The sequence below is a fragment of the Sylvia atricapilla genome, chromosome 22 (assembly GCF_009819655.1).
Source record: "Sylvia atricapilla isolate bSylAtr1 chromosome 22, bSylAtr1.pri, whole genome shotgun sequence".
Lineage (NCBI taxonomy): Eukaryota > Metazoa > Chordata > Aves > Passeriformes > Sylviidae > Sylvia > Sylvia atricapilla.
Window position 1 is genome coordinate 1,632,862 of NC_089161.1, and position 122,511 is coordinate 1,755,372.

Consider the following 122,511-nt stretch of genomic DNA (forward strand, 5'->3'; position numbering starts at 1 on the left):
CCCTATGTGTGACAGAGCAGTGCCAGGGGACTGTCACCACCGCTGTGACAGCAGTGCCAGCCCTGTGGGCAGCGCTGTGCCTTGGCATCCCGAGGGAAGGATCCGCACCCCATTCCCCAGGGGGAAGGACCGGGGACATTTCCCAGCCCCACAAAGGAGCCATTTCCAGGAGAAGAGCCGGGAATTGTCCCTCGAGGGCTGTGCCCCACATTCTGAGCTCATGGCAAAAGGCTGGATGGGGACAGCCCCTGGTGTCACCAACCCTGGCGTCACCAACCCTGGTGCCACCAGCCCTGGCTGTGGCGCGGTGCCCGTGGACACCAGGAGCATTTAAACCCCTGCCAGCTCTGCAGGACACCTCCTCGCTGGTCACACAGCGGGGACACGAGTGACACGGGGACACGAGTGACACGGGGACACTCCTGAAGCTCCAGCAATGTCACCTTGCTGGGGACCCGCCCTCGGGTCCCTCTGCCCCAAACCTGTGGGCTCTCCTCTGTCCTGAGCCTGCTGCAAGGAGCAGCAGCGAGGTGTTTCCTCGGGATGTTCCTGCACTCGGGAGGATGGTGGGACACTGGAGGGGACACTGGGGGGGACACCGGGAGCATCCCAGCCTGGAGCTGTGCCAGCTGAGGAGCTCTTTGGGAGCTCTCTGCAGCATTTTCCAGAGGTGCTGCTGCCTCTGTAACCCCGCGGGGACAGACAGGAGGGTGGATGTAGCCCTGAGGTGTTCTGGTTTTCTGGAATTCCTTCCCCAGGGAGTTTTCTGTGAGCAGGAGGAATGTTTTTGTAGCTGTCCCTTTGTTCTCCATCCCTTTCCCCAGGAGGGACTTCTCCTTGGTGTCCCTCTGCTCTGAGCAATGGCAGCGAAGAGCTTTTGCCTTTGTGTCCCCCATGGGATTGGTCTGTGTGAAATGGCAGAAAAGGGAGACACGGCCCAGAAATAAAGGAGTCATTTTCAGCCTTCTGAATGTCAGGATCTGTATCGTTACAGGGTAAAACAGCATCGGGTGAATTCCTCCGGCTCACCTAAAAGTGCTCCTCTGCTCCTGCCCTTCAGCAGAGCACTGAATAAACCGAGGGGCTGAAATTCCCCTTTTTTTACCCCTTTCCCAGGGCGGCTCTGCGCGTCCTGGCAGCTCACAGTCACAACCTCGCAGCCCCTGCACCTTCCCCAGGGAAGGAAAAACCCACCTGAGGCTTCACAGGGGCTCGAGGGGCTGTGAAAACCAGCTCGTTCCAACCCCCCTGAGCAGGCTGGTTTCAGATAACGGGGTGAGAAGGGCCGGGAGGAGGCGTGGGAAGAGCCGGGGCAGGCGGCCAGGAGCAGAGAGGAGCTGGCTTCCAGTCCCTTTCAGCAGGAGCAAACACAGATGCACTTGGCTGCAGTGGGGTGTCCCCAGGGAAGGGATCTGCTCCTGGGGTCTGCTGCTGGGAAAAGCTGCTGCTGCTCCCGAGCCCTGAGCAGATCCCTGGCACCTCCAAGATGTGGGGCAGGGTGGAATTAAAGGATTCCCCATCCCTGGGACCTCCAGGATGTGGGGCAGGATGGAGTTAAAGATTCCCCATCCCTGGGACCTGCAGGACATGGGGCAGGGTGGAATTAAAGGATTCCCCATCCCTGGGACCTCCAGGATCTGGGGCAGGGTGGAATTAAAGGATTCCCCATCCCTGGGACCTCAAAGATGTGGGGCAGGGTGGAATTAAAGGATTCCCCATCCCTAGGACCTGCAGGACATGGGGCAGGATGGAGTTAAAGATTCTCCATCCCTGGCACCTCCAAGGTGTGGGGCAGGGTGGAGTTAAAGATTTTCCATCCCTGGCACCTGCAGGGTGAAGGACACAGCAGGATGGAGTTAAAGGATTCCCACCCCTGGCAGCACCTGCAGGGTGTGGGGCAGGATGAAATTAAAGGATTCCCCATCCCTGCCCCTTCCAGGGCCTGTGGCACAGCAGGATGGAGTTAAAGGCTGCTGAGGGGAAGCAGGATGGAGTTAAATGCTGCTGAGGGTTTCCCAGAGGCACAGAGAGGTGATGGTGGCCTCTGGAAGGACTCTGTCACTGACGTTTGGGGAGGAGGAGGAAAGGAGAAAGCAGAATTGTCCTTCTCCTGTCTTTCAGCACATTCTTGTTCTGGGCCATTGAGCAGATCTCCAATGCCCCTGGACATTAAAGAAGACACTGGAAAACCTTCCCAAGCCTTTCTAGGAGCTGGAGATGCTTCTGCCAACCTCTGGGGTCATTTGTGAGCCAGGACATCTCTGCACCAAGCAATTCATTCCGTTTGTTCCTCTGGTGGCTTCAGCATCCCCAAGGTGACCCAGGCCACCCTGGCAAAGGACAGCTGGGTCCCAGCAGCAGATGCTGGCGTGCTCCTGTCCCCTGGGACACGGTGGGCAACCCTCCAGAGGGGAAAAGCAGACAGGATGGGCAGGGCTCTCAATGGTTTGTGTGAACCTCGAGGAGAGAGAGGGATCAAAGGCAGAATCTCCCAGCCAAGGCAGGGGTGCAGTCTGGTTTGTCCCTCTGCTGTCAGGGGCTGCCAGCTCCACTTGTGCCTCTTCCATTGTTTCCCAAGCTCTCAGGACAGAGCTGAGGAAACCAAGCCCCAGACCCTCCACGGATGAACAGGAGTAAAAATAGAAACTCGGGGAGCAGATTTCCTCCAGACTTCTTGCTGCTGGAAGCCCAAAAATATCTGTTTTGTCCTTGAAAAGTCCTTCAGCAGCTTCCCCTCAGCAGCCGGGGCTGTCTCAGCTCCTGCTGTGGTGCTGAGGCTCGGGCTGTGCTCAGCATATTTGGGGGAAAAAATAAAATTGCCTTTTGGTGTGTGTTTGAGCTGTGCTGGCCAGCAGCCCTCACGTGTGGAGTCCCGCCTTTCTGGATCCCTCAGCCGCCCTGGAGCAGCTGCCTCAGGTGGAAACAGAGCCCCTTGGGGTCTGAGAGGGGCAAGTGTTTGCTGGATCCACCTGGGAAATAAAACTCATCCCTGTCCTGAGAGGGGCAGGTGTTTGCTGGATCCACCTGGGAAACAAAACTCATTCTTGTCCTGAGAGTAGCAAGTGTTTGCTGGATCCACCTGGGAAATAAAATTCCTTATCCCCATCCTGAGAGGGGCAAGTGTTTGATGGATCCTTCTGGGAAACAAAATTCCTTATCCCTGAGAGGAGCAAGTGTTTGCTGGATCCACCTGGGAAATAAAATTCCTTATCCCCATCCTGAGAGGGGCAAGTGTTTGATGGATCCTTCTGGGAAACAAAATTCCTTATCCTTGCCCTGAGAGGAGCAAGTGTTTGCTGGATCCACCTGGGAAATAAAACTCATTCTTGTCCTGAGAGGAGCAAGTGTTTGTTGAATCCATCTGGGAAACAAAATTCTTTATCCCTGTCCTGAGAGGAGCAAGTGTTTGCTGGATCCATCTGGGAAATAAAATTCCTTATCCCCATCCTGAGAGGAGCAAGTGTTCGCTGGATCCATCTGGGAAATAAAACTCATTCTTGTCCTGAGAGGGGCAGGTGTTTGCTGGATCCACCTGGGAAATAAAATTCCTTATCCCTGTCCTGAGAGGAGCAAGTGTTTGTTGAATTTATCTGAGGGACAAAACTCATCCCTGTCCTGAGAGGGGCAGGTGTTTGCTGGATCCATCTGGGAAACAAAACTCCCCATTCCCTGCCCTGGAATGAGCTCAGCTAATTCCAGGGTTTGACTCTCCTGCCAGGAACTTGAGCTTTACCCCACCAGGGCATGGAAAGGAGGGAAGAAATCCAACCAAACTGCTTGTGCAGAGCTCCTATTTCTTCTTGGAGCCTGCTCCCCTCTCCCACATTGCTTTTCCCTGAGAGTCTCGACCTCTGGAGGGGGAGGTTGGGATTGTGTCATTTTTTGGGGACAGATGTTGTGACAAAGAGCACTTTTCTCTCAGACCCCAGCTGCCCTTCACCTGCTGCTCGACACGTTTCATTTGCTGCAGAGTCTGAGCCAGATGCACCAGGAAAAGCCCTTTGCTTTTTCTCCTTCTAGGCACAGCTGGGCTCCAGATACTCAGAAATCCAGAGGGAGAAAAAAAAAAACACCAAAAAATTAAGGGAAGAGAGAAAATCAGTCAGTGCTTCAGAGAATTTTAGTTCAGGGAAATTTTACAGGGAAATTTTACAGGGAAATTGGGAATTTTATAAGGAAAGGGTTTATTCAGCCTCCTGATTTCTTGGCTTGTTCATGAACTGGAGAATTTTAATTCAGGGAGATTTTACAGGGAAATTGGGAATTTTCCAAGGAAAGGGTTCATTCAGCCTCCTGATTGTTTGGCTTGTTCACGATTCCATACTCCACATCTCACAAAAACAGAGTAGAGAAAAGAAAGAAACTCCTCTTGCCTGGCTGCAATCAAAGATGTCATTCAGCTGAAGAAGGGTGTGACCAACTCGCTCATTTTTCTGGTTTGTTCTCCCCACCAGGGCGTGGCTCTGCCTACCTGGGCTAGACCATTCCTGTCAGCACCTGGGCAAAAAACCAAAAAAAAACCAAAAAAAAAAATCAGCTTTCGTTAGGATTGCCCAGGTCCTGTGGGTGGAACTCACCTCAGCTGCTGGGTTCCTGAAGGAACCTTTTGTTCACGGGGATTTTGGGATCCTTTCACCTCCTTTGCTGTGATTTCAGCCAAGTCTGTGCAGAGATTTTGGGGTTGTCTCCTCGAGATAACAGTGCTGGGGATCAGGATTTGGTATTCTCTGCTAGCTGGGGCAAGATTCCCTCTGAAAATGATTACAGGGGAAAAGAGGAGACCAACAAATCCCATTTTTTGTCCCAGAAAACCTTGAAGGAACGAGGAAAACAGGAGACAAAAAAAATCCTATTTTTGTCCCAGAAAAGCCTTGAAGGAAAGAGGAAAACAGGAGACCAACAAATCCCATTTTTGTCCCAGGAAAACCTTGAAGGAAAGAGGAAAACAGGAGACCAACAAATCCCATTTTTGTCCCAGGAAAACCTTGAAGGAAAGAGGAAAACAGGAGACCAACAAATCCCATTTTTGTCCCAGGAAAACCTTGAAGGAAAGAGGAAAACAGGAGACCAACAAATCCCATTTTTGTCCCAGGAAAACCTTGAAGGAAAGAGGAAAACAGGAGACCAACAAATCCCATTTTTGTCCCAGGAAAACCTTGAAGAAAGGGGAAAACAGAGGACCAAAAAAATCCTATTTTTGTCCCAGAAAAGCCTTGAAGGAAAGAGGAAAACAGGAGACCAACAAATCCCATTTTTATCCCAGAAAAGCCTTGAAGGAAAGAGGAAAACAACCCCTGGATGATGGAGTTGCAGCCCAGCACAACTTCTGTCCCAAAACAGATGCAGCATCTCCCTGTCAGCCCTGCTGTTCTGAAAAAAAAAACAAACCCCATGAACATCCTGGAGACGAGGAAAATTCCCTCCAAAACCTGGCCAAGAGTTTTTCTGGCACCAGCCACTTCCATGAGGTCACTGTTGGAGTTCCTCCCACGTCTGGAGGGGGTCACAACCAGAAATTAAACCCTCTTTGGGCTTTGTGACCCCTCGTGTGTCTCACTCTGATTTAGCACGGGGTAAAAAGGGGTTTTGCATTCCTGCTGGCCTCCTCCAGGATTTGGGAATTCTGCAGGACACACGGCCTGGCTCAGTGTCCAACTTCCCTACTCCTTCCCAGAGCTGCCTCACAGGAAAGTCTTGTCACTCCTGATTAATTAACAACTGTAATAAATGATGGTTCCAGGAATCCCCCTGCACTAAAAACCGTCTGATTTTTTTGAGCTGCAGCCCTGGAGAAATGCTGGGTTCTGGGCAGGGGCAGAGGTGTGACACGTGGGGTGAAAACACGGTGGGGTTTTGCTGAAAAAACCTGCAGCAGTCCTGGCTAAAAAAGGTGAAAAGTGGCTCTGGCTCTGTCCCTTTCCAAGGCCTTTTATGCACAAATTGTCCAATTAAGAAATGACACCTCAATTATTTTTTGCTTTTAACCCAATAACCAACCACCCGTGGTTCACAATGGGGATTTTTGTACCCAGTTACAAAACCCCACCCAGAGCCATGGAGAAGAAGGTGAAAAAGAAGAACTCAGCCTCTGCCCTAAATCCTCCATCTTAATTTTTATATATTATCATATACTAAATCCTTAAATTCTAAGTTTTCCACCCTGTGATATCCCACACTTCTGTTTAACCCCACACCCACAATCCCAGGGCTGTCACTCCATTTTGGGAGCCTTTTCCATGGCTCAGGTCTTTTTTTGGGAGTTATTTTTTGGGGGGGTCAGTTCCTGTCAGCACAGAAACCCCAAAACCCTCAATGCCCAGGGCTCCAACAGAAAGAGAGACAACAAAGAGCGGGGGAGAGAGAAGCTCTGAGTGTCTTTTTCTTGGCAGAGCATCCTCACAACAACGTCCTTGACAGGTGCCAGGAAGCGAAGCAGGGGCAGAAAAAGCCCCATGTGTGGGAGAACTCTGCAAAACAGGATCTGCCAGGCTTCCTCTGCAGGACAGGGAGCAGGGAGAGGGGAACAGGGACTCCACACTCGGGACAGCCCCATCTGAGCCCAGATTTCCCCTCCTGAGCAGCACCCGACATTCCCGATGGGATTCCTCCCCGTTTTTATAGAAATAGCTGCAGCTTTTGGCTGGCCTTTGGAGAGCCAGCAGGGAAAATGGCAGAAGTTCTAAGTGCTCCTTGGTTCCCTGATCCAAAGCTGCAGCTGGGAAAGGGGAGGAAAAGGTGGAATTGCAGATTTTTCAGGATCTGAGGGCACGGTGTCGGTGTGGGTTACTGCTGCTCTTCCCATTTCCCTCCAGGTTCCGTGGCGTTCCCAGTGACCCATCCCATTTTGGGGGTGGATTTTTAGGGCCTTTCTCCAGCAGTTTGCTGTAGGGGACAGATTTCCACGTGGTGGATCTGTTCAGAGCTCTCAATTCCTCCCCTATTTGCACAATGCTCCTCACTGGGGGATATTTCATTCCTCGCTCCTGGTGGGAAGTGGGGAGCGTGGATGGGCTGAATTCACATCACCTACCTCTTCTTGCTTGGCTAAAAAAACAAATTTCTCTCTCAGAGGCAGCCTGAGCCCCTCGTGGAAGAGTGGAGAGCAGAGAGGACATTTCTGACACTCATCCGTGGGGGAATTATTTGTGCTCTGCTCGTTCTTTCATGGCTCAGGAATTCCAGCCCTGGAACAAAAGTCTCTTATCCCCCCAGAAGAGATGGGAATTGTTTGGGTGGCTTTGCACACACGCAGCAAAACCCCTTTTCCTCCTTGGCAGGGCAGCAGTTCCCCAGGCTGACGTGGGAGGAGGTGAGGCTGGCAGGGAGCAGGGGATGGATGGCAGAGCCCTCCACGTCCCTGGGCTGGTTTATCCCGCAGGATTTTCTAATTTTGACTGGAAATAGTCACTTGTTGATGGCAGCAAGGCTCATCCCCCTCGTTATTTCCACATTTCATCCAGCCAGTCCCTCCCAGACCTCGGTGTGAACCTTTCCAGCAAGGGTTTGAGGTGGAAAACACAGGATTGTGTCCCCAAAGGCCACCCAGCCAGGCTCCTGCTGTTCCCCCAGGGCCAGATGTGGGGGGTTTAATCTTCATTTTTTCTGCTAGAGCCAGGATTAAATGCTTGGGACACGGTTTTTGTGTTTGGACTCAGATATTTATTAATTCTCACCTATGTTACAGTCTCACAAGCTGTGAGTTCTGGCTAACAAAGAGAAAAATGGCTCTGTCTCTTTCCAAGGTCTTTTAAGCACAAATTGTCCAATTATGAAATGACACCTAAATTATTTTTGCTTTTAACCCAATAACTAATCCACAATGGGGATTTTTGTACCAATTACAAAACCCCACCCAGAGCCATGGAGGAGAAGGTGAAAAAGAACTCAGCCTCTGCCCTAAATCCTCCATGTTAATTTTTATATATAACCATATACTAAACCCTTAAAGTCTAAGTTTTTCCACCCTGTGATATCCCACATTTCTATTTAACCCCACACCCACAATCCCAGGGCTGTCACTCCATTTTTGGGAGCCTTTTCCACAGCCTCAGGTCCGATGCAGTGTTTTCCTGAGGGTCAATACCTGTCAGCACAGAAACCCTGAAATCCTCAGTGCCCAGAGTTCCAGCAGCCAGATTCCCTTAGGGGACCTCTGTGGGGTTGTGGGATGGGGTAATCATTGGGGTTGTGTGGTTTATTCTCCACTCTGCTGATGTCCAGACAGGATTTTTCCCCCCGGGATGGATTCCCTGGTGATTATCTGTGCTCCAAAGTCTTGCTCCACCAGCCACTTGCACCTCCAGACCTCGCTGAACTGGTGGAAAATAAAGAATTGGTGCCTTGAAGGAGGAGCTGACTCAGAGCTGAGCCCTTCTGCCCCTAAACCACCACGGGGGGACAACAGCTCCCAAGTGTTCCAGGAGCTGGCCAAGGTCAGCTGGGGCTGCACAGACCCTGCTGACAGCACAGGGAATCATTCCCTTCCCTCCCACTCCCTCCTCTGCTGCTCCACACAAAAAGGACGATTGTTTTTTGTTCTTGCTCACATGTTTGTGCCTTCTCGCCGGGAGGGGAGGGGAAGGAAAACCCCACGTGCAAATCCACAGCAAATCCTCACCCCTCGGCAAATCCTACCTTGGAGTCAGCTCTGGTGTAAATCCTGAAGGTGAGGGTTGGAGCCATTCTGGCAGCTTGGAGCAGGGAAAGAAATGGAAATCTGTGTCCCAGGCTGTACCTGGGACAGTTTGTACCTCTGCTGCAGCCACGGCGGTGCTGGAGCTGTTCCACCCCAGTGTGTCACCTCTAGGGCTGGATTTATCCTAAAGTGAACCTTCCCTGGTCCAGTGGTGCCTTTTTGGGGCTGCCTAAAACCAGAGGCCAGACAAAATTCGGATGATAAAAAGCAATTGTATTTATTGAATAAGTTATATTTATTGTATTGAGGGGCCTTCAGGTGCATTTAGGGCAGGTGAAGCCCAACCCAAAAATGGGTCACGGGTTTTTACACTTTTATCACTTTGGTCCATTTGCAGATTGGGGGTTAATCCTCCAATTAGAGATCAGCTAATGAAGGAATTCACCCCAAGTTTGCTGCCCCCAAACTCACTTTTATTTCCATTTCTCAGGGCCTGAGGCAGTGAGGTGTCCTTGATCCCCAGGCCTGGAGAGGAATTGTTGTGTCTGCCCAAAACGTGAACACAGCAGCTCACACTGCACATGGAGTTCAGAGTTCTGCACTAAAGAATTACCAATTATTAAATTAATGATTAAATAAAGAGCAAGACTACAAATAGATGAAAAAATATAAAACCAAAATGTGAACACAGCAGCTCACACTGCACATGGAGTTAAAGTTCTGCACTGAAGAATTACCAATTATTAAATTAATGATTAAATAAAGAGCAAGACTACAAATAGATGAAAAACATAAAATGTGACTACAGCAGCTCACCCTGCACATGGAGTTTAGAGTTCTGCACTAAAGACCTGCAGCATTACAACCACATGGAACAATAGAAAAGCTGAAATCCTCAGGAAGCAGGGGGAGGCTGCGGAGCCTGGAGAGAATGGAGCTGTCACCTGGGTGTTGGGGCTGATGGAAAATCGGCCTCATTCCCAATTCCAGCCAGCTCCTGGCCAGCTCTGCTGCAGCTGCACCTCCAGTGGGAGCCAGGAGCTTCTGCTGATGGCAAACTCACAGCCCCACGCCGCTCCTCAGGCTGGGTTTGGGTTCTGAGGGGTGCTCAGAGCCCCTTCCATCACTGCCCCTCCTGCTTTCCTCCTCCCACCGCGCTCAGAGTGGATTTACACAACCCACCAAAAATAGAGCACCCCCAAAAAGCAGCTCTGCTCTGGCCCTGGCCACCCAGGGAAAAGGGGAATAATTAATGCCCTGATGGGCAGCACTGCCTCAAAGAGGAGCCAGAGATGGATGGAACAGCCAAATAAAAGCCAGGAGAGAGTTCACTCAGCCCTCCAGCACCCTGAGCTGCAAAACCACCCTAATCACTGCAGGGATTCAAAGAAATCAGGGACAGAAGGTGGAGGAAGAGACACAAACTCCAGGGAGAGGGAATCTGATCTCCTGTGCTTTGGTTTTTCCTGTGCTGGCTGCACACAAACCGAGCTCTCCAAGTGCTGGAGTCTCCTCTGCATCCCTGCAGGATGCTCCAAATTGGGGTTATTTTTTTGGTTTTGTTGTCTCTCCCAGATTATAAAGGAAGATCAGAGCTCCTGAGAGAGGCTGGGAGTTCTCAAGGCTGAGAAGGGGAAGCAGCAGCTCCTTCCCTGGGTGGAAATTCCTCAGGAAAGCCAGTCCTAAGGAGATTCTCCTAAACTTGGCTTTTCCAAGTGCTCTGGGCTTTCCTAACAGGATGGAGGTAGGGCAAAGGAGTCAAGCAATAAGGAAAACGATCCACTTCAAAGAGTTTTAGCCTTTGGCTAAAACTTGACCTCTTCATCCAGACCTTGCTTGGGCTGCTTAGAAGTGAGTCCAATTTTAGGAGCTGTTTGGGTTCCTGGCAAGCAAAGGGAGAATTTAAAAAAAAAAAAAAAAAGCTGGGAGAAAAAAACAAAAAAAAAAGGCAGTTAAATCCTGTCTCGTGAAGGAAATGAAGCAGGAATTTAAAATCTTGGAGATTCTCGGGGAGAAACATGAAAGGCTCCCCCCTCTTTGTTCAGAGAAATTAAATTCATGCCCAGCTAAACCCAATGAATTATGGAAAAGTTGGTGCAGCCAGGCTTTAGGATGTGAATCAGCCACTCCTCCCTCTGGAGCTTTCAACAAGAGTCCTGCAGCTTTTGGGAAGAGCTGCTGGTCCTAAAGAGCCAGGGAATCTCTGCTGGGGACATTCAGCGTCCCCATAAATATATAAATGTATTTTATTGTCAGGATCCACCCTAAATGTTGGTGTCCTCACTCCTGTGCAGCTCCTGGCACTGTGGGAGCAGATCTTTACATGGAACATCCATCCCTTTATTTATTTATTCCTTTATTTATTTATTCCTTTATTTATTTATTCCTTTATTTATTTAAGGCAGCTCTGGCACTGCAGACAGGGATTTGGGAACGTGGGTCTGGCAAAGGCTCGGCCTCCAGAAGTTCCCCTGTGTCCTCCTGCTCTGCTCTTGGGGTTGGGGTCGCACTGACTGTGGGATTTGGGGGAGTTTTGGATGCTTCAGGATGGCTGGGCCTGTGTCCTGCTGGGGTTTTGGGGTCAGTGTTCCTAAACCTGTGTCCTGCCTGGGTTTTTTGGGGTCAGTGTTCCTAAACCTGTGTCCTGCCTGGGTTTTTGGGGTCAGTGTTCCTAAACCTGTGTCCTGCCTGGGTTTTTGGGGTCAGTGTTCCTAAACCTGTGTCCTGTCTGGGTTTTTTGGGGTCAGTGTTCCTAAACCTGTGTCCTGCCTGGGTTTTTGGCGTAAGTGTTCCTAACCCTGTGTCTTGTCTGGGTTTTTTTGGGGTCAGTGTTCCTAAACCTGTGTCCTGCCTGGTTTTTTTGGGGTCACTGTTCCTAAACCTGTGCCCTGCCTGGTTTTTTGGGGTCAGTATTTTTGAGGCTGCTCCAGCTGTGGAATTACTGCAATTCCAGGCAAAGAGCAAGGAGAAAACGCAATCTCTGGCCCTGAGGTCCCCAGAATTCAGGATTCAGAGCTCAGGCTGCTGCTCCTCACCCCGCAAATGGCTTTTTAGGGAACTTTGGGAGGAAAGAGCTCCTCTATAAGCCGGCCCTTACCTCACTGAGGAGTCATCCCCAGCGCTGCTCATCTGCTGAGAAACATAAAACTGCCCAATGCTGCGAGTAAACACATCTATTTTTGTAGTTTGTCTTCCAAGTCAAACAAAAATAAGAGATGACTGCAGGGCTGAGGCCGAGATGACACGGTGGTAACTGAGAAGTGACAAACCCAGGGCTGACCCCAGGCTGGGAGTCACACTGGCACTTCTGGGGTCAGCGAGATGAAGCTGCTGCCCTTCAGCCAGCGGCAGAAATGAAACGTGGCACAGTGGGGTGAGCTGCTCCTGGTCGTTTCGGGGTGAAAAAAAAAATCTGGGTGATGCTTGTGTTGGTCTCAGCATCCTCTGAGGCAGATTTGGGCTTTAAGAGCTGAGCATTCCCTGCCCAGGAGGATTCCTGGTGGGGAACTGGAGCTGCACAAACCTTCCCTGCAGCTCCAGGGGAAGTTTTCACCCTCCCCTAAAGCTGCTCTGCCTCTTTCCCAAGCGGGGAATTTCCAAGCTGCCGTATATAGATCCCCCTCCAAACAAACCCGTCTGTGTGGAGCTGCGTTCCCAAACCCCTGTTTGTTCCAGCGGCAGGAATTTGTCCCAGACAAGAGGATGTCGCCTCTTTTCAGAGTTTGGGAACTGTTTACATCCCCCAAATGTCACAGCAGCTGCAGCAAAATCCCTCCCCAGGCACCGAGGGCTGTAGGAAATACCTGAGCCCCAGCAGCTTCACCAGCCAAATGGGGTTTGTTGGTTGCTGCTGCCTTTATCTGGGGTTTTTTCTATAATTATTTGTTGTTCCTGGAGTTTGGCAATGGGATTACCCTGAGGGAATTTTGGCCAAACCCACGGCAGGTGGAGGATGGGGAGCTCAGAAGTGATGGGGAGCTGAGGCTGAAAATGAAATAATGAAGGTATTTGTTTTGTAAAAGATATAAAGGATAAAGAATAAAATAAAAATACATTTGTTTGGTTTATGTAAAATATATAAATAAAACGTATTATCTATAATATAAAAAATCATAATACAAATATACAAATATATATGATATATAATATATTATATATGATATATCTTATATCTTATATCTTGTATCATATATCACACCACATATTAAATATTACACATTACATTACATATAATATATTATATGTTATATACTATATTACACATTACAATTACACATTGCATATTATAGATTATAGATTATATAATTATATATTATACAATATATAATATACGTAATATATTGCATATTATATATTATATATTAAAGTTAATATTTGTATTTATGTATATTTATATGATTTTCTACATACACAAATAATAGAACAAACATACAAATCTGTTTTCTACATTTCTATAAATACAATAGCTATTATATCATTATTACACAGCAATAATATTACTATATTATTATTCTATATGGCCATTATTCTACAGAATAAAGCGCTGAGATTTACCCAGGAGCAAAGCTGGAGTGACTCCTCTGGCTGCAGATGAATCCAGGAAAGAATCAGCACGAGCACAGGCACTGGCCTTACTGGAAACAGGATTTGCCAATTCCTGTCTGCTTTAAAAATAAACCCAAACCCTTTAAGATCTAATTATTTTCCAGGCTGCTTTTTCCTGCTTGCACCTATCCCGGCAGGACTCTGAGGGAGATAAAGTCTGGCTCCAGGCTGCAGGGTGTGAACAGAATCCACTGGGATAAACTGGCAAAAAATAATATAAAAAAAAAACCCCATCAGAATTATTCTGAGCTGAGCAACGCTTCCTGGGGAAGTGAGTAATGGAAGGAAATCGATTCCATGGATCCAGCAGCCAGAATCAAGGGCTCTGAATGGGGCTGGAGATGGGGCAGGAGGAGAGTGGGGTGGGATATGAGGGGATATGAGGGGATATCATGGGATAAAATAGGATATGAGGGAGTTTTAATGAGATATGATGGGATATAATGGGATAAAATAGGATATGAGGGGGTTTTAATGAGATATGATGGGATATGGTGGGATATGATGGAATATATTGGGATATTATAGGATATGAGTGGGATATAAGGAGATACGGTGGAATATGAGGGGATATAAGGGGATATGATGGGATATGGTAGGATATGATGGAATATAATGGGATATTATAGGATATGAGGGGATATGTGGGGATATAATGGGATATAAGGGGATATGATGGAATTTAATGGGATATTATAGGATATAAGGGGATATGATGGGATATGGTGGAATATGATGGAATATGAGGGGATATAATAGGATATGAGGGGATTTTAATGAGATATGATGGGATATGGTGGGATATGATGGAATATATTGGGATATTATAGGATATGAGTGGGATATAAGGAGATACGGTGGAATATGAGGGGATATAAGGGGATATGATGGGATATGGTGGGATATCACGGGATATGATGGAATATAATGGGATATTACAGGATCTGATGGGAAATGAGGGGTTATGATGGGATCTGAGGGGATCTTTCCCACCTGAGCATTCACATTTGCAGCTTCCCTGCCCCAGGCTGCAGGTGCCACCTGGGAGGGGACGTCAGAGCGAGGACAGGGATATCCCATTCCCTGAAAAAAACCCGGGATAACGCTGATCCAGCCTGGATGCGGGTGTGGGGCTGAGAGATGGAACACCCTGGTGCTGGCAGCTCCCTTGGGATGCAGCTGGGCCCCAAACTGGGAGGGGAACACAAACCAGTGCCCTCAGCTGTCTGAATCCGTGGGGTTTTTAACTGGATCTTCAGCCTGATTTTCCATTTTCATGGATGAATTTGGACACAACTTTTTTCCACCCTGGACACTCCTTGGCCCCTAACTCCTGGTGAGGTTTTTATTTTTTACAGTTCCCAGGGGAGAGAGAATAAAATTGGAGGAAATATTGCTCACCAGTGTCTGGAATCCCAAAAGCTTCCTTCTTTGCTGCTTTTCAGCCTCCCCACGCCAAGGAGATGAGGGTTGATGGATCTCTTCACAACTGGATGCGATTTTCCAGCTTTTCCCTCTGCTGGGAACATCTTGGACCTGTCCAGAGGCAGCACATGGAAAAACCTGCAGTGGGAAGGGGAAAAAGGAATATTTGTCCCCTCACCTGATGAGTGGGAGCCAAATGCAGACGGGAGGAGAAAGGGGAAGGGAACTGGGGTTGATTCCTTGGTGCTGTGGCAGAAATGCCCCGCACACAGGGGACACGGAGCGGCTGAACGTCGGCACCTTCGGCGTTTGCTCCCTCCCAGTGAGAGATTTATCACAGCTTTCTCTTCCTTTGCCTCAGGATCCCAGACCTGAGCCCCAGAGAGACAATCCCTGGGCTGTGCCAGCTGCAATTCCCGGGATTTCTGCCTGCCTTTCCCCCATCTGGGCAGCTTGGGCTCCTTCCCCCAAGCTCTGAGTGTCCCCAGTGTCCCCAGTGTCCCCATTGTCCCCAGTGTCCCCAGCCCTTGGGACTGGGTTGTTCCTGTGCCAGCTGCAATTCCCGGGATTTTTCCCTGCCTATCCCCCACCTGGGCAGCTTGAGCTCCTTCCCCCAAGGTTTGAGTGTCCTCAGTGTCCCCAGTGTCCCCAGTGTCCCCAGTGTCCCCAGTGTCCCAGTGTCTCCAGCCCTTTGCACTGGGTTATTCCTGTCCCAGCTGCAATTCCCAATATTTCTCCCTGCCTTTCCCCCACCTGGGCAGCTTGGGCTCCTTCCCCCAAGCTCTGAGTGTCCTGGTGGCCGCAGCAGCCCCTCCCCAGTGTCCCCAGTGTCGCCAGTGTCCCCCGGGCCGTGGGAGGGCCCCGCTGGGCAGCGCTAGGACCTGTGGAATGCTCCTCCCAGAAGATTAGCCAATATTCCCAGGGCAGGGCAGCTCCTCAGCCTTTTCTACTCTTTCTTTCCTTTATAAAAGTGCGGTTGTTTTGTTACGTTTTTATTTTATTTTTATTTATTTTCCTTCTCCTAGCTCCTCCTAGAGAGGAGAGCTTTGGATTTCTCGCAGCTTTTCTTTCCCTTTTTTTTTTTTTTTTTTAAATTTTTTTTTCCTCTCCAGCACCTGGCCTGCTGCCAGCACCTCTCAAGGCCAAAGTTTTTTGCTTTTTTTTTTTTCTCTATAGGGATCTCTTTCTCCTCAAACCCCGGCCAGCGCCAATCCCCCGCTCTCAACTCGGCGGAGAACGAACCTCAGCAGCGCCGCGTGTGCCTCTCCTCCGGCTATTCCTGTCAGGATGGATTTACGGCTTTAAAAGGAGTCAGGAGAAAGCGGAGGGGGGAAGGAAGGAAGGAAAGAAAATCGCCTCCAGGAGCCGGAGCTGGATCCGCAAAGCAGCGATCCTCGGGCCGGCGGCGAGCGGAGCTCTCCGGGCTGGGCTCCGATGGATGCCATGGAGCCGGAGCATGAGTGAGAGCAGGTTTTTGGTGTCCCTTCCCCGGAGCACTGCTGTGGCCACCGCCAGGCTCGGCTATGTTGGCCCAGGCGCTGTTCGCCCTCGGGCTGTGGCTGGCTGCGGGACGGGACGCACCTGAGACAGGTGAGTGCAGCCCAAAAGCGACGATCCTGCTCTGTGTTAGCCCATTTCACTCCTGCTCTGTGTTACCCCATTTCACTCCTGCTCTGTGTTACCCCATTTCACTCCTGCTCTGTGTTACCCCATTTCACTCCTGCTCTGTGTTACCCCATTTCACTCCTGCTCTGTGTTACCCCATTTCACTCCTGCTCTGTGCTACCCCATTTCACTCCTGCTCTGTGTTACCCCATTTCACTCCTGCTCTGTGCTACCCCATTTCACTCCTGCTCTGTGTTACCCCATTTCACTCCTGCTCTGTGCTACCCCATTTCACTCCTGCTCTGTGCTACCCCATTTCACTCCTGCTCTGTGTTACCCCATTTCATTCCTGCTCTGTGTTACCCCATTTCACTCCTGCTCTGTGTTAGCCCATTTCATTCCTGCTCTGTGTTACCCCATTTCACTCCTGCTCTGTGTTACCCCATTTCACTCCTGCTCTGTGTTACCCCATTTCACTCCTGCTCTGTGTTACCCCATTTCACTCCTGCTCTGTGTTACCCCATTTCATTCCTGCTCCTCACGGGCTCCTCGTCAAAACCCGTTTCAGAATAAAAGCTGAGGCTCGCCGCGCTGCTTTAGGTGTTTAGATGTGTAAGGAACAAAAAATAATATTGCAATTGCCGCTTAGAAAGTCATTTTGTCGTTTCTGTTTCCAACGGGGGAGAGGAAATGGCCCCAGAAATTCGTGCGGAGTTCAGAGGGACCCTGTGGAAAAGTCCTCGCTGTGGACAGCAGGAGAGGCGCTGAGAGAAGTCAGCAGTGGTTATTAATGAACGCTCTGCTCTCTGGCTAATCGCTGTCATTCCGCTTTGAAACGCTCTCCCTTGGGCAGTGCCGATGGAAGATGAGAACGGGTCAGTCCCTCAGCGGGGACAGGGACCGCAGGAGATGGATCAGGCAGCCGTGTGTCCTGCCCTGTGCCCACCCGTGGGGAAGGTGGCTCCAGGGATGGTTGTGTTTGGTTTTCACTGCGCCCGGGACCTGCAGCCCGCTGGGAAAGGAGAGGGAACCTCGTGTCTGCCTGGCCAGGAGCTCCTCACACAGAGCAGCCCGGGCTGCGACTGGGCTGCTGGCACACAGAGGGGCTGGGGACGGCGCTCCGAGCACTCTCAGGGCGCTGGGTCTGTCCCTCTGTCCCAGTCTGTGTCTGTACCTCGGTGTCCCACTTTGGTTCTGTCCCTCAGTGTCCCTGCTGGGTCTCAGAGCCCTCTCAAGGTGCTGGTTCTGTCCCTCGGTGTCCCAGTCTGGTTCTGTCCCTCGGTGTCCCAGTCTGTGTCTGTCCCTCTGTCCCTCGGTGTCCCAGTTTGGTTCTGTCCCTCAGTGTCCCTGCTGGGGTTCAGATCTCTCTCAAGGTGCTGGTTCTGTCCCTCTGTCCCACTCTGGTGCTCAGATCCTTCAGAGGGCTCTGGGTCTCTCCCTCAGTGTCCCAGTCTGGGTCTCTCCCTCAGTGTCCCTGCTGGGGCTCAGATCTCTCTCAAGGTGCTGGTTCTGTCCCTCTGTCCCAGTCTGGGTCTGTCCCTCTGTCCCAGTTTGGTTCTGTCCCTCTGGGTCCCATCTGGGGCTCAGAGCCCTCTCACGGTGCTGGTTCTGTCCCTCGGTGTCCCAGCTGGGTCTGTCCCTCTGTCCCAGTCTGGGTCTGTCCCTCGGTGTCCCAGCTGGGGCAGGAATGCTGCTGCAGCTCCTGGCCCTGTCCCAGCTCTCCAAGTCCAGACAGCAGCAAATTCCCATTGTGCCGCCATCCTGCTGCCCTGGCAGCGTGTGGCATTGTCCCAGCCCGAGTGGCATTGTCCCAGCCCGGGCTCTGAACAATGCTCAGACCTCCAGGGTGTGTGGCCAAGCCAGCCATGGCATTCCAGAGGGCATTCCAGAAGGGCTGTGCCCTGCTCCAGAGGCAGAGAGTGTGTGTTAGAGATGAGCTGTGTTAATGCTGAGCTCTGTTAACGGTGTTAGAGCTGCCTTTGGCCTCTCCCCCCGAGGGAAGGAGCCCTCAGGCAGGAGATGCCCATCCCAGCCTGGCACAGCTCCTGGCAGGGAGCTCACAGGGACAGGAGCACTTTGGGATGTGTGCCCAGAGCCCCGTTTCCTTGGGATCTGAGTGTGAGTGACAGTGGCTTCACTCCCAGCTGCCCTGGGCAAAGGGAGGAAGCTGCTGGGTGGCCACTGGTGCTTCCACACGCTCGGGAATGACTGGAGTGTTCTGGAAAATGGGTCCTGGATTGTTCTGGAAAATGGGGTTTGGATTGCTCTGGAAAATGGGGTTTGGATTGCTCTGGAAAATGGGTCCTGGATTGTTCTGGACAAGGAGTTTTGGGTTGTTCTGGACAGTGGGTTTTGGGTTGTTCTGGACAGTGGGTCCTGGATTGGTCTGCACCTGGATTGTTCTGGACAATGGATTTGGGATTCCTGCATCAAGTCAAGGCAGACCAGGACCAATTCCCTTCCCTCTTTGGGTCCAGATTCAGATCTCGGCTTCATCCACGTAAAGCTCAGCCTTTTGATGGTTTGGGCTTGGATAAATGGGATCTGATTGTCCTTTCCTGGGCTGGCACCAGCAGAAAACGCTGGGGCTGTTGCTGTTGTGAGTGAAAAGCAAAGACATGGCCCATCCATGCACACTCTGTGGGGCACCCTGCACTCCCTCTGACGTGCTGGCACAATCCCACCCTCCCAGAGCAGCTGATAAAACACAGAGAGAGTGAAACTCATGGAAAGCTCCTGAGCCATGGCAGCTCCTGCTGTTGGGATTTGTCTGAAGGGCCATTTCCCAGCCTGAACTCCGCGTTTTGAACCTCCTTTTAACCACACAAGAATGTTGTGCTTGGTGCAGGCCAGCCCTTCACCACGCAGGTGACCTCCCCATCTCCCCACGGGGGCTCTGGCTGGGTTTGGAGTGTAAAACCCCTCCTGGGGGGCTCAGGGGGAGAATTCTCTGCCAGGGAGAGGTGGTGCCTTCCTCCTCCTGCCTCTCACTGTGACCCAGAGGGGCCACAAGGAAGCTCAGCCCGTGTTCCTCAGCTCCCTCTCACCGCAGAACTTTCCCTTGCGTGGCCAAGCGGTGAGAGAAGACAAACGGTGGGATGTCAAAGGCAGTTAAGGCAGACAGGACGTGATCCTTCCTGGCTGTGAGTGAACCCCACGAGCTCCAAGGCTGCGTAAATCAGGCGTGTGGAGCTCGTTCAGCTCCCAGCTGGGAGCGTGGGGAGCTCCGCGGGCGGATGTCTCCTGTCAGCATCGCTGGGAAGTGCGGCCAGCTGTTTTCTGCTGCTGGAAAAAGCCAGCGAGGCAAAGCGTTGTGTTTCCATAGTGACATCGTGCTCCCGTATCGAGGCCTCCAGGACATTTCTGAGCACGGTGCAGTGACCTGGCAGGACGTGGCGAGGGACAGCAGGACCTGCTGAGTGTCCCGTGTCACTCCCCGGCCTCAAGCACAGAGCAGAGATCTGACAGCTCAAAACTCAAGGAAACACTCAGGGATACCTTTTCCCTTTCAAATTCCCCCTGAAAAAGCGAGGAATCCTCACCTGGAGCCTGGCCAAGGTGTCTAAAGCAGGAGGGAAGTGCCTGAAAGCAGCAGCCGCTTGCGTAAGCAGGGATTTGCTGGAAACGAAGCTCCAGCTCTGGCACGGATGGCATGTTTGTCCTGGATGCAGGACAAGGAGCAGGAGGAAGGATGAGGGAATTGAAAGCCTGGACCTGCAGGGAGGGGCGATGCAGTGTCTGGTGGCTTTCTGAGTGTAGCCACGCTCCTGATGGGGGGAGATTTTTTTGGGGTTTTGTTTCGATTGTTTTAAATGGATTCTTTCTGCTGAATAGGAGGAATTTGTTCCCATCTCCCGCAGGACCGAGTGTTACAGATGGGATGGTGCTCGAATGAAGGAGAAACCTTCTGCTTGGCCCACAGAGGGTTTCTTTAGCCCCAAAACACGCCCCTGCCCGCCGGTGGGTTTGGTAACCAAGGCAGAACCCCGTGGGGTCAGACCGGGGCTCTTCCTAATTAACACAGCAACGAGTGATGGGGAAATCCACCGCTTAAGGGATTGGGAATGTGATGCTCGGCTCTCTTGGTGCCCCAGGGCTGCAGGGTACAAACAGAGGGACATGACTGTGACTCCCCTTTGTTTTGGGGTCTCACACAACAGGACACGGCTGTGACTCCCCTTTGTTTTGGGGTGTCACGCAACAGGACACGGCTGTGACTCCCCTTTGTTTTGGGGTGTCACACAACAGGACACGGCTGTGACTCCCCTTTGTTTTGGGGTGTCACACAACAGGACATAACTGTGATTCCCATTTGTTCTTTTGGGGTTTCAAACAAATGGACAAGAATTTGACTCCCCTTTGTTTTGGGGTCTCACACAACAGGATATGACTGTGATTCCCCTTTGTTTTGGGGTGTCACACAACAGGACACGGCTGTGACTCCCTTCTGTCCTTTTGGGCTTTCACACAAATGGACAAGAATTTGACTCCCCTTTGTTTTGGGGTGTCACACAACAGGACGCGGCTGTGACTCCCCTTTGTTTTGGGGTGTCACACAACAGGACACGGCTGTGACTCCCCTTTGTTCTTTTGGGGTGTCACACAACAGGACATGACTGTGACTCCCCTTTGTTTTGGGGTCTCACACAAGACACAGCTGTGACTCCCCTTTGCTCTTTTGGGGTGTCACACAACAGGACACGGCTGTGACTCCCTTCTGTCCTTTTGGGCTTTCACACAAATGCACAAGAATTTGACTCCCCTTTGCCCTTTTGGGGTTTCTCACCGGCGCTCACCCGGCTCTTCCCCACGCAGGTAGCTGTGGCAGCAGTGGGATTCCTGCTCCCTCGGGGTGAATTCCCAGCTCCTCTCCCAGTGCCTGTGCACATGACCGTGTTGTTGACTGCTGTGAGCTCGTCCTTTGGCCATTGATCCCTGCCCTGCCAGGGCCAGACGCTTTTCCAGCTGCTCATTGCAACATTTGGGAAGCGAGGGACACTTCCCAAAGCGGCGAGGAGCAGAGGGGAAGAAAACCCCGTGCTGCCAAGATCTCCCTCCCTGTGTCCTGCCAGCCAAACCAGTGGCTTGTGCTCCTTCCAGCAGAGGGGAGGGCTCAGAGCTGTGGTTTGCCTTGCTCTGTGCAGCCAGCAGCACACCCAAAGCCTCGCTGGAATGCCACTGGGAGTTCTGGGATGCAGCAGCAGGGACCTGTGGGGTCACAGTTCAGCCCTGCTGGCTGATGTGGTGATTCCTGGATTTTATGTTGGTTTTCTGCCCGGCTCTGAGCTCCAGGGCACTGCAGGGCAGTGTCTGTGGCACGGGGTGAGCTGGGCTGGGTCACACGGAGCTGGCTGGGATCCAGCTGGGGTGCAGGTCTGTCCAGCCTGGGCACAGAATCAGGGGATGGCTGGGCTTGGGAGGGACCTCAAATCCCATCCCACCCCCTGCCAGGGTCAGGGACACCAGGGACCTCAAATCCCATCCCATCCCACCCTCTGCCATGGCAGTGACACCAGGGACCTCAAATCCCATCCCATCCCACCCTCTGCCATGGCAGTGACACCAGGGACCTCAAATCCCATCCCCTGCCATGGCAGTGACACCAGGGACCTCAAATCCCATCCCACCCTTTGCCATGGGCAGGGACACCAGGGACCTCGAATCCCATCCCATCCCACCCTCTGCCATGGGCAGGGACACCAGGGACCTCAAATCCCATCCCACCCTCTGCCATGGGCAGGGACACCAGGGACCTCAAATCCCATCCCATCCCATCCCATCCCATCCCACCCTCTGCCACGGGCAGGGACACCAGGGACCTCAAATCCCATCCCACCCTCTGCCATGGGCAGGGACACCAGGGACCTCAAATCCCATCCCACCCTCTGCCACGGGCAGGGACACCAGGGTCATCAAATCCCATCCCATCCCACCCCCTGCCATAAGCAGGGACACCTCCCACTGTCCCAGGTTGCTCCAAGTCCCAATGTCCAGCCTGGCCTTGGACACTTCCAGGGATCCAGGGGCAGCCCCAGCTGCTCTGGGCACCCTCTGCCAGGGCCCCACCACGCTCACAGAATTTTTTGCCAATATCCCATCTGAGCCTCCTCCCCGTGTGTCTGGAGCCATCCCCCCTCACCCTGTCACTCCATGCCCTCGGGAATTGTCACTGCCAGGTCACTTGAACCCTCTCCATTTCTGAATGCTCTGCCTGATCCCTCCTGTTGTTCCAGGAGATGCGTCGTGCCTCTGCCGGCTCAGCCAGCGCCTCTCCCTGAATCCTGGGATTTGCCACAGGATAACCCAGCTCTCCCGGCGGGTGCCTGTGCAGGTTTTGGGCTCACTGCACTCCACTTATGCTGTTCCTCCTGTCTGCCCTGCCCAGGTCCCCAGCCATCCTTCTCCAACTCCGAGGGCGACCTCCTCTTCCTGCTGGACAGCTCCGCCAGCGTCTCCCACTACGAGTTCTCCAAGGTCAAGGAATTCATGTGGGACCTTTTGCATCCTTTCACCTTCGGCCCCAGGGACGTCCAGACCAGCATCATCCACATCAGCACCACTCCCACCATGGAGTTCCCCTTTGACCAGCACCTGACCAGCGCCAGCCTGAGGAAAGCCATCGGGGACACGCGACAGCTGATGGGTGACACCAACACGGGCCGAGCGCTGTCCTACGCCAAGGAAAAACTCTTCAGCGGCCAAGCCGGGGCCAGGCCGGACGTGCCCAAGGTGCTGGTGTGGGTGACAGACGGCTTCTCCACGGATGACATCTCGGAGCCCATGCAGCTGCTGAAGGACATGGGGGTGACCGTCTTCATCGTCAGCACCGGCCGCGGGAACTTCCTGCAGCTGTCGGCAGCTGCCAGCCAGCCCTCGGACAAACACCTGCACTTCGTGGACGTGGACGACCTGCCCATCATCACCAAGGAGCTCAGGGATGGCATCCTAGGTAGGCTGGCCTCAGCTGGGAATTGAGGGTGGGCAGTTATAGGTTTTTAAATTTTTTTTTAATTTTTTTTTTTCTGTTAGAGTCAGGATTAAATGTTGGTGTTTTCGTGTTCTGGGCTCAGATGTTTGTTAATTCTTATCTATGTTACTGTGAGTTCTGGCGAACAAAGAGAAAAGTGGCTCTGTCTCTCCCTCTCTGTCTCTCTCTCTGTGAGGCCTTTTAAGCACAAATTGTCCAATTAAGAAATGACACCTCAATTATTTTTACTTTTAACCCAATAACCAACCACCCGTGGCCCACAATGGGGATTTTTGTACCCAATTACAAAACCCCACCCAGAGCCATGGAGAAAAAGCTGAAAAAGAAGGACTCAGCCTCTGCCCTAAATCCTCCATCTTGCTTTATATATATTACTATATCCTAAAATTTTAAACTCTCAGTTTTCCACCCTGTGATATCCCACACTTCTGTTCAACTCCACTCCCACAATCCCAGGGCTGTCACTCCATTTTGGGAGCCTTTTTCATAGCTCAGGTCAAATGGAGTGTTCTCTTGGGGGTTCTGTCACTAAATTTTAAACTCTAAAATTTAGAGTTTAAAATTTAGAGTTTAAAATTTAAAATTTTAAACTCTCAGTTTTCCACCCTGTGATATCACACTTCTGTTTAACCCCACACCCACCATCCCAGGGCTGTCACTCCATTTTGGGAGCCTTTTCCATGGCTCAGGTCAAATGGAGTGTTCTCTTGGGGGTCAATACCTGTCAGCACAGAAACCCTGAAATTCCCAGTGCCCAGGGTTCCAGCAGCCAGTGTGTCATTTTTGGGGTGGACACAATAAAATCTTCAGAAGGTTCTTTATTATGGCTGCATGCTGTCCTTTATACCGTTTTTACAAACCTCATGGGCAACTTTTAATTAGTTAATAGCTTTCTTATTAACTATTCTATCGCTTAGTAAAAAAGCATTCTACTTGTCTATCAAATCTCTCTGTCCTTGCATTGTTTACTTGTTTTCTTTATTCACCCTCATGGGACAAATCTTTGGTTATTACAGGTGAAATTTATATTTATATAAGGAGGTGATTTCACCCTCAGAACAGATTATTGTACGAAAGGAACTTCCCGTTCTCAAAACAGCTTCAGATGGGAACTTGCAATTTTCTTGTCAGCTGCACTAGAAAGAAATGACAGGTCAGTTTTGGCTCCTTCTCCAGCAGTGGGAGAATCCCCCAAATCTCATGGTCATCCTCACCCTAAAGCTCTGCCCTGGCAAACTCTGGGGCTTTGCCCACAGGTCCAGGCATAAACCAAACTTTCTGGGAGCTCTGGGACAAAACTATTCCCCTTGGAATATTGCGTTGAGTGGGACAAATTCCCCTCAGTGAGATGAACTTGTGTTGGTGAGGAGTTCAGCTGGGAACGTGGAACTCAAAATATCTGAATTCCTTAAAACCTCACAAGTCTTTGAAATGAGTCATGCAAAGGTCAGGCATCTGCACAAAAATGCCCCCACCTGCACAGGCTGTTAACCAAAGGTTTCCCAAGCAGGAATGATTTCACCTCAGCACGAGGCTGCTGATTGTGGGCACTTTTTCTGAGCCTGGAGTTGATTTTCATGCTCAGAGTGATTTTTTTTTTTTATTATTCTTTCAAATGTTGTCTGTGTCTGCACCAGCTGATGGAGGAGCACAAACGTGAAGAACACACCCAAAATGGGATGTGTGTGTCCCTGGCAAGGATTTGGTGCTGTCAGCTCCCTCCAACTCTTGTCTAGGATAGATCTGAGTCCCTAAATACACCACCAAGGGCTGAGACCTCCAACTCCTGCAGTTCTTCTCTTAGAAAACACAAAATTCACCACCAAAGGCTGAGACCTCCAACTCCTGCAGTTGTTTCTTTTACAAAACACAAAATACACCATCAAGGGCTGAGACCTCCAACTCCTCCAATTTTTTCTTTTACAAAATACTCAATACAACGTCAAGGGCTGAGACCTCCAACTCCTGCAGTTGTTTCTTTTACAAAACACAAAATACACCATCAAGGGCTGAGATCTCCAACTCCTGCAGTTGTTCCTCTCACAAAATACAACCAAGGACGGTGCCTGCTGTCAGCACTGAGGCTATAGGAAAGGAATGTTTTTTTGTTTCCATAAATCCCCTGCCCTGACAAGTCCCACATCTGCCAGATCCTTGGCCAGCACAGCCTGTGGAAGAACAGGGCTCAGAAAAGCCAAGTGCCACCTCTCTGTTCCTCACGGGCTTTTAGTGGCTGCAGGTCGGAGTTTTCAGCACTCCAGGGTTTTAGAGCACCCAGGAAAGGCTCTGAGGAGGTGAAATTCCATGATCTGGGCTTCAGGACAGGCTTTGGAAGGCGAGGGCACTGCCATCTGCCCCTGGGCTCTGTCTCAGCCTCCCAGATGTCTCCAGATTTGTTTGGAATGCTGAGGGAGTTGCTGTGACTTTGCAGACTTGCCACAGGTTTTTTCCTGTGTTTTTTTTTTCTTTTTTCTTTTTTTTTTCTTTTTTTCTTTATTTTTCCTGGAGGTTCTTTCTCCATTGGAAACCCTGATTTCATTCCTTATTTGACTTCTGCTGTGTGAGGTGGGCTGGAGCTGCCTTCAGTGCCCCAGGAACCCTTTCCACAGAATCCTCTGTGTGTAGCAATTCCCTCCTGTTCCCAATCACAATCATTTTTTAAAAAAATCACTCTGAGGGCCTGTGTTCTCCCCCAAACACCCAATTCTCTCCCATGTGAGAACTGGGCAGCAGCAACAGCCACCCCACAGAACCTCCAGGTATTTCATTTCAGGGCTGATTTATTTTTCTGGTGCATCCTGAATCCAGGTTATACAAACACAGCATCCCAAAAATCAGAAATCTGCGGTGCAGGAGGTCATAAAACCTGCAGAGGTCCCAACTGCTGTGCCTGAGGACCTAAAACCTGCTGGGCTGGGATTTTAATGGAAGGTGAGATTCCCACAGGAATCCTGGGGTTGGAAAGTGTCAGGTATTTGTCACATCACCTGATTTCACCTTAATAAAGCCACTTTCACCTCAATAAAGCCACTTAATGCCACAGTTCCCTACCTGGAGGAGGCAGCTCCCCTCCTGGGCTAGCAGGGACAGACACAACCCTCAGCAGGCAGGAATTAAGTTTTTCCAACTCTGGAATGGCCCAGACTGGTTTAATTATCATTGCTCTCTTATCTTCATCTCCTGCTACTGTTAAAATAAAAAAAACAGTGGAAGTTTTTGTAGAAGCACAGACAAGCTTTGTCAAGAGCTGCTCTCCTCCTCCCCAGGAATGAGCTGTTCCCTGGGATATTCCTGCTGGGATATTCCTGCTGGGATATTCCTGCTGGGATATTCCTGCTGGAAAACCTGCTCCCCCTCTATCCCTGCACAGCGATATTCCTGCCCAGGTGGTGGATATTCCTGCTGCTGCTGCCTCGGGTGGGCTGAGGAGCCTCCATCTCCCCAGGGAGAGAGACTCCCGAGATGTGCTGGAGCTGAAACATCCCCAGTGCTGCTGCTGCTCTGTGCAGAGGCTCAGAACAGGGGCTGTGGATGGCTCTGGGTGTGTTCACTGCCTGATTTTTTGGGTGGTTTTTTTTTCCCCTTGGCACAGTGGGGAGTTTGCAGGATGCAGCTCGCAGCCAGCCTGGCTGTGAGCTGGCTCCTGGCAGCCACCTCCACCCTTCCCAGAGGCAAGGCAAGGTGCTCGGGCTGTGGAGGAGCTCAGGCTCCTCCTGGTACATCTCAGACGCGCCCAGAATGTGGCATTTGGTGCTTTGCTGCTGGGGAAGGAACCCCTCAGTGTTGTGAAAGTGAAGAATTCCTCCGTGCTGACAGCAGCTCCTGTGCCTGCAGCCACTTGCTCTGTGCTCAGCCCACTGGAGCTGAGGCTGCTGACTGCTGCCAGGCTCTGGCGGCACCTCCTGAGCCTGCAGGAGCCTGAATGCCCACCTCTGTGCTCATTCCTGAGCCCAAACCACGTCCTGGGTGACTCCTGCTGCAGTGAGAGCTCTGCTGGTCTCACCTGGCTCCGAGCCCAAGCAGGTGAGCACAGGGAGTGAGCTCAGACCCTGAATGTCCACCCTGGACATGGACAAGTGTCATCTCCTTTCCCCAGAACCTTTCCCCACCCATATCAAAGCAGGGAAATAGAGCCCAGGACACGGGAATTATTTATCCCAAATCCCAACTGCGGTTTCTCGGAGGGGCAGCCACAGAGCCAGGTCAGAGATCTCCTGCCTGGCTGCATCTCTCACCCTCACCATGAGCCCAGCAGCATTCCCGAGAGTCTGATCCTGATCTCTGCAGGGCTCACAGGCGTGCAGAGTGGTGCAGAGTGGTGCAGAGTGCTGTTTGGAGTCCCCAAGAGGCAGGAGAGGAGGAAAAAAGTGTCCCTAACTGCCTGAGTGTCACCAGGCTGGCTCTGCCTGGGTCCAGCACAGCATTTTCACTTGCTGCTTCTTCCCTCCGGGAACAGAGGGGCTGGGAAACACACTGAGGACATTTATTTTCTGGGCTTTATTGCCTTCTTTACATGCTCAAGGCATCTGGGGTCTGGCAGCAAGGGGCAGAGCTGTGGCTTCCCTGCCCTGTCCTTTGATCTGCCCCCTTTATTCGCAGTGCCCCTGCCTCCAAAACTCACTTCTTTCCACTCCCGGAGCTTTTTGGCAGGATTTTTGGCAGGAGCGAGGCCTTTCCTGTGCTCCCTGTTCCTTCGTGGCCTGGCCCCTGGTGTCTGTGGGGCTCACAGAAGGGTGCAGTGCCCCAGGACTCCTGATCCTGCCTCTGAGTGGGTGGAATGATGGGGTGGGATGGGAATGGGCAGGGAAATGTTCCTGCCTGCCTGGGACAGCCAGGGAACAGCTCAGAGGAAAAACTGAGGCTGTTTTATTTAGCTGGCAGGGCCTCGGAGCAGCTCAGAGGAGGAGGAGGAGGAGGAGCTGATCCTCTCCTGGTTAAAGAACGAGTCTGGGAGGGCAAAGCAACTCCACCTTGCAGGTTTGGGGAGAATTTTGTGCCTCTTTTTACCCCTGTGCAATGAGGAGCCCAGTGAGAACTACCCAAGAGTGCTCTGGGAGCGTTTGAGCACGAGCTGGAAGGTTCTTTTATAAGGATTTTTTTTTAGGCTCAAGATGCTCTTAAAAATCCTTTATAAACAGAAGAGCATCTCCACGTCTCCCTGCGTCACTTCCCTGGAGCTACCAACAAAGCCCCGTGTGTTCCTGCCCCTCTGGACGAGCAGAGAACAGTGGAATTCTGCCCAAAATGGGCTCAGAAAGCCACACGTGTCACAAGGGTCAAGTGGCAGAGGGAATTGGGGGAGCTGCCCAGCATCACAGGAGGTGTTTTGTGCCCTGTGGCGTTTGGGGTCTGGAGCACAAAAGGTACCACTGAGGCTCAGCGCAGGGGCAGGGAGAGGTGAGGTGGCACAAGAGGGCTCTGAGAGTTGAATGTCACCGAACAAGGGAGCTCTGTGATGTCCTGCAGGGCGGAGTGACCTCAGCTGGGGACACTCCAGCTGGCTCAGCAGGGCTGGGCTGTCCCCACTTGCTGTCCCCTTCTTCCTGGCAGCTGGGGATTGGCAGAGGGCGGGGAGAAAATGAGTTCTTCACACACCGGGCTGCTTCAGGTGCAGGAATTCATGTACAAACGTACAGGAATTAATGTATAGTTTATGTGTAAATGTACAGGAATTAATGTACAAACGTACAGGAATTGATGTACAGTTTATGTGTAAATGGACAGGAATTAATATACAGGAATTTATGTACAAAAGTAGAGGAGTTCATGTACAATTCATGTACAAAAGTAGAGGCGTTTATGTACAGGAATTCATGTACAATTCCTATGCAAATATACAGGAATTCACGTACAGGAATTAATGTACAGGAGTTCATGTACAAAAGTAGAGGAGTTTATGTACAGGAATTCATGTACAAACGTACAGGAATTGATGTACAGTTTATGTGTAAATGTACAGGAATTAATATACAGGAATTTATGTACAAAAGTAGAAGAGTTCATGTACAATTCATGTACAAAAGTAGAGGAGTTTATGTACAGGAATTCATGTACAAACCTACAGGAATTAATGTATAGTTTATGTGTAAATATACAGGAATTCATGTACAATTCCTATGCAAATATACAGGAATTCATGTACAGGAATTAATGTACAGAAATTCACATACAAAAGTAGAGGAGCTCATGAACAGGAATTCATGTACAAATGTACAGGAATTCATGCACAATTTCTATACAAATGTATAGAAATTCATGCACAATTCATGTACAAATGTATAGAAATTAATGCACAATTAATGTACAAAGGTACAGGAATTCATGCACAATTCATGTACAAATGTATAGAAATTCATGCACAATTTCTATACAAATGTATAGAAATTCATGCACAATTAATGTACAAAGGTACAGGAATTCATGCACAATTCATGTACAAATGTAAATTTACACACAATATATAAAGTGTGAGGATCGTTGGCATTGCAGAGCTCTGCTGGCACAAGCCTGGTGTACATCATGTCATGATTTAGAATCCCAAACAAAGCACAAAGCCGCTGGATTTTTAGTTCCAGTTGGCCACAAAGAAAACAGCCCCCATCTTCCTGTTCCTTAGGGAGGGATGTAGAGGACAATTTTTAAGGGAATCCAAAGAGATTTAAATTCACAGAGTCGAATGCAAACAAAACAATTTAGACAATTTAGTGCCTTATATTTGGTTGGTCCCAGAACAAATCTTGGGGGAAAAAAAAAAAAAAAAAAAAAAAAAAAGGAATGTGCTGAAAGATTTGCTTGGAGATGAAGAATAAAAATGGTTTGGTGATTTCCACACTGACAGACTCCAGCTATCAGTGATGCTGCCGAGAAGGGCTGAGGCTGCAGGTGTTCGCATGCCCTGGGGGTTGATGCCAGCAGTGATTTCTGGCCACTGTCCACTTTTGCAGATGTCATCCGAGCCAACAGGCTCCACGCCACGGACGTCACCTCCAGCAGCTTCCGCCTGGAGTGGCCCAAGCTGCTGTCCCAGGACACTGGCTACTACAGCCTGGAATACGCCCCAAGAGCTGAGGCAGCCAGGAAGAGAACCCTGCAGGTGTCTGGGGCTCACACCAGCCTCGTGCTCAGAGAGCTGGCACCAGAAACCACTTACGAGGTGGCTCTGATTCCTGAATCCAACGTGCACTACTTCCCGCCCCAGACCACGAGGGTGACCACCCTGGCAGGTGAAATGGGCATGGCTTGGGCACAGCCTCTCCCTGGGGACAAGGAGGTGATCCCTGGCCCCTGCCTGAGGCTGGAGGTGGGGGATGCTGGCATGACCCAAGGGAAATCTCTGTTTGAGAAGGGAAGGAACTCGGAGCCTCTCTGCGCAGAAAATAATTCAGATTTGTGCCGGGGGCAACCTGCAAAAAAGTGGCAAACTGAAAACCTGGGCAGGGGTGGGTTTGTGCACAGTACTGACTTTCTGCATGCAAGAACAGCTCTGAGTTGTTGGGCAGAGTAATTTTCTTTGGGCTGAGCCGTGTGATGAGTATCAACGTCCGCTCGCTGGGTTGATTTTTAATTCCACATCCAACACGGCGCGAAGGTTAATAATGCTCATGAAATCTTCATCCAAACATCTCTTTCCATTGCTTCCAGAGGAGATCAGCCCAGTTCAGGTCCTCATCTCAGAGTCTGGGCCTCACAGCTTCCACGTGAGCTGGGCTCCTGTGCTGGACAGCGTGGCCACCTACCAGCTCCTCTATGGGCCGCTCCCAGGGAACTCTGTCAAGGTGCTGGAGGTGGATGGGAGGCAAAACAGCACTGTGCTGGAGCACCTGGCACCCAACACCACCTACCTGGTGACAGTGACTGCAATCTACAGATCTGGGAAGGAGAAATCCCTGTCAGCCAAAGCCTGCACCCAGGAAGGTGAGCGAGGGGAGGTGGCAGCACAAAGAGTGTCCCCAGAGGGGTCACCTGCCTCCAGGTGAAGCCAGTGAGTCCCTGGGGTGGGATTCAGGGGAGAGCTGCATCAGAGGTGTGATGTGTTAGCCAAGACTCCATTATCTTCGTGTGGGAAGAGCCAGTTCCTTATTTTCACAACTCATTTTATACAGTTTTTACAGACCTCGTGGGCAACTTTAATTGGTTAATTACTTTCTTGCCAATTACTGTATTGGTTAGTAAAAGGTATTCCACTTGTCCATCAAATCTCTCTATTCTTGGATTTTTTATTTATTTTTTTAACTGATTCTCATGGGACAAATCCCTTGTTATTGCACGTGCATTTGTTTATCCACCCAATAACAGGTCGTTGTGCTAATGAATCCTCATACCAAGAACCTGCAAATTCCTCAGCAGAAGTGACAGGCTAATTCAGGCAATTCAGAACACACCTGATTTTATGAAAATATAAATCCTTCACCTGTCAGGACACAGGAGCAGCTCTGGAAGTGCCATTGGCATGTAGCAGATGTGTAAGGGCTGGAAGAGAATCCCACAGTGACAGCTGTTAACGGGACACAGCCCAGCTGCTGGTGTCCCTTTCAGGAGATCCAGGAATATCCCTAAAGAAGGAGGAAAATTTCCTTTCCCTCCTGACTCCCCTGTGCCTGTTCCTTGGGGTGATTGGGGCACCAGAAGCTGACAAAGCTGAGAAATTAATGAGCAGAAACTCCTGAAGAAATTAAGATGTTGCAGGAGGCAAAGTCTGGCTCTTATCAGGACTCAAGAGTGAGGAGCTGAGGGTGGGGACAGCGTGAAAAAAAAAAAAGGGGATTTTATGCTGGTACCAGGGCAAAGTTAAGGACTAATTAATCCTTCAGTGGGGAGATGTGGAGCAATTTTCTCTCTCCACCTATGATAAAAGCAGAAAAGTCTCACAGCAGTGCCTAGAGTTAAAAAGATACAAGGATGAGGACGTGGAACAATAAGACTGTGCAGAGTTAGGCCTTAGCAAGTAGGAAAATATGCCAAGCAATTTAATAGAAAAGTTTAATAATGAGGCTCTGTTTGTAGAAGAGTATAAAAAAGTTCCTGAGTAGCAAGAAAATATGAAACAAGCACCTATTGTTAGATATAAGGTGTGGTTTTAATAATTGGTTTCTGCAGATGCCTGTAAGCTCTTAACAGATTTTGCTCTTGGTCAGAAAACTCTAAAAAAAAAAAAAAAAAGTTTATAGAAGGAAATTGTGTTTATAGAAGGAAAAAATTGTGTTTATAGAAGGAAATAAAATAGATAATATGATAACAAAAGGAAACCACTGAAATCATGACAGCAATTTATACTAATTGGGATGCAAGTTAAGAAAAAAAACCACCGAAAAGATAAGTTAATAATTATTAGATGCTTAAGCTAGAGCCAGGTGATGTATTGCTCCGTGTTATCTGCTTGGTTTAATTGTGTTTATAGAAGGAAATAAAATAGATGACATGATAACAAAATAGACATCATGATAACAAATGGAAACCACTGAAATCACGACAGCACCTGGACTCAATACCAATTGATCACAAAGCGAGGAGGATTGGCTCATCCAAAAAGTCCTGAAAGCATTAAAAAAGTAGAAATCATCATCATTGTGATGAAGACGTCTGTGACTTCATCCTCCAAGACCACTGACCCAATTTGAGACCAACAACTCAGGAGAAGAATCGCACACACGTGAAGGACTTTTAACCTTTATTTTTAATGAGAAGCAGAGAGTAGGAGCCGCTGGCATTATGCAAATCCATGAGCATTTTGAGTATGTAAGACTTTAGGAAATAAACAGAGGGCAAAGAACCTTTGTCATTTGAGTCCAGGAGGTGACTCCCGATGCCAAAATAAACCACACCGCTGTGTAACTTTAATTATCCAGAGGGCAAAGAGCCTTTGTCATTTGAGTCCAGGAGGTGACTCCCGATGCCAAAACAAACCACACCGCTGTGTAACTTTAATTATCCAGAGGGCAAAGAGCCTTTGTCATTGAGTCCAGGAGGTGACTCCCGATGCCAAACCACCCCGCTGTGTAACTTTAATTATCCAGAGGGCAAAGAGCCTTTGTCATTGAGTCCAGGAGGTGACTCCCGATGCCAAACCACCCCGCTGTGTAACTTTAATTATCCAGAGGGCAAAGAGCCTTTGTCATTGAGTCCAGGAGGTGACTCCCGATGCCAAACCACCCCGCTGTGTAACTTTAATTATCCAGAGGGTGTCTGTCCGTGACTCCGTGGATTTCCCTCCGTTCACCGCAGTAACGGGGGCGATCCTCTCTCCGCAGAGAGCTCCCAGGTGAGGCACCTCCGCTTCGAGGCCGCGGGTCCCAACAGCCTGAAGGCGACCTGGGAGCCGGCGGACGGCGCCGTGCTGGGCTACCGAGTGCGCTGCCGGCGGCGGAGCGGCCGCTCCTCGGTGCTCAGCGTGTCCCCGCGGGAGCGCAGCGTGCTGCTCGGTGACCTGCCGCCGGGCACCGCCGGCCAGGTGTGTGTGCAGCCCGTGTACGGCAGCCGAGCCGGCAGGAGCCTCTGCCGCTCCGTGCGCAGGCAGCCAGGTGAGCGGGATGCTAGGGAGGGTGGGTTTGGGATCCACAGCCAGGTGAGATGGGAATCCTCAGCCAGGTGAGCGGGATGCCAGGGAGGGTGGGTTTGGGATCCACAGCCAGGTGAGCGGGATGCCAGGGAGGGTGGGCTGGGAATCCTCAGCCAGGTGAGATGGGAATCCTCAGCCAGGTGAGCGGGATGCTAGGGAGGGTGGGCTGGGGATCCTCAGCCAGGTGAGCGGGATGCCAGGGAGGGTGGGTTTGGGATCCACAGCCAGGTGAGCGGGATGCTAGGGAGGGTGGGTTTGGGATCCACAGCCAGGTGAGCGGGATGCTAGGGAGAGTGGGTTTGGGATCCACAGCCAGGTGAGATGGGAATCCTCAGCCAGGTGAGCGGGATGCCAGGGAGGGTGGGCTGGGAATCCTCAGCCAGGTGAGGTGGATTCTAGGGAGGGTGGGTTTGGGAATCCTCAGCCAGGTGAGCGGGATGCCAGGGAGGGTGGGTTTGGGATCCTCAGCCAGGTGAGCGGGATGCTAGGGAGGGTGGGTTTGGGATCCTCAGCCAGGTGAGCGGGATGCCAGGGAGGGTGGGTTTGGGATCCTCAGCCAGGTGAGCGGGATGCCAGGGAGAGTGGGCTGGGGATCCTCAGCCAGGTGAGATGGGAATCCTCAGCCAGGTGGGCTGAGATCCTCGGGAAGGTGGGTTGGATCATAGGGAGGGTGAGCTGGATCCTTGGGAAGGTGAGCTGGATCATCAGGAGAGTGGGCTGGGGATCTCCGGGAAGGTGGGTTGGGAATCCTCAGCCAGGTGAGCTGGGAATCCTCAGCCAGGTGAGCCGGACCCTAGGGAGGGTGAGCTGGATCATCAGGAGGGTGGGCTGGGGATCTCCGGGAAGGTGAGCTGGGAATCCTCAGCCAGGTGAGCTGGGAATCCTGGAAGGTGAGCTGGGAATCCTCGGGAGGGTGGGCTGGGATCCTCGGGAAGGTGGGTTGGGAATCCTCAGCCAGGTGAGCCAGATCCTCGGGAAGGTGGGCTGAGGATCCTCGGGAAGGTGGGCTGAGGATCCTTGGCGAGGCAAGCTGAAAGTCCTCAGCCAGGTGAGCTGGGGTCCTCAGGCAGGTGTGCCCAGGGTCACAGAGGAGCCCCCAGGATGCCCTAAAGGCTGACCTGAAACAGAGACTGGACAGAACTAGAGAATAAAGCAGATATTTATTGAAAGGCTTTAAGGATACACCTTGGGCAGGACAAGAGCCTGGCCAGGGCTACACACAAGGTGGACTAAGAATGGTCACAAAATGGCTGGTCGGTCACGAGATCTTACATTGTTATAAGTTTTGGTCCATTTGCATATTGGGGTTTAATTGCCCAATTCCAGCTGCAGGTTGTGAGGTCCCATCCTTCTTGTTCCTCCCTCCAGCCACCCTTGTTTGTGCTTTTGGGCCTGAAATCTTGTCCCAGTTGTCGTTCCCAGCAGGAAAAGGGTTTGTTTTGTGTCCCTGCTGTGTGCAGAGCTGAGTGACACTGACTGTGAGCTCAGAGCTGTCCCCTGGCACCACAGAACACGAAATAGGTGAAAGATCAAACTTAAGGCATCCCAGGGCTGGGATGTTCCGTGCTCATCACCGACCTTGTTTCGGCGCAGGGGCTGACCGAAGTTGGGCTCTTTCCCCCGTTTTTTAGGAAGAAGTCTCCTCCTAGTGGAGTTTATCGCAGGCAGGAGAGAAAAGCGTCCAGTGGAGACGGTGCTGGAGCTACTTGGGGATAACAGGGCTGGGGACACTGCTGAAAGCTGGCACGGGCATTGGAAGTGCTGTTTAAAAGTCATTTGAAGCCTTGCTTGCCCTTCACTTCCCAGCGTGGCAGGGGACAGGTAACAATTAAAGGCGTTTATAAAGAAACAACACTTCTTTCTTCCTTCTGCTGCCCAGAAGCCACTTTCTGTCATGGGCATTAAAGGACAGGATGGAGTAAAACCAAACAGAAGCGCCTTTTTGCCAGCAAGAGAAGTGTAAAGTGAGAGTAAAAAATGCCCCCAGGGGTGAGATGTGTGGCTCAGATGTAGAAAAGGGGTGGCTAAAGCTGACATTTCTATTCCCTGTGTTCTTCCAGCTACAGAGGCCCAAGGATACAGGCAGAGAGCGTGACAGACTGGAGCCAGCTGATTCCCAGCAGAGCAAAGGATCTCGCTTGGACAAAGGCTTGGACAAAAAAAGGAGGAGCCAGGGGAGGAGAACACCTCCTCTCCCAGCCGCAGCTGTCCCTTGAGGTGTCCTGCTCGTCCAGGCCAAAGCCTGTCCCCAGCCAAGTCATCCCAGGGTTTAAAGGATTTGCCTGGCAGCAGGGAAGAACCAATCTGACTGAAAAAAAAAATAAGCCAAATCTGTACCCATTTCATATAAACACAAATATATGCCTGACCAATAACAAACCGAAGGCAAAAGTGGTGGATCCTCACTATTGCTTGCTTGCTGCCTGTTCTCTATTTATTAAAGGTCGAGCCAGATTTATTTTTGCAGCTTAGGAGCACGTTCAGGACTGGACTGTTCAGAGCCCTGGCTGTTCATCCAGGGAGCTCAGAGAAAGATTCCACGTGGCCAAATCCATTCCTGCTGCCAACAGCCAGGGGTCCTGGAGTGTGAGAGAGCAGGAACCCCAAAATCCTGGGAATGTGCTTCCTCAGCTGAGCTCAAGGAGCAGCTGAGAGTTCCAGAAAAGCCAGACAAGACCACCTCAAGCACTTCTTTTTGTTTCTGTGGTGCTGCCTGCATCATCACCACTGCATTGCTCTGGCATTCCTGCCAGCCCCTTTTCACCAAACGGGAGTCCTGCTGTTCTCATGGAGATTAATTAGCCTGTTCTGTGACTAATTACAGGCAATAAGTCTCCACCACTATCATTCCTCTGGCTCTGAACACTCAGAGCACCTCTTTGGTGTCTTGTCTTGGGCTTCCACCCTGAGCTAAGCTTGAGCTACACTTAAAAACCAGGGGTTTAAGGGAGAAGAGTAAATCTGATTTTTCCCCTTTGGCCCCAGGCTTGAACTCGCTGTCGCTAAGCCACTGTGGAAAAGGCAGCTGGAAAATAAAAAAAAGACAAATTAATTATAAAAACCTAGTGACCAAGCAAATGGTTTCAAAGTTCAGGGCTTAGGGCTGTAAAGAAATGTAGATACTTCTCTGCTAAACCCCAGCATGAGTGGCAACACCCTCCCTCAGTAACTCTTGCTCTGATTTAAATTTATTGCTTATTTGTCCTACATGTGGAACTTGTTTTTGAAGCCGTGCTGGTTTGTTGGAGAGTCCCATGCAGCCTCACAAACCCTTCTTAAATCAGCTTCAAACAGCTCCTTTTGGAGCTGAGAGGAACTTTTATTCCTGACTTTGTCTCCCGAGAGCTGAATCCTGCATCTGCACGTTTCTGGAGCATTTTCCTTGGGCTGCCTCATTCAGGAGAGAGGGATGGAAAGGAGGTGAGTCATTCATTAACTCTGTAAAGAGATTTTTCCCGTGATTTGTGTCCTCCTTTGGAATGTGCATTTGTGACTGATTAATCTCAGTGCTGAAGGGGTGCCAAAGCCCCTGGAACTGCTCATGCAATAAGATGATTTCGTTTGTTCTTGCTGTAGGACAGAAATTAAGTTTGCACAACTCCCTGCATAGTTTATTAATACATTAACGTGTCATCCCCTCCCCAGTTGTAACACAACCCTTTTGAAGACAATTAAATATAAATACAAGAGCTACTGAATGGTTCCTTTGTGCTTGATGGCAAATCTGTGAATTGTGGGGTTTGTTCCAGGGGTTGAAAACCTGGCCTTCACAGAATCATAAAAGTGGGGGAAAGCTTCTGAGATCATTACATTAAATCATAATTTTAAATGACTGGGGAGTGCTTGTTCCTCCCGTGCCTGCATAGCCTGGTTTACACAAAACTTTACCCCCAATCCTTCAAAAAAAGAAGTGTTGGAAATGTAAAAATAGAAATTTATTTGTCTTGATAAAGCCTCAGTTCCCATAAGAATTGTTTCACAAGGAGAGTCCCCGAAATCTTGGCAGAACGGATAAATATTTTTATGAATATTTGTGAATAAACACATTGTTGGGGTGTCCTGTGAGGACTCTGATCCTTATGGGTCCCTTCCAGCTCAGGATATTCCATGTTTCCACGGTTCTAAGTGTGCATTTGGGAAGAAATATGAACATTTAGAGAAAAAAGAAAAAGATTTGAGAAGGTGGCTGGGCATGGTCCAGGTGTGATCTACATTTTTTACACCATTTCAGGCTGCAGGATTCCACGTGTTTCTGACTTCCACATCACTTCTCTCCTCTAAAGCTTTTCCTATCACCTTTCCCACTCCAAGCAGTTGGAAAAGGAGATGATTTCCATGGGAAATCCTGCTCTTTATCCCAGATAACCACAGATCTGGGTTTCCCTGTGCTCCCCTTTTCTGGAGGCTTCTGTCTCATCTTTCCCATTCCCAGCATTTGGATTAGGAGCTGATTTCCAGAGAATATCCCGCTCTTTATCCCAGATAACCACAGATCTGGGTTTCCCTGTGCTCCCCTTTTCTGGAGGCTTCTGTCTCATCTTTCCCATTCCCAGCATTTGGATTAGGAGCTGATTTCCAGGGAATATCCCGCTCTTTATTCCAGATAACCACAGATCTGGGTTTCCCTGTACTCCGCTTTTCCACTTTTCCATCATCTTTCCCATGCCAAAATGTTGGATCGGGAGCCGATTTTCAAGGGAAATCCCAGATCTGGGTTTCCCTGTGTTCCCCTTTTCTGCTTTCCCATCCTCTCTGCCATTCCAAGGAGAGCAGATTTCCAGAGAAATCCGGGATAACCCCAGACCCGAGCAGATTTCCAGGAAAATAAAAACCCGGGATAACCCCAGACCCGAGCAGATTTCCAGGGAAATCCGGGATAACCCCAGACCCGAGCAGATTTCCAGGAAAATAAAATCCCGGGATAACTCCAAGGCCGTGGCGCCTCACGGCCCGTAGCACCGCCCCTCACTCCCGTTGCTACGCGGAAGCGCCGCGGCACCGTTTGTCCCTCCCGGCGCTCCGTCCCCCCACACAGCGCTCCCGCCCCTCCCTCCTCCCTCAACCAATCAAATCCCACACGCGGCGCGTCTCCGCCAATCAGAGCGCGGCGCGGAGCCCCCGTCGACCAATGAGAAGCCGGCCCGCCCTCTGGCGCATGCGCGCGGGCCGCGGCGCGTCCCCCGCGTGGAGCCGGCGCCGCCGCCCTCATGTCGTGGCTGTTCGGGCTGAACCGCGGGGCCGCCCCGGGCGGCGGCGGGGACGCGGCACCGCCGGGCACCGGGACAGGGGCGGGCAGCGGGGCCGGCCTCTCCCTGCCGCCCACTCCCGGTGGTGGTGGTGGCGCTGGGGACCGTCAGACGCCCAAGGACAAATGGAGCAACTTCGACCCCACGGGCCTGGAGCGCGCGGCCAAGGCGGCGAGGGAGCTGGACGCGTCCCGTGAGTGAGGGGACGGGACGAGACAGAGCTCGTCAGGGTGTGGGGATGTGGGGAAAGGCGGGTGTCAGAGCAGGGAGCGGGCTCTGCTCCGTGCGGCCCTGCCGTGGGACGCGAGGAAAGGGCAGGAACCGGAGCTCGGGAAATTCCACCTGGATATGAGGGGAACAGAGCGCGGAGAGAGTGCGGGGTGTCCCTCACTGGGGATATTCCAGATCTGTCCGGACACAGACATCTCTCCTGTGCTCTGGGATAACCCTGCTGCAGCAGATGAGGCTCTTGAGGCCCTTCAGCCTCAGCCACGCTGCCAAACCTCGTGTCCTGTCGGGTCCCACCTGAGCCGGGCAGCCTCTGCCTCCTGCCCCGCTCTCCTGGGACCAGCATGGCCAGTCAGTGACCTCTGACTGCTTCCTGCAGGGTTTGAGAGACACCAGAGCATCTTCATAAAATTCCCAGAATGGTTTGGGTTGGAAAAGACCTTAAAGCCCTTCCAGTGCCTCCTTACCCTAGGCAGGGACATTCCCAGATTTCTATCCCGGATTTCTCCAGCCCCATCCAGCCTGGCCTCGGCTGGATCTTTCCCACTGGTGTGCTGAGAAGTTTTATAATCATTTATCCACTGAAGGGGTGAAAATGCCATTGCAGAGCTGTGCTCCAGGCAGGGCACAGCTGGAACAGGGTGGGTTGAACACTCTGAGCATCCTCTTTGCTGAGACAAGACCTCTCTCACTGTCCATAATCTCTTCCCACCCTCCAGGCCATGCAAAAGATGCTCTGAGCCTTGCCCAGATGCAGGAGCAGACCTTGCAGCTGGAACAGCAAGCCAAACTGAAGGTGTGTTGGAATTCCTCACCTTGGAACTCCTCAGGCAGCTGCCAGGTTTGGGAGGGACAAAAGTTAAAACGTTTCCTCTGCAGAGGATGAGAAGTTTTCCTTTTCTGTTCAGCTTCAGCAAATTGTAGTTATTTGCTTTTAGGGGGGGAAACAATAGTAATTCTGGAAGGTGAAGTATGAGCTGATTTGGCCTGTTCTGGCACTTTTTTGTGGCTTTGATTAGAATTTGTATGTTCTGAGTGGTTTTGTAACTGCTGGAATATGACTGCTGTTTTTGGGGAATGACAAGGGGGTTCTGTGGGAGCTCTAAAGCAGCTGGGTGAAGGACAGACTTCTGTTTTTCTAATCAAGGAATTCAGGGATTGTTTGGGTGTTGGTTGATCTCTTGGATTTTTTTTTTTAATTTGCGTTTAATCCCAAAACATTTAATTACGATCTTTCCTTACAATCATTTTATTATCCCATTTTAAATTCCTTGTGTCGGTGGTCATCTTTTAAAGGCACCACTCTGATCCCAGAGGGATTTCTTGGGATGTTAAATTGTCAGTAGGACTTTTCTCTCCAGGGTGTTGTGTCAGTTTATGATGGTCACGTTCTCTGCTGGTTTCCCCAGGAGTATGAAGCTGCCATAGAACAGCTGAAGAATGAGCAGATCCGGGTGCAGGCAGAAGAGAGGAGGAAAACACTCAGTGAAGAAACCAAACAGCATCAAGCAGTAAGGGAATGAGGGGGAAGCCAAGTGAGGGGAGACCTTGTTTGTATCTTCCCTTATAGAAAAGGCAATGATGCCTTAATTATCCCTTTCTTTATCCCTTTAATTAATTGTCTCCTTTTGGGGCAAGGGGGTTGTTGGCAGCCAGAGGTCTGGGGGTGTTCACAGGCTGTTCTGTTCTGGGTTTGTGAAGTTGAGCTGGACTTTTAGTCCTCTTGGACTTCTCTTCCCAAGTTCTTGAACATCCAAAGGAACCGGTGGCAGCAGTTTCTCCCATTTTGTGGTTTTTTGGGATTTTCCTAAAGACCTTTTTTGGGAAGTGTTGAGGAATACTGGTTTATCAACTGTGTGTGTTAGCCTGGACAATGAGGTGGCTCTGAAGTTATTTTGATATCAGTCTTAAATAGCTTGAAACCCTATTTCTTCTGAATTAAACAGGAGAAATATTTTAAGAGGAGAAGTAATGCAAATCTGAGCAGTTGTGAGCAGTGTTGGTTGGTTGTCACTTGAGTCACTGGCGTGCCAATAATCCTGAAACAAGGGAAATAAAGGCTGGCCTTTATCTTAAAAGCTAAATCATGGTGATTTCTTACTCTGAGAGCACAGGAGATTAGGGAATTAATTCATTCTAATGCATTATCCTGCTTGGGAAGTTTGCTGGAACTGTTTATTTGGCACAGGGTGTTTTACCCTGGCAGAGTTTGGACTTTGAGCAGGGCTGGCCCAGGAAGCAGCTGCACACTCAGCTGCTCTCAGGGCTTGGTTCTTCACCTCCTGCTGCTCACAGGGCATCATCTGAAGTTCAAATCACAGCCAGCTCAGTCTTGGTTTATTCCATGGTGTTTTACTGTTGCTGAGGAGATAATTCCCAATTCTGTGATAATTCCCAATTCTGTTCCGCTGTCCCCGTGTTGGGAATAGAGAATGATGTCACCCCCCTGGTACAGAATCCTCCCTGCTGCTGGATGTGGATCCTCAGCCCACTTCCAGTTCAGTGGAGGTGACTTGGGTTTTTTTGGAGTTCCAGTGGAAAACTGGTAAGAGTAATTAAGGAGAGACAATTAAATCTTTATCAAAACCAGAGCCCATCAGCACATCCTGTCAGCTCTATTGCTTGCAGTCACCAGTGCAGATAAGGTGGTTTAGAACGTGAAAACCTTGTTTTTCCCACTGAAGTCTCCTTTTCTGGGCCAAGAAAGACTTGCTCTTTGTGTTTGACATCTGTGATCCCTTAAAATGAAGTCATTCTGTAGAGATTTCTCTGTCTCTGTAGAGATTTCTCAGCCCAGAGCAGTTTCTGGTGCTGACTGAGGACATTTTGCCCCATTCACATTCAAATCCAGGGTAATTTTTTGTTTATGTGGATTTTCCTGTTTTACTTGGGTTTTTTCCCCTCCTGAACCTCATTTCCCTGAGGACCAAGCTGATTTTTTTTTTTTAACTGGCTAATCTGTGTATTCTGTTTTGTTTTTTGAAGAGAGCCCAGTACCAGGACAAACTGGCACGGCAGCGCTACGATGAGCAGATGAGACAGCAGGTAAGGTGGATTCCTGCTCTGATCCAGCTGGGAATGGGCTGGGAGCCTTCTTAAATCCAAGAGATGCTCTGGAGCTGTGCCCTGTCCTGCTGGCCAGGTGGCTGATGCTGGGCACAGTTTATCTGTAAAACAGCAGCTTGGAATTAGGAGGATAAATCTGGGAGATGGGGAGAGGAAAACTCGCTTCAAGCTGCTGCTTCTTGAAAATATTTGTAGCACTTAAATATATATTTGATGGAGTTCTTATAACCTCAACATTTCTGCTGTCATCTCTCCCTGTAGCAACTTGCTAATGAGGAAAATCTGAGGAAGCAGGAGGAATCTGTGCAGAAGCAGGAGGCCATGAGGCGAGGTGAGTGTTTTGTTCAGCTCTGAGGGTGTGAGGCCACGGGGAGTCCTTGTGCTGATCTTTGTGCCGTGTTTGATGTCAGATTGGCAAGAATTTGGGGATAAAATTACCAGTTCTTTCCAAGGTTACTTTTAAAAAGGGCTGCACTCCTAAACATCTGCCCTGTCCCTCCTGGATTTCTCAATGAACTGTCAGCTTCTCCTGATAGAATAACTGAAATTCTGATTTCGCACTGGAACAACCTAAAATAGAACCAGTTTTGAGGAGGGGAGAGAAACAAAACATCTGAAAGGAGTGGTTGAATCTGTGTCACCTCATTTCCACTCAGTTTCCTGCAGAAAATAAGAAAGTTGCAGCATGAAACTTGCTTAGTTTTTTGTTGCTGGGAATGGCCAGGATTCCTGGGTTTGCAGAGCTCCACTGGGGTGCAAGTCTCAGAAATTGTGAGGCAATTTGTGTTGGACTGAACGGGGTGGGAAGTTTGCTCTGAGCACAGATGTGGACAGCTGTGCTGCCACCCAGTGAGGGGAGTGTAGCCTGAACAAAACAGCTCAGCTGGTGAAACAGTTATTTTACTTGGGTTATTTTACTCCTGGATTTCTCATTCATTCTCCTTTCACACAATTCCACATTTGAAGAGACGAAAACCTCCCGAACCGCGCTCGGAACCGGCACCTCCATTTTGCTTCTCTTCACAGCGACTTCCCCGAGGCTTTCCTGCTCCCCTGGCATTAACCCACCCCAAAATCTCACCTCTTCTTCTTTTTTAACCCCAGCTACGGTGGAGAGGGAGATGGAGCTGCGGCACAAGAACGAGATGCTGCGGGCGGAGGCGGAGGCGCGGGCGCGGGCCAAGGCCGAGCGGGAGAACGCCGACATCATCCGCGAGCAGATCCGCCTCAAGGCGGCCGAGCACCGCCAGACCGTGCTCGAGTCCCTCAAGTGTGTGCAGGGCACGGGCTGGGCCTTCTGCTCCTGTGGGAGAGTGTGTGGGAGAACCTGGGGTTTGTTCTTCTGCGGGGTATCCGCCTGGAGCTTCTGCTCGTGTGTCCCAGTGTGTGGGAGAACCTGGGGTTTGTTCCTCTGAGGGGTATCCGCCTGGAGCTTCTGCTCCTGTGGGCCAGTGTGTGGGAGAACCTGGGGTTTGTTCTTCTGCGGGGTATCTCCTGGAGCTTCTGCTCGTGTGTCCCAGTGTGTGGGAGAACCTGGGGTTTGTTCCTCTGAAGAATTTCAGTGTTGTGCTTCTCCAAGTGTATCTCAGCACGTGGGAGAACCTGGGGTTTGTTCTTCTGAGGGATATCCACCTGGAGCTTCTACACATGTGGCCCAGCACGTGGAAGAACCTGGGGTTTGTTCTTCTGAGTGATATCTGCCTGGAGCTTCTCCACGTGTGAGCCAGCATGTGGGAGAACCTGGGGTTTGTTCTGAGGGATATCCACCTGGAGCTTCTACTCCTGTGGGCCAGCACGGGGAAGGAGCTGGGGTTTGTTCTTCTGAGGAATATCCACCTGGAGCTTCTTCACATGTGGGCCAGCATGTGTGAGAACCTGGGGTTTGTTCTTCTGAGGGGTATCCGCCTGGAGCTTCTGCTCCTGTGGGCCAGTGTGTGTGAGAACCTGGGGTTTGTTCCTCTGATGCTTCTCCACGTGTGGCTCCACGTGTGTGAGAACCTGGGGTTTGTTCCTCTGAGGAATTTCAGTGTTGTGCTTCTCCAAGTGTGTCCCAGCACATGGGAGAACCTGGGGTTTGTTCCTCTGAGGGGTATCTGCCTGGAGCTTCTCCATGTGTGGCCCAGTATGTGTGAGAACCTGGGGTTTGTTCTTCTGAGGAATATCTGCCTGGAGCTTCTACACGTGTGGGCCAGCACGTGGGAGAACCTGGGGTTTGTTCCTTTGAGGAATATCTGTCTGGAGCTTCTACATGTGTGGGCCAGCATGTAGGTGGAGCTGGGGTTTGTTCCTCTGAGGAATATCCACCTGGAGCTTCTCCACATGTGTAGCAGTATGTGGGAGAACCTGGGGTTTGTTCCTCTGAAGAATTTCAGTGTTGTGCTTCTCCAAGTGTATCTCAGCACGTGGGAGAACCTGGGGTTTGTTCTTCTGAGGGATATCCACCTGGAGCTTCTCCACGTGTGTCCCAGCACGTGTGAGAACCTGGGGTTTGTTCCTCTGAGGAATTTCAGTGTTGTGCTTCTCCAAGTGTGTCCCAGCACATGGGAGAATCTGGGGTTTGTTCTGAGGAGTATCTGCCTGGAGCTCCTACACGTGTCCCAGTGTGGGTAGAATCTGGGGTTTGTTCCTCTGATGCTTCTCCATGTGTGGCCCCACGTGTAGGAGAACCTGGGGTTTGTTCCTCTGAGGAATATCCACCTGGAGCTTCTCCAGGTGTCCCCCACATGTGGGAGAACCTGGGGTTTATTTCTCTGTTGCTTCTCCAACTGTGCTCCCACATGTGCAAGAACCTAGCGTTTGTTCTCTGAGGAATTCCAGCCTGGTGCTTCTCCAAGTTTATCCTCACATGTGGGAGAACCTGGGGTGTATTCTTCTAGTGCTTCTCCAAGTGTGTCCCAGCACGTGGGAGAACCTGGGAATTATTCCTCTGAGGAATATCTGTCTGGAGCTTCTACACGTGTGTCCCAGCACGTGCAAGAACCTGGGGTTTGTTCCTCTGGTGCTTCTCCAAGTGTGTCCCAGTGTGTAGGAGAACCTGGGGTTTGTTCCTCTGAGGAATTTCATCCTGCTGTTTCTCCAGCTGTGTCCCCATGTGTGGGAGAACCTGGAGTTTATTCTTCTGGTGTTTCTCCAAGTGTGTTGTCCCAGTGTGTAGGAGAACCTGGGGTTTATTCCTCTAAGGAATTTCAGTGTTGTGCACCTTGTGTGAACTCTCTCACTACATTGTCACCTGAAGGGCACCCAGGGACATTCACAGTGATAAATTTTTTTCTCACAGATTATTTCAAGCCTAGTCCTGCCACTCAGTAACTCTGAGAACCCCTCAGCTCTTTCATTTCCCCTCAGTTCTTTGAGAACATCCAGCACAAAGGTATAAAGCAGTTTGGCTCCACAGGGGCGAGTGTTTAGGTTTGGAATTGGTTCATTCTAGGCATTTTGAGATTTTTGAACAGAAAAAGCTTTAGAGTTAAATACCTACACTTCAACATAAATAATACATTAAAGAAATAAATTGATACCATCTTAAAGCCAGATGCTTTTTTGGACTTAATCCCAGCCCAGGTGTAGGCATCAGATGACTATAAATATATTTTCTATGCTTGTTCATGTTCCAATTCTGAGGTGAGCCCTTAGCTTTGACTCGTTCTGAAGAAGATTATCAACTTTAATTTGAGCTTTGACTCGTTCTGAAGAAGATTTTCAGATTGTATTAAAGTTGATAGTCTTTAAAATTTATCAATACCATCTTTGAATTCCCTTTCTCTCTTGCTGTTTGTTTGCCACAGGACAGCTGGGATGCTCTTTGGGGAAGGATTCCGTGCTTTTGTAACAGACTGGGATAAAGTCACAGCCACGGTAAGGTTGGGATATCTGTCAGGAAATTCCAGAAAAGCCTCTCTGGGAATGTGTGTTAAACTCCTGGTTGTGTCACAGCTTTGGGTCTAATTTTGGTGTAGCCTAGAGAGCACTTAAAGAACTCCTGTGTGTGCTGAATAAATTCATTAACAGCCAGACCAGCATCTTTTCACAGGACAAAAGAGCTTGGCAATGAAATCTTGGGGACATAAAGTTGTTTCTCAATGTAATAATTGCAAGAAAACAGCAGTGAAAATACATTTTTGGTAGCATGGCTGGTTAAAATAGAAATTTTGCTTTAAATCAGTCAGCACCATCTGCTCCACCCTCCGATTTTATACACACAGGCTGATAGAAAACATCCCTTGCCTGAGAGCACTGGGGAGAACAAGACAAGCTTTTAGTGGCTCCTTTTGTCATCTGTACCTGGGGTGTCTGCAGCATTCAGAGCTTTTTGTAGATCAATGCTTTGAGCTGTGCATTCACTTGACCCAGATACCAGTTTCCTGCATTATGGTCATTTTTTGCTTCTGACATGCTCTTCTCTTGTGAATTTGGGACATTTAGATTTAAAAAATAGGAGAGAAAAAAAAAAAGTATATTTTTGGAAAGGGGGTAACACAGCTGGAACTCTTTATTTTCTGTTGCTTTGAAAATTTTGAAATTACTATAAGGTAAGAACCAGTCAGTTATTTTAAGCTTCTTGTTAAATGAAGCTTGAATTTTCATCTCTGTCTATTCTAAGGGCTGTTCTTTCTCTACCTTTTCCCAGCCAAGCAGCACCCCAAAGGTTCTGCTTCACATTTTTTGGTTCATGGTGGGTTTAGTGTAATTCACTTTGTTTACTGATCACAGACCCATTCCTTTGCTTGATGCATTATGAGAAATAGGCAGGGCCTGTAATCAGACTGATTTTTAGAGTTGGCAGTTTGGGTTTTTGTTTGATACAAGCACTCAGTTTTAAAGCTCTGTTTCTCTTGTGACATGAACATCAGTGAGGTCAAAAAGTGTGAGGAAATGACATCAGATCCATCCAGGCAGAGGGAACTTTGCTCTGTGCTGGATCTGCATCTGGGTCTAAGACAGCATGAGATCATGGCACTGTTTTTAGAGGGAGGCTGCTAAAGAGGTGAAATCTGTTCAGTGTTCTGTATCTGAGCTGAACTGGGTGTGGAGATCCCTCACTCTTGGCATCCTGGAACTCACAGTTCTGATCCCTTGGTGTTTCCACCCAGGGCAGAAGTGATGTCACACGTTTCCAGCAGAGTGAGAGCGAGCAGATGGTGCCTCATGGTTTATTGAACAGTGCCACCCTCGTTGTCCTTGAGGCTTTTGACCCCGATCTGTGCTTGCAGGAGAAGTCAGCTTATTTTAAAAGCAATTGCTGCAGTTTGCTCTTTTCTCTGATATAAATTATTGGCATCAGCTTTAAGCTGACTCCTAAGTCTGGAGTGTTTCTGCTTCACTGGCAGATCGATGGGAATGTCTCATTTTGTGGGGTTTCTGAAAGAACAGCCCAGGGATGGTAATTCCCATTCCCATGCTGGTTTTGGCTTTGCTGCTCCTCTGGAGTCCCTAATTCCCTGTTGTGTTGGGGCTGCCACCTTTAGTAGATATTCCTTTTTGTTCCCCACTGAGCCCTGCCTCGGTGGCAGCCACAATTCAGCTGTTTTACCTTGGCATCTTAAATTGAACTTTCATTTTCTGCCGTGGTGAGGGGCATTCTGGCAAGCAGCACCTCCCTGCCATGACTGTTTTATCTTCATTATTCAACTGAGTGATCTTCATTGTTAGTAACTGTTAGTAATCTAATTATTTTATCTTAATTGCTCGATTGAAAACCTGGACAGCCCCACACATTCTGGGCAAGATGTACTTTTGGATTCAGGACTAAATGCTTCACTTGTGCTTCCTCTGCCTTTTGCTGAGTGCAAGAGCAATCAGTGAGGAGGCAGTGTGAGACCTTGACTGAACAGGGATAAAACACCTTACCAAAAATAAACCCCTCCTGGTCAGCATTTGTCCTGAATCTTAATTCCCCCACCACAGGACAGGCAAAGCATTGCCTTGCCAAGTATTTTGTGCTAATCTTGCTAATCTTTCCCCCTTTTTTTTTGGTTTTTTTTGCAGGTGGCAGGCCTGACCCTGCTGGCAGTGGGGGTTTATTCTGCCAAAAATGCCACGGCTGTAGCAGGACGTTACATAGAGGCACGGCTGGGGAAACCCTCCCTGGTGAGGGAAACCTCCAGGATCACTGTGCTGGAGGCTCTCAAACACCCCATCAAGGTAAAACTCAGCTTTATTCCTGTGTTACACTCAGCAAAACTCAGGTTGGGATGGTCAGTGGGTCTGAATAAGTAAAATATTGGAGGTGGAATGGATGGGCTGAGCCCAGTGGCGCTGAAACACCCCATCAATGTAAAACTCAGCTTTATTTCTGTGTTAAACTCAGCAAAAAAATCGGGCTGGGATGGTCAGTGGGTCTGAATAAATGAAATATTGGAGGTGGAATGGATGGGCTGAGCCCAGTGGCTCTGAAACACCACATCAAGGTAAAACTCAGCTTTATTCCTGTGTTTCACTCAGCAAAACTCAGGTTGGGATGGTCAGTGGGTCTGAATAAATGAAATGTTGGAGGTGGAATGGATTTGCTGAGCCCACTGGCATTCTGTAAGATGTTTTAGTCCAAGTGAGTTGTCAAAATGTGGGTTTTTTCCCTACCTGTGAGTAACTGAATTTGTCCTCTCAAGGTTGGTAAACGTCTCACCAGCAAGGCTCAGGACGCCCTTGAAGGAGTTGTTCTCAGTGTGAGTACTCTGTTTTCCTGTCTTGGGCTCTGAAGGATGGCTTTAGAGTCTAATTAGGAGCTGTTGGTTCCTTTAGCTCACTTCCAAAGCTGTAATTCCAGCAGTTTTGGAGTCGTAGCACTCTCGGGACACTGAGACCATAAATAAGCTCCTGTATTCAGTGTGACATGCATTAAGCAGCCTTTTTTCACCTTTTTTTTTTTCCCTCTGTGAAAAGCAGCTGGAAGTCGTAGTTCAGTCCTTGCTCTGGTGCAGTTTTCTCTCTGTAGTCAGCATGTGAAGATGCAGAATTCCACTTGTGCCATCTGAATTTAAGGATTACTGAATCCAGACCTGCTTCTAGGCCAGAAAAATCTAAATATTTGTGTGCATTTGCCCACCCTGAGATTGGTTCTTAACTTGCTAATTAGTGCTGCTTCTTTACATTTCTTTCTGAATTGGATTCCTGGTTATCAGGCAAATTTAAGAGCTGCTTGAAGCTGCTGAGAGAAAATGCTCCTGCAGGAATCTCTCTCTCCCAATATCCCCAAATGCAGTAGTGATATAAATACGAGTTTATGACTTGAGAAGGAATTAGCACTGCAAAGAGCTGCTTTTATGTTTTGACATATCCCTCCCAGGGCATCCATTAGGAAGTGAACATTTAGGTGTTATCTGTTCCTAGAGTAGTCACTGCCCTGCTGCTTTTTTCTTACGAAACAATTGTAGCCAAGTGGACAGAAAAAAAAATCGAGTAAATCCTCACATAGGACAGGAAATGACCTTGGTGTGGAGTCATGAGCAGCTGAAGTTAAGCCTTAAAAAGCTTGAGCCTGGAGTGCTGCCTCCTTCCTGCAGGTACTGGTCTGGGAACCTGGTAGGTGCAGCTCTTTTGGGACTTTCTGCTCCTGACATTTAACTCTTTCCCTGCAGCCCCAGTTGGAAGCCCGTGTGAGGGACATTGCCATAGCAACCAGAAACACTAAAAAGAACAAAAGCCTGTACAGGAATATTCTGATGTATGGTCCTCCTGGCACTGGGAAAACTCTCTTTGCCAAGGTAAAAACCCTGCCAAGATTCTGCCAACCTGCACTTTTTGCAAAGTGTTCTGAAAATTCCAGGGCTTGGGAAGCCTCCCTGGGCTGAAATCTATCGCTGGAGTGTTGCATAAACATTTTGTTTCTGTTGGGGAGTGAGGGAAAGGGCATTCTGCCTGCTTCAGCTCTGAATCAGTGCAGCCACTTGGATTCTGGTGCTGAGAGGAGCCTTTCCATCTGGAAAAGGCCTTTGGCAACTGGGATTTGTGGGAATCACAGCAGCAACCACTTCATATCCACCTCTGTCTGTTGGGTTTATGGCCTTGGCTAAATGAGTCTCCTGATGCTGCTGACAGTCCCAGAGCAGAGACAGCCATGGCTCCACGTGCAGAGGCACTGCCAGGATGATTTTTACATGGATTTAAGTCAGAATTTGATTTTTTTTTTCCCATGCTTGTCCACAAGACCTGAGGTTTCATCAGCTTTTAAACGGTGCAGATTTGACAAACTGATGCAAGCTGATTTTTTTTTTCCCCCCTTCTATCAATACATTAAACTCAGTAATTTTCTGGGAGATTGGCACCTAAAGCCTCCCAGTTTGGGTTTCTAAAGCCAGCAGAGATGGACAGAAATGAAAAAAAATAAACAGAACACAAGTTAAAATTGCCACTAAATGACAAAGAACATAAATAAGCCTGTTATTTCTCCCCTTTCCTGACAGGACTTTAATTCCCTCTTCACCCTCCATGGCCTGGCAGTGGAAGAAAGGGATTAATTTGCTGGGTTTTGTCTCATTGCAGAAATTAGCTGTGCACTCAGGCATGGATTATGCCATCATGACAGGAGGGGACGTGGCCCCCATGGGCAGGGAAGGGGTCACAGCCATGCACAAACTCTTTGACTGGGCCAACACCAGCAGGAGAGGGTAAGTTGAGCTTTTATTCGATCCTCAATTTGGGTTTTTCTCCAAAAAACCCCAAACACCACAAAAACCCTCACCACAGCAGTGTAGTTCAGCCCCCCAGTCGCTGTTGTTGGGCTAACACTGAGCAAACCCAGAATCTCCTGAAGTTTTCCTGGAATAGGTGAATCCTTGTTAATTAGTAATGTTTAAAAAGCTGAAAAGCCTTTGCTTTTCTGTTCTCACAACCCCTTTTTACACCAGTTTTTCCAGATCAGTCATAACTTGCTTGTCTGATCTCACTGAGCAGGAGGAGATTTTCCTGCCCACTTGAAAGCTGGGACAAATTTCCTTCAGGGTGATTAATGACCTGACAGTAATTAGAAGATTTAGCACAAATCAGGTGTGTTCACACTCTGGATGTTCCCTGTTGCAACTGCTCAGATTTTAAACATTGATAGTATTTAGATCCAGCTTTGAGTCTCCAGCAGGAGGAGTGAATTATAAGAAATAAAAGAGGATAAGGAGGAGAAAGATGCTGAGGTGTAAAAATCACAAACACAAAAAAAGAACTTTTGCCTTTTCAGTCACCTTTAAAAGCAAATTTCTGTCTTTGGAGAATCCTCACGTTGAGGCTGAGTCTTGGCTCTCTGATTCTCTAGGAGTGTGCAGTTAATTTGCTCCTACCAATGTAAATGGATTTTTGCAGTGCAGAGGTAGCTGAGGAGTTGTTTGTCCAAGCAGGATGGTAAAATTCAATATTGAGCTTTCAGGGGCTGTCAATTCAGGTTTTTTGCTGGTTTGATCTCAGATCTCTGAATGTGGCTGCCCAGTGATTTATGTGTTCTCTGATTGCTTCAGATGGACATTATCTTGCAGTGTCTCTTTTAATCCCTGCTTCATTCATCACCTAAATCTTTCTATTTCCCCTTACAAAGGAAAAAAACAAAGCAGGGAAATGTCCTGAGGATTTAAAAATTTAAACTTCTGTCCTGAGGAGCTATAGAAGGGAAGGTATTAGAATTTAAGTGGGCTTAGAATTTAAGTGAGAAGTTGGAAGAGATGTGAGGACACTCAGCTGGGTGCTTGCATTAAGGAATTCTTTTACAGCACTGCCTGGGTCTGAATTTCTCTGCCCTGCTGAAAATTTCTGTGCATTTCAGCTTCTTACACTTCCTGATCAAAGCTTACATGTGTCCAGAGAATCAATACTCTCACCTCCAGCAGCACTGAAGCATTTAAGCATCTTTAATTCTGAATATCCACCTGTCTTTGCTGCTGCCTTTGTTAGCTGGGATTGTGACAACAGACACTTCTCTGCAGAGAAAATTTGGGAGAAGCTGGGGCTGGGTGGAAGATGTTAATAGGCTTGAAATTTGGAAGACAGCTGGCTTTGAAGCTGGGCAAGGAGGTAATACAAGCTGTGACAGCTTTATGAGCAACCTGGTTCTGTTATTGATAAACATCTTTACAGGCTCAGTCCCTTGGGAAGAGCAGTGCCCTTGGGTTAGGAGTGAATTTATTTTGGTGAATAATTCATGGGCTTTATTAATTCACTTCTCCACAGGTAGTAAAGCCATTACATTGGTGCTGCTGTGGTTTGGAAAAGAAAAAGCTTACAAAATAACAAAGTCTGGCTGAGGAGAGGACTCTGGTTTGAGCTTTTCAGGGTGGCATAAGGAGGAAAAATGGCAGGGAGGTGTCACTGTCACCAAGATTTCTGTGTTGTGCCCTTGCACACACCTCTCTGAAGAGGAGAGAATGCTACAATAGCACTCTCAGACTTCAGCAGGTCTAAATTTCAAATATCCACTGCAGCTTGACAGCAACATCCAGCCACAAGCTACAGACTGTGCCTATGAAAACTCTCATCTAGATTTAAAAATCCAGAGGAGTTTAAGGTCTTGTACCTTAGTCTTGCTTCAATCTGCTTCTGAACAGCAGGAAACACAACTCCAGAGGCCTGGGGGCAGATTTCTGGCCTGGGCTGTGTGACATTAATCCATTTTTTCAGCTGCTGGGCTGAGCCAGGTGCTCACCACGGACAGGTCAGCGCAGCTTTAGCTGCCAAACAGCACCCGAGGAAACGAGGCTGCTGCTGCAATCCTCTGGCTGTTCCCAGCTCTGGGTGCCTGGCAGTGGGGCAGGAGGAGGCCTGGAGGCAGCTGAGCCTCACTTACCTGTGTCCTGTCACTGTGCAGTGTTTTCCTTTCTGCAGCCTGCTGCTGTTCGTGGACGAGGCGGACGCGTTCCTGAGGAAAAGGGCGACAGTAAGTGCTTGGTGTGTGTCTGCTCCTGCTGCCAGCAGCCTCCTGCACCCTCCTTCCCTGCCTTCAGTGGGCAAAAACCATCCAGGCTGGCAGGTGCCTCAGTGCTGAGCTGGTGGCAGAGATGAGAAACCAACGTTTCGTGGAGTGGGATGAGCGTCTCCAAACTGAGAATTCCTGCCTCAGAAAGATGGGTGGTGATGCCACGATCATTTTTGGTCTTTTAAATATCTCTTTTGTGTTCTCAGTACCCTTAATTCCTTAAATCTAATATCTTGACATAGTCTTAATATTCTGTTAGGCCAAAAGAACCAAACATCCTAAAAGTCTCGTTGTTGAAAACCAAAAAACTTTACACTACCTTAAAATGCCAAAGTCCCCTCTAAAACACATCCTATAAACTAAAATTTAGTTAAAATTTATAAACCCATCTAAGGGAAAATACTTTATTCTAAAGAAATATCACGCTATTCATTCAACCCCCTCATCAAAACATCTTTATTAATTATGCTAATTTCCAAAATCTATAGAATTGTATCTGTGCTGTCCCATGAATGTACATTTCAGTGTATTCCACCTTGCACCATAAAAATCCATGTTAAATACCAGGATAAAAACCCTTCATCCCTTTTAGTCTTAATTTTAAGACCAGGGAAAAGGCATTGGTGGCCCAGTCTTGTTGGGGGTTTTGCAGCAGGAAACAGGAAGGAAAGAGGTTTATACTAAAGGTTGTTCTTGCTGGTACCTTGCAGGGTTTGGGTTTTGTCCCTACAGATATTCATCTGTGAAAGTTTCCATTGCAAAAACTGTTTTTTGCTACATGAACAAAGTTACAGCAGCATCTTCCCCTGTAGGAATAATTTGTGTTTCCAAAGTCAGTCACCACATTATACAATCCAGTCTGGAGCTGCTGCTCCAATCCCAGTTGTCTATTTAAAGAGCTCTCCAGGAGGTTTTTTTTTGAATGTGTGAGTGAATCCTTGGCTTATTTTCCTGTAGGTATCACACTGAACTTCCCAGATAAAATAGCAGGGAAAACCACCTGGGCCAGTGGCCAGAGCTTTGGGTTTGAAACCAAGCAGATCACTGGATGAGTGTGGATAAATCTCAGATAAAAAAATAATCAATTGATTTAGTTTTTTGGTTTTTTTCCTCCAAGGTGTTACAGAGCTTTGGATTCTGCTGTAATGCAAATGATTGAAAATAACAGAATTCCATGTTCCTTTGAGCAGAATTCCCTTTGTCCATAATGCTGCTTAAAGCTGTGACCTGTCTGCAGTCCCTCAGCAGCTGATCCTCCTCTGGGTTTCTTCTTTGCAGGAGAAGATCAGTGAAGATCTCAGAGCAACTCTAAATGCATTTCTGCACAGAACAGGGCAGCACAGCAACAAGTGAGTATCCACTTTCAGCAGCTGATGCTTCCCTGGATTGAGGAAAGTCTTTAAAGGGTCTCTGGTGTCCAAATGGAAGTTGGAAATGATCTGTGCTGCTGAGAGTTTGAAAGAAACTGCAGAGAATATTCCCCCTTTCAGTTTATGTGCTGAATGTAGCTTGGTCCTCCTTCAGCTTTTCCTGGCACTTGGAAATCAGAAGGAATTCTATTTTTTTTCCTGAAACTGGGGTTGTATTTGGACATCTTGAGTGTCTTGTTGATATTTTCTTTCTTGGTGATTTACTGTTTATACAAGAGCCCAGGAAAAATCACTACCACAAAAATTCAGAGTTCCTCCTGGCTGTGTGCATCATGTTCCCTGGAAAAACACTTCAGTGGTGATTATTCCTCTCCAGTGACCTCTTCCCCTCTTGTGCTTGTGTGGGCAGGAGCTCTGAGGCAGATGAGTTCCCATCTCACTCCAGGTGGGATCCCAGAGCTGTTCCCTCCTCTCTGAGCAGGGCTGAGGTGACAGAGTGGCATTGTCACTGTCCCCTACCCCTGCTCACTTTGTCACCTCCATGGGAACTCCCTGCACAGCTCTGCTCACCTCAACCAAAGCCATTTCCTGGCTGTCATAATAGAGAGGTGACCTTTCCTCCACCTTTCTCAGGTAATAGTTGCTTTTATTTTATTTTATTTTATTTTATTTTATTTTATTTTATTTTATTTTATTTTATTTTATTTTATTTTATTTTATTTTATTTTATTTTATTTTATTTTATTTTATTTTATTTTATTTTATTTATTGTAGTGTGAACTTGACTTAGTTGTTAAAACTTCTCCTTGCACAACTGAGCCAACAAGAAAAGTTGTCTCTGGCTTTATGTGGGGAAAGTGAGGATTTTAATGATGAACTCCCCTCAGTGAGGCTGGAATGAAAGACTTTTTAAGTAACCTCATGACACTGAAATAAATATCCTGGAAGGTCACTGTTACAGGACATTTTTCTGTCCTTGGGGGTCTCTTGAACTTGTTGGAACCAATGCAGCTGGAACTGATAATTGCTTGTGTGTAGCTTCTCTGTCCCAGAGGTGCCTGGGAAGTGATGTTTTTCTAAAAGAAAGAAATTGCTAGAAAGCAAAGTGTTGATCCTGCAAGAACCTTGGTTTCCCCCTTTGGGAGAGGAGAGCAAATCTCTTCTGAAGTGATCCATGGAGTTGCTCTATAAAGCTGTGTTCAGTGTAATTATTATTATTATTAACTGATATTTGCAAGAAGAAATACTATAAATATTTGTCCTGCAAATCAGGGACAGGCAAGGGATGGTTCTTTCTTTCCCCTGCTGTTAAATTGCCTCAAGAGAGCTCTGGGGGTGATTTTTGGGTGCTGGGGAAGCTCTGCCTCTCCTCAGCAGCGCTGAGCTCTCACGTTGAATTCAGCCCTGATTTCAACTGTGAGCTATTTGAGGACACTGAGCATGGCCTGGTGATTCATACACTGCTTTTTTACTTCTGAGCTGCCTTATTGCTGCTCTGGGCAAGGAGCAGTCGTGCATCCATGAGTGGGAGCTCACTGGAATGGGTGTAATGGGCTGTTAAATGGGGCTGCTTTGGTGAGACCCCCGAGGAGAGCTCTTCCTTCTGCAGGGAATTGGCACCAGGATTGGGAATTGCTGCCTTTAAACTCCCCCAAAAATCATCTAGTTAGGAAAGCTGGCTGGCTGAGTATCAGCCTTAATCCAGGCTTGTGTTTCTGCAAGTCTTTGTTGGTAGAAAAGCCAAAAGAAAAATCTTGTCTTGGCCAAGACATCTCCAGAAATGACAGCAGAGAACACTGGCCCCTTGTAGCCAATGATTCAACCAGACAGCAAGAACATCAATATTCCAATAGCTGTGCTTAAAAGCCCATTTCAAATTATTAGGCACTCTTAAACTGGTGACATCAATTAAAGCATTAAAGTATTGGCACGGGGAAGAAGCATCATTACAAAGCAATAAAAGAAAAAAAAAAAAGGGTTTCCAGCTCCAAAATGCAGCAGGGCCTGGAGCAGCACATCTGTGTCGTGGAGCAGAGCTTGCTCTGCACACATCAGACTGTTCTAAACAGCCCAAAAACACATTTCAGTGCAGTGCTTGAGATGCTGTTAAAGCCATTTCTAAGGAATCCAGGTTTTTTTCCCCAAGCTGATGAAACATTTTTAATCCCAACCAACAGCAGCTCCCGACGTTCCGACTTAGTTCATCGATTTTTATTTTTACGGCTTTGTCAGCCTATCCTTTTTTTTTCCCCTTTCTCTCTTTTCCCCTAATTCCAGGTTTATGCTTGTTTTAGCAAGCAACCAGCCCGAGCAGTTTGACTGGGCCATCAATGACAGGATAGATGAGATGGTCAACTTCGACCTGCCCCAGCTGGAGGAGCGCGAGCGGCTCGTCAGGATGTATTTCGACCAGCACGTCCTGAAGCCAGCCACGGAGGGCAAACAGTGGGTATTCCTCCCAGTTATCCCACCTTGGAGAATCCTCTTTCTCTTCTTGCTTTTCCTCATCTCCTTTCCTGTGCATTCTGCCCATAAACTCACTTTCAACAAGCAGCACAAGAGTTGGGAGATGCCTCTTGCTGTCTCGATGAGATGCCAGCCCAGATTTTTTTTGTTGTGCCCTTAAAATTCAGGAGGCAGTAATACCTACAGCAGGAAGCTGTAGGAACTCCTGTGGTGTGGCTGCACATCAACCAGAGCGTTGTTCTGCCTTTCAGGAGGCTGAAGCTGGCCCAGTTTGATTATGGCAAGAAGTGCTCAGAGATTGCCAGGCTGACCGAGGGCATGTCCGGCCGGGAGATCTCCCAGCTGGCTGTGGCATGGCAGGTGAGTGGGCCCCCTTCCCCTTTTTGCCCCTCCTTCCCCTTTTTGCCCCTCCTTCCCCTTTTTGTCCCCCCCTTCCCCTTTTTGTCCCCCCCTTCCCCTTTTTGCCCCTCCTTCCCCTTTTTGCCCCCTTTCCCCTTTTTGCCCCCTTTCCCCTTTTTGCCCCCTTTCCCCTTTTTGCCCCCCTTTCCCCTTTTTGCCCCCCTTTCCCCTTTTTGCCCCCCTTTCCCCTTTTTGCCCCCCTTTCCCCTTTTTGCCCCCCTTTCCCCTTTTTGCCCCCCTTTCCCCTTTTTGCCCCCCTTTCCCCTTTTTGCCCCCCTTCCCCTTTTTGCCCCCCCTTCCCCTTTTTGCCCCCCCTTCCCCTTTTTGCCCCCCCTTCCCCTTTTTGCCCCCCCCTCCCCTTTTTGCCCCCCCCTTCCCCTTTTTGCCCCCCCCCCCCTTTTGCCCCCCCCTTCCCCTTTTTGCCCCCCCTTCCCCTTTTTGCCCCCCTTCCCCTTTTTGCCCCCCCTTCCCCTTTTTGCCCCCCCTTCCCCTTTTTGCCCCCCCTTCCCCTTTTTGCCCCCCCTTCCCCTTTTTGCCCCCCCTTCCCCTTTTTTGCCCCCCCTTCCCCTTTTTGCCCCCCCTTCCCCTTTTTGCCCCCCCTTCCCCTTTTTGCCCCCCCTTCCCCTTTTTGCCCCCCCTTCCCCTTTTTGCCCCCCCTTCCCCTTTTTGCCCCCCCTTCCCCTTTTTGCCCCCCCTTCCCCTTTTTGCCCCCCCTTCCCCTTTTTGCCCCCCCTTCCCCTTTTTGCCCCCCCTTCCCCTTTTTGCCCCCCCTTCCCCTTTTTGCCCCCCCTTCCCCTTTTTGCCCCCCTTCCCCTTTTTGCCCCCCCTTCCCCTTTTTGCCCCCCCTTCCCCTTTTTGCCCCCCCTTCCCCTTTTTGCCCCCCCTTCCCCCTTTTTGCCACCCCCTTCCCCCTTTTTGCCCCCCTTCCCCCTTTTTGCCCCCCTTCCCCCTTTTTGCCCCCCTTCCCCCTTTTTGCCCCCCTTCCCCCTTTTTGCCCCCCTTCCCCCTTTTTGCCCCCCTTCCCCCTTTTGCCACCCCCTTCCCCCTTTTGCCACCCCCTTCCCCCTTTTGCCACCCCCTTCCCCCTTTTTTGCCCCCCCTTCCCCCTTTTGCCCCCCCTTCCCCCTTTTGCCACCCCCTTCCCCCTTTTGCCACCCCCTTCCCCCTTTTGCCACCCCCTTCCCCCTTTTGCCACCCCCTTCCCCCTTTTGCCACCCCCTTCCCCCTTTTGCCACCCCCTTCCCCCTTTTGCCACCCCCTTCCCCCTTTTGCCACCCCCTTCCCCCTTTTGCCACCCCCCTTCCCCCTTTTGCCACCCCCTTCCCCCTTTTGCCACCCCCTTCCCCCTTTTGCCACCCCCTTCCCCCTTTTGCCACCCCCTTCCCCCTTTTGCCACCCCCTTCCCCCTTTTGCCACCCCCTTCCCCCTTTTGCCCCCCCCTTCCCCCTTTTGCCCCCCCCTTCCCCCTTTTGCCCCCCCCTTCCCCCTTTTGCCCCCCCCTTCCCCCTTTTGCCCCCCCCTTCCCCCTTTTGCCACCCCCTTCCCCCTTTTGCCCCCTTCCCAAAGGTTTGAGGTGTTGATTCTGGTGTCTCAGATCACCTCTCCCTGTGACAGTCTGGTTTGTCCATGGGGTGGTACCAGAGCACTGCTGGCTCTGGGGTGGCTGTTGGGATATCACCATAATTCCCATAATTCCTCATCCCATAAAGAGGAGCAGGTTGGATAATCCCTGATGGGGAATCCCATGTGAAACTGAAGTAAATCAGGTGAGTTTGGAGTGACTTTGGGCAGTCCCTGCTGGCCACACTCGTGGTCCAGCTCAGCAGAAGGAGATTCCTGATGTTGTTGCCCTCATCAGGGCACTGACCCATTCTTCTTCTCTTTTTGGTTTTAAACCCTTACAATGCAACTTGAGCCATTAAAGAAACAAAACTAACTGGAATTGGAGCTGAAAAAAAAATAGGTATTTCTCCCATACATAGACACAAGAAATGCAGTCACTTGGAGTACAATTATTCACATGCTTAGCAAGCTTTAGTGTTGTTTCTTTTTTTTTTTTTTTTTTTTTTCTGAATCAGGTTTTCACCTTGTTTTGTCCCAGCTGCCAGTTTCTTACTGGGTTGTGTATTTCCATAAACTAACCTAGAAATATCAACTGAAGGAATGAGCTCCAGTTGGTGTGTCATGTAACCTACTCATGTCAGCTTCCTTTCAGGGATTGTAAAAACAAAGTGGCTTTTTGTTTAGTTCTTAAATTTTTAATTTCGTTTAGCAGCTCGCAAACATCTTACCAAGTTTGTGCATCTCATTCCTTCTGCTGCTGGTTTTCCCCCTTTTAAGGGACAGAAATATTTATCTTTCCTAGTATAAATTAATTTCAATTGCAGTAGTCATGAGCTGAGGTCCAGTTTGAGTGCTGAGGTCCAGTTCTTCTTTTATTCCTTGGTAGCACACAGCTGGTTAATTTTCCTGCATATTTTTTGTGATACTGAATCATATTTCAAAATGTGTGCTGTCATCTGCCCCACGTATGTGAAAGGCTTTGCTGCCAACTATTTCCTGTAATAAGAAGTTGTGATAAATGATCCTTTGCTTTTTATCACCCCTTATCAGCAAGTTTGTCATTACTCCCCAGGAATGACCTCAGCTTTTATCATTTATCCTTTTAAGTGCTGGTGAAGGGTGGGGGGAAAAAAAAAAGGTGGAGGTGACTAATTTTCCCTGACAGCTTCTTAAAAATGTACCTCGTGCTGCCAGCACTATTAACAAGGTTTGATGGAGAATTTGCAGCAGGAAGTTGTGCTCATGAAACACTCAAAGGGCTTAAAAAAAAAACCAAACCAAACACACCCAGGAAAGAGAAATATTTGAGATGGTTGGATACAGCAAGAAGCTTCATCTGTGTCAAAATCAAGGTTTTAATCGAAGTTTTAATTAAAGGGATCTCATTTTTTGTTGGTCAAGGAGGGGAGTGGGATGTGCCAGGGGTCAGTGAGCAGCTCTGGGGCTGCACATGAGGAAATCCAGGGTGAGAATTGTCCTGGGAGCTGCCAGCCAGAGCTGTTGATGCTCTGGGGGTTCTTTTTCAGTCACTTGTGGTGCTTTAGGATTTCAGCTTTTCTATTTTTCATCTATTTGTAATGCTGCAGGTCTTTAGTGCAGAACTCTAAACTCCATGTGCAGTGTGAGCTGCTGCTTTCACATTTTGGTTTTATATTTTTTCATCTATTTGTAGTCCTGCTCTTTATTTAATCATTAATTTACTAATTGGTAATTCTTCAGTGCAGAATTCTAAACTCCATGTGCAGTGTGAGCTGCTGCGTTCACATTTTGGGCAGACACAACAATTCCTCTCCAGGCCTGGGGATCAAGGACACCTCACTGCCTCAGGGCCTGAGAAATGGAAATAAAAATGAGTTTGGGGCAGCAAACTTGGGGTGAATTCCTTCATTAGCTGATCTCTAATTGGAGGATTAACCCCCAATCTGTAAATGCACCAAAGTGATAAAAGTGTGAAAACCGATGACCCGTGGTGCATTTTTGGGTGAGGAATTTGGAGCTGTGACACACTGGAGCTGCTGTTTGTGCCAGCCCTGCCCACTGACCCTGGCAGGACGTGTCCCCTCTGCTTTGGGGTTGTTTTACCCCAAAAGCCCCTCAGCAGCTTTGGGGAACAGCCTCTCTCCAGGCCAGGAGTGTTTTACTCACCCCCAGCTGATCTCCTGGGTGCTGTTGATATTTTAGGCTTTGTTTGAGCGCTGCTGACTCCTTTGTGGCTGCTCCAGTGCTCTGCACTTTCAGGGAGGGTTTAAGGCTGCAGTTATCAAGCCTTTCTGGCAGTGTTTTCCTGCCTCAAATTCCTGCCTTGCTGCTCTCCTTCCCGTGGTGCTGGTGCACCCCTGTGGATGGCTGTGCTCTGAACTGGGTCAGGGAGCTGAGCAGAGTTAAAAATAGCTTGGCAAGACCAGTTAACTGCATAGCTACGGTGTTTAGGGTAGGTAGGGGCTGCAGGAACCAGGATTTGTCTCCAAAAAGTTCCATTTCAGGCTTCCCAGATCCTTACCAGGCTTCCCTCTGCTGGATGCAGCAGCTGCAGGGTGCTTATGTACCACAGACACTCTCTATTTCTTACATCTCATATCAATATATTGGTTTTTTGGTCTTTTAATTCCCTTTTAATTCAAGGTGCTGCCTGCCAAAGGTGGGAAATAATCTGATTACAGAATATCCTGAGCTGGGGAAAACCCCACAGGGATGATCCAGGTCCATCTCTGGGCTCTAGAGGGGTCAAACCCCAAAATCCCTGATGTGAGCAGCCCCTTCCTGAATGCACACCTGAGCTTTGATCCTAAAATTCCTTTTAATTCTGTGCACAGGGGAGGTGTTTGTGTGACCCTGATGGGAGCTGGGAGGAATCCTCAGCACCTCTGGCATCATCCTCCCTTCCCAGAACTGCATCCCACAGATGGTTTGGGGAAATCCTGAAGCTTTAGGAGGTGAAAGCACCACAGGCATCATCTCCTCCTGGCACAGCAGCAGTGGCCACTCTGTCCTGTGCCCTTGCAGTCAGTTCCCACGAGGATTCTGCTGCCAGTGCTGCCTTTAAAAAGCCATCTCAGTTAAACTGAGCAATAGCTGCAGCTTTCAGAGGCTTAACTCCACCATAAACTGGATTTCAGATGGATTGGCTGCCGTTCACATGAAGTTTTAGCCCGCTGCTGTTTCAGCCTGCCTCTGTCTGTCCTGAATTTACCAACAGGAGGGAGAAAAAAAAAATAAGATGCAGAAAAGCCAAGAGTGTAACCTCTAGCACTGGGAGAAATATTGCTGTCTGGCACAGCTAACAGTGTGCGTGCTAGAAATCCATTTTAATCTCTTCTGCAGAAGACTGAGCATTCCCTTTTGTCCTTGTGCTTTTTCCATTGCCCTTTATGGCTCTAGCAGGGACTAAGATGCATTTTCACCTTAAAAATCCCCCTCAGCTCTGTGTTTGTAGTCGTGTGCTCATTTCCCAGCACTGTACTCAAACTGGCTGATGTGCTTGAGATAAAATGTCAAAACCAAAAAGCAACCTTTCGCTATTCCAAGCTGTAATCTTGGAAAATTGTTTTGGCAGCATTTCAGGAGAATTCCCAGGAGTTTTATGTCCCAGTGTGAGCTTCCTGTCATTTCCTTGCCTTTTATGCCACTGACATAAATGCCTTTTTTTTTTCTCCCTGAACCTTGTTTATATTTTAAAAATAGCTGTTGTATTTTTATGGAGGATTTTTTTTTTTTTTTTAATCAGGCTATTTTCATTATAAATGGGATTCAAATGACACAGAGGAGTCTGGCCAGGTTAAAATAAACCACGAGTCTTGGCTGAAATGAAGCATGAGGTCATTTAGGCTGGACTTGTCATCTGTTCCATCCCCACCAAACAAATTTATTTCATGATTGAGTTTGAGGGCTAAAACAGGAATTGCTGCACTGGAGAAAATGGGTTAAAATCTGTCCACGCAGGAGGCAGAGGTATGAATATAAATGAAGCTTGGTACCATTTTTCTGTGTGTGCAAGCTACTCCCAGAAGGGGCAGCTGCTTCTCCCATTTGCTTTCTTGACAGCGAGGGCCTAAGGCTTTCTAAAAATAGAAAGTCATTGAGAAAATCAACAGAGCATGAACTGCACAGCTTTGCAGGAGGTTCCACACTGGGCTGTGCAGTGGCAGAGGGAGGAGGGCAGGCAAAGCATCCTTCCCCTCTGAGCTCTGCAAGCACAAAAATGCAGCCCAGAAAAGAGCTTTTTTTTTATTTTTTCCCCTCCTCATTTTAAAACACCCCATCAGGGTTGCATAGAGAGCCCTGCAATTAAAAAAAAAAAAAAATCAAAAATGTAAAATGTAAAAAGCAAGGTGTGAACAAAACCTTCCCAGAGTTGCCCTTTTTGCAGAGAGGACAGGAGGGTGGGGAAGAGGTGCTCTGGGAATATTTGGCAGGTGGTGGAAGCAAAAGTGGCAGCCTCAGGTGCTGAGGAACCTGCTCAGGCACTGAGGACAGCACAAGAGCTTTTGTGCAGAGAAAAATTCTCTATTTATTCTTTTATTTCCAGACCTGCTCCTTCTCTGCACTCCCTCCCCCAGGCCAGTTTTTACTCCTGCCTGCAGGAAGGATTTGCACTTGGGAGATGGATTTGATCCTTTCCCTGCTTTTTTTTTTTTGCAGGAAAAACCAGCACCTGCCACCTCTGGTGGCTTGTGCAAGTGACACCTTAGATGGTTTAACCAATTCCCCCCTCCTCCAAAAAAAACAGGACTGGAAAGTAGGTTAGAGGAGCCTAAAAACCAACCTGGGTAACCTTTTGCACATTTCTGGGAATTATTATTCCTGCTGCAGTGAGGCAGCTGTAACCCACAGCACTGTGGTGACAGCAGAGCAACAGCTCGTCCTGCCTTTGTCTTCTGCCCCACAGCATCTCTGGGCAGTGGAGGTGTAAAAAAGGATCACACTCGAGTTTCTGTGCTGCTTTTGCTGCCCAGCCTCGTTTCCTGCTGGAATTGATGGGGTTTGCACCATCAGTAATTGATGGGAGCCCCAGAATCACACTGGAGGGAAATGAAAGTTAATGCTCCTCGCCGGGATGGGGGACAGGAGGGTTGGCACAGTCCAGGGTGTGGGGACAGGTTTGGGGGGCTCTTAGGGTCAGGGTGGCCGTGGGGAGCTGCAGGGTGCAAGTTTGGGGTTTTTAGGGCCAAGGTGACTGTGGGGAGCTGCAGGGGACAAGTTTGGGGTTTTTAGGGCCAGGGTGGTTGTGGGGAGCTGCAGGGTGCAAGTTTGGGGTTTTTAGGGCCAGGATGGTCATGGGGAGCTGCAGGGTGCAAGTTTGGGGTTTTTAGGGCCAGGATGGTCATGGGGAGCTGCAGGGTGCAAGTTTGGGGTTTTTAGGGCGAGGGTGGCCGTGAGGAGCTGCAGAGTGCAAGTTTGGGGGTTTTTAGGATCAGGGTGGCCGTGGGGAGCTGCAGGGTACAAGTTTGGGGTTTTTAGGGGGAGGGTGGCCGTGGGGAGCTGCAGGGTACAAGTTTGGGGTTTTTAGGGCCAGGGTAACATGGGGAGCTGCAGGGTACAAGTTTGGGGTTTTTTAGGGCCAGGGTGGCTGTGAGGAGCTGCAGGGTGCAATTTTGGGGGTTTTTAGGGCCAGGTTGGCCGTGGGGAGCTGCAGGGTACAAGTTTGGGGTTTTTAGGATCAGGGTGGCCGTGGGGAGCTGCAGGGTACAAGTTTGGGGTTTTTAGGGCCAGGGTGGCCGTGGGGAGCTGCAGGGTACAAGTTTGGGGTTTTTTAGGATCAGGGTGGCTGTGAGGAGCTGCAGGGTGCAAGTTTGGGGTTTTTAGGGCGAGGGTGGCTGTGAGGAGCTGCAGGACAGCCACGAGGAGTTCCCACCCCTCATCCCAAGCTCCCTCATCCCCTGAGCACGGCACAGAGCTGCTCACAGGAGCACTTGCAGAGGGAGGAACCAGATTTAGAACTCTGCAGCTCGGGGGCTGCTCTGTTACCTTGGAGATGGGTGCAGCTGACAGCACAAGCATCTTTTCCCCTGCTCCCAGGGACCGGCTGTGCTGGCATCTGCAGCATGGCCAGGCTGAGCCCCAGCTGTCCTGTGTGTCCCCTGAACAAGGGACATCCCTCTGCTGAGTGCCTCCCAGCCCTGTTCCCCCCTGAGGGCTGCTGGATGAGGCTGGCAGGAGCTGCCAGCCCTTTGCCCAAGGAGCTGTGGGCAGGTTTGTGCTGCTCCAGGAGCCAGCAGGACTGGGGAGGGGAGGACAGGGGTGGTCCTGTGGGTGTTTGGGGGCTGACACAGCCCAGGAGAGATGCAGGGGGACATTCCTGAGGGAATGCATGAGGAAAGCAGGCTCAGGGCACGTTAAACACCATTTTAGAGGCACCACTTTGCCCGTGTTCCCCCCAGCACTGACATTCAAACAAGTGTTCAGACAATTTTCTGTATTTGCCCTGGATGGAGTCGTTCCATCACCCCCCTGCACCCACCTTTCCTCACCTTATTGGCTTCACCTCTGCAGCGCTTTCAGAGCAGGAGAGGAAAATTGAAAGGAGCCAAGAGTGAGGTTTTTTTATCCTGAACACAGAAACAGGGGGCTTTGATTCCCAGGAACTCCAGAGGCGAGCAGAGCCGCTCATTTGGTTCGGAACGGGAGCGCTGTGGGGGGAAATCATGCATGGAGAAGAGAACAGCAGGGAGATGACAGTCTGAGACGTCCCCTGATGCCAGGAAAGGCCATCCCTGTGCTGTCTGAGGTGTCCTTGTCCCCACAGGCAGCAGCCTACGCCTCGGAGGACGGCGTGCTCACCGAGGCCATGATGGACGCCCGCGTGGCCGACGCCGTGCAGCAGCACCGGCAGAAGATGGAGTGGCTGAAAACAGAAGGTGCTGAGGCCAACAAAGAGACTGACAGGAACGCCCTGCTGCCTTTCCCCAAAGGGACAGCCGTGTGAGAGGCTCTCCACGTGAGGAGGGCAAAGGTTTGGTGGGATCAGGTGTGGAGAGCAGCCCTGGGGGCCAGGGAGAGGCTGCTGCTGCCGCTGCCTTGGGCCTCCTGGGTTCAAACTGCACCACAAAAAAGTGGTTTCAATGAGGCAGAAACAACTGAATTAAAGGACCTCTTACTGAACTACCACTGCCTGTGTTGGTCTCTGTGGCCTGTCCTGCTGGAGAGGCACAAACCCCAAATCCTTGTGAGCTGTTTTCTGCAGTGTCCCAGCACCAGGGCTGCTTGTCCGAGCCTGACACTCCCATACATTTAAATCTGTCGGGTTTGTGCTCCAGCAGAGGCATTTGTCACCATTTTGCCCATGACACAGCTCCTTGCCCACGTCTCTGGATGGCACCAATTGCCTTTCACAGTCTGAGAGGAATTTTTCCTTACAAAAGTGGATTTGGGGGAATTCACTGCACAAGTGGTCTGAGAGCAGTCCCACATGTTTTTCCCCCCAAGTAAACCACTTTTCTCTGTGAGGAGATCACTTTGGGGCACACAGATCCTGCGTGCTCTGAGCTGAGAGATGAGTGGGGTTGGTTTGCTCCCACTGCTGCCATCCAGCTGCTCTTTGCAACACGAGTTTTCTTGCTGCATTTCTGGAACAGCTGAGGAAAACGTGCCATTGTCAAGCCCTGAACAAGAGCCTGTCTTGATGAGATGACATTCGTTCTTCTTCTGTGCATGTGAGAGACAGGTTAGAAAATCTCCTGATTGTTTTTGGTTTTTTTTCTCTGCATTTGAACTGGATTTGAACTCTGTGCTCTGCTCTGAGGCCTCTTCTGTAGCTACACAGCACAAGCACGTTGGCCTGACCTAAATCTGTGCCCTTGAGTACCTTGCTGAGCTGTTTTCCTCACACAGGAGCTGACACCAGCCCCACTTTGGCCATTCCAGGGCTGGCTCAGCTCTGAGCTGTTCCCTGGCAGGAGCTGGTGAGCTCAGGAGCAGAGCCCTGTCCTTGTGGGACACCAGGAAATAATTCCTGAGGCTGCAAACCTTCCCTGCCTGGGCTGCCAGCATTCCCCTCAACGATTCCCTGGGATTTTCCCCTGGCAGAATGTGAAGAGGAATTTTAGGAGCTGCTCTTTTGGTGAGGTTCCCACTTGTGTCACCTGGTGCCAGGTGCATTGCTGTGGGCTGGGGGGGAATCTGCACAACCAAAAACCCCACATTTGATGTTCAGGGTGACTAAAATCAATCAAACCCCACTTTTTATCCCTTCCCTTTCAGCCTAGGTGTCCTTCAGCCCCCTGCTCAGGATTAGCTATTCCAGGCTTTCCCAGTTTTCACTGGAATTATTTCTGTCCAGCCCCAGGAGATGGGAGCTGAGCACTGCTCAGGATCGATGTGAGGGAGTGATCTCTGCTGCTGTGATTCCACTCCCTAATTGTGCCACAACCTTTCCAAAATTCCTTCCTTCTCCTTCCCCAGGCCTGTCCCTGGAGCACAGGGGGAGGGAAAGGTGCTCTGCCTTGTCCTTGTGCTCTGTGCCCGTGTTTTGCTGATCCCAGGGGCTGCAGTGGAGCTGGGAGGGAGACCCTGAGCTGCTGCCTCAGCTCTTTGCTGACATTCCTGCTGGAATTCAGGCTCCTGATGGAAGCAGGAGGAGCACCATGCTCTGGCCACCAGGGATTGAGGACAACTTTGGGGGCACTGAATTGGTCCCGGAGGAAAATCCTGACAGAACGAGCTTTGTGCTGCAGGCTCCTGTGCAGGGCTGCTGCTGTTGGCATCCCAGCAGCTCCCAGTGTCCCTGCACAGCCCCTGGGAGGCTGAAATCCCCAGGGAATTCCTCCTCCTTCCCAGAGGTGGTGATGGCTCTGGGCAGAGCAGCTTCTCCCCATCCCCTTTTGGAGAAATGCGTGTTTGTGCAGGGTGTGGAGTGCACAGCCTGGCTGTGAGCAGGCAGGAGAGGGGCTCCAGTGTGACCCAGCTCCTGCTCACTGCTGCAATTCTCACATCCCACAGGGGAGGTGACGCCAGCCTGGGAAAACTGAGGAGGTGGAGCAGGGAAAAAGAGCTGGAGCCTCACTGAGGAGCCTTGGGGTGCTCCATCTGCCAGCTGGGGCAGTGCAGAGAGCCAGAGGTGCTGGGGACAGTTGGTTTTCCCTTGGATTCACTTTTCCAGCCCCGTTATTTCACCTCTTCCCAGTGCATGGAAAGAAAGGCGCAGACTTGATGCCGTTTGTCCTCGGTGACACTTTTTTATTTCCACAGGAAATACAGTTCTCCATCCACTCCCACACAGTTCCTTCCTTCACACTTTGTGCTGGTATTTTATCCCTGGTGCTCCCAACTCTCCCAATCCTGGATCCCCAAACCATTCCTTGTCCTTCTCCTGGCCACCAGCGGGGTGATTCCATGTCCTGCTGGACCTATTGTCACTGCTGCTGCTCCTGTGGCATGTGACAGGAAGGGACAGAATCCCTGTCACCCTGAATTCCTGCCCCATCCCAGATTTCAAAGCAGGGATCTGTCCCTGGCTGGGATTTCAGCTCTGGGATCACTGATGTGTCACCCCACGAGGTGACACCAGCTGAATTCAACACTCCAGGCAGGGCCAGAGGATGGCAACCCCGAGCTGAGGTGATCTCCTCTGCTGACACTGAGCTCTGAGCCAACAGCACTTTATTAAAATGGTGTTTTGTATTGGAGAGCAAATCCCAGAGCAGATGGATTCGTGGGCAATCCATCACTCCCATCCTGGCTGCTGCCACTGGAAACGTGCTCCTGGTGCTGAGGGACGGATTTACAGCCTGGCCAGCTCTGGCTGCTCCCAGTTGCCATCCTTGGAAGGATTTTAATGGGATGTGAAAGGCTGGGAGGAGATCCCTGTGGTGGCTGTGACCACCCTGTCCCTGTCCTGAGCCTTGGCAAGGTGGGAATTCTCCAGGAAAAACTCTTCCCTGCCCACATGGGTTTGTGTTTGGAGTAGAAAAAAAAAAACCTCATTGAGAATCTTTTATGAGCCTTTGTCTCGGGTGCTGGGGTTTCTTTCCTGCTCTGCTTTGTCTGGGATGTGCCCAGATGTGCCCAGATGTGCCCAGACTGGTGGAACAAGTCCTGCAGCAACACCTTCCTGCAGGATTGGAGCCCCAGGCAGGGTCAGAGCTGTGGCAGCAAGGAGCACAATGAGGGATGTTGGAGAACTGCTTCATGGTGGCAGATTTCAGATTTCTGTGCTGCTGGAATGGGAAATGATCCCACTTTTCCTTCTCTGTGCCCAAGGCCTGAGATTCCTGTGCTTTTCCTGCTTTTCCTGCCCTTCCAGGCTCAGGCTCCTCTCTGGAGGCAGCTTGCAGCCAGAATTAAACAGTGAAATATTTTATCTTGCTGTAAAATCAGGTTTTGGAGCTTCCCATCAAGCAGGAGCCAGGCAGGTGAAAATCTGCCCCAGAACCTGAGGGGAATCACCCAGCCCTTCTGCAGAGGCCAGGGCAGCTCTGCCCACCCCTTCCCTGCCCTGTTGTCACCTCCTCCTGTCACCCCTCTGCCCAAAACCGGGGTGCTGCTGCTGCTCTGGGGGTGCCCCAGCTCTGGGCAATCACTGGGTTCAAAGGGTTGGAAAAAAAAACCACTCAGATGCAAAACATGCAAAAAACTATTTTACTGACAAACAGCAAAGGATGGGCTTAGTTCCAAGGAGCTGAACTGGTTCTCTATTGTACAAACATCTTATTGAAAGGGAAGGAATGGCTGAAATACACTCACTCGTTGACCCAAATAAAATCACAGTGTGCTTTTTTTTTTTTTTTTTTGTCTATTGCCTCCTCCCCTCACCCCAAACTCTCTGCACCTTCAGCTGCTCCCCTCAGCACAGGCTGTCACCCCTCCAGCCTCTGGAGAGCACAAAGCCCTGGGTGAAACCTGTCTGTGCACGTGTATTTGATAAAAAAATAAAATAAAATAATTAGCCATTATTGCTTTTCAACCACAGTAGAGATTATTCTGTGATTAGACTCGGAGCAGAGTTTAATCTCTCTGTCTCTCTCTGGTAGTCTGGGCTGTGCCTCTCCCTGCCTGATGCATGCAGAAGTGGTTTGGATGCAGGGAAAAAAAAAAAAAAAGGATTAACAATCAGGGAAAACAGCACTCCAAACTCTGTCCTGGTGTTTTCACAGGTGAAAAACCTCCTGGAAGTGAGTGCAGGGCTTCCTGTGCCTGGTGTGAGCTGGGGCTGAGCCAGCCTGGGAATCCCAGGAGGAGCCAGAAACTGGGAACCCCTTTGGAAGAGAAATGGGAACCCCTTTGGAAGAGAAATGAGTGTGACAGGATGGAGGTTCCAGAGGAGGGACAGGCTCCATGCAGGGGACACGGTGACACAGAGCAGGGTCCCCACAGCCCAGCCAGGGTGAGCAGCTCCTGCTGACTGCCACATCTTCCCTGTCCTCTTCTTCCCTGTGTTCTTTCCTCTCTTCTTCTTCCCTCTTATTCTTCCCTCTCCTTCTTCCCTGTCCTCTCCTTCCCTCTCTGCCCCACCTGCAGGGAAGCCACAGGCCTGGCTCTTTTTGTTTGAGTTTCTGATTCCCTTCAGGAAGTTCACTCGCTGTTTTTTTTGTCCTGGACACTGCAGGGAGCCGGGCTGAGGGGATTTTTCCCCTTCCCTGCAGCCCAGCCCTGTGTCCCTGCCCAACAGACAATTCCCTGCTCTGCATCCCACTGCTGCTCGCTGAAAGCCACCTCTGTCCCAGCAGGGAAAAGTCTCTGCTCTGCTCACGGGAGAATTTCTGCTCTCTCACATCCAGAGAGATGTTTTCACCTTCCAACCCCACCCCTGAAGACAGAAGCAGCTCCATCCCCTCTGTGATGACCCGACCTCTCCATCACAGCCAGGCTGAACCTTCGGCAGTGCTGGGAGGTGAGATCTGGGCTGGGCCTGAGCTCCCTGTGCCTGGCTCCCTCACCAGGTGAGCCTCACCTCCCTTCCCACCACGGGCAGGGTGTTCAAACAGAACCCCCCACGTTTCATTTTGTGCCCTTTGAGATCCTCTCCCCATCTCTTTGCGCCCTCCCTACAGGGATTTTGTGGTGGATGGACATTCCCAGCTCTCCCAGTTCCCTCTCAGGAGATGCTCCAGTGCCTTCATCACCTCAGTGTCTGTTTTCAACCCCCCCTTTTTTTTTAGCAGGGATTCTCTTCTCCCAGCTGAAAATGCAACCAGAAAATGAGGTAGAACAGCAGTGACTAACCTAAACCCAGCCCAGCGTGCTGTGAGTGCCCAGGACACCATTCCAGGCTTCTCCTGGTCTGTTTTTTATGGATGAGCTGTCCCTGGCTGGCTCAAGGGCTGGTGAGAAGTGAGAGGGGCTCAGTGGATGGATGGAATCACAGGAAACCCCTTCCCAAACTGCTCCTCAAAGAGGAAGGGCCCTTCTCACTATTTATTCTTTATTTTGGCCAGAGGTTTATTCAGCAGAGGCAGAACTGAGGATGGGATTTGATGTTTGGGAAGGAGCTACAATGGATTTCTCCATTGAGGGGTGATGGATTTCTCAATCCCTGATTTTCCCTACCTGTCCACACCTCTCCTTCCCAACCATCCCCTGTGCCAGGCCAGGGCTCCTTACACCAAAAAACTCAGGAAAATGTTCCCAGCAGAGCTCCTCACCCCAAAAACTCAGGAAAATGTTCCCATCAGGGCTCCTCACCCCAAAAACTCAGGAAAATGTTCCCATCAGGGCTCCTCACATCAAAAAAACCAGTTCCAGCAGAGCTCCTTTCACCAAAAACACCAGAATGTTCCCAGCAGGGCTCCTCTCACCAAAAACAACAGGGGAACATTCCCAGCAGAGCTCTTCACCCCAAAAACTCAGGAGAATGTTCCCAGCAGGTCTTTTCCCACCAAAAAACCACAGGAGAACGTTCCCAGCACCAACCCCAGCTCTGGAGAACTGGCACGTGGAACTTGGAGCTGTGTCTCTGCTCCAAAAATAACCAAAAAAACCCAAAATTAAAATCCCCCCCAGCAGCAGCAGAGCCGAGAGCCTCCCCCAGAGCATCTGGCTGGTGAGTTCTGGCCCTCACTTCCCACAATTTCCCATCCCTGTTTTCCCTTCCCCAGGCTCTGAGCAGCTCCTGGCCCAGCCCTGTGCCAAATCTGCTCCCAGCTGAACCCTCCTGACCCGGGCTTGTCCCTGGCTTTGGGTGTTGTTGGTGTTGTTATTTCCATCTGCAGTTGGAATTTTTTTTTTTTTTGGTCTGGTAATAATTTTTTTTTGTTGTTTTGTTTTTATGTGTGTGGAGACTGGATCAGAGGCAAGAGAACAACAACCCAACCAACAGGAGAAGAACTGGGACGATTCGAGGAGGAGAAAACACCCTCAGGAGCAGAGAGGGACAAACACGAACACAAAGAGGAGCAGGGCACTGCCCGAGCTGGCAGGGACAGCTGTGTCACCCCTCTGTGACACGGGGACAGGGACAGGGCTGGGGAGGCTCAGCCTGGAGCAGGAGGGGCCCAGGAGGTGGCACAGGGACAGGAGGGATGGTGGCAGCAGGGGACAAGGGGCTGCTGGGTGATGCTGGCAGCTGTAACACCAAAAAACCAGATGTAACACCCCAAAACAACCAGCTGTAACACCTCAAAACCAGCTGTAACACCCAAAAACTGGCTGTAACACCCCCAAAACCAGCTGTAATAATCCAAAACCAGCTGTAACACCCAAAAACTGGCTGTAACACCCCCAAAAACAGCTATAACACCTCCAAAACCAGCTGTAACACCCAAAAACCAGCTGAAACAACCCCAAAAAGAGCTGTAACACCTCCAAAGCAGCTGTAACACCCCAAAACAGCTGTAACACCCCAAAACAGCTGTAATACCCCAAAACCAGCTGTAATAATCCAAAACCAGCTGTAACACCCCAAAAACAGCTGTAATACCCCAAAACAGCTGTAACACCCAAAAACCAGCTGTAATACCCCAAAACCAGCTGTAACACCTCCAAAACAGCTGTAATACCCCAAAACCAGCTGTAATACCCCAAAACAGCTGTAATAATCCAAAACCAGCTGTAACACCCCAAAACCAGCTGTAACACCCACAAACCAGTTGCCTCCTTCTCCTCCTGCATTTCTGGAGGCCTCGACACCTCGTTCCCCAAAGAGGAGATGGGGCAGACCTTGTGGCTTTTGGGAAAATCTTTCCTATTTTTGATATTTTGGGGGTTTTGGGGGGGTATTTTGGGGGTTTTTTTGGAGAATTTTTGGTGTTTCTGCTCAGGAGTTTGGCCCCATCCCAGATTTGCTGGGTGGATTTTGGCCCTCGTTTAGGGAAGATGAGGATCCTTCCCCAGAAATAATCCCTTTGGTTTTGGGTGTGCTGGGACAAACCTGCTCCCAAAAAAAAACCTGTTTGGTTTCCCTGGATTCAAGTGAATTAATCCCAATAAATTTAATTGCACTGAGAGTATTTCTCGTTTGGGTTTTGTTGGGGTTTTTTTTTTTCTGCCTAAATTTGAACAAGGCAGAGGTTTAAAAGGTGAGAGCTACAGACCCAGCAGATTTTGGTTTTTTTTAAAATCTGGTTTTATACAACAGGAACATTTATTATGTAGAAATTATTTTTTTTTTCTCTCCTCTCCTCTTCCAGAGCCTCAAATTCTTATGGAATTTTGCCATGGATCAGCCAGACCAAACTTAAGGGCTGTGAGCCATCACTTCACCCTTCCCAGATTTTTCACTTGAAATGACATTTCAACCAAAGTCAGCTGCTAGAGCAGAGCCAGGCTTTACATTCACTCTGAGTTTAGGTCAGTGGAAAATTTGCTTTTAAAGTGCTTTTTTTTTTCCTCCCTCCCACCCCCTCCATAACCAGTTCCAGGGACTCTTTGCCCTGATCAGGATGGAATTTTCTCCCCTACCAAACGCTGAGGGTTTGTTGGGTAACTCCAGTCCCTGCTCTTCCCTGCCTGGCTGTGGAAAGGAGCTGCTCAAGGAAAAATCATTCCTTAGATCCTAAGGAATTTGAGGCGTCACAGCCAGGAATGACGGACAGACAAACGGACAAAAACATGGACCAGGCAATTCTTTAGGTCCACAAAGAACCTGGGGCTCCAAGGCAAGAGGCACTAGGGAATAGCAAAGGTGGGAATGGCAGAGAAACAGGAAGGTTTGGGCAGGTTTTTTTTTTGGGGGAGGGGGCTTGTAATTAACTGAAGCGGGGCATAGGAAAATAAAACACAGAAATAAATTTAAAATAAATTAAAAATAACCCCCAGACACAGGAGCTGGAGCAGGGAGGGAAGAGCAGGAGTTGTGGTGTCCTTTTCCCCTGCCACCAAACAGCAGGAGGAGACTGGGAATGTCAAGGGATCCGTGGAGAAAAGGAGATTTTCTGGCAATGCTCAGCATCCTTCAGCTCTGGGTGTTCCCCCATTTCTGCACGGTAACACAAAAGGGTGAATGGAGAGGGAAATGATGAGGGTTCGGGGCTGTCAGATCCCTGGGGATGGCATTTCCCTCCTTAATCCCTGCCAAAAAATCCTCTGTGTGCCCAACGTGTGCTGCCCAGGAGAACAGGACAGGACCAGACCCATCACTCCTGGGTTTTACAGCTCCTCCAGGATCCTGTACCCAGGAGAACAGGACAGGACCAGATCCACACCTCTGGGTTCTCCAGCTCCAGGATCCTCTGTCTGGGGTAAAGGACAGGACCAGACCCACACCTCTGGGTTCTCCACTCCTCCAGACCCCCTGCCTGGGGGAAAAGGAGCTTTTCTACACGAGGACTCTGCTGTCAGAGCCTTGATCCCATTCAGACCCCAAAACCCGCTCCAGGAGAAGCAAAACCACATCAGAGCATCCTCACTCTCTGCCCCCACCTTGGGGACATTTGGGGAGGAGTTTGGCTTCGCTCTCTGAGCCCCACAAACCACAGAGAGGCTGATGGATGTTCAGGACCCTCCTCTCTGTGGTTTTTGGGGTGTTTGAACCCTGCAAGAAGAGGTGCAGAGCAGCTCCTTTCCTCCCAGGCGAGGGCTGGGCGGTGTTTGTGAGTCAGATCTGAGCCATCCTCTGGGGAAGGACAGCAGCTCTGCCACCCAAAGTGCCACCCAAAGGTGCCCCCAAAGCAGCAGCACCAGCCCCACTGCCCTGGCTCTGAGGTTGGATTGCTTAAGGCAGGTTTCAGTGGACAGCAACGCCGACAACAAACCCCTGACGCATCCCTTCCCCCAGAACGTCAACCAAAGCCAAAAAACCCAAAAGGGGACGCGGTGTTTTCTCCCTTTTTGTGCCTTTTCCCCTTTTTGTGCCTTCCCCATCCAAACCTGTGAGCAGCCAGGCTGATCTAGGCACGGCAGGGGCAGGGCAGGGCCCAGCCCAGCCAAAGCACCACCCAAACTGGGGGCTGCAGCTCCTGGAGGAGACCCTCTGCATCTTCTTCCTCTTGGCCCACCTCCATCCCCTCGGCCAACATTCCCAGCAGGATGTGCAGGACAGCCAGGAAAAGGGGAGGGGGAGTTGAAAGTATAATTCAAACCTCTTTTTTTTTCCTCTCTCTCTCTCTTTCTCCTTTTTTTCCTTTTTTTTTTTTTTTTTTTTTTTCTTTTTTCGTTCGTTCGTCTGCGTTTTGGTGGGTTTGTTTTTTGTTTGGTTTTTTTTTTTTTTACATATATACACGAGTCTGGCACTAAAACGTGGAACACAGTGCAAAGCCTTGGCTGCAGAGCATCCAGGACTGGCTTAGTTGTGCATCGTGGCGTGTCCAACGCGGGATGGACGATCCCAAAAAAAAAAATCCTCCGTGGGTTTTTTGGACCAGAGGCTGTTCCCCCCGAGGAGGAAAAGCAGAGTCCTGGGTGTGATTTAAAAGCTGGCTGCAGTCCCCGGAGGGGTGAAGGGGAATCCCTCAGAGGTGCCTGGGGCTGGGGTGCCCGTTGTGGTACAGCTTCTGTTTGATGTGCACCATGTTCCCGGTGGCCTCCTCGTACTGCCGGTGGTGACGTTTCCTCAGCTCCTTCAGGTTACAAAACTTGGGGATCCAGGACCAGGAGTTGTCTGGAAGGCAGGAGAGGGGAGGGGTTGAGTCAGTGTTTTTTAAAGACTTCATATTTTAGCCAAAGGTTAGGAGCAGTTTATCTCGATGAGGGTGTAAGTTAGAAAAAACAAACAAAAAAAAAAAAACACCAAAAAAACCAAAAAAGGAGTTAATAATTATTAAATGTTTAAGTGTAGGAATGAATTTCCCACACCAAATCAAGTGTTTTTCACGTAGGGGAAAATTTAAGACTCACCCCCTTGCATTTTTTTTATGAGGTAAAGAACCCAGAAACTTCTTTATTGTCGTGACAGTTGAACCTTTTCCCTGTTCTTCAAATCCTGCACCTCTCCCTATGGGCAGCAGGTCAAACTGCCCCTCCCAAAACATTCAGCATTTAGGAAAGAGCCCAAAGGAAATAAGAGGCTTTTTTTTTTTCTAGCAGGATCTCAGAGGTTTCCTCAGACACCTGTGAGCGTTTTTTTGTTTCCTGTAACGTTTGTTGTTTTTAATTTATTAAAACTTTTACTTTACAAAACCCCTCTGAAAAAGCAGCCTGGCTCAAATTATCTTTAAGCCAAGGGGCAGGTGGATACATTTCCAGTTGGTTCAGAACACTCTGGCCAGGTGTTAACCTGTATTGTTTAACCTGCAGCAAGGTGAAGTATTGCTGGGTGTGATGGGCTTGTGTTACAGAGGGAAATTAAATAGAAAAAAAAGTCTATTTTAAACCCCTTTCAATAAATACCTACTTTAGTCACCAACTCCATCCGGTCTCTATTTCAAGTCAGATTTCCCAAGGCATCACTGCCACCGTCCCCAGTGTCACCCTCTGCCCCCAACACCTTTTTAACCTGTTTCTAACCCATTTTAACCCATTTTTAACCCATTTTTAACCCATTTTTTTTAACCCATTTTTAACTCCTCACTTCACCCCTCAGCCCAGGAATTTCTCCCTGCAGCAGCATTCCAGCTGCCACCCGTTCCCATGAAAATTTGGTGTGATCCCACCCCAAAACACAGAGCCCAGCCCTTCAAAGCACACTGGGAAGTCCCAGAGGAGGAGAGATTCTTTGGTCTTCCCATCCCAAATGAGGTCATTTTGATCCTCAGTCTTTTTCTTGAGGTGTTTGTTAATAAATCTATGTTTATAGCCTTTATAGGGAATATTTGCACCCTTTGGCCAAGCCTTTTATAAAGCCTTAAAATAGGTGTACATAGGAAAAAAAAAAAAAAAAAAAAAAAAAAAAAAAAAGAGAGAGATCAATTAGTTGAAATAGTAAATTAATTACTAAAAATAAAAGCCTCTGTTCACGAGGGGTAAGCGAGCCCAGCTCTGGAGAACACATCAGCACAAGGAGAGCTCCTGGCAGAGCCCTGCTCTGATCTCTGATGAAAATCAGGAGTCACAGCCCCCAAAATTGCTTTTCTCAGAAGCTGAAATCTCCCAGGAAAATCAGCCCCTGCTTGGGAAAAGCCCCGGGAGGCTCCTGCCTCAGAACCTGCTCCTGGAGGCTGCTGGGCATTTGGGAAGACAAATGGGAAATTAATATCATTTTTTATCGGAGTTTTTAGAAAGAGAGAGTCCACTTCCCTAATTAGAATTTCTTATAGGCCTGCAGATAAATCTTTCTCCTTCTCACTTCTCCTTTTCCTCTGAGCTGTGATTTAACAGCACCATCAGTCAAGAGCTGGGGAGATGGAGATTTGTAGGGACATTCTGAGGGAATTTTGAGTCATTCTCTAGTTGAAGACATTTTCCTGTCTTTTCTTTTCTTTTTTTTTTTTTTTTTTTTTTTTCTCCTTCAAATTTGAAAATCCACGGGATACCCGTGCTGAGGGAGGAAAATGGAGCTGATGGAGCCTCTGAAGGAGCATCTGTTGGTCCTTCTCAGTGAAAAAATCAGGATTTTTACTGCTCCAAAAGCCTGACAATCCTGCCCAACCCTTTTCAGTAAAAAAAAATCAGGATTTTTACTGCTCCAAAAGCCTGACAATCCTGCCCAACCCTTTTCAGTAAAAAAAAATCAGGATTTTTACTGCTCCAAAAGCCTGACAATTCTGCCCAGCCCTTTCCCCCCCCACCCCTGGGGCTGGTGACATGAAAATAAATGGGATGAACAGAAACATTTCCACATCTGGTGCGGCCACCCAGGTGTGTCACTGTCACCACAATGTCACAGCTTTACACAGCCAACACCAGGCTGCTCTCCCTGTGTCCTCACAGGTCAAAGAATTCTGAAAGAATTGAATTAAAATAAAAAGCCTCATAAAATCAGGCCTGCTCTGTTAAATTGCCTGAGTTAGCCTGTCACTTTTAAGTGATTTGAAAGTTCCCGTGTGAAAACAATCTTGGGATGAGGATTAATTAGCACAACAATTTATTATTGGGTTGATAAACAAATGCACCTGTAATAACAAGGGATTTGTCACCATGAGAATCAGTAAAGAAAATAAGTCAACAATAAAAAAAATTAAAAAAATTTAAAAAAAAAAAGAGAGATTTGAGGGGCAAATAGAATATCTTTTACTGTAATACAGTAATTGGGGAAAAAAGCTATTAACCAATTAAAGTTGCACACGAGGTCTGTAAAAACTGTATAAAATGAGTTGTGAAAATAAAGAATTGGCTTTTCCTGCATGAAGGTAATGGAGTCTTGGCTAATTTATTACAATATCCCAGCAGCTAGAGGAAAAAAAAAAATCCCGATTTTTCTGGGGAATTTTGGTGCAGCCTGAAGATATTCTGCAAGAGAATTCCCACACCAACATTCCTGCTCAGGTCACAGAATCCTGGATCATTCTGAGCTGTGAACATCACTGAGCCCCTAACACAAATCCTAACCCCAAACACAAACCTAACACTAACCTAACCCTAATCCTAACCCTAAAATATTCTGAGGATACTCTTCCCACAGAATTCCCACACCAACATTCCTGCTCGGGTGACAAAATCATGGAATATCCTGAGCTGGGAGTGACCCCCAAGCATCATCAATCCAAATCTTAACCTTAACCCAACCCTAAACCCCAATCTAACCCAAATCCTGATATATTCTGAAGATTCTCTGCCCACAGAATTCCCACAGCAACATTCCTGCTCGGGTCACAAAATCGTGGAATATCCTGAGTGATGCCGAGCATCATCACGCTCCTAACCCTAATCCAAACCTTAACCTTAACCCACCCCTGATCTAACCCTAATCCTAATATATTCTGAAGATTTTCTGCTCACAGAGAATTCCCACACCAGCATTCCTGCTCAGGTCTCAGAATCCTGGAACATCCTGAGCTGGGATCATCATTGAGCTCCTAACCCTGACCCTGACTCTAACCCAACCCTAACCCTAACCTAACCCAAATCCTGATATCTTCTGAAGATTTTCTGCCCACAGAGAATTCCCACACCGACATTCCTGCTCGGGTGACAAACTCGTGAGTATTTTGAATACTGTGGAACATTTGGAATATCCTGAGCGGGGAGCATCACCGAGCTCTCGGGACAAAGAGGGACAAAGAGGGACAAAGAGGGACAAAGAGGGACAAAGAGGGACAAAGAGGGACAAAGAAGGCTGGGATGTCCCTCACCTGCGCCAAACCCGCGGGGAACAAAGCAGCAGCTTGACCTTTGGCAGCTGTGCAGGGAGAGGGCAGGAACTGAGGGATGGGGAGGATGAGGATGAGGAGGATGAGGATGAGGAGGATGAGGAGGAGGAGCACTTACCATACCGTCGGCTGGTCCTCCAGGCGCGCACGGCGTAGTGCAGAACCCCGTCCATCCACACCAGGAACCAGCTTATACAAAAGCCCAGCAAAAGTCCCAGCATCAGGTCGATCTCCTGCTTGGTTACATTGTCAGTCACAAAGTAATTCTCCGACGAGTCCACCACCGACTGGTCCCCGTCGTAAGGGATGACATAATGCACGTGATGCCTTGGGACAGAAATTGGGGAAAGGGAAGTAAAATATCAGTGGTTTTGCCTTTCCTCACTGGTTCATCGTCTCCAGGAGCTGAAGGGTTGTCCTGCCTTTTTTTTTTATTATTGTGCTGCTGTCAGTAGAGAGGGAAAGCACAAAAACAAAAAATCCCTGTGCCCAGGGTTGGAATTGATGTCACGTTCCTGCCACGGGCTCCTGCCCCAGCTCATCATCTACAACACAGCAGAGGGGACAAAGGACAGCACGAGGCCACCCCTGGCATGCAGAGGGCACCACTTGTGGTGATGCCTCGAGATTTCAGCTTTTCTATTGTTCCATGTGTTTGTAATGCTGCAGGTCTTTAGTGCAGAACTCTGAACTCCATGTGCAGTGTGAGCTGCTGTGTTCACATTTTGGTTTTATATTTTTTCATCTATTTGTAGTCCTGCTCTTTATTTAATCATTAATTTAATAATTGGTAATTCTTCAGTGCAGAATTCTAAACTCCATGTGCAGTGTGAGCTGCTGCGTTCACATTTTGGTTTTATATTTTTTCATCTATTTGTAGTCCTGCTCTTTATTTAATCATTAATTTAATAATTGGCAATTCTTTAGTGCAGAACTCTAAACTCCATGTGCAGTGTGAGCTGCTGTGTTCACATTTTGGGCAGATACAACAATTCCTCTCCAGGCCTGGGGATCAAGGACACCTCACTGCCTCAGGCCCTGAGAAATGGAAATAAAAATGAGTTTTGGGGGCAGCAAACTTGGGGTGAATTCCTTCATTAGCTGGAAGATGAACCCCCAATCTGCAAACCGAACTTACCAAAGTGTGAAAACCCTGGGGAAAGCAGGGAAATGTCAGGGATGGAGTGAGGGAGTTATGGAGTAGAACAAAAACCTCCAAAAATACCCCAAACCAGGCGGGGGCTGTGGGGACAGGACGGGAGGGGATGAGCAGTGCCAGGGTGGGAGCATCCCGGAGGATGAGGAGGATGAAGGATGCAGAGGATGAAGGATGCAAAGGATCAAGGATGCCAGAGGATGAAGGATGCAGAGGATGAAGGATGCAAAGCTGCTCTGAACAGCTCCTCACCTGCCCAGCCTCACCCCGGTGGGCTCCGTCCCTGCCCCAGGAGTGACCCCACACCCGGCCCGGTGACACCCAGCCCCACCAGCATCACCAGTGCTCCCAGTTCAGCGTGTCCCACTGTCCCCACAGCCCGTCCCCGTCGCTCCCCCGCCGGCGGAGCACAGGGAGGCAATCGCCGAGGCCTCTGAATATTCATGAGGTGCAGGTTGCTCCGTAATGACGCCTGAGAAACGTCCAAATATTTACACCAACAAAACTCCACTCCGAGGAACCTTCTGAAAACAGCCCTAATCTCAGCCGTGCCTTAATGGGACCGCCGGGGCTGGCACGGGCTGGCACGGGCTGGCACGGGCTGGCACGGGGCTAGCACAGGCTCCCGGGTGGCAACCAGCCCCTCCGGTGGCTGTTTTCATCCAGGGAAAGGAGCAGGCTGGGAAGGGACAGGAATTGCCCTGCTCCTGCTGCTGCTGCCTGCTTTGGAACAGGGATTTCCCCTCTCGGCACTGCGGAGTGCAGGAGAGTCCCCAAAAAGGGATGGGAGGGTTCCCGTGAGCACAGCCAAGAAGTGCTCATGTTCCAATGTCCCCAAATCCCTGCACATACATCTGCCATGTTCCAGTGTCCCCAAATCCCTGCACACACATCTCCCATGTTCCAATGTCCCAAATCCCTACACACACACATCTCTCATGTTCCAATGTCCCCAAATCCCTGCACACACACATCTCCCATGTTCCAATGTTCCCAAAATCCCAGCACACACACATCTGCCATGTTCCAATGTCCCCAAATCCCTACACACACACATCTCCCATGTTCCAATGTCCCAAAATCCCAGCACATACACCTCCCATGTTCCAGTGTCCCCAAATCCCTGCACACACACATCTGCCATGTTCCAATGTCCCAAATCCCTGCACACACACATCTGCCATGTTCCAATGTCCCCAAATCCCTGCACACACACATCTGCCATGTTCCAATGTCCCCAAATCCCTGCACACACACATCTCCCATGTTCCAATGTTCCCAAAATCCCAGCACACACACCTCCCATGTTCCAGTGTCCCCAAATCCCTGCACACACACCTCCCATGTTCCAGTGTCCCCAAATCCCAGCACATACATCTCCCATGTTCCATTGTCCCCAAATCCTTCCCAAATCCCTGCACACACTTCCCACGTTCCATTGTCCCCAAGTCCCTACACACACATCTCCCATGTTCCATCCTTTCTAAATCTCTACAAACTTTTCCCACCTTCCATTGTCCCCAAATCTCTGCTCAAGTCTCCCATGTTCCATTGTCCCCAAATCCCTGCACACATTTCCTATGTCCCATTGTCCCCAAATCCTTCCCAAATCCCTGTACACATTTCCCACGTTCCATTGTCCCCAAATCCCTGCACACATCTCCCACGTTCCCTGATTTCCCCCATCCCTACACAACACACACATCTCCCATGTTCCGTCTTCCCCTAAAACTTTGTACCAAATAATTCCTGGGGGCCAATTCCCGGGCAGTTCCAGCTGGTGCCAGCTCAGCCCCGTGTCACCTGGTCCCCTCCTGAGCTGTGCCCACCCTGTGTCCACAGGCCTGGAGTTGGATCTTTGCTGTGTTTCGTGTTCTGTGGTGCCCAGGGGACAGCTCTGAGCTCACAGTCAGTGTCACTCAGCTCTGCACACAGCAGGGACACAAAACAAACCCTTTTCCTGCTGGGAACCACAACTGGGACAAGATTTCAGGGCCAAAAGCACAAACAAGGGTGGGCTGGAGGGAGGAACAAGAAGGACGAGACATCAGAATCTGAGGCTGTAATTGGACAATTAAACCCCAATATACAAACGGACCAAAATTCATAAAAGTGTGAGACCACATGACCAGTGGTCTGGTTTTTTGTGACCATTTTGGGTCCATTTTGTGCCCATTTTCTGACCCTTTTGTGCCCATTTTGTGCCCACCTTGTGTGTAGCCCTGGCCAGGCCCTGTCCTGCCCAAGGTGTACCCTAAAGCCCTTTCAATAAATCTCTATTTTATTCCCCAGCTCTGCCCAGCCTGTTCCAGCTCCTCCTTCCCACGGCATCCAGGGACCCCAGAAGAGCCCGAGCTGTCCCCAAAGGTGGGGACAGAAGCTCCAGCACACCGCGGGCCAGGAGCAGCGGGGGAGAGGCTGGACGTGCTGTGGCTCAGGTGACAAACGCGACAAAGGCAGCCCGGTGTGTGTCTGTGTGTGTGTGTCCGCACACGTGTCCCCGAGCTGGAGCATCCCTGTCGCCATCCCCGCTCAGGTGACAAAAAGGAGAAGCTCCGGCGCTGCTCCGGCTGCTCGAGCTGCCCCCAGCGCTATTGTCCCTTGCGGTGACCTTGTGTGAGCGCGGCTGCTGCAGCCACCAGGGCTCGGAGCCTCGGGAACAGCCTCGGGAACAGCCTCGGGAACAGCCTCGGGAACAGCCACCGAGAGCCCGGAGCTGCCTCTGCCCTGCCCGCCGCCAGCTCGGATGGGGACAGGACAGGGACAGGGACGGGGACAGGGGTGGGGATGGGGATGGGGACAGGGATGGGGACAGGGACAGGGACAGGGACAGGGATGGGGACAGGGACGGGGACAGGGGTGGGGATGGGGATGGGGACGAGGATAGGGGTGGGGATGGGGACGGGGACAGGGACAGGGATGGGGACAGGGACGGGGATAGGGGTGGGGATGGGGACAGGGATGGGGATGGGGACAGGGACAGGGATGGGGACAGGGATGGGGACAGGGACAGGGACAGGGACGGGGACGGGGATAAGGGTGGGGATGGGGACGGGGACGGGGACAGGGATAGGGACAGGGATGGGGACAGGGATGGGGACAGGGATAGGGACAGGGACAGGGACAGGGATGGGGACAGGGACAGGGATGGGGACAGAAATAGGGACAGGGACAGGGACGGGGATGGGGACAGAAATAGGGACAGGGATGGGGACAGGGATGAGGACAGAGGTGGGGATGGGGTAGGACACGGACAGGGATGGGGACAGGGGTGGAGACAGGACAGGGGTGGAGACGGAGATGGGGACAGGGACAGGGACAGGGACAGGGACAGGGACAGGGACAGGGACGCGCCGATGCTCCGGCTCAGCCGGGCTCCCTCCCGGGCAGGTGACAGTGGCAGCCACGTCACATCTCCCGGGCTCCCGCTGCAGCTGCCACATCCCGCCTGGAGCGAGCCCTTCCCCACGGGCAGCCGCAGCAGGATCCGGGGGAATGGGGCTGATCCAGCCCCGGGCAGGGCCCCGGGGAGGCAGAGTCTGTCCTGCATCCCCGCCCGACCTGGCATCCCAGGGCCGCTCCCAGCAAGGCCACTGTGCACAGCAGCGTGGTGACAGCCCCAAAAACATCTCCCTGCTCCCGGTCCCGGTGGGAACACGGCTCTGGCACGGCTGCCAGGACCCTGGGATGGGCGGGTGGTCCCCGGCATCGGGCAAAAAGCACTCCCAGCACGTCCACACAGGCTCATGGAGGTTTCCAGAGCGGCTGGGAAAGGAGGAAAAAGAGGAGAAATGTCCCTCGTGTCCCTGCTGCCACCCTCCCCGGTGAGCCCAGCAGCAGCGGGCTGCTCACACACCGCTGTGCCCAGCCCGGAGCACGGCACTGCCTCCAGACTCTGCTCCCCAGCACTGCCCTTCCCGCCGGGATCCCAGCCTGGAGCATCCCCGGGCCAGGAGGGGCTGGCAGGGCTCTGCTGGCACCTCTGTCACCCCTGTCACCCCCTGTCACCCCTGTCACCCCCTGTCACCAGGTGAGGCTGACACTCCTCCCCAGCCCTGCTCCAGCCCTGCCAGGGAGAGGCTCGGCCAAGGTCACCCAGAAGGTCAGTGACAAGGAGGACACGGAGCTGCGGAGGGTCCTGCTCTCTGCCCCCAGCCACTTGTGAGCCCCCCCAAGGCTGTTGTGGCGGCTCCTGGCTCCGTCCAGGTGTCATCTGTTCCCTCCAGCTCACCCTGCCTCCTCCACGGACGCCCTTTGGTGTTTTTCCTTTGCATGACATCACCCAGCTCCTGATCTGCCGCCAGCTCTCCTCTTGCACAGAGGACCCTTTGCTGCCTGGGACGGAGGGATTCGGAGGAGCAGCTCCACAGCCCTGTCCTGTCCTGTCCTGTCCTGTCCTGTCCTGTCCTGCCCGGGGACAGTCCCTCGGCCCAGGGACAGAGGCCAGGGCAGCCCAGCACGGGCACTGGGACACGCCAGGGGTGGAGAGTGCCAGGATTCCCCCAGGGATCTGCTCCAGCAGCCACGGCGTCACAGAGAGTGGCTGTCACCCTGTCCTGGAGGCAGAGGTAACAGGAGGAGCTGTCCCTGTCACACCCAGGGGGTGAGTGTGGCTGTCACCCTGTCCTGGAGGCAGAGGCGACAGGAGGAGCTGTCCCTGTCACACCCAGGGAGAGAACCTGGCTGTCACCCCTCCTGGAAGCAGATGTGACCAGAGGAACTGTCCCTGTCTCACCTAGGCAGAGAGTGTGGCTGTCACCCTGTCCTGGAGGCAGAGGTGACAGGAGGAATGTCACCAAGGACAGACCATGTCTCTGTCACCCCTCCTGGAGGCAGAGGTGACAGGAGGAATGTCACCAGGGAGAGCCCATGGCTTTGTCTCTGTCCTGGTTTCACTCTTCCCCAGCCCGGGTTCCCTTCCCAGCAGTTTTCCCACCTGGGGATGTTCTCCTGCGGCCTGGGGATGCTGGCAGCTCTGCCCTCCTTGGCTCTGCTGCTCTGGAGAGGGCCCAGCCCGATGGTGACACCTCAGCTGCACAGGGGAGGGACATTTGTCACCCCTCAGAACATCCAGCTCAGCCACCAGGGACACTCCATTGTCCAGGCTTCACTCAGACTGCAAACAGCAGCTCAGTGCCACCTAAAACCTGCAAATATGGACCAGGGGTGGCTCAATGCCACTTAAAAATTGCAAATATGGACCAGGGATGGATCAGTGCCATCAAAAATCTGTAAATATGGACCAGGATTAGCTCATTGCCATCAAAAACCTGTAAATATGGACCAGGGGTGGCTCAGTGACACATAAAACCCTGTAAATATGGACCAGGGATGGATCAGTGCCACCTAAAAACTGCAGATATGAACCAGGGGTGGCTCAGTGACACATAAAAACCTACAAATATGGACCAGGGGTGGTTCAGTGCCACCTAAAATCCTGTAAATATGGACCAGTGTCACCTAAAAACCTACAAATATGGACCAGTGCCACCTAAAAACCTGTAAATATGAACCAGGGGTGTCTCAGTGACTCATAAAAACCTACAAATATGGACCAGGGGTGGATCAGTGCCACCTAAAATCCTGTAAATATGGCCCAGGGGTGGTTCAGTGACACATATGGACCTGTAATATGGCCCAGGGGTGGCAGGGGCAGCCCCAGCTCCCCACAGCCCAGGGCTCCAGACCCTGCAGCCCCCCAGCTCAGCTCAGCACGGGTGTCACCAGCTCCCTCTTGGCTCTGCTGTCACAGCTCCCAGCTGACACCACTTCAAAAGCACCTCCCAGCCCCTCTCTGGTCTCACGAAATCCCTCCCTCGCTCCTGGCATGAAATGACAGCACAATTCCAGCCCCAGTGACCCTGATCCCGCAGGGAAAGGTGGAGATGGGGGTCAGCCTCCAGCAGCACCTGGAGATGGGGCTGGTTTCCTTCCCCAGGGTCCTGATCATTCCCAACCACTGAATGATTAAAAACATACCAAAAAAATTAATGTACAGCACTTCCTGCACGTGTCCTGGGACAAGAGGGAGAGGAGAGCCCAGGGAAGGCACAGCCCTGCCCAGGACACAGCCCAGGCAGGGACAGAGCCCCGAGAGCTGTCTGCTGCTGCTGAAGCCCTTGGGGATGTTCCAGGAGGAAACACCAGCCTGAGGAGCACTGTGAGGTGGCAGCAGGAGCAGCCAGCCCTGCTGGCCGTGGCCCTGGGTGACTCCAGAGCCCCCAGAGCCTGGGGCAGCCCCAGAGACCAACACCAGCTCCCAGCCTGAGCTGGCAGTGGGGACAGGGACAAGTGACCCCCAAACTGGAGCTGGGAAGTGCCAGGCCCCATCCCAGTGCCAGGGCAGGGGGATCCAGGCTGAGGAGGCTCCCAGGACAGGCTGGCACAGCTCAGAGCCCCACATCCAGGAGCCAGCCCTCCCTGGGCACAGGGACAACCTCTGGGACAGCTCCAGCCCCTCCGGAGCTCAGGGCAGAGCCCCTCAGGAGTGGAGGAACTGGATCTGCTCCGTGCTGTGCCCAGGGCCAGGCATCACCTCCAGCCCCGGACAGCTACTGGCCAAGGGATGCACTGAGGAAGGAGACAACCAGGAGAGGAGAGGTGAGGAGAGGAAAGAAAACATTTCTGAATGAATTATTGGGTCTGACTGACACCACGACCCAGGCTGGGGCAGGAGGGAGATCATTAATTGCAGCAGCTCAGCCCACTGCACATCAATCTTCATTCATTGCAATTCCTCCTTCCTGCAAAACTCACTGAGTTCCCCCCGTTCCTCGCTGCAACACACGGAGCTGCAGCCAGCTCCCTCCTCCCAGGACTCCCTCTGCTCCTTGGCAAATTAAGTTTTTCATCAAACCCTTCGAGTGGTGCTGACAAAAGGCTCCAGGACCCAAGCTCAGCCTGGGGACAGCAGCTGACAGCTGCCCCAGGGCCCAGCTCCGAGCTCCTGGAGAGGTGACAGGGAGAACCAGGCACTGGGAATCCAGTCTGACCGTCAGAGGCATCCAAAAGGCAAACCTCAGCACGGTGTCCCAAGGTTTGGGAAATCTGCTCAGGGCAGGAGCAGCCCGGACTCAGCTCTCAGAGGTTCCTGAGCTCCCACATCCCAGAGGCAAGGGATAAACTCGGCTGGTTTTGCCTCTTCTCACGCTCCTCCTCGGCACTTTGGAAGATTTTCGTGCACTTTGGAGGCAGCGGCCCCGGCGGTGTTTGTGGAGAGTGGCACGGCCGGTTTGTCTGCCTCAGGAGCATCTGTGCAGGCACACGGGGACAGCAGAGAGGGCTGCCCCTGTCACCTCCTCCGCCACGCCACCAGTGACACCTGACACTCCCCAGCCGCTCCGAGCATCCCAGCCCGTTACCAGCAGCCCCTTTTCCACCAAAGCTGCGACGGAGTGAAAAACAAAAAACTGGTGGAAGAAGCAGAGGAAAACTCTTAAAGCAGCGAAAAACACCAAGAGGGCTCAAATAAAATAAAATAAAATAAAATAAAATAAAATAAAATAAAAACTAAGAAAAAGCAAATCTTTGCCCAAACCAAGACACTGTGGATGGTTTTTTTTTGTTGTTGTTCCAAACTGACCTCAGGAGGGAGATGCCCAAGGAGCTGAGGCTGCGGCCACATCCCCCGGGCCTGGCTGCTCCTGGCCCTGCTGGTGCCTTCTCCTGCTGCTCTGTCCCAGGAGGATGAGGAGGAGCCGTGGGGAGGAAGGCTCCCCATCACCTCCGGGACTGGAGGCAGAAAAAAACCCCACATTTTCTCCTCACCAAGCCAAGCACAGCCCAGCTCCCACTCCAGCGACACGAGGGGATGTGACAGCTGGGGGACAGGATGCAGCTGGCTCCAGAGGCAGCTCCAAGAGGAGCAAAGCTCCGACCCAAAGGCTGGATGTGGCAAGGGAAGGGCTCTGCCAGCCTGGCACAGCCTCACGCTGCTCCAGGCAGTGAGGGACCGGGCACAGGAGGGGAGCGAGGGCAGCAGGAGGAGGGTCACCAGCAGCAGCCCCGCAGAGAAAGGACAAAATCCACCTCCTCAGAGCTCAGCCCTTGGGCCTGAACGAGATCCCAGAGCAGCCAGACGCCGGTTTCCAGCAGAGATCACACCGAGGAGGGATGCTGTGGAGGAGGCTGAAGCGTTCCCACCGAGAGAGACAGGTATTTGTCCAGTCATAAACTCGTGCAGAGCACAGGCAGCACTCCTGCCTCAGCATCCACCCTGACCCTCCTGGCTCAGCCCAAAGCACAGCCTCCTCAGCCTGCTGTGGGGGGAGGAAAAGCCCCAGGGAATTCAAAATCTGATGGAAGATTGCAAAGCCTCAAAGTGACCGTGCCCCAGGCGGCCTGGGCAGGGATCCTCTCTCGTTTCTCCATCCTCCAGCCACACAACCACCAACTGCAACAGCCAGCCCACAAACCGGCCTGGGGAACACCACTGCCGGCCCAGCTGGCAGCAACCAAAGGGCAAAACGACAGAACGTTTAAATTAAAGTTCGCTCACTTTCCCAGGGCATTTCCCAAATGCCTGCACACAAAGGAAAACGCACTTCTCAGCCCACAGGAAACTCTTCATCCCGAAAAAAAACAAATCCCAAAGCAACCCCCCTCCCTCACCCCGGTCATGCAGGAGCTGCTGAGGAAGGTGAGACACAGCCAGAATGTAAAAAAATGGTAGCCCAGCTGGCAGGCAGCAGCTCCCTGTCCCTGGTCACCTCCCCCAGCCCAGGGGGACACGGTGGGAAGGGGCCCGGGGACAGGGGAGAGGCTCTGCAGGTAAAACTCACCTTCCACAGTTGCAGTGACAAACTCGGTCCTCCCCTCTGAGATGCGGTAGGATGTAATTGTGAAATCTGTCCAACAACGCATTCATGTCCATCAAGCAAGCTATTGCCTGTAAGAGCCCACAACCAAGGCATCTGGTCAACTCTGGATGATGGAATAAAACATTGACTCCAGTTTGATTGCCAAAGGCTGAAGCAGTCATCAAGAAAAGAATCTTTTTTTTGGGGTTTTTTTTTTGGGGGGGGGTGTTCAGTGGGGCACACACACACAAAAACACATGCACACACACACACGCAGAAAGGAGCCCAGGCTGAGGGACAGTGCTGAGGGAAGGTGGAAAGGAGGGAAAGGAGAGGATGGAGGGAGAGGAAAAAAAAAAAAAGGGGGGGGGGTGTTGCTGCTTTACCAATAGAAGGGAGGGGGGGAAGCTCAGCCAAAAAAAAAAAAAAAAAAAAAATCAAATCTCTTACCATAACGATAGAGGCGCCCAGGATCATGAAAATCATGGTGTTTGCATTCATGGACATCAAGAGGGAAAGGGCAGCGGTCGGGTCCGGGCGCCCCCAGCCCTGGGAGGGCGAGCGGCGGCCGCGCTATTCCGCAGAGGCGAGCGCGGGGCGCATCGCGCTCTCTGGCCGCTCGCTGCGGTGCTGCGGGGGGCGGCGGGGCGGCGGGGCGCCCCCCGCACACACAGCCGCCTTCCCCCGTGCCGGGGGATGCTCCTTCTCCCTTTTCTACCCTTAGCTTTATTGGATTTTTTTAATTAGTATTATTGTTGTTTTGCTAGGGTGGATAGCGATAGGTTCATTAAAAAAAAAAAATAATAAAAATTGAAAAAAAAAAATGGAAAAATGATAATAATAATAATAATGGTAATATTCCACCCCTCCGGCGGTGGTCTCCCAGGTTTCTGCCGGCCGCGGTGGAGGTGGGTGCGCGGCGCCGGGAGCGGGCACACGCCGGTACAAGCACAGCCTTCATGCAGCAACTGGGAAACCAGGCAGCCAAAGCCGGGCTGGGGGGGTGGGGGGAGAGGCTGGGGGAGGAGGAGGCAGGCTGCAAAAAAAAAAAAAAATCACCCACTCCGGGGGAGCCTCATCGCATCCTCTCCGCCGACCCTCCCCAAAATCATCCCCGCTGCCAAAGGGGGAAAAAAAAAATCGGAAAGCAAAAAAAAAAAATTCAATATACGAAATACCCTAAGCCATCAAATCACCGCGCCCATCTTCACCCCCCCCCCAAAAAAATAATAAAAAAAATCAATCAACCCCACGAACCCTCCCGGCTCGGGGCTGCGTTATCCCCGCCGCTGTCTCGGTGTGTCTGTGTGTGTGTGAGCAGCCCCCGGCCCAGCCCCTCCCGGGCTGGGTGGCTCCGGCCGGCCCCGCTCTGGGGGAGGATGCGGGATGCAGCGGAGGGATGCAGGCAGAGAGGAGGGAAGGGAGGAAGGGAGGAGGGGGGGAAGATGCGCCCGAGCAGCGCCGGCCGCCCCCTCCCCAGCCCCGGGCATTTACCTACGTGGGGAGGCGCTGCTCCGGGAGCGGCTCATGGCGAGCGGCGGTGTGCGGGCCGGCCCTGCGGGGCTCTGCTCCTCCGCCCCGGCGCCGCACCGAGAGCCCCGGCAGCGGCGTTCGGCCGCGTTCGCAGTGCCACACGCCATCGTCACCCCGCCCTCCCTCGGCTCGGGGTCGGTCCCGGCCCCTCGCGGGACCCCCCTGCCGTGGGCGGCTCTCCCTCTGCTCGGGGCCGGGGGCCGGAACGGACCGGCCACGGGCATGGTACTGTCCTGGGACTGTCCCGGTACTGTCCCGGTACTGTCCTGGTACTGCCCTGGTACTGTCCCGGTACTGTCCTGGTACTGCCCTGGTACTGTCCCGGTACTGTCCTGGTACTGTCCTGGTACTGTCCCGGCACTGTCCTGGTACTGCCCTGGTACTGTCCCGGCACTGTCCTGGTACTGTCCCGGAACGGACCGGCCACGGTCATGGTACTGTCCCGGTACTGTCCCGGTACTGTCCCGGTACTGTCCTGGTACTGTCCTGGTACTGTCCCCGTACTGTCCCCGTACTGTCCCGGTACTGCCCTGGGACTGTCCTCGTACTGTCCCGCACTGTCCCGGAACGGACCGGCCACGGGCATGGTACTGTCCCGGTACTGTCCCCGCACTGTCCTGGTACTGTCCTGGTACTGTCCTGGGACTGTCCCCGCACTGTCCCCGCACTGTCCCCGCACTGTCCCAGCACTGTCCCGGCACTGTCCCCGCACTGTCCCTGCACTGTCCCCGCACTGTCTCCGCACTGTCCCGGTACTGTCCCCGCACTGTCCCGGTACTGTCCCCGCACTGTCCCGCACTGTCCCGGCACTGTCCCCGCACTGTCCCCGCACTGTCCCGGCACTGTCCCCGCACTGTCCCGGTACTGTCCCCGCACTGTCCCGGCACTGTCCCGGCACTGTCCCGCACTGTCCCGGCACTGTCCCCGCACTGTCCCGGCACTGTCCCGCACTGTCCCGGCACTGTCCCCGCACTGTCCCCGCACGGTGGGTGCTGTCCCCGCACTGTCCCCGCACTGTCCCGCACTGTCCCCGCACTGTCCCGCACTGTCCCCGCACTATCCCGGCACTGTCCCCGCACTGTCCCCGCACGGTGGGTGCTGTCCCCGCACTATCCCGGCACTGTCCCCGCACTGTCCCGGCACTGTCCCGCACTGTCTCGGCACTGTCCCCGCACTGTCCCGGCACTGTCCCCGCACTGTCCCCGCACTGTCCTCGCACGGTGAGTGCTGTCCCGGCACTGTCCCGGCACTGTCCCCGCACTGTCCCGCACTATCCCCACACTATCCCAGCACTGTCCCCGCACGGTGGGTGCTGTCCCCGCACTGTCCCAGCACTGTCCCCGCACTGTCCCCGCACGGTGGGTGCTGTCCCCGGCTCCGCCGCAGCCCCGGGCACCTCTCCGCTGTCCCCGCCCGCTGTCCCCGCACGGCCCGCGGCCACCTCGCGGGGTCCGGCAGACAGACACCCACGGGAGGCAGAGGAGGGTGACCGGCTCTCCCTGGAGCGGCGAGGAACTCCAGCCCGGCTCTGAATCCTCCCCGCGCTCGGCACCCGGGGTGCTGCGGAGAGACCCCGACACTTTGGTGACACAACTTTGTCCCCGCTCTGTCCCTAAAGCCAAGTGTCGTGGTCACATCTCCACGGCTTTGTCCCACGGGCCACGCTTAGGAGCTGCTGGGAAAACGAAAAGAAAAGAAAAGAAGTGACCGGGCGATAACTTTTATGGCTTGTTTGGTTGTTCCTTTTCCAGCGAGCGGGGCGAGGCGCAGGGACAGACGCGACCGCGGCCACCACGTGGGAAATGCGTGGACGCCGAGCTGATGTCCCGCAGTGTCCCCTCCCAGCCCTCAGAGAGAGATTCTCCTGGTTACAACCCAGATGCTCATTTTTTGGGGGGGTTTCTCAGGGTGACCAAAGCAGAGTTTGCTGCTGCTGGATTTCGCGGTTTCGCGTATTTGTTTTCCCCCTGCTCCTCAGGCCACAACCAGCCTTCTTATGTAATGACTCGTGTTATATAAACTCCATTCTTCAAGGAACAGTCATTAACCTACTACCGGGTATTGGAAATACCAAAATACTGTCACACAATTAAAATCACTAAATGGTGTCCTCAAATTAGAGCACAGATTGCATTGCAGATTTTTTTTTAATTTTTTTTTTTTAATTAAACCACACACATGAAACATTTGACAAGCCAGGCTCTTCATGCAAAGGAGCAGCAAAGGCTGGGAAGGCACCTCTTGCTTTTTATCCTCTGCCCTGAGCTACTTCCACTTCTTCCTGAGCTCAGGAGTGGATTCTGCCGTGGAAATGCAGAGCTCAGAGAGAATGCAGCTGGTGACTGTGCCAGTTGTAGAAAACCAGAGCGTTTCTAAAGCCACAGCCAAATAAAACCATGGGAGGGAACAGGCTGAAGACCAGACTCAGGGAATTTTGTGGGAACTGAAGTTTCCTCAGTCCGTGTTCCTGAGCTCCCCTCCCACAAACCAGGCTGGGTCAGATCCCAACCATCCTGATCAATCCTGGCTGTGAGAGATCCCAAACATCCCTGTCCTGATCAATCCTCACTGCTGAGAGATCCCAAATATCCCTGTCCTGATCAGTCCTGGGGCTGGGGACCCCAAACATCCCTGTCCTGATCAATCCTGGCTGTGAGAGATCCCAAACATCCCTGTCCTGATCAATCCTCACTGCTGAGAGATCCCAAACATCCCTGTCCTGATCAATCCTGGCTGTGAGAGATCCCAAACATCCCTGTCCTGATCAATCCTCACTGCTGAGAGATCCCAAACATCCCTGTCCTGATCAATCCTGGCTGTGAGAGATCCCAAATATCCCTGTCCTGATCAATCCTGGCTGTGAGAGATCCCAAATATCCCTGTCCTAATCAATCCTGGCTGTGAGAGATCCCAAACATCCCTGTCCTGATCAATCCTCACTGCTGAGAGATCCCAAATATCCCTGTCCTGATCAATCCTCACTGCTGAGAGATCCCAAATATCCCTGTCCTGATCAGTCCTGGCTCCTGGGGACCCCAACCATCCCTGTCCTGATCAGTCCTGGCTGTGAGAGATCCCAAACATCCCTGTCCTGATCAATCCTGGCTCCTGAGGACCCCAAACATCTCTGTCCTGATCAATCCTCACTGCTGGGGACCCCAAACATCCCTGTCCTGATCAATCCTGGCTGCTGGGGACCCCAACCATCCCTGTCCTGACCATTCTGGGGGTGAGCACCACATCCCTGGTTCCCTTCAGGTCCCACCTCCAGCAGAGCTGCCTGAGAGGTGACAAACTCCAGCCTGGTCCTGGGCAAAGTGTCACTGTCACACCTGCCTTTGAGCCAGGGGACATTCACACCTGAGCAAAGACTCTAATGGGTGTTACACACCACAATGGGATTGATAAACTCATTCCTAATTAATTAATGAGCTGCTCCCTTAGGAAAAGCAGCACCACCCTGCCCGTGGCTCCTGCTCAGCCCCAAGGCTGGAGCTGTGGTGTCACCACGTCCCCCTCCCAGGGAGGTGCCCAGGCCGTGTCACAGGACCTCAGTGGCATTTGGCCGGTCCCTAATTAAGATTATTCCCTCCCCGGTAAATATCCAGCCCCAGGATTTTTCACAACCCACACCCACAGGAACTGACTCCTCTGCTTTCCTCTCCGAGGGAACACGACCTCAGCTCATTTCTGTGGTGCTCACACAAGTCAGAGTTTACAGCAGAGTCTGACATCAACCACAGCAAGTATTTCTTTTCCTTTTGAATTGTTTCCATCCCCTCCCTGGACTCCACTCATTATTTTTTAATTCCCATTTTCCCCCCAGTTTCATGCCAGTACCAGGGTCTTTATCGATACCTTCTCCTAAGAACCAACACATCTGAGAAATGGAATTTGAAGCTGGAGACTCAGCAATGAATTCACTGGGCTGCTGCATTTGGGGAAATCCTGGATCGTGGATCTTTGCACAGATCCAGCCACCCCAAAACCTTGGGAAGAAGCTCTTTGCCCCCACGGGCACGTTGTCTGCACTCCTCAACAGGCAGAGAACTTCAGCAACACCAGCAGAGGGGAAAAAATCACCAGAATCCCCAGTTTTATTTACTTAAACCCATTTGAAAGATGTGCTGGCGTTGCTGAGAGGGAGAAGGATGTTCTCAAGGTCCCAAGAACCAGGAGAAAAAAAAAAAAAAAAAAAAAAAGCAATTTAATCCATCCAGAAAGTCAAAAACGCCAGAGAAGTGCTGACAAAACAAAAAAATCGGTGTGTTTGGAAAGGAGGGGATGGCACCCCCGGGAAAAATCTGCATTTTAAAGGCACCTCTTCCCACCCTGTGGAAGCTGAGGAATATCCCAGAAACTCTCCCTGCCAGCAGAAATTCTCAGTCCTCACAGTCTGTGTCCACAGATCCCTTCCCTGCTGCTCTCCACTAAAGAGGGAAGAGGAAACTCCCGAGCTGGAAAAGAAATCTTTCAGCGCTGATTCTCCAGCACACAAATATTTATATCCCACCTTGCTCTTAAAGCAAAAACCCCATTCTTTGTCCCTTTCCTTTAAATGAAATGTTTCTCTTTGAGATTTCTTCTGACGCGGAGAAACACTTTGACCTTGTGTTCAGCCAGTTTCACACCTACCACATAAATATCTGGGTGTGCCTAAATGTGTATCTGAAAGGCAAAAAGCCCATAAAATTCTGTATAAACTGAGCTTCATTGGGGATTTCAATGCTAGTGAAGCAGATGGGAGAAAAAGTATTTCTGTAAATAAAAAAAAGTATTTCTGTAAATAAAAAAGTATTTCTGTTATTCCTGCAAAAGTTAAATGAGAAGTGACACGTCAAGAGTTCTAATTAACCCACAGAAAGGTCTCTGCTGTAAATTTTTATAAATTTACAGGTTTACAAAACCTGTGGTTTGTGTGTGTATAAATCCCCATACAGACACAAACCACAGGTTAAAACATCCTGTGTGGGTTTTTGGTTTTTTTTTCTGCCTCTCTGTGAAATAACAACCAAGAACTCTGGGTAAGGTGAATTAAGTTGAAAGCAGAAAACATTTCCAAACAATTTCCCAAAATATTCTCACCTCAACTTCAGTGCTGGGGAAGGAAAACCCAGCCCCAAACTCTCAGCAGTGGGTTTGTGTTTTTAAAGGGATGAACCAAAGCAGTTCCTAGAGAACCATCTCCTTCCTTTGGCTGTAAATATCCCCATGGAAACAGAGATGGTATCGCACAGACCAACGAGGAGCAGCAGAAATCCTTCAAACGCAGAGTCTCCAGGAATAAAACGGGACAGGACCAGGCAACTGGAAGAGAAACTCTGCAAAACCTCGTCACAAGTGGTGCTCCAGCTCCCTCCATCCCCTTGCTTGTTCTGATCTTCTCACAGGAATTCTGCTTTAAGTGATTTAAAAAGAAAAAAGGAAAAAAAGATCTACCAAACTAAAAAAAAAAAACACTTAAAAACCAAAGAAAAAAAAAAAAACAAAAAACCAAACCAAAAACACCCTACAAAACCCCACCAAACCAAACCAAAAACCTACAAAACCCCACCAAACCAAACCAAAAACCTACAAAACCCCACCAAACCAAACCAAAAAAACTACAAAACCCCACCAAACCAAACCAAACATACCTACAATCCCCACCAAACCAAACAACTACAAAACCCCACCAAACCAAACCAAAAAAACTACAATACCCCACCAAACCAAACCAAAAACCTACAAAACCCCACCAAACCAAACCAAAAACCTACAAAACCCCACCAAACCAAACCAAAAAACTACAAAACCCCAGCAAACCAAACCAAAAACCTACAAAACCCCACCAAACCAAACCAAAAAAACTACAAAACCCCACCAAACCAAACCAAAAAACCCCTACAAAACCCCACCAAACCAAACCAAAAAACTACAAAACCCCAGCAAACCAAACCAAAAACCTACAAAACCCCACCAAACCAAACCAAAAAACCCCTACAAAACCCCACCAAACCAAACCAAAAAACTACAAAACCCCAGCAAACCAAACCAAAAACCTACAAAACCCCACCAAACCAAACCAAAAACCTACAAAACCCCACCAAACCAAATAAAAAAAACTACAAAACCCCACCAAACCAAATCAAAAACTACAAAACCCCACCAAACCAAATCAAAAAACCCTACAAAACCCCACCATACCAAATCAAAACCTACAAAACCCCACCAAACCAAACCAAAAAAACTACAAAACCCCACCAAACCAAACCAAAAAACTACAAAACCCCACCAAACCAAACCAAAAAACTACAAAACCCCACCAAACCAAACCAAAAAAAACCTACAAAACCCCACCAAACCAAACCAAAAACCTACAAAACCCCAGCAAACCAAACCCCTACAAAACCCAACCAAACCAAACAAAAAACCCTACAAAACCCCACCAAACCAAACAAACTACAAAACCCCACCAAACCAAACCAAAAAACTACAAAACCCCACCAAACCAAACAAAAAAAACTACAAAACCCCACCAAACCAAACAAAAAACCTACAAAACCCCACCAAACCAAACCAAAAAAACTACAAAACCCCACCAAACCAACCAACCAACCAACCAACCCCACAAAAAAACCCCCAAAACACACAAAAACACCCCAAAAAGAGCCCCAGCCCAGGGAATTTGGGGTTATTAAACATCCCCAGGACCCAGGCACGGTGCAGTGACCCGTTTGGACAGTGGCCAGGGCAGGGCTGGAGCTGCCAGAGGCTGAATTTTGGCACACACCGAGCTCAGCCAAGCCCAGCTCCCAGGAGGACAGAGGTGTGTGAGGTTCCTGGGAGGACCAGACACACACCTCAACATTTTCCAGCTGCCAAGGGGCATTTTCCAGCCTGGGTTTGGGCAGTTTTGTAGAGGGTGGAACCTGAAATGATTTTCCCTTTCAAATGTGGGGTTTTTGTGTTCCCAGCATCAGCACAGGACTCACCAAAACGTTGTCAGCACTGAGGGGGAAAGGTTAAAAATCCTGACACCGAATTCCTGCATGTGCAAAAAAACAGTGAAAGCTCAGGAGGATGAGATGATTCCTGTCAGCTCTGAGGGGCCAGTGACACAATGAGAGAAGGGCAGGAGCACAAACACTTCCAAAGTGATGTTTGCAAAGTTGTCCTCAGGTTTTAAAGAGCCTGTTGTGCTCCAGAGCATTTACAGGTGCCTTTAAAAAAAATAACTTGGAAATTTTCTCTTGCCTGAAAGCAGCAGCACGTCACCAGGCACGCTCTGCAAGTGGAATAATTTGGTTTGTTTTCACTTTTATCAGTGTGAGCAGCCAGAACTCTGAGTTTTGCTCTATTTGTACTCACACTCCAGTTTTCTGGGGTTTGAGCTGTAAAGGAGGAAAATGCTTCCATTCAAAACGATTTTGGTTTAAAAAAAAAAAAAATTTAAATTATTTCTGTTGACTGGAGTTTGTCCCGAGTTCCCTAAATCCAGTGGGCTTTGGTTAAAGCCTCAGAGTCTCATTCACCTCACACAAATATTCCATGTTTTACCTCAAAAAGAACAGCCACATTTCCTCAGCTTCTGTTTTGAAAACAGACAAACTTACAGGGTTGTTGGGTTTTTTGTGTGTTTTTATTGGATGCTTCCAACTTTATAGCTAATAATATACAGATACTCAGTTTTTTCATTGTTCCATTCACATCCTCACAGAGTTCAGCCATTCTGTCACATTAAAATTAAAAAAAAAAAAAAAAAAAAAAAAAAAAAAAAAGCACAACTGAAATAAAATAAATCCATAAGCTGGAAAAATACATTATAAACTTATATTCAAGAAACATTCTCTTTATAATTAAACACCTACTTGTAATAATCGAAGTAGGATTTAAAGAAAAAAAAAAAAACAACTTGATTTTAATTTTTAAATAGGTGGCTTTTGTGTATTTTTTTTTTAAATCATTTTCTATGTACAAGCCCAACCAGTATCTCTGCCTACCTGTGACAGAATACCTGAAAACAAAACAAAACAAAAAGAAAGACACTGAAAAGGAGTTTTTTTTTAAACAAACAAACGAACAAAAAGATCAATACTCATTTTCCAAGAAAATACAGTATAATCAGAACTTTGAACACATGCTTCCCTCATCTGGATTAAGGCCTAAGAGACAGATGTGCTTTAATAAAAGCAGACAGTATGAAGAAAAGTCCTTCCACTTTTCTCTTCAAATTCCTGTAACAGCTCATCTATTTCATTTTCCATGTCTTCTGTGTGCTGTATCTGGAAGAGAAAGAAATCTGAGCAACCAAACTCCGAGGATTTGCTGTCTAGAAAACTGCAATAATCCCAGTTTTTGGGTTTTTTTGTTTTTTTATTTTGGTTTACTGGGAAATCTAAACTGGGCAGGCTGTACCCAAGAGGGCTTTACTGAACTTTATGGAGATTCCCAGCATTCCCAAAGGCACAGAGAGACTCTGTTGGATGTTTCTCTGCAGATCCCAGCCCACCCAAGTGGCATTTCAGGAGGACTTTGTTGAGTAGGCACCATCCCTCCTCCCCAGTTAACACCCGGAGCCTCCAGAATAGCTCCAGGCACAGGGAACAGATGGCTGAAATTGCAACTCCTTGAACCCTTCTTTAGGCTTCTTGGATCTGGAAAGGATTGAGAGCAGAATAAATCACCCAGAACCTGCCTGGGATGGTGAACTCCTCCACCTTGGGGTGTCAAAGAACACAGGACTTTGCTCTGCTCTCATCCCATTGAGGGCAGCTCGCTTGAATTCTAGTTTTTAGTTTAGTGTGGTACAATAAAAGACCACACTATGGTGTTTTTTAAGGTTATTTGGATTCAGGGTGGTTTTAAGGCCATTTGGATTCAGAATGCAAACCCTCACGTTGAAACCCCACCTAATCACAAGTGGTTTGAGGGGAGTTCACTCTGCAAAACCCCTGAGTTCAGTCAGATTCATCCATTTTCCCAACAGCTCCGAAAAAAAGAGCAGGAAAATGTGGGGATTTACATCTTAACACGGATTTTACTGCAACAACTGCAAAATGCAGGAGCTTTATGGGGCACCCCCCCCAGGATTGCTGGTTTTCCTCTTCACTTACACACTGGCAGAGCTCACAGATGAGGAAAGCACCCAGCGTTGCCTCCTCGTGGTTATCCTGAATGTCTACGTTGATCACATGGACAGGCTGACACGTCTCCTGCTCCCTGGAATTTAAATCTGCTCAAAACAAAACACAGCAGCAAAACTTTGGGTTGGGACTGGAGCATGTTTTACACCGAAGTAGTGATAAGGTTTTTTAAAAATGCAGAGGTGTCGTCACATTCCAATTTTCCAGAGTGTTTTTTAGAATTTATTTAATATTAATAATCCCTTTTATACCAAAAAACAGGAGGTGGATTTTGGGAATGTGAAAGGGTCAGTTTATTTTCCCTGCTGAAAAGAAGTTATTGCTCCTCTTACTCTGACAATCCTTAACGATCAAGAATCTCAAAAGTCAAGAAGGATTTTGAGTTTCCTCAAGTGAAGGGTTTGAACTGTTCATTTTTAAAAAAAGCACCATACATCCAACAACACCCTGAACTGCAAGATGAACTCCTGCAAGCTAAGCACTGATAGTCACATTAGAAAATTCTATTTTCTAATAAAAAGAAATAATAAAAAAATATACAAGTGTTTCAATAAAACATTAGGAAAAAAAAATTTCCTGCAAGTGCACCCATTCCTGTTGTGCCTCCCTAACATATCCTTCCTTCCACATCCAGTTTTTAACTTAAAAGTTGCTCTTTCCTACCTCCACTCTGCCCCTTCCTTTTGGCAAACCTGTTTAAAAAGATCATCCTCCACACCCAGAGCCATTTGTGCCCAGGGTGAAGGGCACTGTGAAGGCAGAGAGCTGGGAAATCTGCAGGTGGCTGCTCTTCACTTCCCTTCCTCCCATCTGAAAAGCAGAGGGAGAGCTGCTTTCCCCCTGAGACAGGCTGAAGCTGCCCTCCAGGAGCAGGGGAGGTGCTCTCAGAACACACCTACACATTCCAAACCCTTCACCTGAGCACTCAGAACCCTGGCAAAGCCCACAGGGATCCTGTTACGGTGATGTGACAGCTCACAAGAGGCCAAGTGACAACCCTGAGGCGCTCTGGGTGACACCAGTTCAGCGGTTCAGCGTGGAGGGAACCACTCAAAGCTCACACAAACTGCACCCAGCAACGGCAGAGACAGCAGGCTGTCAGCCCAGGAGGAAACAGAGCTCCTGCTGAAAGCCTCCGTGCCTCTGAGGCAGTTCCCATCCATCCTGTGCTGTGCCCATGTGGAGCTGGAGCTCCAGCTGAGATCCTTCTGCCTCCTCTGTGACTCATTTCAGGCCAGAGCTGCAGCACATTGGCAGAGTTCACCACGCTCAAGGAGCTCCTCCACCTGGACAGGAGGTGTTTAAGGGAATAAACTGCTTGGGGGCTCACAGGAAACCCTGCAGCTGCATCAGGAAAACACCTCAGACTGGTTTTCCCATCAGCTCGTCCCAGTTGGTTCAGTTTTTCAGATTTCCAAGCCAAACACGGAGTGAAATTCCCTGATGCCAGCCCTTGCTGTGCACACACACTCTGTGGAGCTGCCAGCACCTTTTGGGGACAAGGTTCTGCCATCCCTTCTCTCTGCTGCATAAATCCACATCAGGAACTGTCCCAGCACTTGGAGGAGACACAGAGATTTCCAGATTTCTGGAGGACTTCAGGGAGAAGGAAAATAAAAAAACCACTTCAAGTTAACTTGGTTTATCAGTTCAGGCTCCTTACCTTCTACTACTTGATCATAGACTCTTTCTTCACACGTTAGGATCAAATCAAAAACGTCTTTGCAGTTCTGGAATCTTTCTGGTCGTGGCTTGATTCTCTTATTTCTGTCCAACATGTGTAAAATTCCGTTCTGTGTGTATCTGAAGTCGCTTGAGTTAAGTAGCTTTACTTGAAGGAAAGTCATGGTTTTGAGCAAAATGACCAGCACGAGGTAAAATCATTAACGTAGCTTTAAAATAAAAATATTCTGTTTGCAAATCTAAAAATCAGTGACCACTAAAAATGCCTAAGGTGAGTGTGATCCCCATCATGCAGCTGCTTTTTCACAGACCTCTCACTGGCACCACAGCTTTAAAAGGCCCTCAGAAGAAGAACTTTCCTTGAGCAGCTATTTTTATATCCATAAATACCCCACACCCCCCAGCCTGTGCTGTTCTTTTTAACAAGGGATTGAAAGGAATTGAAAGGAAAAATGTCCTACATTCCTGCCAGCCACTGCCCCTCACTTCAAAGGCCACCCCGAGGTGTCCCAGGTGCCACCTGCACAAAATCCTACCTGGAAATGTGGATTTATGCAACTGAAACTCCAAAAGGGAGCTAAAGAAACCCCAGAAGCACATCCCATAAAAATATCCCGAGATGCAAAAATGGGAAGGAATGAAGAAAAACACTGACTTTCTGCCTGTCAGAGCTTCATCACTGTGTGAAAGGAATCTGTGATGCTGCTTGGGAGCTATATTTATGCTGCTGCTGTAATCTTGAGGCTCTGATTTTACATCCTGGAGCCCCTTTTCAGGCAGGATTCTCGAATCCCACTGTTTTGAGCCTTCTGGGACGTGCAGTTTCATTGGGAGCACTCCAGGTTTGACTGTCACATAAACCTGCTGCCTTGTGTAAAACCAAACCCCCTCTGAAGGCAAAGTTTTAGGGACGAATTGGGAAAACCAGGAAAGGTTGGGATTGAGAAAGGCTGGAAGGGGATGCATCTCTCCCTGCCTTTAGCACAGCTCTATTTTTAGCCATCTAAGGACATATTTTTACAATGGAACACTAAGGACAACAGCCTGTAAGTTCTTGAGACAACACTTCTGAGAAGAAAACAATTTCCATCATTTGTAGCAATATGGTAGAGGTCACCTGGGCTTATTTCCTTGCTGAAAAGGTGACAGACATGTATTTCTTTTCAGAAAATGCTACTATTTTTGTAACAGAAGTCCAAAAATTTCCTGCCTCCCTTTCAGCAGGAGCCCAAATCCTCCTGCCCAGAGGTGCACCTCTGTGCTCCTGTTCAAACAGCCTCCAAAGCTTTTAAAACCCTTCAAGTGTTTTTAACTTCTATGAAAAATTAAACCCAGCTTTCTACCTACAAGAGCCTACTTCATGTTGAAAACAGATTAAATTCCTCTGTGTGTCTGCATCACTGCACAACTCCCTGTCATTTCAATTTTGCACCACGAACTGACTGATAGGCTGCTTATCACAATTAAATGTTGTCAATTAGCCTGACTTCTGCTGCATTTCTTTTCTCCACATCACTCCCAAGCCTTTTTTTTTTTAATTTTTCACTCTTCTTTCCCCCTCAAAGGTTTTTCTTTATATTATTAAGGAACCTCCATATATTATTATTATTATTATTAATCTCCTTATATTATTAAGGAATTGTCCAGCCCAAAGCTCTCACCAGCAGCTCTTGCACACCAGCAGCCCTGTGAAATCTCCTGGGGTTTGTCATGTTTGGAAACAAAAAAAAAAACCAAACCCCACTTGGATGGAGCCATCTCAGACCCCTGGTTATCTGCAGAGCAGGAAAATGATTGCATTTTCAAAATACCACTTCCAAAATATCTGCCATTTCCAAAATCCACCAACATCTGCCCGAGTGGCTTTGCTCAGTTGGGAGCCCTTCCTGGGCTCTGCACTCCTTCATTTCTACATCATCCAGTTCAAGAGGGGGGGAGAAAATGGAAAAAAAAAAATCCACAACATCCCACACGCTTTTTTGGGTTCTCTTTTTTTCCCTTTCTAGGATAAAATGTTGCTGGCATCTGTCCCCTCGCTTTCCTCAGTGAGCCTGGAGACAGAATTACGCAGATTCCCAAACCCACACAAGATTTCTGCTTCACAGCCCAGCTCTCTGCTGCCAACTTACAGCTATTTTTTAAATTTTTTTTTTCTCCAAGGGTCCATCTGCCTATAAAAGGAGACTGAAGGAAGCAGTTAAAAGATTTATGGTTTCCTATTTGGTTGCCTGGAATCTTTTTCACCTGGAAAAAGCCAGCACATCCTTTGAGTGAGGAAAGGGGGTGTGCTCTGTACATTATTATTCCAAGGTGTGATAAACAGCTTTTTGCTCTTTGGGAGCTCAGGTGAATGCAGATATTACAACTTGTGAGAGGTTTTTACCACACTGGCAGGTGTTGGATCATTTAAGTCAGGCTCTACTTTCCTTCCAACAGATTTCAGCTCCACACTCCCTGTCCTGTGAATCTCTGCTCTGTTTTCAGGACAGAATTCCCCCTGGTTTTCTGTGCTGTCACATCTTTGGAGCCCAACCATGCTCAGGAGAGGACACCAGAATCTGCCTCCATTTCCCTTCACCCACTGCCAGCCCTTGGCAGAGTAAATCCACCACATTTTTAGAGAGTCCAATTCAGATTTCACCCTTAACAGAGTTAACTGTCCTAAACAGATCCGATTTTGGGTGATGGAATTTAGGCAGGGCGACTCAGCAGTGGAAAGGCTTGATATAAAAAGATGTTGCAGCACGAAAGTTGGGTTTTTCCAACAGGCACAGCATTGTTGCTCATTCTCATGGAGAATTTCTGTTACTGACTGTGCATTCTCTCCTTTCAGCTAAGGATATCCCATACTAGTGATGAAGAATTATTAAAAGAAAAAAAAAAAAAAAAAAGGTGTTTAGCTAAACTCCTAAAGCTTTTACCATCCAAATTTAAAATTCCTCTCATGGATACCAGAAATTCCTTTTACCATCCAAGTGATGGGTCCCTGCTCCAGACATTTGGGTAACCACCCCTCCAAACATCCCTTACTCTCCAAAACCCCCTCATGCCTCTAAACTTTATCATTATTTGTCACTGACAGGACCCAAAAACCACTTTCAGCCACAAGCATCAACCTAGAGATGGCCAAGAGAGTCAAGTCTCTATCCTGTATGCTAAAAGAAAAATTATCTCACTGATCCAAGTACTCAGGAAGTTTCATTTTAACTCCCATGTGAAGCTGAAGTTCATTTTAACTCCCATGTGAAGCTGAAGTTCATAAGTAATTTGAGCTGCAAGTGTTGGGGTACAGAAATTAATTATATCTGACTTAGATTTAACTAGAATTTAGATCTAAAATTCCCATCCCTATCTCCTGAGGTGTCCAAGGCCAGGCTGGATGGAGCTCTGAGCAAACTGCTCTATGCAAGCTGTTCCTGCCATGGACAGGGGTGGAATGAGAGGACATTTAAGGTCCCTTCCAACTCAGGCCATTCCTGAAAATATAAAAGCCAATTTATTAAACCTAACTGGGGAAATGAGACTTATTAAAATGTATACATCCTTTTTAGGAAAAGAAATCTTTATAAAGTAATGGCTGGCACCCAAAGCTTCTACATCTTCAAATAAATCTGCTGATGATTCCCTTTGGTGCAGCTGAGACCACCCTCAAACACTGCATTTCTTCTTTGGGCAAACCAGGAGCAGAGCAGAGTGCTTCTGCCCCGAGCACGAATGGCATTTGCAGGTCTCTTTTCCATATCATCCTTATTTATTTATCAGTATCTGCATTATAAACAGAACACTTTGTGTTAACCTGCCTGTCTGGGAACTGGATATTTCCTTCAGTGAAATGTGGGAGAGGGGTGAGGCTGCCCAACCTTCCTCCACCTTCAGAATCAGCTCCTTTTAGAGGGCATGAAATAAAGACTGGAAATGGGCACAGGCACCACAAATTCCACGTGCCAAGCACAGTGGTGATGGTGCAGTAACTGTCTTCACTGCAGAATACTTCACAGAGAATACAATGCCTGTCCTTTGGAATTGAAAGTGGGCACTTCAGAATAAAGCAGAGATGGTGCACAAGTCTTCTGCTGTTCTTTCACTTGGTGGAGTTTTAATGCTGAACCATTCTATTGGATTCAAATGGAAAGAGAGCAGGGTGAGATGGGATTGTAGGAAAGGATTCCTAATACAATGCCTGTCCTTTGAAATTGAAACTCTGCAGTTTAGAACAAACCAGAGATTGTTCACAAGTCTCTTGTTGGTCCTTAACTCAATAAAGTCTTAACGTTGAACCATTCTATTGGATTGAAATGGAAAGAGAGCAGGGTGAGATGGGTTATCAGGAAAAAATTCTTCTCTGTGAGGGTGGGAGGCCCTGGCACAGGTTGCCCAGAGATGCTGTGGCTGCCCTGGAAGTGTTCCAGGCCAGATTGGACAGGGCTTGGATCAACCTGGGACAGTGGAAGATGTTCCTTCCCATGGCAGGGGGTGGCACTGATGAGCTTTAGGGTCCTTTCCAACCCAAACCAGTCTGGGATGCTAAAACATGCCATCCAAAATGATCACAAAGATGCTAAGTTGGGGGCTTCATGACATTTCTGCAACATTTGTGCCTGCAAAAACGAATGATCTGCAAAAATCCTGAACTTGTTTTCTCAAGTGAAAGACAAACAGCCAGCATTTATAAACCACAAGGATAAACCCAACTGCTCCTAGGAGCTGGTCCAGATATAAATACCCACAGGCCAGCCCTGCTCACTTCCTGAAGCCTGGCTGAGCCCAAAGCTCAGGGGTCTGTACCCACACATCAGTGAAGGCAGCAAACACCTTGAGTTCAGCCCTGAGCTGAAGTGCCAGACAAGAATTTATCAGTGCTGAGCAGCTGAAGCTGTATCTGGGGTGAAAATGGACAGATCCAAGCTGCCAGAGGGGAAAAGAGAGAGAGTGATGGCAAAGTCCAGTGCCAAAGAGGTGGAGAAGGGATGTCACAGACGTATTGAAGGGACCACCAGAACAAGGGCACCAAGGACAAGATGATTTGAGGATGTGGCACATCTGACTGTACCATCAAACAGCTGAGTGTGCACTTCATCCAAATGTGAACTTCAAGAGGAGTTTGGTTTGGTTTGGTTTGCTGGAATCCAGTGTTTGATCAGCTGGCAGTGAGTGACACGGAGGTGACACTTCTGCAGCCATTCCAAGGAGCAGCAGGTGAGCCAGAGGCCAGGGAAGGTCACACACGACTTGGGGATGCTCCCCTCAGGTTTGGAAGCAGTGCCAGATCCCAGAGACGAGCAGCAAATGCAGGAGGTCTGTAGGGAAGGATGAATCATCCCCTTGCCCAAGGAAAAAGGGGCTGCAACAGCCATTTCCCAACTGTCACCATTTGTGAGCGTCGTGAAGCTCAGAATTTCCACTTACAGCTGAAGGTACCTCAGACAGAGCAAACCACAAGCATTGCAAGCCCTAAATCGATTAAACCATTTCATTTAGCACACTTGGGACACCACAGAATACAATCACAGACAGCAGGGCCACTTGGCACCAGGGGCCTGCAGAGAAAGCACCACGCTGGATGAGGTCTGCAGGAAATATTCCTGGCTTGCAATCAACGCCAGTTTAAGGAATTAAAATTGCTACCATGAAAAAGGGAATTGGTTTAGAATAAAGAAAAAAAGAAGTTTAAGCATCCCTAATGCTGGCATGGAAGTTTTGTGTCAATTGGAGGGAATTTCAAGGCAAGAAGCATCGACTGTCACTTCGCTCTCCTCCAAACTGGGATGAAAGTGCCAAAGAATGAAATCACTCCAGCTCTGAACAGATTTTCCAAGAGTCATCAGCCTGAGACTGGATCCTTCAGTCAGAATTCCTCAGAGCAGGTTTGGGACTCACCTTGGATAAGGAAATAAACCTTTCAGACTACCCAGAAAAGACAGGATGGCAGAGGCTGTTTGATGTTGTTGAAAAGCATTGGCTATCAGATCAGAGTCTGCAGCTTCTACCATGTCCCAAAGCTCAAACACAGGGGAAATCAAATATTTAAATAATATATTTTCAGCTCATATATTTTTAATAATTTGATGTATTGCCTTTTTAATGTGAACAAAGCCAAGATTAAAGGCAATGTGATCAGAAAGCAGATGAAGAAGTACTGAAAATTTGCTGCCTGTGAAAGGCCTGAGATTTTGTGAAGCATTTTGGTCTTGCAATCCTTCATGGAGGAAAAGGGATTGGAATTCAGCCTGTGGCTGGAAGCATGTTGATTTGCAGAAATGTGCCTCTCAGAAGCCTGTTTAAATCCAGTTTAAACACTTCTTTCCATCCTCATCCCTCCTCTCTATTTCCAGGAGCACTGAAGTGCTTTGTAAGACATGGTAAGGAAGAAAATGAGACTTGTACTGCACTGCTCTTGGAAGAAGTTTTGCCACTGACACACAGGCCATGATTTCAATTATTTTTAGCCCTTGCAAGGCTAGGCTTCAAAGAAAAAAAAAAAAAAAAGAAAATACCCAAACCAAACCAAAAAAATATAAAAAAATCCCTCAACATATCTAAATGAAACATTCCCAAGTGGCTTCCAGAGACACAGCTCTCCTGCTGAACAGCTCAGGAGAGAAGCTGACAAAATCCATGAAGAGAAACCAGATGAAAATGTAAGATAAATACATGCATGAAGAGCTTACCTGAAGTAGAACTGAGATCAGTTACTCCTCAAGACTGAGCTACATATAAAATATCACATGGGCATCCAACTTCAATGTGGACTTCACAGAGTTAAAGCTAGATCCCATCACCAAGATTATCACCACCTTTTTTTTTTTTTTACAGAGAAGAAATAATGTCTTCAAAGAAGATGCACCGAGTTCTTCTTCATTTCTGGGATTTTCCTTCTAACTGAAGCAGCTTTAGGAAACTTCTTCAGGACACATTTTCCACCCTCCCCTCAACTTTGTAATTTCATGGAGCTAAGGAGCTAAAACTGGAATCCTATCTATAGTTAGGTCAAATTAAAAGAGGAGGTAAAAAATGTCAGAACAGAGCAGGAGGCCAAGCTTGCAGGGTTGGTGCAGGCTGCCTAGAAATCCTAATTAAAGATACCCCCCTATCTGTGAAAATCAGCTTTAATGTGAGGGTCACAGACACATCAGTGTTGAGGGAAGGAAAGAAACCATCAGCCACGGAGTTACTCACATTGCTAAAGAACCCAGGGGCAAATTCCTGCAGAATTCTGGCCAAATTTCCACTTGAACAGCTCCTATCCCTGGGCACAACAACAACTGCTGATGAAGATTTAAACTGGGTTTAAATTGTTTAGCAAGTTTCACCCTTGACTAGTTTTTGCCTTCACTTGAAGACAAGGCTCAGCAGCGGCTTTTGCTCTATTTTTGTTTCAGCTTTAAGGTCACCACCACAGAATTAGAATTAAGTCCTCAAACCCCTTCACAGAGTTGTAAGGGGCAGGTAATGATAAGGACAAGGGATGCTAATGCTGGGAAGGTGGGTGACACATGCAAACACAAGGTGGTGTATGGAACTACAGACCATGGCTGTGTCTTCCTCAAATTAAGAGCAGAATTCTCTACTGTTGTCCTAGAAATAACAAGAGGGATGTTTTAAAAAGCAACGTTCAGAACACTGTTGAATGGTTTTGGGGCCAGTCCTTGATTGGGGCTCAGGGAGTTTAAATGCTACATTCTAAAAATTCAATGGGAGATGCTGATACTTATTTTAACTCTTAAGTTTCAACTGCCACATCTTAAAAGGCTTTGAAGTACTTCCATTTTAGCTCTACTGTAACCACCTACTCAACTGAATCTGAATTCCTGGCTCCATTAATCCCTGTGCTGCTGAAATTCAACATATGCCTTCAAGGTATGAGAGCCTGTGCTCTACATTTCACTAATTAACTGCCAAGAAGGTACTTTTAATCTCTGCAGAGTGGGTTTTTAATAGTTGCTCCCCTCTCTTCACGAGTGAACAGCAGAGGTTCAGTGCATCTCTTCTCTCTAAGACAATTTTAACCTTGCCCTGAGTGAGGTCCAGCAGTGCAGCAGCTCGTTTTGGTTTGAGGCCACTGCTTCTTGAACCTGGGGGTGGTTTATTTGGGCAGAGGATGTCCCCTCAGAGCCACAATGTCACTGAGTGTCCACAGGGCCTGCAGGGAGAGCACTCAAACCTCAGGGGTCTCCTCGCTGGAATATGGGAACAAGCAGGGTGGTGGCAGCAAGACTCCCAAATTTCAGACTAAGAGATGATGAAAGCAAGGCTGGGAAACAGAATAAGCAGCTCAATCATATGGAAGCACCCCTCCTTTTGTACCCCCATCCCAAAGCACACTCCAAGCCCGTGAGGAGAGCAGCCCCTCCCACCCCACAGGTAATTCCCAGCCCTTTCTCTGAAGTTATGCTCACCCAACAGAACTGAGAGCCCCTGGGACACACACACACAAAAACCTATTCCACAACTCGCTGAAGAGAGCAGCTCTGGTTTTGGTTAAAAGTCTTTACCCTCAAAACCCACTTCTGGAAATGGAGTTGCTTTCTGTGCTGCCAGTCTTCAGTCTGAAAACCTTCAATTATCTGAGAATCAAAAAAGCAAAGTCACAGAGGCATTTGCTGTCGCCCTATTTCCCTTGCAGTGGCTGCTGTTCAAACCTCCTTTAAATCCTGAGAAAAGGTTTAACACTGCAAAGATATTTGGGGAACACAGCAAAGCATGGAGGAGAACCACCATGGTGACTCCAAAACATGCCTGGGGGGAACAGATTTGCTTTCTGTTGGTTTTTTTTTTTTGATTAAGTACTGCCATATTCATCACAGCAGCAGTGAAGAATTCAAAAAAGAAATCTCAAGTCGTTGGTGCTCGTTAAAATTAATTCTCAGTTCAAGGAATTTTCTTTTAAGCAGTTCTTTTAATCAGGATATGGATATGGCATACCTCATTAAGATGGGTTTGCAAGATTCTCCTTTTCTCTACAGGCAGAGGTATTAAAAAAAAAATCAAATAAACCAGCACATCACATGTGACATATTAAGACTACATCCTAAACTTTTAACTTTAAAAAAAAAAAAAAAAAAAGGATCCTTGTTGAAAAAACATCTAGAATGAGTTCCCCAAGTTTTCTTTGTGGGTTTTCTTATTCTAAAAAAAAAAAAAAATCAACTTTAAATATAGGTATTATAAACTAATGCAGTTGGGATATTTTTAGTAGTGTGCCTAACCCCCATCACCTTTGCTCTCCAGAATTAAATGTCACTGGGGCCTCCTCTGTCCATTCTTTATAACAAACTACAGGGTTATTTTTTTTTCTCCTCGGTGCACAGAGCAAAGCACATATCACAAAATCCTCAGTGAGAAGGGTGAGCTCTTTAATGAAAGGCATCCTCTCTCCCAGAGAAAGTATTCTGTAAGCCTTACCTGGCAGTTTGTCTGAGCTAAATACAACATTAAAGTCGAGGTGGTCGCTCTTCCCAATTCCATACTCAGGACAGTCTTTGCACTGAGAGGGATCCACAGTGCAGGGGAGGCAATGGACAATCTGAGGGCACTGATGTGTTCATTCAAGAGCTAAACATGGTAACAACACTACAAAAGAGCATTTGGAATGTGTGCACTGGAACTGGGTAACAATTTACAAGGGAGCATTAAAGGCCCACTGTTTAAAAAAAAATAAAAAATAATAATAAAAAATAAAAACCTCCTATAAACTGAAATCATTTGAAAAGTTCGCCAGCCAAGCAACTCTATAGATTCTTAATGCCAAATAATGAATTACACCTTTTCAAGGATGAACCACACTGGATTTTTTAAAGAGGCCATGCCACAGGGATACAGTTCTTTGTCTTTCCTAAGCAGATCATTGTACATCTGATCATATGTTGTTTTGAAGTCATAAACATTTGGCTTGTCTGGGGCTGGTCCTGGCAGTTTCACGTGAGTCCCCGTGCCAAAGGATCGGACGCTGAATCCTCGTTTGCTGAAAGACACAAGGGAAGGGGGGGGGAGAAGGCAATTAGTCTGGATGGACTTAATTAAAGTGCTGAAGAACATGAGAGTGAAGTTTAAAAAGCTCTTAGCCAGCAGCCAGCTGGGCCACCGACTCACCAAGAGGACCCGAGGTGGATTTTCCTTGCAGTTACAAGCTAAAGTCACACACATTTCAAGGGAAGCACCTCCATTTGGCAGGAATTTTCTCACAATTATGGCACACAGTTACTTGGAAATGTCTTTTGGTGCTTTCAGGCATCCTGGATTTGCAACAAACCGTTCTGTATTCGTGACAACACAGGCAGAGATGGTTTTCTCTTGGTACAAGTAACTAATTGTTATTGACTGATCGATACTTGAGTGTTGCTTTTTATTTTTTGAAGTGTCCTGCTGACACTCTTGGCCTAACTGCATTCTTCTTCTCACTTTGTTGCCCAAACTGCCTCTGGTGGGATTGAATTAACCCAGGACAAACATTTGTGTGCCTGCCACTGAAAACCACACAGAGCAATTACCTTCACACAAGTGGGGCAGATGTTCTGCTGGCTGCTCTCTAAAACTCTTGGCTAAACCAGGGATTACTTCATTCCATTCTTATGAGTAACTACTTGTTTAATAGTTATAATTAGGGAAAAAAAAAAAAAGAGGCAGGAACCTGCTTGTTTTTAGGAGCAATGCCAAAATGTTCTTGCTGATTACCTGAAATATTTGAACCTCAGTAGTTCCTTCAGTATTAAAAAATGGCAATCTATTAAATAATGGGACAAAAAAAGAGATTTTCGGGTGTTTTGGTGGTCTAATGGATAAAGCTACAGGCTGAAACATTTGGGTCCCTAATGACAATGCAACTTGAAACAGCAAGACCAGGACTTAATCTGATTTTTTTTAAGGACTCACACTTTGAGCTCGAATGATTTTAGCAGAGACTGAAGGGAGTGTACAACGTTAAAACAAAAAGCAAGTGAACAACCCAGTGCCTGTGTCCCCAGAAATAACCCCAGATTTGCAGGGCTTTCCTCTGAGGGGACTGAGCAGAACCAGGACTCAGTGCAAGAGGCAGCCCCAGATCCTTGGTCTGCACATCCAAGGAAACTCAGCAGAAGACACCAACTCAAACTGTCTCTTTGCCTTCAAAGGATGTCCTCAAAGTGATGCCAAACGCTTCTGGGCAGAGACTGTGCTCACCTCCTGCCCCAAACTCCAACACAGCTCTGAAACCATCAACACTTATTTCCTTCAGTTCCTCCCACTGCAACACAGCCCCTCCTTTCTTTTTTTCTTGCTTCCTCACACTTTTTTTTCCCCTCCAGCAACTATTTATAGGTGCCTATTTCTGTAAACAGACAAGATACACGAGGCTTTTTTGCTTCTTTCTGCAGGACTGGTGGCTGAAAACGGATACAAGTGGAAAAAAGTGCAATTCTTTGCCCCTCCCAGCCCTCCATCACATGTAACTGGTGCAGTTATGAGTCACTGTTCATTTATTTTCCCTGCAACACTTGCAGATACAAGTTTTGATTCTGCTGCTTCTACTGGACGTGCAGAAGAGACATAATATGTACAGAAGAAATTGAACTGCTAAAAAATTCATGTTTCAATTTGATCTTTTTTTTCCTATGGTTTCCTCCTAATTTTAATTTTTTTTCCCTTTAATATTATTCTTTAAAACAGGTCTGCTTGGATCACACACATTAAAACATCCACCTCTAATTGCTGTAGATGTCCTTGAAGTTTGCATGATCTCATAGAAAGGCAATCTGAAATCTCTGACGTTCAACACATCAAAAAAATTTGTGCCTCCAAGGCCCATGAGCCATTCAAAATTACTTCCTTATTATAATAGCTGGAATATGAATTCCAGCTTCCTTTCAACAGCTGGAATCTGAGTTCCTCACGTGGAATTTCAGCGAGTGGTAGTGTCAATTTCTACACTATTTATGCCCCAGGTACAATGAAATATTCTAAAAACATTTCAACACATTTCTTGCAACAACTAGGGCAAGGGAGAGGGGAAAATGCCTCCACGGAGCCATGAGTCAGGAGCTTTTATTAAATATTATTCAGATTTTATTAAATAGCTGGAAACATCCAGTGTAGTGAATCATCAGGTGTCTGTGGAAATGTGGCATATTTGTAAAAATGAATAATTCCTACAAGACAATGGGTAGTTAAGTGTTTGGTTCTGGCCTGGTAAAACTACTCAAAAAGTGGGAAAAAAAAAAATAAAAAAGTGCTTTGTCACAAAAAGTAAAGAGTGAGACAGACTAAGAGATTATCCTAGCACTGATTTCTGAAAATGTGGAGTTTAAACTTTACCAGACCATATTTCAGGAAGTGATTTCTATTAATCCTGTTGTAGATAAAACCAGCAATGAGTTAAGGCCAAAGTGAGTCACTGATCTCATCATCTTCAGCACTTTGCTCACCTCAGCCCAAAGCTCATCACAGAGGACTCACAAGCACCACTCCAGTGCCCCTGAGGATCTCAGGGCTCACTGAAAACAATTCTGAACTCAAACACCAACCTGGACCACCACAGGCTGGGACCACTCAGCTCCAGGCACTGGCAGGAGAAATAATAATGATCTCTGCAGCCTGAGACGTCAACTTTTTTGTCTACACCTTTCTTTTATGTCACTGTTATTTGGGGATCTCACACATTCTTATTAAACTCCTTTTCAGTATGTTCATAACAGCACAGCTTCTCTTTACAGTGGCTGGAGGAAATATTACTAAATGTTGTTAAAGCAAATGGAATAAATCCTGTAGTGCCACTGCACTGAGAGTGGTGAAGGTTTTCAGGGGACAAATCACTGATTTCATCGCATCCCTTTCCACAACAGGGAGCAGGAAAATAACCAGCAGCCCTTTTAGGCTACTTGGAAAATATCTTATGCCATCCAATCAATATTTTAATAAAACACCCCTCAAAACAAGCCCACACTGCTGAACAGCAGCACAAAAGCATTGTTCAGTCATTTTGAATACTAACAATTTGGAATTTGCATTATTGCTACTAAGCTGTCAAATTAAAGCGTGCTTTAATATGAAAATGTGAAAATATCTCCTTCTTGGGGGGTTAGTTATTAATTTAGGGTTTCTTAAACTAGGCAATACAGATGTCAATACCTCACTGCATTTTGGTGCTGATAAATGCTGTAATAAATAAATAAAAACTTATGGAAACAGCACAGGTGGAACTGAAGTCCTCTTACACCTCAGTGCTCAAGTCTTAACATCAATATGAAAAGTTAAGCTTTTGCTACAGGGCTGCAATATTTGAATTTTCCTGCCACTAAGATGTCATGTTCATGCTCCTAATTTCCTAAAAGCCAGCCTTCTACAACAAGGAATATGTGCCTGAAGTGTGTTATCAGCATTTTAGAAATTTTTACTGCCAGTAAGTGACACAGAGAGCTTGAACTCAGTAACTTCCTTCCAAAGCCACCAGGGTACTACCAAACAAACAGAAATGTGGAAGTTGCTGCATAAAAAAGTTTGGCTGTAAGAGATTTACCCTTCCTGCCTCCCTCCTCTGAGGGAGAACCAATGCCTGAGTCTGCAGGCTCTACGAGAAAATACAAAATAAAAGATAAAATCACCTCCAGAACGCGCTGGTTTTGGCTGGGGTGGAGCTAATTTTTGTTATGGATTTGTGTTTGCAACACGGGGCTGGTTTTTGTTATTGCTGTGCAGGGCTTGCCCAGCACTCAGGCTGCTCTGCTCCTCACCTCACCCCACCCCAGCAGAGCCTGCAAAAGCAAATAGCACAGGGTGAGGAAAACCTGACCTAGGGAGGGGTTACACAGCCGGTCTGACAGCTCTAGAGGAGGGATCTCTTGTCTTTCTGCACTGCTCTTCCTGCTCCCCTTGGCTCAGCACACCCCTGTGGGGATGGCTCTTGCCCTATCAACAAACTTCTGACAGACCTGCAGCCTGACTTCTGCTGGAAAATCAGAACAAAGTGTTTAAAACTTGGTTAGTTACGAAATACACGAGCACGGGCTGAACGCTGGAGCCCAGGCTTTGTTTTCCAGCAGCACACAGAATCTGTGCCTTTTAAAGCACACAGAATCTGTGCCTTTTAAAGTCTCGTCACTCACAAAATACCTTAAAGTTTCACAATTCCTCAGCTTCTTCCTAACTCCTCTTCCTCTTTTAATCACGTGTTCCTTCCAGCTGCACACACTGCCCTGAAGTGGTGAGGCAGGCTGCCTTGGAGCCAACACAGACATTTTTCTGAAGGTTTTACTGACAAATGGGCTGCTGTTGCTTTAGAGCAGCGTCAGCAATTTATCTCTGTTTTGGCATTTATGCTACTGCTGCTATAACTATGAAAGATGTTACTAAAATGAAACGTTTTCTAAACACACTTTTGTTACTTTTCGATTAAAATCTTAAGTGAGAACAGACTTAAAAAAACCCTAAAAAACCACAAAATAAACTGCCCCTGCCACATTTGGCAAACATCAGTCACACCGGAAGTGATTTATTTCTGCAGAAACACAGGGGAAGGAAAAAGGCCAGACATCAGAAGTAAATTTAACTTCGTCCTCAACACTCAGCTGTTAATTAAAACTCAGAGCCAGCATTATTAGAGGGAAAACAATGTCCTGTTTTCACAGAACTGCCACAGGTATCATCCGATGCCAAGAGTGAGCGTGAAGTGCATGAAACTCTGTCACTGTAAGATGGCTGCCAGACCAACTGCTTCTATTATTTATTCCTCTCAAAGCTTTTATTTTTATTTACACGCAGCTTACACACGGTCGGTTTGCTTTCTAGGCCATCAACGTGTATTTCTAATGTGAATGCTTCTTTGCTTAACTCCAATAAAATAGCCCCGACCATCCTTATCGTGTTTCTGCAGTGCAAAGGGAAGATTCAGGGACACGATTTGAGGCGGATCAGGTCTCTCACGTCCATCAGTCTGTCCCAAGTCTCCTATCTCACCTCTTCAGCCAAGCTGAGAGCACTTGGGAGTGCTAAACAGATTAACACTTGTAATCTCAAAAGACATTTAGCGTCCTGAACTGAATGTTCTGGTTCTCCTGTGAGAGGAAAGGGCTTCCTTTCAGGGCATGGAGCAGCTCAGTGTTCACAGAGTGTCAAGGGGTGGGAAAGGAATTAAAAGCCAACCCATGGGCAGGGACACCTTCCACCATCCCAGGCTGCTCCAAGCCCCGGCTTTGGACACTTTCAGGGATGGGATAACCACAATTTCCCCGTGCCAGCGTCTCGCCACCCTTTTTAATCACACTGAAAAAAAAATCCTTCCTAACATCTAACCTAAATTCCCCCCCTCTATGTCCTTTTCTCCTTGTACTATCAATCACTCCAGCTGCCGATGAAGAGTCCCTCTCCGGCTTTGCTGTGGGCCCCTTTCAGATACATTCAAATAAAAAATAAAAAAAGGGTGTGGGGGGAGAGTGGGGAAGAAAAAAGGGCACAATTCAGTTTCCACACGCCGAGACACGGGCCCTGCTCGATGCAAGGCCCCAGTCCGTGTTTCCCGTCAGCGAGCGCCGGGCCCGCGGCCTGCAGCGCGGCGCGGAGCAGGCGAGGTGAAAACGGGTTAAAACGGGGATAAAAAGGGCGTACAAACCGGGTGGAAGCAGGTACAAACGGGATAAACGCGGGGTAAAGGCGAAATGCTACCCCACAACCACAGACCTGCCGGGCCGGGCGCCGGCCCTAACGCAGGGCCCCATCCGCGCCTCCCTGCCAGCGAAGCGCCGCCGTTTTCACGGGGAGGAAGGCGGCTAGGCGGGCAGCAGCGGCAGCTTTTTACCTGAGGATGTTGTGCGCTTCCATGCTGCGGTTCTGGTTGCTGGAGCACACCACGGCCACGCGGAGCGGCGCGGACGGCATGGCGGGCACGGCGCTGGCGGCTGCCCGCGCCTCTTTCGCTCTCGCTCTCTCCCTTCACTCGCCGGCCGCCGCTCCACAAAATGGCGGCGGCAGCGCGGCGGGCGGGGACGGGAAGGTGTCAGCAGGGCCCCGGCGCGGCCAACCGCCGCACGGAGCGGGGAAGGCGGAGCCGGCCCTCAGGGGAGGGCCCCGGGAAAGGGTCCGGGAAAGGCTCCGGGAAGGGCCCCGGGAAGGGCTCCGGGAAAGGGTCCGGGATGGGCTCCGGGAAGGGCCACGGGAAAGGACCCGGGAAAGGCTCCGGGATGGGCTCCGGGATGGGCTCCGGGATGGGCTCCGGGAAGGGCCCCGGGAAAGGCTCCGGGAAAGGTCCCGGGAAGGGACCCGGGAAAGGCTCCGGGAAGGGCTCCGGGAAAGGCTCCGGGAAAGGGCCCCGGGAAAGGAGCCGGGAAGGGCCCCGGGAAAGGCTCCGGGAAAGGACCCGGGAAAGGCTCTGGGAAGGGCCCCGGGAAAGGCTCCGGGAAGGGCCCCGGGAAAGGCTCCGGGAAAGGCTCCGGGAAGGGCCCCGGGAAGGGCCCCGGGAAAGGCTCCGGGAAGGGCCCCGGGAAAGGACCCGGGAAAGGCTCCGGGAAAGGCTCCAGGAAGGGCCCCGGGAAGGGCCACGGGAAAGGCTCCGGGAAGGGCCCCGGGAAGGGCCCCGGGAAAGGAGCCGGGAAGGGCCCCGGGAAAGGACCCGGGAAGGGCTCCGGGAAAGGACCCGGGAAGGGCCACGGGAAAGGACCCGGGAAAGGACCCGGGAAGGGCCCCGAGGCTGCTCGGCCCGGGCAGAGCGGAGTGCTCGTGTATGGAAGGGTGAAGGCGCAACGTGGAGGTTGTGCCGCCTCAGCCCGAGTTTTCGGCCATATATTTTAACAATAATAATAATAATAATAATAAAATAATAATAATAGTAATAAAGAAGATGTGGAGGTGTTGGCGCTCAGAGGAGGGTAGTGGAGGAGAAGCTTTATGAGCAGCTTGTTCAGCCTGGAGGAGGCTGAGGGGAGACCTCATTGCAATCAATGTACGACTTCGTGAGGGGATGGACTTCGTGGTCCTCAGCCCGAGTTTTTTTGACAGAAATATTAATATTAATAATAATAATAGTAATAATAATAAAGATATGGAGGTGTTGGCGCTCAGAGGAGGGCAGTGGAGGAGAAGCTTTATGAGGAGCTTGTTCAGACTGGAGGGGCCTGAGGGGAGACCTCATTGCAATGAATGTACGACTTCGTGAGAGGATGGACTTCGTGGGCCTCAGCCCGAGTTTTCGTCCATAAATTTTAATAATAATAATTAAATATATATATATACAGAGGTGTGTGCTCAGAGGAGGGTAGTGGAGGAGAAGCTTTATGAGGAGCTTTCATCAGATTTCATCACATAAAGGGCGATGAGGCCTCAAGCGCGCCCGAACGCAGAACAACCCCAGCGCGAATCCCTGAATCTTGCTGCCTTTTGTGGAATTAAAAAAACCCACAACTCGTCAGAAAAGCAGGTTTTTAGGACAAATCTCCCTGTGTCTGGCACTAGATGGCGGCCGAATGTCATCCAGGCATTCGGGGGAAGCGTGGGGACGGCCGCAGGATTGAGTCATCCCGAGGAAACAAAGTCATTCCACATCCCGGGTTATCCCAGCCCGGACCGTGCCCGGGGGATCCGCAGCCGACACAGCGACAGCAGATGGTGCTGTGAGGATTCATCATGGAATTCTGCGTTCTCTCACGCTTTTACTGCAAACGGCACGAATTAGAGCGGCCAAACGTCGGGTTTATTTGTGTACCCACCCGACTGGTGAAATAGCAGAAGGACTGGTTTCAGAATTGTTTTCTCGCCATACGCGTTAAAATTATCACACTGCTTCTTGCTGAGCCCGGCTCAATTCCATTTTTCTCTGAGGTTTTTGTCATATTTTCCCTTTTCCATCTCATAATGCTTTTATACTTTGCTCTCCTTGCACTATTTCAATGGCAGGAGGTGATAATGGAGCAGGAGAAATACAGGAGATAAACCAGGACATCAAAGGAACAAATCTATTCCCCAGCCCAGCTGAACTTCACTAGTGAGGCAGGACTCTCTCCTCAGTGCTTCCTAAAAATATTTTCTGCCCTCCTATTGATTTTTTTTCCCTTTGTGCTTTCTGAGTAATTTTTTTCTCCATTATCACCACAGCATTTCCAGCAGAGCCTTTTCCTGACATTCAGCACCTGCTCCCACAACCACCATTCTCCTCTCCTCCCTCCATGTAAAGCCTCTCCCTCTCTCTAGTATTTTCCATTAAAAATAAAACTTTTCTCACTCCTCCCTCAACTTTAACAAAGAAATCTTTCCCCTTTCCTCATGCAGTCCTTTTGTCACCCAGCATTTCCCACCTAAACGTGTCCCCTCAGCAGCTTCTTGCCCCTGCCTGCAAAAATTTCATTCCTTGGGTCTCCTCTCAACCATTCCTATGCCTGTCCATCATCTTAATTCTTATTCTGCAAATAATAAGATCTGGGATTATCAGAGATGCAGTGATCAGACCTGTGCTGAAGCAACACCATTCTCAGGGTGGATTTGCTCAGGTTAAAACTGCCAAAAACCCCATCCAAGCATCCCCTGCTGTAATTCCAAAGCTTTCACCAGGAATGTGACTGTTACCTGCCCACCTTTCCTTTGGAACACGCTGGTAAAACACAGCAGCAGTTTGCAGCCTTGTAAAACTGAAACTCCAGGTCTCCATGGAAGCAAAAATCCCAGCTTTTGCCTGTGAATAAAGCCAGGCAGCCTGTTTACATCCCACAAAAAAAAAAAAAAATAAATCATATTGCAATTAAGAGAGAGTCTTTGCCTCAGGCACAGACTGCTTCCTCCAGAAGACTCAAAGCTGGGGTCAAGCTGGGCTTTGAGCTGCTCACATTTAAGCAATTGTTTTCCTCACATTTAGCAAAGGGCAAGGAAAAACCAGCCTGTTAAGGTGCAGATCATTCTCCATTTTAACTCCTGGATGTGGCCTGCTATTTGTACTGGAAATGACTGGATAAATGCAGGATAATAAACACCTGAGAAGGCACCACATGGATTTTTCATAGCAGGTACTTGTATAGTAACATGGAGAATGTGTAGTTGCCTTAGGAGCTATTTCCACTTTTTCCCAAAGAGGCTTCTCAGCAGTTATAAATCAGCTTTCTGCCACTTCTTTATTGCTGCCTGGACAGGCCAGGATGGATTAGCACTCCACAAGCTGCTCTGCACGTTTTGGGAATTGCTGCAAAGACTGGAGAAAGCTTTAACTCTGCAGTCTCCCTAAGGCTTGTGGCAGCTGAATTTTCCCTTTTATTATCACAAGAAATGTCTACATTCATGGGAGAGGAAATTTCTATAGTGATAGAAGGAAAAAAAAATCCAAGTTATCAATGGGTCAACAGATATTTTGCTTAATGTGACACAAAATCAAATAGGAAATACTCTTGACTTTCTCTTCCACACATCCTGATGTGTTCAATTAAAGCTTAATCCACTGAAAATGAATGAGAATCTGAGATATTGTTTCCCACATCTCATTTATAAAGCATGGGAAAAGGAAAAAAATAGGAAAAAAATCCTTAAGAAAATTGCAGATTTTCTTTTGTCAGGATTTATATTCTTCTTCTACCCTCTGCCCAGGATGCTGTTGCAATGCAATCCCCAGAGAGTGAGGACTAAAAATGTGAAATGACTACAAAAACATCTCTTTAGCATCTTCTAGGTGCTGTTTCAGCAGGTCACTGTATCCATTATTACCTGCAGAGGTGTCTCACTGAAGACAGCCACGTTCAAAGCTGTAAATTAAATTTTCCTTTCCTCAGACTTACATCAGTGTTATCACCTAAATTACCCAGTCATCTACAGTCCAAACCTCTAGTAAATAAAATTGAGCCTTCAGGGAATAAATCTCTTATTTTCCCAATAAATGTCATAATTTTACAGTAGGCAATGGAATATTATTATGACCAGTTTGGGCAGACTTACTTTGAGTCAAGCAAGATCTTGAACCATTAAATATTGATGAAATTATCATTTCTTTTCATTATCCTCTTAATTTATTCAGTTCAATGCCAAGGTGATACAAGGCTCATTGTTTATACAGCTGGTTTTCACATCTGGCAATTCATGACAAGATGAGGAACAGAACAGGGACATTGCTTGACAAAAGGTGACAGAGATGTACAAAATCAGTGGCACTCCAACGGTCCTGTGCTGAAGTGGCTACAGCAAAGGCTGACTTGAAACCTTTAAAAGACCAAAATTAGTCTCAATGTTCCTAAAAATCACCTTTTCTTCCAGCAGTCGATCTCCTTAGGGATAAAACCCCAAACATGATGGCAGCAATGAGTTGTTCAATCGAGGGAATCAACACAACAACATTCAACTGGAGGCAGCTGCAGTGAGAATGGGAACACAGCAGGAGTAACAAAGAAAAAGGTGTTTCTGCCCCATGAAACGCAGACCTTCAGTTCCTCAGCCACTTCCAAGTTCTCCAAGGGATTATTATGTTCAGGACAAATACTGTGTATCATTAAGGATCCCACACACTTCCTATATTTACCCTCTACCACCAAGTTTAAACTTCACAAACGACTTTCACAAGGAAAAGCAAGCAGGTCGTTCACCGGTGCTAAACATTTACACAAACAGATCACACGTGAACCTGACGTGTTTTAACAGCAATAATCCCTTTACAGCAGAGCCTTTCCCCTACTTTTATTTTATTTTATTTTTTTTGCT

The 122,511-nt window shown here is 49.2% G+C and overlaps 4 protein-coding genes across 5 annotated transcripts; 2 read left to right on the plus strand and 2 right to left on the minus strand.

Annotated features, from left to right (window-relative positions):
• Window positions 1–16,141: 16,141 nt before the first annotated feature.
• VWA1 (von Willebrand factor A domain containing 1) lies at window positions 16,142–37,506 on the plus strand. Its single transcript, XM_066334166.1, has 6 exons — window positions 16,142–16,255; window positions 22,656–23,219; window positions 30,203–30,481; window positions 30,900–31,172; window positions 33,506–33,775; window positions 35,874–37,506. The coding sequence occupies exons 1-6, from the start codon at window positions 16,189–16,191 to the stop codon at window positions 35,906–35,908; spliced, it is 1,488 nt and encodes a 495-aa protein (XP_066190263.1). The 5' UTR covers window positions 16,142–16,188; the 3' UTR covers window positions 35,909–37,506.
• A 1,502-nt stretch (window positions 37,507–39,008) lies between these two features.
• ATAD3A (ATPase family AAA domain containing 3A) lies at window positions 39,009–66,137 on the plus strand. Its single transcript, XM_066334580.1, has 16 exons — window positions 39,009–39,252; window positions 40,007–40,083; window positions 40,697–40,798; window positions 42,273–42,332; window positions 42,615–42,684; window positions 43,458–43,623; window positions 46,139–46,208; window positions 48,339–48,494; window positions 48,959–49,015; window positions 49,928–50,053; window positions 50,832–50,956; window positions 53,151–53,202; window positions 54,520–54,590; window positions 56,889–57,056; window positions 57,329–57,437; window positions 65,782–66,137. The coding sequence occupies exons 1-16, from the start codon at window positions 39,021–39,023 to the stop codon at window positions 65,959–65,961; spliced, it is 1,821 nt and encodes a 606-aa protein (XP_066190677.1). The 5' UTR covers window positions 39,009–39,020; the 3' UTR covers window positions 65,962–66,137.
• A 9,609-nt stretch (window positions 66,138–75,746) lies between these two features.
• TMEM240 (transmembrane protein 240) lies at window positions 75,747–90,253 on the minus strand. 2 transcript variants are annotated; one of them, XM_066334131.1, is made up of 4 exons: window positions 89,996–90,253; window positions 89,528–89,634; window positions 79,710–79,918; window positions 75,747–76,005 (listed from the first exon to the last, which is right to left on the minus strand). In XM_066334131.1, exons 1-4 carry the CDS (start codon window positions 90,050–90,052, stop codon window positions 75,857–75,859), a joined length of 522 nt encoding a protein of 173 aa, XP_066190228.1. In that variant the 5' UTR covers window positions 90,053–90,253; the 3' UTR covers window positions 75,747–75,856. The 2 variants fall into 2 exon arrangements, with proteins under 2 accessions (XP_066190228.1, XP_066190227.1); XM_066334130.1 differs by lacking the exon at window positions 89,996–90,253 and having other exon boundaries at window positions 89,528–89,727.
• Window positions 90,254–98,859: 8,606 nt separating this feature from the next.
• SSU72 (SSU72 homolog, RNA polymerase II CTD phosphatase) lies at window positions 98,860–117,850 on the minus strand. Its single transcript, XM_066334129.1, has 5 exons — window positions 117,650–117,850; window positions 111,704–111,847; window positions 101,867–102,006; window positions 100,174–100,292; window positions 98,860–99,342 (listed from the first exon to the last, which is right to left on the minus strand). The coding sequence occupies exons 1-5, from the start codon at window positions 117,727–117,729 to the stop codon at window positions 99,241–99,243; spliced, it is 585 nt and encodes a 194-aa protein (XP_066190226.1). The 5' UTR covers window positions 117,730–117,850; the 3' UTR covers window positions 98,860–99,240.
• Window positions 117,851–122,511: the final 4,661 nt, after the last annotated feature.

Excerpts from the sequence above, each read along its gene's own strand:
- SSU72 (XM_066334129.1), bottom strand. The coding sequence starts at position 117,729 with ATGCCGTCCGCGCCGCTCCGCGTGGCCGTGGTGTGCTCCAGCAACCAG. Across the intron at positions 111,848-117,649 it reads GAAGCGCACAACATCCTCAG|CAAACGAGGATTCAGCGTCC; the intron begins GTAAAAAGCTGC and ends TGTGTCTTTCAG. Across the intron at positions 100,293-101,866 it reads CTATGATCAAGTAGTAGAAG|ATTTAAATTCCAGGGAGCAG; the intron begins GTAAGGAGCCTG and ends TGTTTTGAGCAG.
- TMEM240 (XM_066334130.1), bottom strand. The coding sequence starts at position 89,727 with ATGACTGCTTCAGCCTTTGGCAATCAAACTGGAGTCAATGTTTTATTC. Across the intron at positions 79,919-89,527 it reads TGTCACTGCAACTGTGGAAG|GCATCACGTGCATTATGTCA; the intron begins GTGAGTTTTACC and ends TTCTGTCCCAAG. Across the intron at positions 76,006-79,709 it reads GAGGACCAGCCGACGGTATG|ACAACTCCTGGTCCTGGATC; the intron begins GTAAGTGCTCCT and ends CCTGCCTTCCAG.
- VWA1 (XM_066334166.1), top strand. The coding sequence starts at position 16,189 with ATGTTGGCCCAGGCGCTGTTCGCCCTCGGGCTGTGGCTGGCTGCGGGA. Across the intron at positions 31,173-33,505 it reads CAAAGCCTGCACCCAGGAAG|AGAGCTCCCAGGTGAGGCAC; the intron begins GTGAGCGAGGGG and ends CTCTCTCCGCAG. Across the intron at positions 33,776-35,873 it reads CTCCGTGCGCAGGCAGCCAG|CTACAGAGGCCCAAGGATAC; the intron begins GTGAGCGGGATG and ends GTGTTCTTCCAG.
- ATAD3A (XM_066334580.1), top strand. The coding sequence starts at position 39,021 with ATGTCGTGGCTGTTCGGGCTGAACCGCGGGGCCGCCCCGGGCGGCGGC. Across the intron at positions 40,799-42,272 it reads AAACCAAACAGCATCAAGCA|AGAGCCCAGTACCAGGACAA; the intron begins GTAAGGGAATGA and ends TGTTTTTTGAAG. Across the intron at positions 57,438-65,781 it reads AGCTGGCTGTGGCATGGCAG|GCAGCAGCCTACGCCTCGGA; the intron begins GTGAGTGGGCCC and ends TTGTCCCCACAG.